At 43.8% G+C, this 144179-nt stretch overlaps 1 protein-coding gene across 1 annotated transcript; it reads left to right on the top strand.

Annotated features, from left to right (window-relative positions):
- Nucleotides 1–26674: 26674 nt before the first annotated feature.
- Nucleotides 26675–126943, top strand: LOC126291749 (MD-2-related lipid-recognition protein-like). Its single transcript, XM_049985427.1, has 4 exons — nt 26675–26896; nt 73894–74031; nt 95024–95193; nt 126673–126943. Exons 1-4 carry the CDS (start codon nt 26812–26814, stop codon nt 126778–126780), a joined length of 501 nt encoding a protein of 166 aa, XP_049841384.1. The 5' UTR covers nt 26675–26811; the 3' UTR covers nt 126781–126943.
- The last annotated feature ends 17236 nt before the right edge of the window (nt 126944–144179 follow it).

The following is a 144179-nucleotide window of genomic DNA, read 5'->3' as shown; positions in this document are numbered from 1 at the left end:
TTCAATTTAGCACCAGTCGTGCATCAGTGTATACCTGTAAACTGACTCGTTCCACATAATTTCGATAACAGAATCGTTCAAATGATCTATGGAACATACAAGTAACTAGATAACTACCTTAGAGCGAGGGAAAGAATTTTTTGGCGAGCTACACAAATGCCCTAACCAAGGGCTAACTTTCAGTGAAAATCAAGAAGAAACAAATGAGGCAGAGCCATACGGAAGACTGAAAGCAGTAATGCACCAGGAAAGGATACAGTCTGTGTAGAAATGCAGAAGAACGGAGAAAGCAAACAACAGATCGCGCTATGCAGTCTCATTCAGCTCATTTGGAATACTGAATCGTTGCCAGACAGCTGAAGGACAGCAATCATTCGTCCAATAGACAAGAAAGGAAGCAAGATGGACTGTTCTAACTACTGAAGAACCTCAGTTTACTTAGCATGGCATACAAGATACAGTTATTTTAGAACAGCTAAAATCATTTGTAGAAAATAACATTGGGGAAAAATCAGACTAGATTTCGCCCAAACCGTTCAACAGCTGACAATGTGTTTGCTCTTAGGCAAACTCTTGAAAATTATTGGGAAACACATAGAAAAATCCACTGTATGTACATCTTCAAAGAACTTACGGCAGTATTAATCGAGATAGCCTCTACAAAATTTTGAAGGCGTTCCGAATCGCAAAACCCTGTCTGGTCACCCATATTTACGTATTCCGTGAATTCCTCAAAACTGTTCCAGGCAAATTCCGGGATGGTTCCTTTGAAAGGGCACGGCCGACATTCTTTTTCAGCCTTTCGTAATCCGAGCATGTGCTCCGTCTTTAATGACGGCGCTGTTACGGCATGTTAAACTGAAATTTTCCTTCCTTTTCTTCGAATATCAAATTAGTGTATCTATGGGTGAATGATTTTTGCAGATGATATGGTAATATGGGATGATAAAGAGGTAGATGTACAGTTACAGCTTGATGCGTGGAAGGAAATAATGAAAAGGTATGGATTAAAAATAAATAAAGATAAGAGTGAAATAATGGTATTTGGAAGAGAGAAAGGAATCAATGGAAATATTACCTTGAATGGAGAACCCCTCAAAGTGGTAGAAAGTTTCACTTATTTAGGGAGTGAAATATCTAGGGATGGAAGAATAACTAACGAAATTAATAGGAGGTTACAGAAGGGAGGCAATTTCTACCAAACAATAAAACATCTGATTTGGAATAATGAGGTTTCAGAAAGAGCAAAACTCCTTATGTATAAGAATTATTACATCCCTATTGTCACCTATGGTGGAGAAACATGGACAATGACAGAAAGGGACTGGAGCAGACTGCAAGCAGGGGAAATTAAATTTCTCAGAGCAGTTAAGGGAAAAACAAGAATGGACAGAGTAAGGAATGTAGAGATTAGAAGGGACTTCAAACAAGAAAGTATGAGAGAAGAAATTGAAAGAAAGAGATTAAGATGGTATGGGCATGTTAAGAGGATGCATGGGCAGAGACTCCCCAAAATTATGGAAAAACTAAAGATGGATGGGAAAAGGCCTCGAGAGCGCCAAAGAACACGGTGGAAAATGGGAGTGAGAATGTCTTTTGAAAGGAGAGGTGTGACCTGGCAGCAAGCGGAGGAAGAGAAGTGGTGGGAGGACGGAGCCAAATGGAGAGGACTCGTCAGCACCCAGACCCGGCAGTAGCTGGAGCGGGATTCGGATATAGATAGATGGGTGAACGAAAAGCGATAGTATGAAGCAGAGCACACTGATAACCTTCTGCTGTAAGAAGTGGAATAAAACAGATAGATGAACTGTAAGTGTACTGTTTGTCTCACCCTGGTGAAGGCCATAAGACAGAGCTACGTTGAAGAATGTATTGGGCTACGAATTATAGATACGTTCAAGTTACAAATCCGTGTCACTTTTTACAAAAATGTGGATCTACAATGCCGTTACACGCCCCAACGTCGTCTATAGTTTATAAATTAGACACTATCTAAAAGGCCTACGCAAAAGCTTCCAACACTTGGATCAAAGACTATGACAATAACAAAGGCATTGAGAAGAATCTGAAGCTGTATGAGAGACGGAGGTACTTGGAGGAGAAGAAAGACTAATGAAATTTATGAGACCAGGAACAAGGCCAATGGTTTACGTTGTAAAATTTATAATAGCAAAAGAGCAGATGACCCTATCAGACATATCATTTTTGCATGTACACCTACATGATTACTCCACAATTCACAATACAAGTGCCTGCTAGAAGTTTCATCGAACAACCTTCAAGTTATATTTCTCTTCCGTTCCACTATGGAACAGCGCGCGGGAAAAAAGAAGTCGTAAACCCTTCCGTGAGAGTTGAGATGATCGTTTCTCCTTATGTAGGTGGGTGCCAACAAAATATTTTCACACTCTGAGGAGATAGTTGGTGATTGAAATTTCATGAAATCCTGCCGCATCGATTTTGTTGCCCCAATTCGCTTATCTTATCCGTGCCATTCTCCTCATATTTCGCGATAACACAAACCGAACTGGCCTTTAAACTTTCTCGATGTCCTCCGTCAATCCTATCTGATGCTGGTCAATACTCCAGAAGAGGAGTCTCTAGTAGACCTATTGCATTTTTTAAGCGTTCTCCCAATAAGTCGCAGTCTTTCTTTTGCTTTTTCTGCAACATCATCTATGTGGTAGTTCCAGTTTAAGTTCTTCGCAATTTTAGGCCCTACATATTATATTGTATTTACAGCCTTTAGATTAGCGTGATTTATCGTGTAACCGAAATTTAGGGGCTTTCTTTCAGTACTTACGTGTATGACACACACTTTTAATTATTTAGAGTCAATTACCATTTGTCGCATAATACAGGTATCGTGTATACATAATTTTGCATTTCCTTTTGATTATCTGATGTCAAATGGCATCATCATCTGCAAACAGTCTTATGAGGTTGCTCAGACTGTCTCCTAAATCGTTAATGTTGGCCAGGTACAGCGGAGTGGCTATAACACGTCCGTGGGGAACGTCAGATATTGCTACTGTTTTACTCGATGACCTTCTGTCAGCTAATCCACATGCCAGAGACCCGACTTCCTAAGCAAGCTTCCATTTCTCACATTGCTGCAAAGAGACCCCTTGGTAGGTGTGAAGAAACAGATGGAAAGACGACTTAAAAAAGATACGGATGCTTTGATTGATGTCAGTTGTGAGGAAACAGCAACGGACAGAGCGCAGCGGAAATCGACTGACGACGCCGCTCGTGGTATACAGGGTCGGTGACCACGGGGTAAGTACGTAATCTACAATGAATAACGTTAATATAGCCCGCGCGGTTAGATGTGCGGTCTAACGCACTGCTTTCCGGGCGGCGAAGGCGCGCCGGTCCCCGGTACGAATCCGCCCGGCGGATTAGTGTCGAGGTCCGGTGTGCCGGCCAGTCTGTGGATGGTTTTTAGGTGGTTTTCCATCTGCCTTGGCGAATGCGGGCTGGTTCCCCTTACTCCGCCTCAGTTACACTATGTCGGTGATTGCTCTGCAAACACCATCATTACTCTACCATGCAAACATTGGTATTACTTTCGTCTGGTGAGAGACATTCCCGGGAGGGGGGGGGGGGGGGGGGGGGTGTGGCGAACCACACAATAACCCTGGGTTTGGTGTGGGGCGGCGGAGGGGTGAGTGGACTGCTGTAGCCTGTTGTGGGGTTGTGAACCACTGAGGGCTACGGCGGGGACGAAGCCTCTCCGTCGTTTCTAGGTCCCGAGTTCCTTACAATACAATACAATATCAATATTCGGACACTGTGATATTTTTGTCCTTGTATAGTCATAACATTATTCTTAACAAAACAGAACTTAAAAATTATAAATAAGGTACTTGTCTAGTAAATAACATCACGAAGTCTTTATACACAACTTACAACATTGGTTAAATAATGCGATTTAAGTAAAACACTAATCGATATTTTCGTCATTTTAACATTCAGACAGTCGGCAATGTAGTACTAGTATGTATCTGTCAGGCGCCGGCCTGTGTGGCCGTGCGGTTCTAGGCGCTTCAGTCTGGAACCGCGTGACCGCTACGGTCGCAGGTTCGAATCCTGCCTCGGGCATGGATGTCTGTGTTGTCCTTAGGTTAGTTAGGTTTAAGTAGTTCTAACTTCTAGGGGACTGATGACCACAGATATAAAGTCCCGTAGTTCTCACAGCCATTTGAACCATTTTTATCTATCAGGCGAAGTTACATACTGGATGATTATCATTAAACTTTCCCTGTTTAACACGTTGTAACACGGAAACTAATACCCGTACGAGACCTCGTAGTATTAATGTCAAGGACATGAGGAAGAGAAAGAATGCAGAGTCTATTCAACTGAGACTCTTTTAATGTGCTGCTGCTGTACATCACACCATTACCTACCGGTACCCTTACTGCTACAAAAGAGGCTCAATATGGTGACCATCAGTGTCCAGAATAGTCGGAAAACGCAGTATTGCATTCTGCACAGGAGAACGATGCATGTCCATAGGTAGGCTGGCCACCGCCCTTGATATGCTGCGCTTCATATCAACACGTGTGAATGTTCCTCTGGTAAACCCTATTCAACAGAGTAGTCCCACAACCAGAAATCACAGTGAGTGATGTCAGACTATCGTACCGCCCAAGCACCTGGAAAAGATCGGCTGGTAATTCGATCGTTTTCAAATGCGTTTGGGAGAAGCTGGTGAACTTCACGAGCGATGTGCGGTGGGGCCCCATCTTGCATAAAAACTGTTGAGTTCAATGCGTCTCCCTCCTGTAGGGCGGGCAAGACACGCTGGCGAAGCATATCGCAGTAACACTGACCAGTCGCACTGCACATCTTTGGTCCTTGAGCGCCAACCTGTTTAAAATAGAATGGGTCAGTGACGAAAATAGCTGTGGAACCACACCATACGGTAACACGTTACCATATAGAGGAACTTTATGCACAGTGACTGGAGGTGAAGATCCCCACATTCTGTGCTTTCATCTGACCCATGACAGCAAAATGAGCTTCGTCTGTACATAGGATGGTCGAAGGCCAACCCTCGGCAACTGCTATCCTTGCGAGAAAATGGAGAGCGAAGTCAACTCGTCGTTTTGCGCCCTGTGGAGCAAGCTGCTGTACAATGTGGATCTTGTTCGGATACAATTTGAGACAGTACAGTGGACCACGGGATGTGCAACTGTCGTGACACAGCCTGACGATCGGAAATTCAGCGCAGCGTTGTCTGTCATAGCAACAGCGATTTCATCAACCACCTGTGGTGCAACCAATCGTCGAGCTCTTCCCGGAGCGACGCCCAATTCTCCAGTTGGTTCGAATTTCTTCATCATGTTCCGTGTAGCAGGTGGAGAAAGAGGATCCTGCCGTAATACACTCCTGGAAATTGAAATAAGAACACCGTGAATTCATTGTCCCAGGAAGGGGAAACTTTATTGACACATTCCTGGGGTCAGATACATCACATGATCACACTGACAGAACCACAGGCACATAGACACAGGCAACAGAGCATGCACAATGTCGGCACTAGTACAGTGTATATCCACCTTTCGCAGCAATGCAGGCTGCTATTCTCCCATGGAGACGATCGTAGAGATGCTGGATGTAGTCCTGTGGAACGGCTTGCCATGCCATTTGCACCTGGCGCCTCAGTTGGACCAGCGTTCGTGCTGGACGTGCAGACCGCGTGAGACAACGCTTCATCCAGTCCCAAACATGCTCAATGGGGGACAGATCCGGAGATCTTGCTGGCCAGGGTAGTTGACTTACACCTTCTAGAGCACGTTGGGTGGCACGGTGGCACGGGATACATGCGGACGTGCATTGTCCTGTTGGAACAGCAAGTTCCCTTGCCGGTCTAGGAATGGTAGAACGATGGGTTCGATGACGGTTTGGAAGTACCGTGCACTATTCAGTGTCCCCTCGAGGATCACGAGAGGTGTTCGGCCAGTCGCTTCCAACACCATGATGCCGGGTGTTGGCCCTGTGTGCCTCGGTCGTATGCAGTCCTGATTGTGGCGCTCACCTGCACGGCGCCAAACACGCATACGACCATCATTGGCACCAAGGCAGAAGCGACACTCATCGCTGAAGACGACACGTCTCCATTCGTCCCTCCATTCACGCCTGTCGCAACACCACTGGAGGCGGGCTGCACGATGTTGGGGCGTGAGCGGAAGACGGCCTAACGGTATGCGGGACCGTAGCCCAGCTTCATGGAGACGGTTGTGAATGGTCCTCGCCGATACCCCAGGAGCAACAGTGTCCCTAATTTGCTGGGAAGTGGCGGTGCGGTCCCCTACGGCACTGCGTAGGATCCTACGGTCTTGGCGTGCATCCGTGGGTCGCTGCGGTCCGGTCCCAGGTCGACGGGCACGTGCACCTTCCGCCGACCACTGGCGACAACATCGATGTACTGTGGAGACCTCACGCCCCACGTGTTGAGCAATTCGGCGGTACGTCCACCCGGCCTCCCGCATGCCCACTATACGCCCTCGCTCAAAGTCCGTCAACTGCACATACGGTTCACGTCCACGCTGTCGCGGCATGCTACCAGTGTTAAAGACTGCGATGGAGCTCCGTATGCCACGCCAAACTGGCTGACACTGACGGCGGCGCAGCTAGCGCCATTCGACGGCCAACACCGCGGTTCCTGGTGTGTCCGCTGTGCCGTGCGTGTGATCATTGCTTGTACAGCCCTCTCGCAGTGTCCGGAGCAAGTATGGTGGGTCTGACACACCGGTGTCAATGTGTTCTTCTTTCCATTTCCAGGAGTGTACTTTCAGCGATATTCTCGAAGTGCAGCTGCAGCATCTTGTTTTGAGAATAGGGCCTCACCAATAATGCCCTGCACCTTTTGTCCAAGCTCATGTTGACACATTAACAAGTGCACTGCGACTGGACAGATGTGTGAAACTATGAACTACGATGCCTGGTCACGGTCCCTGGTGGTCATATTTGGAACTGGATGGTGCCGCTGTGTTGCATGGAAATCATGCACCCCATGCTCTGGACAATAATGTTACCAAGTTTGGCGCTCGTACGGTAATTATTTTCCCTTTTATAACGTACTAAATAGGGATAGCTTAATTATAACCAGCCGGTACTCTTGAGTTAGAAGGCTGCGTTTGTTTACAAGTGCGGCCGACTGCCCAGACCGTTCAATGCCACGCAAAACTAATACCAGTTTCGACAAGTTCTGATTTTTCGTAAGACGAAAGACAAATAATGTATACAAACTGCCGCCATGCTCGAAATGAGTAAGAGTACTGTGGCAGATATTGCCAGGCTATTCAAAAACTTCAAAAGGACTTTGTCGCCCGTGACAAGAGGTATCTACTACGAAAAAGAGAGAAGTCACAGTTGAGCCAAATTAGCAAGTGAGCTTCTAAACGAGACAGAGCAGAAAGTACTAGGTGGTTACAATTAAGCTTTCCGTATTTACTACGTTATAACACGGAAAATAATTACTGTGCGAGCACCAAACATGGTAACATTATTGTCTAGAGTAAGGGGTAAATGATTACCATGCAACACAGCGGCACCATCCAGTTCCAACTGTTGGCACCAGAGGCCGTGATCAGTCATCGTGGTTCATAGTTTCACACATCCGGCCGGCCTATGTGGCCGTGCGGTTCTAGGCGCTACAGTCTGGAACCGAGCGACCGCTACGGTCGCAGGTTCGAATCCTGCCTCGGGCATGGATATGTGTGATGTCCTTAGGTTACTTAGGTTTAATTGGTTCTAAGTTCTAGGTGACTGATGACCTCAGAAGTTAAGTCGCATAGTGCTCAGAGCCATTTGAACAATTTTTCACACATCTATCCAGTCTACATCTACATCTACACCCATACTCCGCAAGCCACCTGACGGTGTGTGGCGGAGGGTACCCTGAGTACCTCTATCGGTTCTCCCTTCTATTCCAGTCTCGTACTGTACGTGGAAAGAAGGATTGTCGGTATGCTTCTGTGTGGGCTCTAATCACTCTGATTTTATCCTCATGGTCTTTTCGCGAGATATACGTAGGAGGGAGCAATATACTGCTTGACTCTTCGGTGAAGGTATGTTCTCGAAACTTTAACAAAAGCCCGTACCGAGCTACTGAGCGTCTCTCCTGCAGAGTCTTCCACTGGAGTTTATCTATCATCTCCGTAACGCTTTCGCGATTACTAAATGATCCTGTAACGAAGCGCGGTGCTCTCCGTTGGATCTTCTCTATCTCTTCTACCAACCCTATCTGGTGCGGATCCCACACTGCTGAGCAGTATTCAAGCAGTGGGCGAACAGGCGTACTGTAACCTACTTCCTTTGTTGTATGATTGCATTTCCTTAGGATTCTTCCAATGAATCTCAGTCTGGCATCTGCTTTACCGACGATCAACTTTATATGATCATTCCATTTTAAATCACTCCTAATGCGTACTCCCAGATAATTTATGGAATTAACTGCTTCCAGTTGCTGACCTGCTATTTTGTAGCTAAATGATAAGGGACCTATCTTTCTATGTATTCGCATCACATTACTCTTGTCTACATTGAGATTCAATTGCCATTCCCTGCACCATGCCTCAATTCGCTGCAGATCCTCCTGTACTTCAGTACAATTTTCCATTGTTGCAACCTCTCGATACACCACAGCATCATCTGCAAAAAGCCTCAGTGTACTTCCGATGTCATCCACCAGGTCATTTATGTATATTGTGAATAGCAACGGTCCTATGACACTCCCCTGCGGCACACCTGAAATCACTCTTACTTCGGAAGACTTCTCTCCATTGAGAATGACGTGCTGCGTTCTGTTATCTAGGAACTCCTCAATCCAATCACACAATTGATCTGATAGTCCGTATGCTCTTACTTTGTTCATTAAACGACTGTGGGGAACTGTATCAAACGCCTTGCGGAAGTCAAGAAACACGGCATCTACCTGTGAACCCGTGTCTAAGGCCCTCTGAGTCTCGTGGACGAATAGCGCGAGCTGGGTTACACACGACCGTCTTTTTCGAAACCCATGCTGATTCCTACAGAGTAGATTTCTAGTCTCGAGAAAAGACATTATACTCCAACATAATACGTGTTCCAAAATTTTACAACTGATCGACGTTAGAGATATAGGTCTATAGTTCTGCACATCTGTTCGACGTCCCTTCTTGAAAACGGGGATGACCTGTGCCCTTTTCCAATCCTTTGGAACGCTTCGCTCTTCTAGAGACCTACGGTACACCGCTGCAAGAAGGGGGGGGGGGGGGGGGGGCAAGTTCCTTCGCGTACTCTGTGTAAAATCGAACTGGTATCCCATCAAGACCAGCGGCCTTTCCTTTTTTGACCGATTTTAATTGTTTATCTGTCCCTCTGTCGTCTATTTCGATATCTACCACTTTGTCAACTGTGCGACAATCTAGAGAAGGAAGCACAGTGCAGTCTTCCTCTGTGAAACAGCTTTGGAAGAAGACATTTAGTATTTCGGCCTTTAGTCTGTCATCCTCTGTTTCAGTACCATTTTGGTCACAGAGTGTCTGGACATTTTGTTTCGATCCACCTACCGCTTTGACATAGGACCAAAATTTCTTAGGATTTTCTGTCAAGTCAGTACATAGAAGTTTACTTTCGACTTTACAGTCGCAGCGCACTTGCCGACGTGTCAACATGGCTTGGACAAAAGGAGCAGGGCATTGTTGGTGAATCTCCATTATCAAAACAACAGTGATGCTACAGCTGCAAGTCGAGAATATCGCCGGCTGAAAGGATTACGGAAGGGTCATCTTTCTCCACCAGCTGTGGTGAACATGATGAAGGAGTTCGAATCAACTGGAAAGCTGGATGTCGCTCCGGGAAGAGGCCGACCACCAGTTGCACCACAGGTGGTTGACGAAATCGCTGTTACTACGGCAGACTACGCTGCACCCAATCGTCAGGCAGCGGGCATGGAGTGTTACGACTGTTGAACATCCCGTGGTCCACTGTATGGAAGGTACTTTGAGCTATTCCCAAATAGTATCCGTGCAAGATCTGTATCGTACAGCACCTTGCACCACAGGACGCACAATGACATGTTGACTTCAAACTGGTTCAAAATGGTTCAAATGGCTCTGATCACTATGGGACTTAACATCTGTGGTCATCAGTCCGCTAGAACTTAGAACTACTTAAACCTAACTAACCTAAGAACATCACACACATACATGCCCGAGGCAGGGTTCGAACCTGCGACCGTACATGTTGACTTCCTCTCCACTTTCTCGCACGAACTGAAGTTGGCCGGCCGATGTGGCCGAACGGTTCTAGGCGCTTCAGTCCAGAACCACGCTGCTGCTACGCTCGCAGGTTCGAGTCCTGCCTCGGGCATGGATGTGTGTGATGTCCTTAGGTTAGTTAGGTTTAAGTAGTTTAAGTAGTTCTAAGTATAGTGGACTAATCACCTGAGATGTTAAGTCTCATAGTGCTTAGAGCCATTTGAACCATTTGAAGTTGACGAGGGCTGGCCCTGGACCATCCTATAGACAGACGAAGCTAATTTCCCTCTGACAGGCAAGGTGAGCACACAGAACTGCCGAGTGTGGGGATCTTCACCTCCAGTCACTGTGCATGAAGTACCTCTATACGGTGAACTTGTCACTGCATGGTGTGGCTTCACGGCTAAGTCCATCACTGGGCCATTCTTTTCTGAACAGGTTGGCGCTCAAGGACCAAAGACGTGCAGTTAACTGGCCAGTGTTTCCGTGATATGCTTCAGCAGCATTTCTTACTCACCCTACAAGGGAGAGACGCATTGAACTCAACAATTTTCATGCAAGATGGGGCGCCACCGCATATCGCTCGTGAAGTTCACCTGCTTCTCCGAAACAGATTTGGAAGCGATCGAATTATCAGCCGATCGTTTCCAGATGCTTGGCCGGCACGATAACCTGATCTCCCTCACTGTGATTTCTGGTTGTGGGGCTACCTGCAGGACTGGATTTACCAGGGGAACATTTGCGCATGCGCTGATCTGAAGCGTAGCATATCAAGAGAGATAGCCAGCATACATGCATCGTTCTCCTGTGCAGAATGCAATCGTGCGCTTTCGTACGCTTCTGGGCAGTGATGGGTGCCATACTGAGTTGCTTTTATAGCAGTAATGGTACCGGTATGAAATGGTGTGATGTACTGTAGCAGCACATTAAAAGTTTTTCAATTGAATTGATTCTGCATTATTTCTCTGCCCCAAGTCCTTGACATTATTGCTACCAAGTGTGGTCCTCGTACGGTAATTAGTTTCCGTGTTGTAATGTATTAAATAGGGAACGTTTAATTATAACCACCCAGTACATCTTCATACGATTCTAAGAGCACTGAAAGATAGTGGCTACAGCGGGAGAGTGGTTAGGAAGAAACCGTATATGAGTGAACAGATTCGAAAGAAGAGATCGAACTTCGCTAAAGAGTTTATTAGGAAGGAAGAAACATGTCGGAAAGATGTCATTTTTACCGACGAAAGTAACATTTTGGGGACGGATCGACGCAGGATGTTGTGGGATAATGATAATGAGGTATTAAAAGTCACAAATGTTAAGCCGACTGCAAAGCATGGAGATGGCACAGTGTTCTTGTCTAGGGCTGTATATCCACTTTTGGACTGGACAAATTACTGTTCATCGACAGAACTGTGGACAAATTTGTCTATCTGAACATATTAAAAAATAATTTACGCAAAAGTGTTGAAGAACTGAAGATATCAAACACATTCAAGTTTTATCAGGACCGTGACCCAAAATACAGAGGAGTCCAAAAAAATATATCCACTGTTTAAAAGTCCATAACTTGCAAACGAATTGACGGAGTTTTCTCATTTTTGGTGGAAGTGTAGCTTAAAGTCCAACTTAAAGATATCACTGTAGGTGTTCGAAATGGTCACCATTAACATCCACACACAAACGATGCCGCCGAACTGCAGCACGGACTACTGACTGCAACGTGTTCAGTTGGATATTTGCACATGAATGTACGATGGATTCTCGAAGTTCATCCAATGTGCGTGGCTTTTGTCGATATACGACGTCCTTTAGTGTTCCCCACAGGTAAAAGTCCAGAGGAGTTAGGTGTGGGGAACGTGGTGGATACTCCACATGGCCTATCCATCTTCCTGGTAGATTTTCGTCCAAATACGCCCTAACACGATATTGGTAGTGGGCTGGGGCACCATCGTGTTGAAAGTAAACTCTCCCATCTGCATACAACTCTCGGATGGCAGGTAAAATGGATGTCTGACGCTTCTGAAGGTACACCTCACCGGTAACTGTGCCGTCAAAGAAGGATGGCCCAATCAAGCCCGGGTAAGACAACCCACACCACACATTTACTCCTGGCAAATTCACGGCTTTGTCTACATGGACTTTCAGATTTTCGGGGGCCCAGTAGATGCAGTTGTGGCGATTTACTGTACCACTGAGTTTGAACTGTGCCTCATCAGACCACACAATCATCTCTGCAAACTCTTCATCGTTGCGCACCATGTTAGTAAACCACTCACAGTACTCCATTCTACTATCTGGGTCGTCCTCGTTCATTGCGTGTAGCAATCGTGGGATGTAGCACCTCCACTTTGCTGTCTTCAAAATTCGCCGAACATTTGAGCGGCTCACTCTAGTTTCACGGGCACACTGTCTCACAGACTTCTGTGGTGAGCGAGTGAATTGATGTTAACACACGACGGGAGTTAGCTAGGCTTTTTACTGTTACAGGTCGTCCAGATCGTTGTTTGTGTACATCTTTAACACAGCCTTCGGTTTCAAATTTGTCTCGAATGCGACGAATCGTTACGCGTGTCGGTGGCTCTGTTTGATACTCATTTCGCCGTTTCCGTTGAACCTCATTAATGTTTTCGAACTTAAAATACCACTTCAAAACTGACTTCCTTTCATCGAATGTAAGCCTTGCGCCAGCCATGTTTACTCGAGTAACTAGGTGCAACAAAGAACAAAACACTATCTGGCGACTGTCATCTGACAAAACAGAACAACGCAATACAACGCTTGTGTGGCAATTGCCGGAACTACAAACTGTTACACTGTCAAAGATGAGACAACTCCGTCAGTTAGTTGGCCAGTTATGGACTTTTAAACAGTGGATGCATTTTTTTGGACTCCTCTATATATAATGATCGCATTGTGCAGGAATATACAACTGCCCGAAAATCTCTTACAACTGCCACCTTTATCCCCAGACATCAGCCCTATTGAGAATGTGTGGGGAGAACTGGCGCAATGTATTAGAAAAACGCCAATATCTTCCAAAGAAATTTTGAAACGTCGATTAAAAGACGAATGTGTTGGTCTATGTACTGCCTATTTTTTAAAAAAGCATAATTAACAATATACCGCATTGTTTGAAAGAAGTAATACAAATAATGGCTAAACTGAGGTGACAAATTCATGGAATAGCGATACGTACTTATGCAGATGGCGGTAGTATCGCTTACACAAGGTATAAAAGTGCTTCATTGGCGAAGCTGTCATTTGTACTCAGGCGATTCATGTAAAAAGCTTACCGACGTGATTATGGTCACACAACGAGAATTAACAAGACATTGCATGTAGAATAGCAGTTGTAGCTAGACGCATGAGACATTCCGTCTGGCAAATCGTTATCGAATTCAATATTCCGAGGCCTAGTGTCAAGAGTGTGCCGAGAATATCGCATTTAAGGCGTTACCTGTCACCATGGACAACGACCTTCGCTTAACGACCGAGATCAGCGGCTTTTGCGTAGAGTTGTCAGTGCTAACAGACAAGCAACACTGCGCGAAATAACTACAGAAATCAATGTCAAACGTACTGCGAATGTATCCGTTAGGACAGTGCGGCGAAATATGGCGTTAATGATCTATGGCAGCAGACGACCGACTCGAATGCCTTTGCTAACAGCACGATATCGCCTGCAGAACCTCTCCTGGGCTCGTGACCGTATGGGTTGAACTCCAGACGACTGAAAAATCGTAGCCTGGTCAGATGAGTCTAGATTTCAGTTCATTTATTTATTTAATCGTGTGGCTAGGGCCCCCCGTCGGATAGGCCGTTCGCCGGGTGCCGGTCTTTCAATGTGACGCCACTTCGGCGACCTGCAGTCGATGAGGATGGTAGGATGACGATGAGTGCAGCACAACACCCAGTCCCTGGGTGGAGAAAATTTCCCGACCCAGCCGGGAATCGATCCGGGCCCAGAGGATTGATAATCCATCACACTGACCATTCAGCTACAGGGGGTGGACGCCGATTTCTGTTGATAAGATCTGATGGTCCAATTCGAGTGTGGCGTAGGCCCCACAAAACCATGGACCCGAGTTGGCAACAAATCACTAGGCAAGTTAGTAGTGGCTTCATAATGGTGTGGATTGTGCTTATGTGACGTGGTCTGGGTCCTCTGGTCCAACTGAACCGATGTCTGAGTGGAAATGATAGCGTTCAGGTACTTGGAGACCATTCGCAGCCGTTCATGTATGGATGACAATGCACCATGTCACTGGCCCACAATTGTTCAAATGGTTCAAATGACTCTGAGCACTATGGGACTTAATAACTAAGATCGTCAGTCCCCTAGACTTAGAACTCCTTAAACCTAACTAACCCAAGGACATCACGCACATCCAAGCCCGAGGCGGGATTCGAACCTGCGACCGGACTGAAGCGCCTGGAACCGCTTTGCCACAACGGCCGGCTCCACAATTGTTCGCGACTGATTTTAAGAACATTCTGGCCAATTACAGCGAATGATTTGTCAACTCAGATCGCCCATCTGAATGCCATCGAACATTTCTAGGGCATAATCGAGAGGTCAGTTCATGCATAAACTCCTGCACCGGCAACTCTTTCGCAATATTGGACGGCGATACAGGCAGCATGGCTCAGTATTTCTGCAGGCCTCTACCAACGACTCGTTGAGATCATGCCACGTCTAGTTGCCTCACTACGGCTGGCAAAAGGAGATCCCCAGGATATTAAGAGACATCCCGTAACTTTTATCAGCTCAGTTTATATTTGTCACAAAAATGTGTATTGATATAATTAATTCTAGTTCCAGAAAGGGTCAGAATATTAAAGTGACGTGAAAATGAGGCCGAGTTTTACTTAAATCATATTATTAAAGAACTTTTGTAAGTTATGTTAATTAAGTTGAGGCTATTATTAAGACATATTGTATTGTATGTTAATGGGGCGGCTAGAACCGACAGAGAGGTTCTGTCCCCGCCGCAGCCGCAGTGGTCCACTACACCCCTCTGCCGCCCTACACCGAACCACTCTTTCAGGGTTATTGTGCGGTTCGGGCCCCCGATTTTTGTTTACTACTACCCCCAGATGTTACAACTCATCTACGTCTTCAAACAAGTGGTTATTGATCTGCAGAGAATACCACCTTTATGTTCTGTAATTTCTTTCTACCCTCATGAATTTTGTTTCCTCATCATTTACTTCTAATTCAGCTTGCTTTGTTATTTGAAAGAGTCTTTTTGCCAGTATTATAAGTTCGTCCGGATTTTCAACGATTAGAACTACGTCATCTGCAAAGATTCATTTATCTTTGTTCCTATTTTAATTCCCTCTTCTGCTTCACTTGCTGCGTCCAGCGCTTGCTGTATTACAATGTTAAACAAAAGGGGTGATTTTCCATCTCCTTTCCTGACTCCTGTTTTTATATCAAATGCATTGGAATATTCTCCATCCATTTTCACTACCCCTTTCGAGCCTCTCAGTGTCACTTCCACAAGATTTGTAATCTTCTTCGGCATTCTGAATCTTTCCATTTTCTTCCACAACTTGTCTCTGAATATACTGTCATAGGCTTTCTTAAAATCAACAAGTAGTATTGCCATTGTTTTGTTATACTCCCAATATCTGAATATGGCTTCTTTTAGTATGAACATCTGGTCAGTAGCTGAACGATTCTTCATAAAACCAGCTTGTTTCTTATTTACTATCTCTTTTAAATATGGTTCTAATTTTTTCTGGAGAATCTTGGAGAACACTATAGGCGGTGCTAATTAATGAGATGCCTCTGTAGTTCCTGCAGTGTTGTTTGTCGCCCTTTCTATGAACTGCTATAATAACTCTCTGGCGTTCTTTCTTCATTCCAGATGATCATAACAAGTTTGTGTATTTGTTTTACAATTTTTATTCCTCCCTTCTTAAACAATTCAGCTACTATGCCATCTCTCCCTGGAGCTTTTCTGTTTTTTTTAATATTTTGATTTTTTAATATTTCGATTGAGTGTATTGTTTTTCATTGTCGATTTACACTGTGTTGTTGCACCATTTCTGCACTTCTATATTCAAAATTTAGAAGCTCACGAAAATATTCCCTCCAAATTTCCATACCTTTGGATCTTTCCAGAACTGTATTGCCACTTTTTTCTTTAATGCCATACATCTGTATTATATATCTTTTTCTGAAAAATCTAACTGATCTGTAAAAATCTCTTGCATTTCCTGCTCTTTTATCCTCCTGTGTTCTTTTGGTTAAACTATCCACATGTTCTCTCTTTTCCATTCTGAGAAGATTTTTAGTTTCTCTATTAACATTTTCATATGCTTCTTTATTTTCGTTGGATTCCTCTTGTAGATGTTTTCCTTCGCTGTTCTTTTTCCTTTCACTTTTTGCTCACATTCTTTTGAAAACCATGGAATTTTCGTCCTTTTTCTTTCTCCGCATACTTCTAACGCCGCTTCTTCCACATTTGTTTTTATCATTTCCCAATGGTCCTCAATGTCAAGGTTGTCTTCCATTGTTAGAACATCAAATTGGTTTTGCAACTTAATGACAAACTTCTGTGCTTTGCCGTTATCCTTCAATCTGTCTATGTAAATGTTATGGTCTTTTATTCTCTCCCCCCCCCCCCCCCGCCCCCTCGTTTGGCTTTTCTATAGCTATGGTTTGTGCCTGGCTCGGCTGCCCTTATGGGTTTCACATTCATTATACTGATTTTATATCTTTGCTCCACCAGTACATGGTCTATTTGGTTTTTTATTCTACCACCTGGTGATACCCAAGTTGCCTTGTGAATGTCCTTCCGAGGAAAGTGTGTGGTCATAACCTTTAGGTTGGCCGCAATTGCACAGCTTAGTAGCCTCACTCCACTATCATTACTTTAACAAGTAGGCTTTCAGTCACGGCAATTCCTTTCCAAATGATTTCCTATCCACCTTTAGCACTGGCATCTCCCACTATGAGCTTCGTATCATATCCTGGTGTCACACTTATGACCTCTCTGAGAATTTCATAAAAAGTCTTTCTTTTAGTCTCCCACCTCCTCGGTCAGAGCATATAGTGTAACTGTTGTTATATTTATGAATCTACCTTTTAGTCTCATGACAGCTATTCTTTCATCAATCGGTTGGAAATCAATTACTGCCGCTCCTAAACTTTTGCTGATGGTAAAACCTACTCCTTTTTGGAACTTTCCATCTATCGATTCAATGGAGTGTACCATGTATCTGTCAGTTTCCAGTTTTCCTGTTCCTGGATATCTAATTTCTTGCCGAGCTACAAGATGTATTTCAATATCGACGTTGTTGTTGTTGTGGTCTTCAGTCCTGAGACTGGTTTGATGCAGCTCTCCATGCTACTCTATCCTGTGCAAGCTTCTTCATCTCCCAGTGCTTACAGCAACCTACATCCTTCTGAATCTGCTTAGTGTATTCATCTCTTGGTCTCCCTCTACGATTTTTACACTTCTCACTTCTCTCCAACACTAAATTGGTGACCCCTTGGTGCCTCAGAACGTGTCCTACCAAACGATCCCTTCTTCTAGTCAAGTTGTGCCACAAATTCCTCTTCTACCCAATTCTGTTCAGTACCTCCTCATTAGTTACATGATCTACCCATCTTATTTTCATCATTCTTCTGTAGCGCCACATTTAGAAAGCTTCTATTCTGTTCTTGTGTAAATTGTTTATCGTCCATGCTTACTATCATACGCAACTACACTCCATACAAATACCTTCAGAAACGACTTCCTGACACTTAAATCTATACTCGAAGTTGACAAATTTCTCTTCTTCAGAAACGCTTTCCTTCCCATTGCCAGTCTACATTTTATATCCTCTCTACTTCGACCATCATCAGTTATATTGTTTCCCAGAGAGCAATACTCATTTACTACTTTAAGTGTAAGAGAAAATTGAGGGAACATGGAGTTGCCACTGTTAATAGGTGAGCAGCGCGTGGAGACTGTCAACCCATTCCTGTATCTGGGTAGTATAGTGGCGGAAGATGGTGGAGCTGGAGATGACGCGGAAAACCGCATTAAAAAGGTTAATGCTGCCTTCATACAATTGTATCCAATATGGAAAAATAGAAATATCACGTACAAAACAAAAATCCGTATTTTTAATACAAATGTGAAGGCTGTACTTCTGTACGCCAGTGAAAGCTGGAAAATGGATAAAAATATAACATCCCAGTTACAAAGCTTCATAAATAGATATCTTCGACGTATCATGAATATCTGGTGGCAAGAAAAAATATGTAATGAGGAGCTCTGTCGAATAACAAACCAGATACCTCTAGAAGACCAGAGACGAGAGAGGAAGTGGGACTGGTTGGGGCACACCTTGAGAAAACCAGATGGAGCCATCGAGAAAAAAGCACTGGAATGGAATCCCCAGGGAAAACGGAAGAGAGGAAGACCGAGGGGCACATGGAAGAGGACAGTGGAAGGGGAAGCAAACAGAGTTGGCAAGACCTGGGCATAACTGAGGCAAATGGCCAAAGACAGAGACGGATGGCGAGTTCTCCTGGATGCCGTATGCCCCCATAGGGGCCAAAGGAATTAAGTCAAAGTCAAGTCACTTTAAGTGTCTCATTTACCAGTGTAATTCTCTCCGCATCACCTGATATAGTCCGACTACATTCCATTATCCTCGTTTTGCTTTTGTTGATGTTCATCTTATCCTGCTTTCAAGACACTGTCCACTCCGTTCAACTGCTCTTCCAGGTCCTTGGCAGTCTCTGACAGAATTACAATGTCATCGGCAAAACGTAAAGTTTTTATTTCCTCTCCATGTGTTTTAATTCCTACTCCAAATTTTTCTTTTGTTTCCATTACTGCTTGATCAATATACAGATTGAATAACATCGGGGAGAGGCTACAACCCTGTCTCACTCCCTTCCCAACCACTGCCCCCCTTTCATGTCCCTCGACTCTTATAACTGCCATTTGGTTTCTGTACAAACTGGTAAATAGCCTTTCGCTTCCTGTATTTTACCTCTGCCACCTTTAGAATTCCAGTATTCCAGGCAACATTGTCAAAAGCTTTCCCTAAGTCTACAAATAATGTAAATGTAGGTTTGCCTTTCCTTCTATGAGAAGTCGTAGGATCAACATTTCTACGGAATCCAAACTGAGCTTTTCCGATATGGGCTTCTACCAGTTTTTCCATTCTTCTGTAAAGAATTCATGTTAGTGTTTTGCAGCCGTGGTTTATTAAACTGATAGTTCGGTAATTTTCTCACCTTTCAGCACCTGCTTACATCGGAATTGGGATTATTATTAAGTGGAGGATATTTCGCCTATCTCATACACCTTGCTCAACACATGGAAGAGTTTGTCATGGCTGCCTCACCCAAGGTTATCAGTAGTTTTAATGGGATGTTGACTACTCCAGGGGCCCTGTTTCGACTTAGGTCTCTCAGTGCTCTGTCAGATTCTTCGCGCTGTCTCGTATCTCCCATTTCATCTTCATCTACGTCCTCTCCCATTTCCATAATGTTGCCCTCACGTACATCGCCCTTGTATAAACCGTCTATATTATACTCCTTCCACCTTCCTGCTTTCAGTTCTTTGCTTAGAACTGGTTGTCCATCTGAGCTCTTGATATTCATACAGATGGTTCTCTTTTCTCCAAAGGTCTCTTTAATTTCCCTGTAGACATTATTTATCTTACACTTGTGATATATGCTTCTACATCCTTGCACTTGTCCTCTAGCTGTCCCTGCTTAGCGAATTTGCACTTCCTGTCGATCTCATTTTTGAGACGTTTGTATTTCTTTTCGCCTGCTTCATTTACTGTTTTTTTTTATATATTTTCTCCTTTCATTAATTAAATTCAGTATCTCTTCTGTTATCCAAGGATTTCAAATAGCGCTCCTCTTTTTACCTACTTGATCCTCTGCTGCCTTCACTAGTTCAAAGCTACCCATTTTTCTTCTATTGTATTTTTCCCCTGTTCATGTCAGACGTTCCCTAACTCTCTCTCTGAAACTCTCTACAAGAGCCGGTTCTTTCAGTTTATTCAGGTCCCATCATCTTAAATTTCTACCTTTTTGCAGTTTCTTCAGTCTTAATCTACAGTTCATAACAAGTAAATTGTGGTCAGAGTCCACAATTTAAAACCTGGTACCTAAATCTCTGTCTTGCCTTTATACAAGGTGGTCCATTGATAGTAACCAGCCAAATATCTCACCAAATAAGCATCAAACGAAAAAACTACAAAGAACGAAACTCGTCTAGCTTGAAGAGAGAAACCAGATGGTGCTATGGTTGGCTCGCTAGATAGCGCTGCCACAGGCCAAACGGATATCAACTGCGTTTTTTAAAATAGGAATCCCATTTTTATTACATATTCGTGTAGTACGTAAAGAAATATAAATGTTTTATTTGGACCACTTTTTTCGCTTTGTGATAGATGGCGCTGTAATAGTCACAAACGTATATATACGTGGTAACACGTAAAATTCCGCCAGTGCTTAGTGATACATAACCCGTGTTGAAATGAAGCGTTTAGCAATTGCGAAAAAGGTCGATACCGTGTTGATGTATGGCTATTGTGATCAAAATGCCCAACGGGCGTGTGTTATGTATACTGCTCGGTATCCTGGACGACATCATCCAAGTGTCCGGACCGTTCGCCGGGTAGTCACGTTATTTAAGGAAACAGGAAGTACTCAGCCACGTGTGAAAGGTCAAAAACGACCTGCAACAAATGATGATGCCCAAGTAGGTGTTTTCTGCTGCCGCGTCTGATCCGCACATCAGTAGCAGACAAATTGCGCGAGAATCGGGAATCACAAAAACATTGGTGTTGAGTATGCTACATCAACGTCGATTGCACACATACCATATTTTTCTATGTACCAGGAATTGCATGGCTACGACTTTGAACGTCGTGTACAGTTCTTCCATTGGGCAGAAGAGAAATTACGGATCGATGACAGACTTTTTGCACGCGTTCTACTTAGCGACGAAGCGTCATTCACCAACAGCGGTAACGTAAAACGGCATAATATGCACTATTGGGCAACGGAAAATCCACGATGGCTGCGACAAGTGGAACATCAGTTAATGTATGGTGCGGCATTATGGGAGGAAGGATAATTGGCCCCCATTTTATCGATGGCAATCGAAATGGTGCAATGTATGCTGATCTCCTACGTAATGTTCTACCGATGTTACTTACTGTAAGATGTTTCACTGCATGACAGAATGGCCATGTCCTTCCAACGTGATGGATGCCCGGCACATATCTCGCGTACGGTTGAAGCGGTATTGAATAGCATATTTCATGATAGGTGGATTGGTCGTCGAAGCACCATACCATGGTCCGCACGTTCACCGGATCTGACGTCCCAGCATTGGTTTCTGTGGGGAAATTTGACGGATATTTGCTATCATGATCCATCGACAACGCCTGACAACATGCGTCAGCGCATTCTCAATGTATGTGCGAACATTACGGAAGGCGAACTACTCGTTGTTGAGCGGAATGTCGTTACACGTATTGCCAAATGCATTGAGGTTGAGGGACATCATTTTGAGCATTTATTGCATTAATGTGGTATTTACAGGTAATCACGCTGTAACAGCATGCGTTCTCAGAAATGATAAGTTCACAAAGGTACATGTATCACATTGGAACAACCGGATTAAAATGATGAAATGTACCTACGTTCTGTATTGTAATTTTAAAAAAACCTACCTGTTACCAATTGTTCGTCTAAAAATTGTGAGCCATATGTTTGTGACTATTACAGCGCCATCTATTACAAAGCGAAAAAAGTGGTCCAACTAAAACATTCATGTCTTTTTACGTACTACAGGAATATGTAATAATAAACGGGGATTCCTATTTAAAAAACGCAGTTGATATCCGTTTGACCTATGGCAGCAAAAACTGATAGAAGCCGACCTCAGGGAAGATCAGTTTGGATTCCGTAGAAATGTTGGAACACGTGAGACAGTACTGACCCTGCGACTTACCTTAGAAGAAAGATTAAGGAAAGGCAAACCTACGTTTCTAGCATTTATACACTTAGAGAAAGCTTTTGACAATGTTGATTGGAATACTCTCTTTCAAATTCTGAAGGTGACAGGGGTAAAATACAGAGAGCGAAAGGCTATTTACAATTTGTACAGAAACCAGATGGCAGTTATAAGAGTCGAGGGACATGAAAGGGAAGCAGTGGACGGGAAGGGAGTGAGACAGAGTTGTAGCCTCTCCCCGATATTATTCAATCTGTATATTGAGCAAGCAATAAAGGAAACAAAAGAAAAGTTCGGAGTAGGTATTAAAATCCATGGAGAAGAAATAAAAACTTTGAGGTTCGCCGATGCATTGTAATTTTGTCAGAGATCACACAACTAATCAGGAGGTATTGAATAGCATTGGGGAGAAGAGGAATTTTGAAATGTGGTGCTACAGAAGAATGCTGTAGATTAGATGGGTAGATCACATAACTAATGAGAAGGTATTGAATAGAAATGGGGAGAAGAGGAGCTTGTAGCACAACTTGACTAGAGGAAGGGATCGGTTGGTAGGACATGTTCTGAGACATCGAGGGATCACCAATTTAGTATTGGAGGGCAGTGTGGAGGGAGACCAAGAGATGAATACACTAAGCAGGTTCAGAAGGATGTAGGCTGCAGTAGGTACTGGGAGATGAAGAAGCTTGCACAGGATAGAATAGCATGGAGAACTGCATCAAACCAGTCTCAGGAGCGAAGACCACAACAACAACATGGCAGCGCCATCTAGCGGGCCAACCATAACGCCATATGGTTTCCCCGTTCAAGCTAGACAAGATTCGTTCTTTGTATTTTTTTGTTTGATGCTTATTTTGCGAGATATTTGGACCAATCACGATCAATGGACCACTTTATATAATCTATCTGAAACCTTCTAGTGTCTCCAGGTATCTTCCACGTATTCTTTCGTGATTTTTAAACCAAGTGTTAGCTATTATTTAGTTGTGTTGTGTGCCAAATGTTTCGAGGCGGCTTCCTCTTTCATTCCTCACTCCCAGTCCAAATTCATCGACGACTTTTCCTTCTCTTCCTTTCCCTAGTATCGAAATCCAGTCTCTATCAACGCTACTCGCTGTAAATCGTTCGGAGTGCATGTGGGTCACGAAACGTGTAACTAACTGGACACTATTACCTACAACCATAGAGTAAATATCTCTGGAGTGAGCATTCACATGCGCAGAACAGATTATGTGTTGTCAACATACATTGCCGACCTGATCACGTGTTCTCGGGACGTCGTGTGTTTGTTCGTTTAGCACCCTGTATATTTCGACTGTCACTGCATCCCTATTACAGACGGATTCTTTTCGTACGTGTCGTGGATTATTTATATATGTTGCGCAGACATTTTAACAGTATCCATTTGATACCTGGAATAAACCAGCTACGTAACTTTTAAGGGCAAGTGATATTGCATTCTGCTTATTTGCGATAGGTGTCATAGTTCAGATGCACTCGATTTTTGGTAGTTTTCGGTATGATACGGCACTTTATAGTGTTACAGAGCCTGCCGTACATTTTTGCAGTGATAGGGTTGCAAAACGACTTGACAGTACGCTAGTACTTTTGCAAGTGTCCGAAAAACACCGAATTTGCCACACATTAGCGATTATATCCCTACTAATTCGTCCTTTTTTTCTGCTATTTCTGCGTGTTTATTTTCTCGTTTTTGCGACCTAAAGCACAATTTTTCTTACTGGTGACACTTTAAAGTGTTTATTTAACGCATTTTGCGTACTGAGGAAGAAGGGGAAAAAAGAGGCGATCGTAGAATAAATGTAGTGCAAAGCAAATACAGTTAGTCATGTAACAGTCAGCCCATATAACACCATTAAGGGAAGTGGAAAGTGACACAAATGAAAGAGTTTGGGGATATGTTTACTAATATTTTACGCTTCTTAATCAAATGGTGAAGAAAATAAATTGCACGCAAAATACACCAAAGAAGATGAATGTGTACTTTGGTAAGCTACACTATTGTGTTTTTTATTTGATTTGTGCAGAAAATGTATTTAAGCTGAATGCAGAAATTAGTAGTAGGTGCTGTGGAAAATTAAAAATACTTGGTATAGCATCTACTGTCAACCACACACGTCCAAATTTTTCTCCGTCTCAACATTCCTCTTCAAAGTGTTTTGAACATACTTCGGAATATTTTGTGGGGACAAAATTACTCCTCCTCATTTTCTGGAGCCACATCTTTACTCGTTGTTCATCCATCGGGAAACTAAAATATAAATCACACATAATCATTCTCTATGTCCTAGACACACTTAACATGGTCTACTGTATCTTTATAGTAAACAAAAAGGTTTAGACACACACATTGTACGAAGACAATTACAGATTCCCACTCTATTGAAATTATCTGTCTCTCGTCTTTCGAATCTATATACATAGTCGACAAGTCACTGATAACTGCATGGAGGATAGTATTTGCTGAAACAACTAACCATTCCCTTTCCTGTTCCACTAGGAAGGTTACGAGAGGAAGCGATTGTTTGTAAGCTTTTGTACGAGCCGTAATATCTATTATATAGTTACAAAATCGTAGAAAATAGATCTACAGAATTAAGCCTTCATTATAATGCGTCTCGAAATTTTTGAACATAGTACTCATACCCATGAAAGGTTACTATACCTCCTTTCACATATTTTTCTTTGCGTCCGTAGCAACAACAGTAATTCACCATCGCTATTACACTATCAACAAACGGTGAAAACACAACAAAAACTCTTGATATTATAAACTTTAAACTCTGCGGAAAGCACACACGCACAGCGAAGTACCGAAAACACGTGACAATCCTGGTTTAATGTTGAGAACATGCGCAGAACGCAATGCTCAAAATGGTTCAAATGGCTTTGACAAGGGAACCTCGCCATCGCACCCCCCTCAGATTTAGTTGTAAGGTGGCACGGTGGATAGGCATTGAAAAACTGAACACACATCAACCGAAAAAACAAGAAGAAGTTGTGTGGAACTATGAAAAATATAAACAAAATATACAAATTGAGTAGTCCTTTGCAAGATAGGCAACATCAAGGTTTATACACGTTCAAGAGTGCCGTGGTCCCGTGGTTAGCGCGAGCAGCTGCGAAACGAGAGGTCCTTGGTTTAAGTCTACCCACGAGTGTAAATTTTACTTTCTTCATTTTCGCAAAGTTATGATCTGTCGTTCGTTCATTGACGTCTCTGTTCATTGTAATAAGTTTAGTGTCTGTGTTTTGGGCCGCACCGCAAAACCGTGCGATTAGTAGACGAAAGGACGTCCCTCTCCAATGGGAAACGAAAACATTTGATCGAAAGGTAATAGATCAACCGATTCCTTCACAGGAAAACACGTCTGATATATTCTATACGACACTGGTGACGGCATGTGCGTCACATGACAGGAATATGTTGTCGACCCACCTAACTTGTACACTTGGCAAATGGGTAAAAAGATTCTTGTACCTTGCCCGATTTAGGTTTTCTTGTGGATGCGATATTCACTCCCAAAAAAGTGATGAAAACTTAAGAGTTTGTCACATAAACTGCAACAAATGAATGCAACAGTTTCACAGTCGCACAGTTTTCCCTGTGCTCTGTCAAAACATGTTTTTAACGTTTTCAAATTTTTCCTGGCTATGTCCAAGAAAATCTGAACATGGCCTGGAATTTTGGAGAGCGAAGTTGATTATGTGTGAGTGCTTGAACTTTGATAATTGTCTGAAAACAAAACAAAAAATGAACTTTTCAGTCCAGGGTAGACTTGAGCCAAGGACCCCTCATTTTTCAGCTGCTCACGCTAACCACGGGACCACGGCACTCCTGAGCGTGTATTGACCTTGATGTAGCCTATCTTGCACATGAACTACTCAGTTTGTATATTTTGTTTATATTTTTCATAGTTCCACACAACTTCTTCCTGTTTTCTCGATTGATGTGTGTTCATTTTTTCAAGGCCTATCCACTGTGCCAACTTATAACTAAATCTGAGGGGGGTGCGATGGGGAGGTTCCCTTGTGAGCACTATGGGACTTAACATCTATGGTCATCAGTCCCCTAGAACTTAGAACTACTAAAACCTAACTAACCTAAGGACATCACACAACACCCAGTCATCACGAGGCAGAGAAAAATCCCTGACCTCGCCCGGAATCGAACCCGGGAACCCGGGCGCGGGAAGCGAGAACGCTACCGCACGACCACGAGCTGCGGACCGTTCTGCTCACTCCAGAGATATTTACTCTATGCCTACAACCCTTTCTGTATCTCGCTTCCCAAGGGGGATAAGACGCTGTTTGCTGACGTTGTATTTTCGACGCTGTAACCCCGCGACCTCCAGACTTTGGCCTCTCCGGAGCGCCAGCAGTGTACGGGCTGTTGTGGTCGCCGCGTTCGACTTGGCGGGCGATAGAGTGCTGCGTGACGTCACGGCGGGGTCAGGCGACCCTCGCCCCAGTAATCGGTTGTCCGCCCTGCAGCAGACTGCCAGAGCGTGCCACGCTGCCCACCGGACGAGAAGGGAGACAGGATGCTGCGATCCGCGACGTGTCTGCTGCTGCTGGTGGCCGCTTGCGTGGCCGAGGAAGTCACCTTCCGGAACTGCAACGAGAAAGGTGAGCCTCCGCGACCGTTCATTCACTTCCTGGAAGCCACGAATCGGTGGTAGGTGCGGTGTTTCCGGCTGTGGTGTACGGGAAGGTGTCGTCGTTGCGTGACTGTAGAAGGATACAAGATGACTCGGACAGCATTTGTGATTGGTGTAGAGCAGGGGTCTCCAAACAGCGGCCCGCGGGCCGAATCCGGCCCGCGAGGGCCGGCAAACCCGCCCGCGTTAGCTGGCCGGACATCCCCGGTATTCGGCCGCCAAATATTTGAGGTGGTACCTATACTGCCCTCTTCTCGATGTTATTCAATCTGTATATTGAGCAAGCAGTAAAGGAAACAAAAGAAAAATTCGGAGTAGATATTAAAATCCACGGAGAAGAAATAAAAACTTTGAGGTTCGCCGATGACATTGTAATTCTGTCAGAGACAGCAAAGGACTTGGAAGAGCAGTTGAACGAAATGGACAGTGTCTTGAAAGGAGGATATAAGATGAACATCAACAAAAGCAAAACGAGGATAATGGAATGTAGTCGAATTAAGTCGAGTGATGCTGCGGGAATTAGATTAGGAAATGAGACACTTAAAGTAGTAAAGGGGTTTTGCTATTTGGGGAGCAAAAAAACTGATGATGGTAGAAGTAGAGAGGATATAAAATGTAGACTGGCAATGGCTAGGAAAGCTTTTCTGAAGAAGAAAAATTTGTTAACATCGAGTATAGATTTAAGTGTCAGGAAGTCATTTCTGAAAGTATTTGTATGGAGTGTAGCCATGTATGGACGTGAAACATGGACGATAAATAGCTTGGACAAGAAGAGAATAGAAGCTTTCGAAATGTGGTGCTGCAGAAGAATGCTGAAGATTAGATGGGTAGATCACATAACTAATGAGGAAGTATTGAATAGGATTGAGGAGAAGAGAAGTTTGTGGCACAACTTGACCAGAAGAAGGGATCAGTTGGTAGGACATGTTCTGAGGCATCAAGGGATCACCAATTTAGTATTGGAGGGCAGCGTGGAGGGTAAAAATCGTAGAGGGAGACCAAGAGATGAATACACTACGCAGATACAGAAGGATGTTGGTTGCAGTAGGTAGTAGGAGATGAAGAAGCTTGTACAGGATAGAGTAGCGTGGAGAGCTGCATCAAACCACTCTCAGGACTGAAGACCAAAACAACAAACAACAACCTATACTGCCAACAATTGAGTTTCGAGGTCTATCGCGACCAGTACACCGCGGCATTGTCGGAGCTCTATCTTTACGAAGCGGTAGTTCATGGTTAAACTTGTGGCTATCCACAATAAACCGACAGGCCATTCTCCGTGCGATAGTGAAAAAAAAGAACGGTTAACAGACTAGATTGGCGAAAACATTTTAAGTAAAAAAATTCTTTGCATTTTATTCTACTCACGAGTCTGGTGCAAGTCTTTCAAATGGACGCCACTTGGCGACTAGCCTTAGTAATCAATCATTATGGAAGATGCTTCTTAAGCGAGGTTTCACTTTCTTTTGATTACGTTGTAAAATACATACAGGAAGTGCAGTGATATACTTTTATGTCGGTGAAATTCGCCAGATTAAATTACGCCAGAATTTCGGTCAGGTACGTCCACCAATCAAAATTATGTAATTAATTAAAATTCGTAGTTCGTTTCAGTGCTAGCTATTCCCACAACCTTAGATTTTTGCGATTTCATCTTTCCTTTAGCCTTACGTTACGTTGATCATGGAGTGCTAGGGTGCTTTAATCCCACTAGGTAGATCTTGGCCCTTATGACTTTGTGGAGGAGTCAATGTGGCCCGCAGACGGAAAAGTTTGGAGACAACTGGTGTAGAGAATGGCAGCTAACTCTAAATATAGATAAATGTAAATTAATGCGGATGAATAGGAAAAAGAATCCCGTAATGTTTGAATACTCCATTAGTAGTGTAGCGCTCGACACAGTCACGTCGATTAAATATTTGGGCCTAACATTGCAGAGCGATATGAAGTCGGACAAGTATGTGATGGCAGTTGTGGGGAAGGTGGATAGTCGTCTTCGGTTCGTTGGTAGAATTTTGGGAAGATGTGGTTCATCTGTAAAGGAGACCGCTTATAAAACACTAATACGACCTATTCTTGAGTACTGCTCGAGCGTTTGGGATCCCTATCAGGTCGGATTGAGGGAGGACATAAAATTAATTCAGAGGCGGGCTGCTAGATTTGTTACTGGTAGTTTTGATCATCATGCGAGTGTTACGGAAATGCTTAAGGAACTCGGTGGGAGTCTCTAGAGGAAAGGAGGCGCTCTTTTCGTGAATCGCTACTGAGGAAATTTAGAGAAACAGCATTTGAGGCTGACTGCAGTACAATTTTACTGCCGCCAACTTACATTTCGCGGAAAGACCACAATTATGAGATAAGAGAGATTAGGGCTCGTACAGAGGCATATAGGCAGTCATTTTTCCCTCGCTCTGTTTGGGAGTGGAACAGGGAGAGATGCTAGCTCTGGTACGAGGTACCCTCCGTCACGCACCGTATGGTGGATTGCGGAGTACGTATGTAGATGTAGATGAAGTCGTTTCACTCAGGACCTAGCAGACTGCCTCTCTTAGCCCTTCTTCTTACTTGAGCGAGTTAAAGGTCATTGTCCAGACAAAGAACCTCGATAAAGTCGCCTTTGAAGACTAGCTGTTAAGTACGAAACATTTGTTAATAATGAACGTAGCAGTCCGCAGCCGAGCACGTCGTGTAGAAGTATCTACATCTACATTATACTCCGTAAGTCACCTAATGGTGTGTGGGGAGGGTACTTTCGGTACCACTATCTGATCCCTCCAACCCTGTTCCACTCACGTATAGTGCGTGGAAAGAATGATCGTCGGTAAGCCACCGTATTGGCTCTAATTTTCTCCTCGTGGTCCATAGGCGAGATTTGTATGGGGGGAAGTAATATGATGTCCTAGTCCTCCTGAAAAGTGCTGTCGTCGCGCGGGATTAGCCGAGCGGTCTGTGGCGCTGCAGTCATGGACTGTGCAGCTGATCTCGGCGGAGGTTCGAGTCCTCCTTCTGGCATGTGTGTGTGTGTTTGTCCTTAGGATCGTTTAGGTTAAGTAGTGTGTAAGCTTAGGGACTGATGACCTTAGCAGTTAAGTCCCATAAGATTTCACACACATTTGAACATTTTTTTTTTTAAGTGCTGTCCCGAAATATCGATAGTAACTCTGTCCGTAATGCACAACTCCTCTCTTGTAACGTCTGCCAGCGGAATTTGTTTTTAGCATCTCCGTAATGCTCTCTCGCCAGCTAAACGATCCTGTGACGAAACGCGCCGCTCTTCATTGGATCTTCTCTATCTCCTCTATCAGTTCTACCTGATAGCGATGCCAAATACAAGAACAATATCTACATCTACACGGATACTCTGCAAATCACATTCAAGTGCCTGGCAGAGGGTTCACCGAACCACCTTCACAATTCTCTACTATTCCAATCTCGTACAGCGCGCGGAAAGAAAGAACACCGATATCATTTCGTACGAGCTCTGATTTCCCTTATTTTATCGTGGTGATCGTTTCTCCCTATGTAGTTCGGTGTCAACAAAATATTTCTGCATTCGGAGGAGAAAGTTGGTGATTGGAATTTCGTGGCAACGAAAAACGCCTTATTTTAATGATTTCCAGCCCAAATCTTGCGTCATTTCTGGGAACTCTCTCGCATATTTCGCGATAATACAAAACGTGCTGCCTTTCTTTGAACTTCTTCGAAGTACTCTGTCAGTCCTATCTGGTAAGGATCCCTCACCGCGCAGCAGTAATCTAAAAGAGGACGGACAAGCGTAGTGTAGGCAGTCTCCTTAGTAGGTCTGTTACATTTTCCAAGTGTCCTGCCAATAAAACGCAGTCTTTGGTTAGCCTTCCGCACAACATTTTCTGTGTGTTCTTTCCATCTTAAGCTGTTCGTAATTGTAATACTTAGGTATTTAGTTGGAAAAAAAACTGGTTCAAATGGCTCTGAGCACTATGGGACTTAACTGCTGAGGTCATCAGTCCCCTAGAACTTAGAACTACTTAAACCTAAATAACCTAAGGACATCACACACATCCATGCCCGAGGCAGGATTCGAACTTGCGACCGTAGCGGTCGCGCGGTTCCAGACTACAGCTCCTAGAACCGCTCGCCCATCCCGGCCGGCATTTAGTTGAATTTTCGGCTTTTGGAATCGGGCGGACGAGCGCCTTATAAGCCACTTTTTTCGTGGATGAGTTACATTTCCTTAAGATTCTCCTGATGAATCTGAGTCTGGTATCTGCTTTTCCCACTATCTGCTTTATACGGTCATTCCACTTAAAGTCGCTCTGGATAGTTACACCTAGCGGCAGACGCTGTCTCCAGCTGTTTGTCATCAACAGTGTAGCTGTACAGTAGTGTATTTCTTTTCCCATGTACCCGCAATACGTTACATTTATTTACGTTCAGGGCCAACTGCCAGAGTCTGCACCAGTCATCAATTCTCTGCAGGTCGTTCTGCAAATTCATACTAACTTCTGCTACTTTGGTATAGACAACTACATCATCTGCGAATAGCCTTATAGAGCATCCGTCGCTTTCTACTAGATCATTCATATATATTGTAAATACCAATGGTTCTATCACACTTCCCTGTGGTACCCCGTAAATTACCTTTACATCCGTCGATTTTGTTCCGTTAAGAGCGGCGTGTAGAGTTCTATTTACAAGAAAGTCTTGAATCCAGTCGCAAGTCTGCTCAGATACTCCGCAAGCTCGTATTTTTTTCATTAAACGGCAATGCGTGACGGTGCCAAATGCGTTACTAAAATCAAGGAACAAGGCATCAACCTGCGCTGCGGATATCATGGAGAAACAGAGCGAGCTGAGTTTCTCAGGATCTCTGTTTGTGGAATCCATGTTGATATGTATAGGGGAGATGTTCATTTTCCAAAAACGTCATAATTTTTAAGCGTAAAAGATGTTTCATAATTCTACAACAGATTGAAGTCAACGATATAGGTCGGTAATTGTGTGGATCTGTCTTACGGCCTTTCTTAAAAACGGGAATGACCTGCGCTTTTTTCCAGTCGATAGATAACTTTCGTTGCTCAAGCTATCTACGATAAATTACTGCTAAAAGGGGAACAAGTTCTCTCGCATAATCTCTATAGAATCTTATAGGTATCTTATCTGGTGCTGATGCCTTTCCACTACTAAAAACTGTAGCTCAGATAGTTCAGATCTGGCTATATTCCGTCCATACTAAGAATAAACCTCATGTAAACATTACATTTATGTATTCTTCTGCGTTTGCTGGAACCTCATTGGATTTCGGTTCATGTGGAGCAGGATCCAATCTGTCTCGAGTACAGTCAAGTACGATAATGAGGATACGTTATGTGCTGTACGTTACGCGTACATCGACTCTGAGATAATACGGTACAACAGCTTTACCGGCGCATTTGACTTGGAAAGCACTGGCCAGTCACCTGGTCCAACTATAATGCCGTGCTGTGAACAGTTGTAGTACAGACATAGAAAGAGACGATCAGAGAACAATATAGTCTCGAAAGTCATTTAATTTTTGAACAGATGGAAATAAAGCCCAAACTCAGGTGAAACGCTTCTCAGGTGACCTGAAGGAAAAGATGCTCTCGAACTTAGTTAACATAGTACTGTAAATAAAAGGGAGAGGATGAAAATTCATGACTTTAATAAGAATAATTTTTCTGCAGGAGCTATGTGCGGCGTGAAAACGCACTGCTGGGATTTCACCATGTAGTTAAATATTGAAGCCACTGAAGGTATTACAGTCAGTCGTCTGATAATCTCTGAACTTCTTCCATATCGGACTCCGAGGAAAGTGGTACATTTCAGCACTGCTGCGCTGATACTGAGGCGATCAACAACAGAATCCCAAGCCACCACATTTCCTCCTCCTCCTCTTCTATGACGTGCCATTCTGCATTTCGCGATCCTTCGGCAGTGACATGTCATAAAGCTTCGTGCATTAGTTACATTAAGTTTGGCAGCTTAAATTTATTATTTCTCGCGACAAATCCCATAACTTGGTTACAGGTCAATTCTACTGTGTTCAGATAATAGTGGTACGGTCACAACTGTAAAAATACAGTATTTGTGCAGTGTACTCGACTCCGTGAAAATTCTTGTTCCCTTGTTTCTACGACGCTTATCACTCTGGCTCCTGTGAGACCACTTCTGTCCTACAAAACAGTGGGCATATTCAAACAAAGAGTATTTGATTTTTCATTTCTCTCCAAAACATTTAAATGTGTAATGTTTTCTTAACTTCAAAATCTTTAACAATCTTTTTTAATATAACTGTAATTAAGAATGTGTATTTGCACTGAAAACCAGAATTCTGCTTGTGATATGTAATTAGAAACTAGAAGACGTGCATTTATCTCGAAAAAATGATGGTTAAACATAAGTTAAATACAACATATTTGATAAATTTTATATTACATGATTTAGATATTGAAACCGAACTTTCAGTAGATCACAACTAGTTTCGAACTGCAGCCCACCCATTCGGTTATCATCCTACGAATCTACCGATGTTGTTGTTGTTGTTGTGGTCTTCAGTCCTCTGGCTCTCCATGCTACTCTATCCTGTGCAAGCTTCTTCATCTCCCAGTATCTACTGCAACCTACATCCTTCTGGATCTGCTTAGTGTATTTATCTCTTGGTCTCCCTCTACGATTTTTACCCTCCACGCTGCCCTCCAATGCTAAATTTGTGATTCCCTGGTGCCTCAGAACCTGTCCTACCAGCCGGTCCCTTCTTCTTGTCAAGTTATGCGACAAACTCCTCTTCTCCCCAATTCTATTCAATGACTACCCATTAGTTATGTGATCTACCCACCCAATGTATACATGCCTACACTCCATACAAATACTTTCAGAAACGACTTCCTGACACTTAAATCTATACTCGATGTTAACAAATTTCTCTTCTTCTGAAACGCTGTCCTTGCCATTTCCAGTCTACATTTTATATCCTCTCTACTTCGACCATCATCAGTTATTTTGCTCCCCAAATAGCAAAACTCCTTAACTACTTTAAGTGTCTCATTTCCTAATCTAATTCCCGCAGCATCACCCGACTTAATTCAACTACATTCCATTATCCTCGTTTTGCTTTTGTTGATGTTCATCTTATATCCTCCCTTCAAGACACTGTCCATTCCGTTCAACTGCTCTTTCAAGTCCTTTGCTGTCTCTGACAGAATTACAATGTCATCGGCGAACCTCAAGGTTTTTATTTCTTCTGCATGGAATTTAATAGCTACTCCGAATTTTTCTTTTGTTTCCTTTACTGCTTGCTCAATATACAGATTGAATAATATCAGGGAGAGGCTAGAACCCTGTCTCACTCCCTTTCCAACCAGTGCTTCCCTTTCATGCCCCTCGACTCTTATAACTGCCATCTGGTTTCTAATCTACCGATTACGCTACGAATATAATTAAATTACCGCCTCGTATATTTAGTACATTGTGATTCTCGAAAAATGTCATAGCCGATTTTTCTCTGTGATGTTGTGAAAAACATTAGGAACAACTTATTTTTAGCCATCAACGGTGTTCCGCGCGCGTCTTGTACTACGAAGCACGAGGCTGTGTCATCCATTTCCGCGTCACATACAAACAGCGGGACAATCAGAGCACAAGTAGCGCTTACTGAGACTGTGACTCTACACGAATTTTTAAATAAAAATAACGTAGCTGAAGTATGATTAAGAAAAACAGAATGTTTTCAAGTTTCATTTACAGTGACATAGTAATAAGATATCCAAACATAGTTAGACCTACTTCCAAGAGCGGAACAACATCAGCGTACGAGAGTTATGGCTGCTGACCAATCTCGCGTCTGTGTTTGTCAGGTTTATCATTATGATGAATGGAGTATAGTACACATCTTTTTTACTTTTAAATTCTGTATTTATTTACAAATATAAATTTTAATTAACAAATATTCAATCGTAATTTTTCAATGAAGTTACGTCCCTTTTATTTTAATTACGGTACTGGTCTTATGGATATAAATAAAAAAATTTATATAGATATGTGAAATGCTTCATTGTTAAATGAAAAATATATGTAAATCAATAATATTGTACAATTTCTAGAGATAAAAAATACTTTATTTTCTTCTTCTTTTGCTCCTCTTATGTCATCTGTATATTTTTGACAAAATTACACTTAAATCGTTTATTTCTTGTTGATTACATAGGATTCGGCATATGTGGTATTTTCAAGTGTTTCTGTTGACATTGCATCTATATATAATTTTATTCTACGTCTAGGTAATAGTACTATGAAGCTTTATCTTATATTTGTGTCTAAATGGAGTAATGTCTATGAAACATCTTGGAACGTAATTTCTTTTGTATACTATGTTGTTAACACAGGTCACGTATTTACTTTCTATAGAAGAATTATAGTGAAATTTCACACTTTTTAGTTATAATATCATATATCACGGAAATGTCAATTATAAGATTATAGATCGTTTTAGTGTCAATCTTATAGCTGCCAAAAAAATGAAATTTCACTATTATTCTTCTATAGAAAGTTATACAAGACCTATGCTATCAACACAGTCCATAAAAGAAATTATATTTCAAGATGTTTTATGGACATCACTCCATTTAGATGTAAATATAAGATAAGCTTCCATAGTACTATTACATACAAGGAGAATAAAGTGATATAGGCTATACATTTAATGTGAGCAGGAACACCTAAAAATGGCACAAATGCCGAAACATGCTTGTCGTGAACCTATATAATCAAAAAGAAATAATTTTGCAACTATTTTTTCCAAAAGTATGAAGAAGATTTTATTTTGTATTTGACGTCTCGAATTTTTAATTTTGTCTATAAAAGACATAAAGTCTCTGTATGAGCCTACGACCATTGTCACTGGTCGGGAAGATTCTCCGTCTTGATCACTATTACCATTTTTAGGGCTCTGTACTTCAACCGGTAGAAACGGGACCCTTACAGGATGACTTCGTTGCCTGACTGTTAATAACTCTTTCTCTCAGGAAAGGGGAGACGTATCAAGCTGAAAGTCGTGTCACATTTCTAAGGCCTACAACCCCTTTGCGGCATAAAACATTTAAGCCTGAAAGTCAATGCAATCAAAACATGCAGCCATTTATGTCACATGTGTTGATATGTTGCCCTTATCGATATCGATGACGGGCAAAAATTGTCGACATTCTCGATTTTCGGGATGCATAATTAATTATGTGCCCGAGTCCCTCTCGCACTTATTCGGGTTTCTTTTGTTTTCCAATAATACACCTTAACACGTTTTGGCCACAGCCATCCTCGGAATTTGTCCAACAATTAATAGAATAACTGAGAAGCAGTTTTTCTATAAATATTACAGTAACACATATACAGGATAAAACTAAACAGTGTCACCTTTAAAAATCCCGATGCCCTGGCAGTTCGCATGTATGCTTGTACCGTAGAGTAGTGCTGTCTAGTGAGGGAGCCTACATTAAATAACGGTATGTGGCCGTTAGGTGGCGTTAAATGAAAATAGATGTGTCAAAGTTAATATTCAAATTAATATCAACAAGATTTTTGTGGTATTAAGCAGACAGTAATTTTATAAAAATAGTGTGCAAAAATAATAAAATGGTGAAATTTGACGATGAAAAACATTTAAGATGTGGCTTAGAAGTATACAGGGCGAAGATTAACGTAACTTCCAAGGTAAGTATTAAGTACGTGAAAACGCTTTCATCCCTTTGTCTTTTTCTAAAATTTAAACCTTATGGCTTCATTATTTAAAATACACAGGGAGGATGCTAAAATGTGAACATAAAAAATGGGAACGTCGTCATTTTGCGGCTGTAGTGTTTACTTCTGGTGTTGACATAGCAAGCTTGGCCCTATTCGCTATATATGAACATTTTAATGTCCTTCCTATGTATTTTAATAATAAAGGCAACCTATTTTATATTTCATAACCTGAAGCCTACTTCATAACCTGCTGAAGCCTACATCCATCTGAATCTCGTCAGATGTTGTTCTCCCTCTACAATCTATAACCCCCCCCCACACACACACTTACTTCCATCACCAAACTGACGAGTCGTTCATGTCTCAGGCTGTATCCTGTCAAGCGATCCCTTCTTCTGCCACAAATTTCTTTTTACACATTAGATTCAGCACTCTCTCTTTAGCTGTTTGATCTACCCGTCCAATTTTCAACATTCTTCTGTGGCAGAATCGTTCGAAAACTGTTATTCTCTTCTTGTCTGAACTGTTCATCGTCCACGTTTCACTTCCGTAAAAAGCTACACTGTAGAGTCCTACCTTCAGACAAGACTTCCTAACACTTTAATTTATGTTCTATGAACATACTTTTATACTTTTCTCAAATGGTTCAAATGGCTCTGAGCACTATGGGACTTAACATCTGAGCTCATCAGTCCCCTAGGACTTAGAACTACTTAAACCTAACTAACCTAAGGACATCGCACACATCCATGTCCGAGGCAGGATTCTAACCTGAGACCGTAGCGGTCGCGCGGTTCCAAACTGAAACGCCTAGAACCACTCTGCCACACAGGCCGGCAAATACTGTTCTGAAATTATTATCTTGTAGTTGCCTATTTGCATTTTGTATCCTATCTATTTATTTGTTGTTCTTAAAATCATGGGTATATGTGGTACCTTAAGAGTGGAGTTGCCAACGGCCTTGCCGCCGTGGTAACACCTGTTCCCGTCAGATCTCCGAAGTTAAGCGCTGTCGGGCTGGGCTAGCACGGGGATGGGTGACCATCCGGTCTGCCGAATGCTGTTGCCAAGCGGGGTGCACTCAGCCCTTGTGAGGCAAACTGAGAAACTACTTGACTGAGAAGTAGCGGCTCCGGTTTCATAAACCTACATACGGTCGGTGCGTTGACCACATGCCCCTCCATACCAACATCCAGTGACGCCTGTGGGCTGAGGATGACACGGCGGCCGATCGGTTCCGTTGGGCCTTGATGGCCTGTTCGGGCGGAGGTTAGTTTAGTTTAAGAGTGGAGGTGATGGCAATTTGATGCGAACGTGATAGGGTGGGGGCAGACGGGGTTAAAACAGTAAATAACTTTAAGAAAATCAATTGTTTCGTGAAATGATTTGTCTAAAAGTAAGAAATATAACAGATTAGAGAAACGTTTGACACATCTTTGAAAGATGCTCGAAATCATATACAGCAAATGAGATGAGTCTGATGCTTCTCTAATCTATATAAAATCTTATTTTTCGAAACAATTTCCCTAAATTTTTTATCGTTTTCGTTTTTGCAAGTTTTATTTAGAAATGCAAGTTTTATTTAGAAAGCATGAAGTGTAATATACTTCAATATCGATCGGTATTCTGTTATTATTAAGAATATATACGTCAAGAGAAAGCAGAGGAGTTTCAATATACGCTGTAGTTTGATACCTCCAGTTTACTTTTTTAACACAGGGAAAGTGTTCGACGAATTGTGCTCCAATGCAACATTTTACGAACCAAAATACATAGGCCTTACAGAGATGAACTTTGACGATTCATTTACGTAGGCAGTAGCAGTCGCACGCCAAATATTCCAGTTTACCTCAAATCACTAATTAAATTTTTCTTAATTGTCCTGATTACTTTCAAGCTTCATTTCAGTTGGTAAAAACGGAACCCTTATAGATTAGTTTGTTCTCCGTCTGACTGTTAGCCCGATTTGTTAAGACCCAATTTTCTCAGGAAAGGGCACACGTAGATCGAGTTAAAATTTGTCGCTTACTGAATTCCATGGTGCCTTCGCGGTGTAAAAACTTTAAGCTTAAAAGTCAGAAGACACTGCCATTTGTATCACATATTTTGCTACTCGCAAATTCACTCATCAAGGTCTGTAGGATGCTTCCCGCTGACATAGAATCGTGAAATTTGGCAAGACGCAAGGTTTTACAGTCCAAGTAAAGGAAATAAAAAAAACATGAAAACTGTTAATTTGTAATATCACATAAATTCTTTTTTTTTTTTTTTTTTTTTTTGCATTTCGTATCCGTCTGTCTGTCTGTACACCTATTAAGACACCTTTTTTTCTGGAACGCGTGGGCGTATCATCTTGAAATTTATGACACATACTGAAGTCTACGGTCCCTTGGCAGTGTAATAAATTTAGGTATTCAAGCCAAGGATATCAAAAGATACTGCTACTGTTCTGATGGGAGTTCAATAAGTAATACAACACGTTTTTTCTCAAGGCCGGTTGGTTTTTTCAGGATTCCAATACACAATATTATTCCCTACTCTTCTGACTACAAAACACTGTTTTTCAACACAGTCTACGTTCAATGTGACGGCCTTATGCCGTCTTACTATGACGGCCTCTATGCCCGCCCGGTACCATTCTAATGGTCGACATTGGACCCAACTTCTTGCTGCATCAGTAATAACCTCCCCATCATTTGCGTACTGTTTCCCTCGGAGTGCATCCTTCATTGGCCCGAACACATGGAAGTTGGAAGGTGTGAGATCAGGGCTGATGTCTGACGAAAAATTGTCACTATCTGCCTCGTAACCCGCAAGCCAGCTTCCTCATAGATGGTCCTTCGTTGCTCTACGAGTAGATGGTCCTGTATTAGCCGGAGAGGAAACCATTGGGCACACATCTTTGAGTACACTAACTGGGGGACGATTGTGTCAGCACTACCAACAGAAACGTCCATCTGGGCAGCGAGGTGTCTGGCCGTAACGCGAAAGAGACAGTTTTGAGCAACCTTATTGGTTGACAGCGGCATTAGTTAGACTGTTTGCCAATGATGCTGTAGTCTATGGGAAAGTTGTATCACACGAAAGTTTTGAAGAAATCAATGAGGATTTCCAGAAAATAAATGAGGGTGTAATTACTGACAGTTATCTCTCAATATTAGTAAGTGTAACCTACTGCGTATAACAAGGCGAAAATCCCCATTAATGTACGAGTACAAAATAAATGCCCAGTCTTTGAAAGCGGTAACATCCGTCAAATATCTGGTTGTGACTATTCGAAATGATCTCAAACGGAATGATCAGATTACACAAGTAATGGGCAAGGCGAACTCTAGATTGTGGTTTATTGGTAGAATCCTGAAGCGATGCAGTCCTTCTACAAAGGAAATAGCTTACAATACGTTAGTTCGTCCAGTCTTGGAGTATTATTTGTCTGTATGGGACGCTTACCAGTTGGGTCTGATTCAAGAGATTGAGAAGGTCCAAAGAAGAGCGGCAAGATTCGTGACTGGTATATTTAGCCATCGCGAGAGCGTTACAAATCTCATAGAAAGTTTGAAGTGGGACACGCTTGCAGATAGACGACGCGGTAAACGGAAGGGGCTGCTCACTAAATTCCGAAATCCGATCTTCGCTGAGGATGTAGAGCATATATTATTACCACCAACTTTCAAATCGTGCAATGATCGCCATTCAAAGATAAGGAAAATTAGAGCTCGTACTAAGGCGTTCAGACAGTCGTTTTTCCCTCGCGCGATCCGCGAGTGGAACAGAGGGGGGTGGGGGGTGATATGATTTTGGTGCGAATTGTGCCCTCCGCCACACACCGTTTGGTGGCTAGTGGTGTATATATATGTAAATGTAGTCGATGATAGATGCCTCGCCCAACGACTCACCCTGCTTTTGTTCACTGCCAGGCCTCCGTAGACATTCGGCAAGCGCCTATGAATATCTTCGACGCTCTGCTTTTGCACCAAAAGAAATCAACGAAGACTCAATGGTTGGAACGGAGCTCCGTTACAAACACCATTGTGAAATTTACATATAGTACCGCCACCTATCGGAAACTCATGGAACTATACGGGCTGAAGTGGGAATATTCCACGGTACCACACGGCAAAATCAGCATTTGTGTTGCAGTTCTTATTGAAAGCCCCTCGTATGTCACATGTTTTGATAGTCGCAAACTCACTCATCGAGACCTATTGCGCAAAATTTATTATTTAATTTGGGGGGGACTAGACACTTCAACAATAATAACAAACAACAAGGTTCGCGTTGTTACAACTTAGCAAATATCCTCTAGTTCCCTAATGTTACATCAATGCCCGTTCCGAACTGGCCATGGTTGATATGCTAAGGGAGATAGGTGCCTTCAGTAACTGCTTACACAACATTACTAATTTACGTAATTTATTAGTAATAGTTCACCAACAACAAGTCTTAAAACACTTCGTAAAAGACTGAGTAAATAACTGTTTTTTTGGGTAATAAATTCTCAACCAATAACAGTAGCAAACAACATCACTTCCAAATAAAAACTTACACAATCGTAATGGTAGAAAGGTACCTTTCAAACTTCAAAATTAACACGCATATATAAAAACATATACAAAACTCACAGTTAGTAGACATAGTAGCCTCCAGTATTTATAACTCGCTGAACTACAGCGCAGAACTGATATTCAAATCTATCCAATGAGTAACCCTTATAGAATTATGTTCAGAAATATAACAACTTGATGACAACGCCCATCCGACATTGGCCACATTTTTACGTACTCGTCAGTTCCTTTGAAAAGTGACAGTTACTGCTCAGTCTCCACACAGTTAAGTAAACTAAGACCGCAGAAGTCACTGAAGGTTAATACACGTACCGTATTCCACTACTTACCTCTCCAATATGATGGCATCCTTATTGTGGGCGAACGTGCCACAGCACAGCGTGTTGAGGTTGGGCCCACGCTGTCTTGTTTACCTGCCGTGGAAAAACACCCACAAACGACATTGGCCACAGCTCGCCGTAATTGCGTCCACCCAATAGCAGAGCTCACGGCTAATCGTTCCACAGCAGCGTTGAATTCCCAAGCGTCTCGGTTTCACCACCAGTTCACAACCGCAGAGAGGCAAAATTATTAAATGCACAATTCGAACCAGGAAAACGGTCTATTGACACAAAGTCAAAATCGGTTTAGAAAACATCGTTCCTGTGAAACACGACTAGCTCTTTATTCGCATGAAGTCTTGAGTGCTATTGACAAGGGATTTCAGATCGATTCCGTATTTCTGGATTTCCGTAGCACACAAGCGGCTCGTATTGAAATTGCGTGGTTTATCGTCTCAGTTATGTGACTGGATTTGTGATTTCCTGTCAGAGAGGTCACAGTTCGTAGTAACTGACGGAAAGTCAACGAGTAAAACAAGTGATTTCTGGTGGAGCTCTACCCCATCGAAGCAGAAGAGTCTTTGATGTTCTGCAGAAACGCTTTGGGGACCGCATGCTGGCTCTGGGGTACCCAGAGGCCACTGGCATGTGTCTCGATTGACCGCCATGTTCTGTGGATCTGAACACATGCGACTCCTTTTTGTGAGGCTGTTTTAAAGACGAGGTACAGCAATAACCCCAAAACCTTTGCTGAACTGAAAACAACCACCGAGGAAATCATCGACATCGTCGATGTTGCAACACTTCACCGTGTCATGCAAAATGTCGCTCTCCGTCTCCGCCACATCTTCACCAGTGACGGCAGGCGTATCGAACACGCCATAACCTAAGGCGGGATATCTATAATGTTTACATGTTGAATAAAGTGTGTGCACTCCGTAGTTGGTAACTAATTTACGTTTTTTTCATGTAATTCAATAATTGTCACCCTGTACATTAAATGTATTCGCAATTGCAAGTATGGACGATAGTCAGTTGTAGAACTGAATGACGACAGTGAAAATTTGTCCCGCGCTGGGAGTCGATCCCGGATTTCCCGCGTATCGCGAGCGGTCGCCTTACTATTTGGACATCCGTACACGACTCATGCCCACACCCAAACTTCCATATGTCATCAACCATGAGTCTACTGGTATTGCCGAATAAACACAGAATAGCAGTGCCTGTGTACACGCATCTCCGATGGAACATCGCATTATACTTCTTAATAACTCACTCCCACAAACTTCCCTAACTGCAAGTCGTTCACACCTACTGGTCCATCACTGAAAGTCCCTCATATACCTGCTTCCCCTATCTGACTCATATATTCGGTCCATCTCATTGTCATTATTTCATTGTCTCTCTTTCACTGTCTCCTGTCTCAAAGCCACAGTCTCCTTCGTTTTGTCCTGTTACTACAGTCTTCTCTCACCATAATTGTCTCCCTCTTGCTCTCTCTTATTGCTGCTATTTCATTCCTTCCTTCCCAGTGCTGCTCTCTCTTCTCAGTGTCACTATCTCTCTCTTCCTCGTTTTCATTGTCATAAACTCTGTTTCTCACCATCATTGGCTCTCAATCACATCCACTTTCTTCTTCTCTTAATTCCTCTCCCACTGGCAGCGTCTCACTCACTCTTTCCTAGCACTGTTCTTTCACTGTCAACTATGTTCCACTGCCACTGTCTCCATTGCTCTTTCTACATCTTAACGATTTCTATTACCTTCCAATTTACGAGGCCTGTTGGGAAAGTAAGATCCAATTGGTCGCGAAAGGGAAACAACAGTAAAAATCAAAATTTTTTTATTCGCAACAGTTGGCTACACCTCCCAGATACCTCTCGAAACAGTCGCCGCTCCAACTTAGACATTTGTCGTAGCTTTGTACAAACTTTTCAGTATTCTCGCCACAGAAAACAGCCACCCGTGCTTTCCGCCAGTTATCTACACAGGTCTGCCTTCCGTTGTTTGTGCCAAAATGTTGTCCTCATAGCCAGCGGTTCATGTGGGCAGAGATGAACAACGGACAGAGCTAATTAATGGCTGTATTGTGGGCTATCAAACACTTCCCATTGAAAACGCTGCAGGAGTGTCTTCATTGCCCCTGCAGAATCCGGCTGAGAATTGTCTCGAAGAAAGAAACACATGCCATTTTTGTTATGTGGGCTGCATAGCTTCAGGCGAAATCTCACCAGATCCACATACTTGGCAGGAGACACTGTTACTTTAGGCATTTCCACGCGCTCTGAACTGAAAAGAGCGACGTGAAACGATCGACAGGCACACTAAAGACACTGCCCAATACAGCAGTTCAGAGTTCCATCAGATTTTCACAGTGCTTTCGATTTCGCGCCAAATCGTCCCTTGCTTTCCGAATACACATCTTTAACTCTGCCACTGTCTCCTCTCTCAGCATTAAAAAAGCGCGAATATGTTCACATGGCAGAATTTTTGGGAACATTTTTAAATGTGGTGAGGAAGGTAGAATGAAGCAGCTGGTATCCCACTTGTCAGTCAGTCTTTTAAAACAAGAGCATACTCCTAGCCCTTTTCATGCTTCGATAGAAGCATTTTTCCGCTGGTTCCCCTCTTTCCCCTGCAACAAGAGCGAATGTCACTCATGTGAAAAGAACTTTATGAGTCAGTAAAATTTTGATAACTTACTTACGTGAAATTGAAATGATGCAAAACTAATTTTCCGCGTCTGACCAGGTTTTACATACACAAAAATTTTACATGTGCTTCAGTACTTTAACAAGGGGTTCTCAGAATCTTTCTGATGATAATGACGACATTTTACAGCATATTTCCTCGTGCTACGTCACACCGGTTATTACGTACGTATTTTACATGTGGTAGTAGGGTGACTTTGAACCCATTTATCTCGGAACCGGATAAAGATATCAAGAAAACTTTCAACGTTATTTCGGATGGGAGATCTTAGGAATAGATCGCAAAAATCGCAGCCATTTGCTGTGAGCAGCCCTCTTGGAATACGTGGTTCGGTTTTGGTACCCAAAAACCATATTTTTCGGGTTTTCTCAGACGCAGCATAGGCCACATCCAGTTCAAAAAGAACCAACCCATTTGCTCCACTTGCCTAAGTTGGAGAAATTGTGTAGTATTCAAAGTTTCTCCCTGCGCTGTAGTATACTTACTGTAAGACAGTCCTTCTGTTTGGTACACAAATGGTCCAGAGCCCAAGGGATATCCAAAACACTTGGCCCTACCCTCCTAGCACCAGTAGAACCCGAGCTATGAGCCTCGTAAAAGTCCCGTTTTTAGGCGCGGCGTTTTAGACCATATTAGGTAGCGCAAGCTGTCTAATGCGTGACGATATTTGCTTCTAAGGCCGACTCTTTCCGTCGCCTGACATAAAACCTTTGTCTGTTCCATGCCGTTGGTTACGAGTTTAGAGAACATCTTCTACATTACAGAGAGGTAATTAAAAGGACTGTAGTTTTTTTTTGTCTCGTCTATTTCCTAAATAGCACTCTCCTAATACTGTTCCAGTTTTGGCAGCTGTTTAGTATCTCAAACACATGGAAATGGTGTTGGAGATAATTTTGTATCAGTTTCAGCCCTCATGGAACAACATTTAACCAACACACACATTCACTCATTTTGCCAGCAGATTCATTCATCATATTTCAATACTTTCGACATTACATGTTCCACCAAGTGCCTTAATAACTGCGAGGGAGTGTCATCTGCTCCACGTGCTTAGTTCCCCACCTCCGGTGCCGCCAATGTAATTTTCTGAGTGGTTAAAAACATGTGCGGTTATGATACCGTTCAATCAAGGAAAAAAATATTTTTTTCATAAGTCATCTCTAGTATCACTATTCGTTAGGTTATAATGTTTATTAAATGTAACCAATTACTACCAAACATTTTCAAAGACGAACATTCGCGCACGATGCAGTGTGATGGAAGCTATAGCTTATGAAACGAATCTGTTATCCTGTTATCCGTGCTATTTGCAGTACTCGCAGTCAGCGATGGTCACAACTTAGCAAATAGCCATCTTGTTTGGCACTGTGTGTTCAGTGATTGAGCGGATTATCGCCCCTTTCGTCTTTCAACGTCTCTCCCTGAGAGTTGTTCGTCCGTCAACAGGGCCAAACCAACAGACAACATATTTATTTCCAAACTATCAATTCTCGTAATCCATACTAATAGCATAAGTGCGGAAGTAGCTCTCTCCGTTACGTTTTCACAACTAAACCAGTGAACTGATTTCGGTGAAAGTTGATATGGAGACAGCTTGAAAGCTGCGAAAGAACATAGACTACTATGTATAGGAAAAAAAGGGAAAAAAGAAAAATCGTCCCTAAAAGGGTACAGTAGAGAACAGAACGTCTTTTTTTCGCCCATAAATCATGATAAATGAAACTGACCAGTTGCAAGTTGAGCTGTTCAAGGTCACCCGCCTAGCGTGCAACGAAGAGCGAGACGGCCACCAAGACAAGAAGTGAATTGATTTTTTTAATAATAAAAAAGGAGGGAGATAAGGAAAAGAGATAAGGAAAGGAGAGAACAAACTTTATTGTCTGTAATAAATCATGCCAGCTCCATTGATTTTTATTTTACAATTGCCATTACCAACTTTGGCCCATATAAACAGGTACTCATCAGCATTTAATTTTTCTTCTTTCTCGTAGTCAAAACAAATGGCATGCTTGGAACAAGAGTACCATAAGGCTGCTTAGCCAACATTCCAGTGGTCTCAGCAACACTCCATGTCTTCCAAGCTAAAATATTTGCATCTGGAAGTGCTTCAAGGCCACCATAATCTGCTTGATTGCCCCATACAACAGCAAGTGTTTACCAGGTACTGCCTCCAAACAATGCTTGCACATCACAGGTAAAGTTCAGATGGAGTCCACGAAAAACATTGGGACCTGCAATCAATTGCTGTTTATTAAACAGCCCAGCCAAATTGATACTTGTAAGATATCGGCCCCAGGGATTCCAGGATTTTCGAGAACGTTTTAATTTCAGTCATATGAATATGCCATAATGTCATGCAGGATGCGGGACGCCGGCCGGAGTGGCCGAGCAGTTCTAGGCGCTACAGTCTGGAACCGCGCGATCGCTACGGTCGCAGGTTCGAATCCTGCCTCGGGCATGGATGTGTGTGATGTCCTTAGGTTAGCTAGGTTTAAGTAGTTCTAAGTTCTAGGAGACTGATGACCTCAGAAGTTAAGTCCCATAGTGCTTAGAGCCATTTTTGATGCGGGACGCGCGGTCTTGGGTGCCTTGCCACGGTCCGCGTGGATCCCCGCGCCGGAGGATCGAGTCGTCCCTCGGGCAAGGGTGTGTGTAGTCCATAGCGTAAGTTAGTCTAAGTTAGATTAAGTAGTGCGTAAGCTTAGGGACCGGTGACCTCAGCAGTTTGTTGCCATAAGACCTTACCACAAATTTCCAAAAATTGCCAGGAGGCGGGCGACCATTATTATAATAATCACTAGTTCTCGATTCAGGCTGATTGGATCGCACTTGCGAAAGTCAAACAGCAGGCAAGGAACGACTTTATTGTTCACACCACGCGCTCCGGAATTTATCAAGTGGTTCAAATGTCTCTAAGCACTATGGGATTTAACATCTGAGGTCATCAGTCTCCTAGAACTTAGAACTACTTAAACCTAACTAACCTAAGGACATCACACACATCCATGCCCGGGGCAGGATTCGAACCTGCGACCGCAGCAGCCGCGCGGTTCCAGACTGAAGCGCCTAGAACCCCTCGGCCACCGCGGCCGGCTCGGAATTCATCCATCAGCATATATCCAGGAGCGACTAGTGCACGTATGTTGAAACGTCCCCTTAGAAAAATTGTACATGGCTGTGCTTAAACTGACACAAAATATTTTTTAGCGCAACGCAATCTGACTTTTAAAAATCGCTACAAACGAATGGCCCTCACTAACATTAACCTATACCTTTCACAATTCACTTACCTCACCAAAAATCTTCGTTACTCGAACTACTGCAATACAGCGAGCGCCACTACTGCCACCTTAATAGTCATAATACACTCCTGGAAATGGAAAAAAGAACACATTGTCACCGGTGTGTCAGACCCACCATACTTGCTCCGGACACTGCGAGAGGGCTGTACAAGCAATGATCACACGCACGGCACAGCGGACACACCAGGAACCGCGGTGTTGGCCGTCGAATGGCGCTAGGTGCGCAGCATTTGTGCACCGCCGCCGTCAGTGTCAGCCAGTTTACCATGGCATACGGAGCTCCATCGCAGTCTTTAACACTGGTAGCATGCCGCGACAGCGTGGACGTGAACCGTATGTGCAGTTGACGGACTATGAGCGAGGGCGTATAGTGGGCATGCGGGAGGCCGGGTGGACGTACCGCCGAATTGCTCAACACGTGGGGCGTGAGGTCTCCACAGTACATCGATGTTGTCGCCAGTGGTCGGCGGAAGGTGCACGTGCCCGTCGATCTGGGACCGGACCGCAGCGACGCACGGATGCACGCCAAGACCGTAGGATCCTACGCAGTGCCGTAGGGGACCGCACTTCCACTTCCCAGCAAATTAGGGACACTGTTGCTCCTGGGGTATCGGCGAGGACCATTCGCAACCGTCTCCATGAAGCTGGGCTACGGTCCCGCACACCGTTAGGCCGTCTTCCGCTCACGCTCCAACATCGTGCAGCCCGCCTCCAGTGGTGTCGCGACAGGCGTGAATGGAGGGACGAATGGAGACGTGTCGTCTTCAGCGATGAGAGTTGCTTCTGCCTTGGTGCCAATGATGGTCGTATGCGTGTTTGGCGCCGTGCAGGTGAGCGCCACAATCAGGACTGCATACGACCGAGGCACACAGGGCCAACACCCGGCATCATGGTGTGGGGAGCGATCTCCTACACTGGCCGTACACCTATGGTGATCGTCGAGGGGACACTGAATAGTGCACGGTACATCCAAACCGTCATCGAACCCATCGATCTACCATTCCTAGACCGGCAAGGGAACTTGCTGTTCCAACAGGACAATGCACGTCCGTATGTATCCCGTGCCACCCAACGTGCTCTAGAAGGTGTAAGTCAACTACCCTGGCCAGCAAGATCTCCGGATCTGTCCCCCATTGAGCATGTTTGGGACTGGATGAAGCGTCGTCTCACGCGGTCTGCACTTCCAGCACGAACGCTGGTCCATCTGAGGCGCCAGGTGGAAATGGCATGGCAAGCCGTTCCGCAGGACTACATCCAGCATCTCTACGATCGTCTCCATGGGAGAATAGCAGCCTGCATTGCTGCGAAAGGTGGATATACACTGTACTAGTGCCGACATTGTGCATGCTCTGTTGCCTGTGTCTATGTGCCTGTGGTTCTGTCAGTGTGATCATGTGATGTATCTGACCCCAGGAATGTGTCAATAAAGTTTCCCCTTCCTGGGACAATGAATTCACGGTGTTCTTATTTCAATTTCCAGGAGTGTATATCATACAATCACCGTTGATCTTTATTTTACAATTGCCATTACCAACTGGCCCATATAAACAAGTACTCATCAGCGTTTAATTTCTTCTTCTTTCTTGTACTCAAAACAAATGGCATGCCTACGTTCACTTGTGTTAACGTGCCACAGCAATGCCTCTGCGACGTGCATGGCGTCGTCGCTGGCGGCGCAGTGTACCTGTCTATCGCAGCTTGAAGGCTATTGATATTGACCTTGCTGGTCAATTTAATAAGCAGCAGTTAATTGGAGGCCCCAATGTATTTCGTGGACTACATCTGAACTTTACCTGTGATGTACAGGCAGTGTTTGGAGGTAGTACTTGGCTCACACTTGCTGTTGTGTGGGGCAATCAAGCAGATTATGGTGGCCTTGAAGCTTTTCCTGATGCTAACATTCTGACTTGGAAGACATGGAGTATTTCGGAGACTACAGGACTGTTGGCTAAACAGCCTTATGGTACTCTAGTTCCAAGCATGCCATTTGTTTTGAGTACAAGAAAGAAGAAGAAATTAAACGCTGATATATATATATATATATATATATATATATATATATATATATATATATATATATATATATATATATATATATATATATCAGTTCATGACATCCATTCTTACAAATTTCAAAACTCCGCATCTCTCTCCCCACATCCACCACTGCTGGCGGCTCACCTCCAACTGCGCAACGCTACGCGCCGCTAACATCCAACTGCCCAACACTACAATGGCGAGTATTACAACAATGCCAACCAGCCACTGACTGCACACAGCACAGCCAGTGATTTTTCATACAGAGCGCTATGTGGCGTTACCAATAAAAAAAACCTAAACAGCCTACTTACAACGTGTCGCAGACTAGTCTGTTTCGGATAGCGCCATTTTACCATGTAAGGTATATTTTAACCACGGCGGTACGCAAACAACTTACTACAGGGTGACAATTATTGAACTATATGAAAATAACTCAAATTAGCTACACACTACCGTGTGCACACACTTTATTCAACATGTAAACGTCACTACAGATATTCGGATTTAGGTTATGACATGCTCGATATGCCTGCCATCATCAGTGATGCTGTGGCGCAGACAAATAGCGAAATTCTGCATGACCCGCTGAAATGTCGGAACATCGATGCCGTCGATGACGTCCTGAATCGCTGTTTTCCCCTCAGCAATAGTTTTACGTTTATTGCTGTACATCTTGTCTTTAATATAGCCCCACAAAAAGGAGTCGCAAGTGTTCAGATCCGGAGAATACGGAGGCCAATTGAGACCCATGCCAGTGGCCTCTGGGTATCCCAGAGCCACAATGAGGTGCCCAAAGTGCTACTTCGTGACATCAAACACTCACCTGCTTCGATGGGGTCGAGCTCCGTCTTGCATGAACCACATGTTGTCGAAATCAGGGTCACTTTGGATAAAGGGGTTGAAATCATCTTCCAAAGCTTTCACGTAGCGTTCGGTAGTCGCCGTGCCATGAAGGAATATCGCACCGATTATTCTGTGATGGGCACTGCACGTCACACAGTCGCCCGCTAAGGGTTAAGAGACTTCGATCGCTAAATGAGGATTCTCAGTCCCCCAAATGCGCCAGTTTTGCTTATAGAGTTGGGGGGGGGGGGGGAAGGGGGTTGGTTTGTTTGGGGAAGGAGACCAGACAGCGAGGTCATCGGTCTCAACGGATTAGGGAAGGACGGGGAAGGGAGTCCGCCGTGCCCTTTGAAAGGAACCATCCCGGAATTTGCCTGGAGCGATTTAGGGAGATCACGGAAAACCTAAATCAGGATGACCAGACGCAGGATTGAACCGTCGTCCTCCCGAATGCGAGTCCAGTGTTTTGCTTATTGACGAACCCATCCAAATGAAAGTGGGCTTCGTCGCTAAACCAAACAGTACTAATTCCGATCATGCTACGTGGCCAACTGTGCAGTTTGAACGTCCTAACGCAAACCGTTCAGAAGTCACGACGATTTTATGTCATACAATAATTATCATTCCGTAGAAACTTAGCCGTTCCGGAAATGCTTTCACCTTTGGCCCGAAAGCCAATGATCGTGCCCTTTTGGGCGTCAGATAAATCGTTCCGTTTACTAATTGCGACGTCGACTGCTCCGTTTTCCGCGTACCCTCGACACGCTTGACGTATCCTCCACAGCCAGCGCCTCCACCGGCCGTCTGTGAGTGCCTATGGCACACTGACGTCGAACATAGGCGTGGTCACATTTGTGTGACTCAACCGTGTGTTTCCCCACACTGAATTAAATAATACTGGTCACTTCCGAACTTCAAATCCATAATCACTGCAGACTACTCTCACTTCGGTAGCACGCAACTATCGATCGCAAGAGTGTAGGTGGTCTAATTAATATTTGCTAGACACCAATAATGCGCCATATACTCGTATTCCCTCACTGTTCCGAAATAACTTATAAAAATTCGGTGAAAATATTAATCTAGTCAAAATATGCCCTGGTGCAATATATAATAGTACATCAAACGATTAAGAATATATGAGCAAGACTGGGGAGTAACAGTATTAATATCTACCACTGTTCTACAGAAGTGACATCCTGAAGATCTTTGGCTGTTGTCATTGCCCATGCAGCTGTGTAACAAATAATTTCAGCTTCCAAAACGCCGTATAGCTCGTTACAATAAATAGCCTCTGCAATAAATTTTTACAAACATTAGCAGAGGTACACTGTGTAATCAAAAGTATCCGGACACCCCCTAAAACACTCGTTTTTCGTATTAGATGCATTGTGCTGCCACCTACTGCCAGGTATTCCGTATCAACGACCTCATTAGTCATCAGACATCGTGAGAGAGCAGACTGGGGCCCTCCGCGGAACTCACGGACTTCGAACGTGGTCAGGTGATTGTCACTTGTGTCTCACGTTTGTACGCGACGTTTCTACGCTCCTAAATATTTGTAGGTCCACTATTTCCGATGTTAGAGTGAAGTGGAAACGTGAAGGGAGATGTACAGCACAAAAGTGTACGAGGCGATCTCGTCTGTTGACTGACAGAGACTACTGACAGCTGAAGAGGGTCGTGATGTAAAATAGGCGGACAGCTATCCAGACCATTACACAGGAATTCCAAACTGCATCAGGATCCATTGCAAGTACTCTGACAGGCGGGAAGTGAGAAACCTTGGATTTCGTGGTCGAGCGGCTGCTCGTAAGCCACACACCACGCCCGTCAATGCCAAACGACGCCTCGCTTGGTGTAAGGAGCGTAAACATTGGACGATTGAACAGTGGAAAAATGTTGTCTAGAGTGACATCACGGTACACAATGTGGCGATCCGATGGCAGCGTATGGGTATGGCGAATGCCTGGTGAACGTCATCTGCCAGCGTATGTAGTGCCAACAGTAAAATTCGGAGGCGGTGGTGTTATGGTGTTGTCGTGTTTTTCATGGAGGGGGATTGCAGCCCTTGTTGTTTTGCGTGGCAGTATCGCAGCACAAGCTTACATTGATGTTTTCAGCACATTCTCGCTTCCTACTGTTGAAGAGCAATTTGGGGATGGCGATTGCATCTTTCAGGATGACCTATGAATAATGCACGGCCTGTGGCGGAGTGGTTACACGACAATAACATCCCTGGCCTGCACAGTGTCCTGACCTGAATCCTATAGAACACCTTTGGGATGTTTTGGAATGCCGATTTCGTGGCAGGCCTCACCGGCCGATATCGATACCTCTCCTCAGTGCAGCACTCCGCGAAAAATGGGCTGCCATTCCCCAAGAATCCTTCGAGCATCTGATTGAACATATGCCTGCGAGAATGGTAGCTGTCATCAAGGCTAAGGGTGGGGACCAACACCATACTAAATTCCAGCATTGCCGATGGAGGGCGCCACGAACTTGTAAGTCATTTTCAGCCAGGTGTCCGGATACTTTTGATCACATAGTGTAGGTGCCCAGTATTCCTTGTCTACCGGAACGAATGGGCACAGTTCCACATTGCATAAAAAGCAAATTACTAGCGTACGAAATGTCAGTCCAACTATGGGATTGGACTGAAGAGTTCCTAGCTAATAGAGAAGACAGCAAGTGATCCTGAACAGAGACAAGTCATACGTACAAGTAACTTTAGGCGTGACCCTGGGAATTGTTATAGGACCACTACTTTTCACAGTGAATCTAATTATGTATGTTGGATATTCGGCAATCCAGCCGGATGTTCGCGTCGTTCTCGCACGATATATCGGCAGCGTGCCTCTCTGTCTTCTTCTGGTGCTACCCAAGGACCAGTCCCAGGTAGCACCTGAAAAAGACAGAGAGGTACGCTGTTGAAATAGCGAGCGAGAACGACGCGAACATCCGGCTGGATTCCCGAATATCCAAGATGTCAACAGTTATATATGACCCAGTAGATAACGTTGGAACTTCCACGAGCTTTCCGGCGATGATGCTGTTGTATACAGAGAAGTCCCGACGATAGAAAATTATAGCGAAATGAAAGACGACCTGCAGACGATCGATGCTTGGTAAAGGGAGTAACAGTCGATTCTCAACACTTGCAGGTGTAATGTATCGCGAATACGTACACAGAAAGTCCCTTTATGGTGTGATCACACAATTGAAGAACAAACAGTGGAAGCAGATACTGGTATGACGTATCTAGAAGTACGCCTACAGAGCGAATTGAAATGGAACAGCCACATAAATCAGTCGCAGGCAAGGCAGATGCCTGGCCGAGATTCAGTGGAAGAATGCTCAGGAACTGCAGTCCACCCACAGATGAGATAGCTTAGAAAGCACTAGTTCGACCAATACTTGAATATTTCTCGTCAGTCTGAGATCCGTACTCGATAGAATTGACAGACGAAGCAGAGAAAATTCCAAAGAAGAACAGCACGTTTCGACACAGGTTCTTTTAGTAAGCGCGAAAGCGTCACGGAGATGCTCAGAGAACTCCAGTGGCCGACGGTACAAGAGAGGCGTTCTGTGTGGCGTTACGGTTTACCGTTAAAGTTCTGAGAGCGCACATTTCTAGAAGAGACAACAAATATACTGCTCACTCCCGCGTATATCTCGCGGAAAGGCCGTGACAGTAAAACTGGAGACAAAGGCCCAACTGTTACGGACTATCGTCCTTCCCGTGATCACACTTGTCCGGAACAGCGTAAAGGGAAAGTGACACTCGCACTCGAATTACCCTCCGCCACATACCTTAAGAAGTCTTTCGAAGTATACGAGTAAACGGAGATGTAGGAGCTCTCCGCCTCTCCAACTACCTGTGGCACACAGCTGCTACGAGCGCTGATAAACAAAGACTGAGATTGATTTTTTTTTTCTGTAGCTACCGTGATACCCTGAATAAGCCCGCCCGATTAGCCGTGCGGTCCAACGCACGGCTTTCCGGATTGGGAAGGAGCGACTGGTCCCCGGCACGAATTCCCCCGGCACGAATTCCCCCGGCGGACTTGTGTCGAGGTCGGGTGAGCCGGCTGGTCTTTGGAACGTTTTTAGGCGGTTTTCCATCTGCCTCGGCGAATGCGGGCTGGTTCCCCTTATTCCGCCTCACCTACACTATGTCGGCGACTGCTGGGCAAACACTGTCTCCACGTACATGTACACCACCATTACTCTACCACGCAAACATAGGGGCTGCACTCGTCTGGTGTGAGGCGTTCCCTGGTGAGAGGGGGGGGGGGGGGGGGGGTCCACCAGAGGCCGATCTGCACAATAACCCTGAAAGAGTGATTCGCTGTGTGGCGGCGGAGGGGTGAAGTGGACTGCGGTGGTTGTCGTGGGGTTGTGGACCACTGCGACTGCAATACAATACAATACCTTGAATATCCGAAAAGACTGGGTTTTTATGTATAATGTCTATTGACGGCAGCACACTCGTATCGGCAGGTGGGTAGTGATGCTATGTTTTGTAGACGCTCTTTGCATTTCGCATACTGCAAGCCGAGAAGTGCTGCATGTCTTGGCTGACGGATGGGACGCGTTTCTGGAACCGATTGTCATCAGTGATGGGTCCTGCCTGCATCATGTAATGTAAACCCGGAAGTAAAACAAGCCAGCACAGTGTGGAAATCGCCAGTGCCAACACCAATACAGGCGAAAGTTATTCCATCTGAAGGGGAAGCGATGGTGACCACATTTTTTTACCGTCGTCCAATGATTTACGAGCATGCAGTTCCCCCTCACACTACTGTTACAACGGAATGCTACAAACGCACTGTAAGGAAACGAGCAGAACTTTCTCGGAGTTGGTGCTGACTTCATCATGACAACGCCTGGACTCACGTCGCATATCAAGTCATGCTGTTTCTAGCTCAGTTTTAACATTATCTGTATACTACAACCGCGTATAGCCACGATGTTGCACCCAATGATTTTTTTTATTCCCATCACTAAAGGAAAGGCTCTGGCGTATTCGTTTTGGGAGTTCTGAAGCAGTGCTCAAGAAAAGTGAGGCGATTCTCAAGGACCTGAGAAATAAAGGACTGCACCATGTTTTGAAGGACTAAAGAATATTTGTGGAGGAGGAGAGTAATTTGATAAAGATCGTGTACACACTGGAATGGAGCAATAAACATCTGTGGAAAAAATCACTCTGTCTTTGTCGATCAGCACCCGTAGAAGAGGAGCACGTTCTTTCGCGTACTCACAATCAGTGAGCGAAATTATTGGAGTCCTTTCGGGAAATACTGCAGTCGTTCCGTTAGTCTTCTGAAAGATCTACGCCGGTCCGAACGAGGATCGCGGGATAAGGCGCGTGTTGGGGGCGACGTATCGGGACCAGAAGTTGCAACATGGGCGCTTCTGAGGGACGACAAACAAGCTGATGTGACCCCTGACCCCGGAGCGATAGCCGTGTGCTGCGCTCCTCCACGCAGGGGCACGCAGCGCTCCTAATCGCCGCTGCGGCTTTATTCACTCGGGTCAAAGGCACCACCGACAGCGTGTAAAACGTTCTCCTGTAGAGACCATTTAGAGAAGTAGTCCCTATTCTCAGGGGTAATTTCTGCACTGGTGGGTGAACCGAGTGATACTCGCAAAGGGGTAAAAACCTAGAAATATAATACACTACTAGCTGCGAAAACTGGAACATCAAGGAGGAGACGTGATTGTGAGGAGTGGGAACGCCCTATCCTGCCAATGTTAAATTTAGTGACTTGGCTTCCTTGTATTTCAGGAACCATTGTAGCTATTGACATGAAACTTTTACAGGGCATTAAACTGTATGCTCTGAGTCTACTGAACTACAATAATTACATTTCAGCCACTTCCTTCGGAAATACGATTTTTTTAATCACACGGTTAATATTTTGTGTGCTTTTTTGTACGTTATGCTAAAAATTTTTAATTATACTCTACTGGCCATTAAAATTGCTACGCCACGAAGATAAGGTGCTACAGGCGTGAAATTTAACCGAAAGGAAGAAGATGCTGTGCTATGCAAATGATTAGCTTTTCAGATCATTAGCACAAGGTTGGCGCCGGTGGCGACACCTACAACGTGCTGACATGAGGAAAGTTTCCAACCGAGTTCTCATATACAAACAACAATTGACCGGCGTTGCCTGGTGAAACGTTGTTGTGATGCCTCGTGTAAGGAGGAGAAATGCGTACCATCACGTTTGATAAAGGTCGGATTGTAGCCTATCGCGAATGTGGTTTATCGTATCGCGACAATGCTGCTCGCGTTGGTCGAGATCCAATGACTGTTAGCAGACTATGGAATCGCTGGGTTCAGGAGGGTGATACGGAACGCCGTGTTGGATACCAACGGCCTCGTACCACTAGCAATCGAGATGACAGGCATCTTATCCGCATGGCTGTAACGGATCGCGCAGCCACGTCTCGATCCCTGAGTCGACAGATGGGGACTTCTGCAAGACAACAACCATCTGCACGAACAGTTCAACGACGTTTGCAACAGCATGGACTATAAGCTCGTAGACCGTGGCTGCGGTTACCCTTGACGCTGCATCACAGACAGGAGCGCCTGCGATGGTATACTCAACGACGAACCTGGGTGCACGAATGACAAAACGTCATTTTTTCGGATGAATCCAGGTTCTGTTTACAACATCATCATGGTCGCATCCGTGTTTGGCGACATCGCGGTGAACACACATTGGAAGCGTGTATTCGTCATCGCTATACTGGCGTATCAACTGGCGTGTTGGTATGGGGTGCCATTGGTTACACGTCTCGGTCGCCTCTTGTTCGCAATGACGGCACTTTGAACAGTGAACGTTACATTTCAGATGTGTTACGATCCGTGGCTCTACCCTTCATTCGATCCCTGCGACACCCTACATTCCAGCAGGATAATACACGACCGCATGTTGCAGGTCCTGTACGGGCCTTTTTGGATACAGAAAGTGTTCGACTGCTGCCCTGGCCAGCACATTCTTCAAACCTGTCACCAATAGAAAACGTCTGGTCAGTGGTGGCCGAGCAACTGGCTCGCCACATTACGCGTCACTACTCTTGATGAACTGTGGTATCGTATTGAAGCTGCCTGAGCAGTTGTACCTGTTCACGTCATCCGAGCTCTGTTTGACTCAATGCCCAGGCGTATCAAGGCCGTTATTACGGACAGAGGTGGTTGTTCTGGTTACTGATTTCTCAGGATCTATGCACCCAAATTGCGTGAAAATGTAATCACATGTCAGTTCTAGTATAATATATCTGCCCAATGAATACACCTTTATCATATGCTTTTCTTCCTGGTGTAGCAATTTTAATGGCCAGTACTGTACATAACATTATGTTCTTCTTTTAGTTCAGTAGACTCAGGATATGTATGTTATGACTCCCTGAAAATTTGAATACTCTACTCGAAATGGTTTCTGAGATTTAGGGAAAAATGCAACAGAAAATGTAAATTTTCAGGAACGGCTTCTAAAGTTTCAGAAGACTGTAACTCACATAATATATGCTTAATCTTTAAGTTTTAGTCACTCGGAAGCACCCAGCACCATACTGTATATCATCCTCTTGATCTTTTTCCAAGTTTTTTCTTCTTTCTGGACTCCTTACTGACCAACTGTGCTGCAGACTCTATTTTATCCCTGCTAACCTTGTCCATCCGTTCAAGTTCTCTGATGCAGTTTGCTCCAGGATTAATTCCCATATTCTGTAGCACTTTCAACCTACCAAAGTTGCCATCATTAAAAGCAATAACAGCGTCACTGACCCCCCACTTTAGTGTCTTCATTCCAAGAAGTAAGCGAATCCATATAAGATTATTGAACGACTCTTTGGGATTTTGAGTCTGACCATGCAGATCACTTCTTCAGTAATTTAGGATTTGCCAGGTCTCTGTAATTAGGTTTTATGACATCCATGACTGCTGCTGGGACGGAATGTTCATAGCTGCATGAACTGTTTAAGTACTGGGCGTCACGGTAATTGCACCATGAATCGCAGACCGTTGCGGCTCAGCGGTTCTAGGCGCTTCAGTCCGGAACCGCGCTGCTGCTACGGTCGCAGGCTCGAATCCTGCCTCGGGCGGGGATGTATGTGATGTCCTTAGGTTAGTTAGGTTTAAGTAGTTCTAAGTTCTAGGGGACTGATGACCTAAGATGTTAAGTCCCATAGTGCTCAGAGCCATCCTCTTCTGGACATGACCAACACATTATTTTACGGATTTTATTAGATCTTGAAGTTGGTCTATTGATAGTGACCGGGCCAAATATCTCTCGAAATAAGCGTCAAACGAAAAATCTACAAAGAACGAAACTCGTCTAGCTTGAAGGGGGAAACCAGGTCGCGCTGTGGTTGGCCCGCTAGATGGCGCTGCCTTAGGTCAAACGAATATCAACTGCGTTTTTAAAAAATAGGAACCCTCCCTTTTTTTATTACATATTCGTGTAGTACGTAAAGAAATATGGAAAGATATAGGGTTTCGTTCTTTCCGCGCGCTATGCGAGATTGGAATAATAGAGAATTGTGAAGGTGGTTTTGATGAACACTTTGCCAGGCACTTAAATGTCATTTGCAGAGTATCCATGTAGATGTAGATGTAGATATATCGCACTCACATCGGAAAGACATGAATATCACACGAAACCTTTGTCTACATCTCGGTGCTTACATATGCCATGGGAGTGTCGCTACGTTGTATATACATTGCAGCAACGTCCTCAAACGGAGACTTGTGATCGCTCCTGCTTTATGAAGGATCTGATGACCTCGTTTCATCGTGCTGACGGTATATCTGTCTTATGGATACTGTACTCGTCTGGAGCAACAGACCCTGAAATCGTATTTTTGATTGGTCTGGGATAAAGATATGACATTACATGTCAACAGGACAGCGGAAATTGGTTTCCAAAGTGTGGTTTTCGTCTTTCGCGCAAATTGAATTTCCTGGAAACGTAGTGTCGCAAAGATTGACAGAAATCGCTACATTAGGGTAAAAACTCAAGCTTCCCAGCGATTACCTCCCGTCTTAGTTTCGAGCAATCCTAGTTGCTAATAAGGTGGCCTCGTGTAACAGTTTATCGGCAGCAGATTGCTCGAACTGCGTCATTGTGACGTCATCATGCCAGCGATCGTGTCAATCTCTGCGAGGAAGCTACAGTAGAAGCACAACCGCTCACATTGGAACGTAAACATCTGAGATTTCTCTTCACTGGTTCACGAGCGTCGCGTCGGATAATGTGGAAGTTGCACAGTATTTCAACAAGACAGCTACTACATCTGCATCTACAGGGCGTTTCAAAAATGACCAGTATATTTGAAACGGCAATAAAAACTAAACGAGCAGCGATAGAAATACATGTCAACAGGACATTTGTTGCAGGACGTTTGTTGCAATATGCTTGGGACAACAGTACATTTTCAGGCGGACAAACTTTCGAAATTACTGTAGTTACAATTTTCAACAACAGATGGCGCTGCAGGTGATGTGAAAGATATAGAAGACAACGCAGTCTGTGGGTGCGCCATTCTGTACGTCGTCTTTCTGCTGTAAGCGTGTGCTGTTCACAACATGCAAGTGTGCTGTGGACAACATGGTTTATTCCTTAGAACAGAGGATTTTTCTGGTGTTGGAATTCCACCGCCTAGAACACAGTGTTGTTGCAACAAGACGAAGTTTTCAACGGAGGTTTAATGTAACCAAAGGACCGAAAAGCGAAACAATAAAGGATCTGTTTGAAAAATTTCAACGGACTGGGAACGTGACGGATGAACGTGCTGGAAAGGTAGGGCGACCGCGTACGGCACCCACAGAGGGCAACGAGCAGCTAGTGCAGCAGGTGATCCAACAGCGGCCTCGGGTTTCCGTTCGCCGTGTTGCAGCTGCGGTCCAAATGACGCCAACGTCCACGCATCGTCTCATGCGCCAGAGTTCACACCTCTATCCATACAAAATTCAAACGCGGCAACCCCTCAGCGCCGCTACCATTGCTGCACGAGAGACATTCGATATAGTGCACAGGATTGATGACGGCGATATGCATGTGGGCAGCATTTGGTTTACTGACGAAGCTTATTTTTACCTGGACGGCTTCGCCAATAAACAGAACTGGCGCATATGGGGAACCGAAAAGCCCCATGTTGCAGTCCCATCGTCCGTGCATCCTCAAAAAGTACTGGTCTGGGCCGCCATTTCTTCCAAAGGAATCATTGGCCCATTTTTCAGATCCGAAACGATTACGGCATCACGCTATCTGGACATTCTTCGTCAATTTGTGGCGGTACAAACTGCCTTAGACGACATTGCGAACACCTCGTGGTTTATGCAAGATGGTGCCCCGCCACATCGAACGGCCGACGTCTTTAATTTCCTGAATGAATATTTCGATGATCGTGTGATTGCTTTGGGCTATCCGAAACATACAGGAGGCGGCGTGGATTGGCCTCCCTATTCGCCAGACATGAACCCCTGTGACTTCTTTCTGTGGGGACACTTGAAAGACCAGGTGTACCGCCAGAATCGAGAAACAATTGAACAGCTAAAGCAGTACATCTCATCTGCATGTGAAGCCATTCCGCCAGACTCGTTGTCAAAGGTTTCGGGTAATTTCATTCAGAGACTACACCATATTATTGCTACGCATGGTGGATATGTGGAAAATATCGTACTATGGAGTTTCCCAGACCGCAGCGCCATCTGTTGTTGACAATTGTAACTACTGTAATTTCGAAAGTTTGTCTGCCTGAAAATGTACTGTTGTCCCAAGCATATTGCAACAAACGGTGTATTTCTATCGCTGCTCGTTTAGTTTGTATTGCCGTTTCAAATATACCGGTCATTTTTAAAACACCCTGTATGTGGATGCTCTGCAAATCACATTTCATTGCCAGGCAGAGGGTTCATCGAACCACCTTCAGAGTAATTCTCTGTTATTCCACTCTCGAACAGCGCGCAGAAAAAACGAACACTTATAGCTTTCTGTGCGAGCTCTGATTTCCCTTATTTTACTACGATGTGGAGGTCGGCCTCAACAAAATGCAGGGTGTACATAAAGTCCAGGAGCACTTTTAATTATTTATTACACAAGAACCAAACATTGTACAGATATAATTTATATGCCATTTTGAAGATAAACCCTGAAACTTTTTTCCTCATGTATACCACCACAGTGTAGTTTGGTAATTTGCCGATAGTTAGCGCTAGCCGCAAACATTGCGAGCTCAGGTGCGGAGAGAGCTTTCTGTGTGTTGGAATTCGAAACCTGGTAGTCAAGGAAGGCATGATTCGGTTACGATTGTGGACGGGGCCGTAATCAGTTTCTATTGGTTCCCTTTAGCAATTACACACATTTACATTAAAACGGTAATTCCAGACTCAGCAATAAATAAAGATATCACATGTTATTAATGAAAGAACAAACAACTGTGTAATTATTAGTGCTTTCAGTGCGTTACAATTTACCAAATGAGCATAAAATACAGACACAGCAAATAATGTTTTAAAAACAAGCCAATGTGATCGCAATTAGAATTTTAAGGCAAGTAACCACAGTCACGGCTCAAGGCCTTTAACGCCAAGAACGACATTTATAAAAAAATTTAACAAACACACTGTAAAACAGCAGTGCAATAGCAAAGGTTAATTTAAAAAGACAGGCAACTGATCACCAAACGGCTGAGACAAAATGATGGTAAACTTGGTAGCACAACCAGTTAAACCTGCTGTAACGCCAAGAATGTCAATTATACAAAAGAATTCAGAAACATACAATAAAATAGCAAAAAATGGCTCTGAGCACTATGGGACTTTGCATCTGAGGTCATGAGTCCCTTAGAATTTGGAACTACTTAGACCTAACCAACCTAAGGGCATCACACACATCCATGCCCGAGGCAGGATTCGAACCTGCGAACGTAGCTTTCGCGCGGCTCTGGACTGAAGCGCCTAGAACCGCTCGGCCACTGCAATAAAATAGCAAATACAATAATAAAACACAAGGGCCAGTCACAGACAGTGCACCAGGAATCGACCTCTGAGTAGGTCCGACAAAAAACACTTTCGCGAGCGATGAGATAGGCAGCCAAGAGTTGCATCCACTTCACAAGACGGTAACTCAGACTAGTGGCAGTCTAACGATTGACTAATGATAATCTTGCTGAGGCTACCGGACGTCCGATAAACCAAATGCAAAGATGTAACAATACGCCAATGCCGGAACTGGTGGTCTGGACTCCTTCCACAGAATACTGTGCTTAGAGCACTCGGAAAGAGACAGGAACCACTACCACCAGAGTAGAAGAATCGCCAATCAACCTACGATCAAGAAAGCTATCAAAACTACACGCCTCACCGGACCGCAGCAGCAAGGCAAGGAAACGCACACTGCCGTTACATACACTAACCCCCCAGGGCAGTTAACTCGGGCGTTAGCAACCGCGAGGCACGAAAAATACCGCTGGTTGAACTTAACAAATAGTGACAAACTGAACGCAATAAATAGTAATTATAAGTCCAGGAAAGCTAACCAGACTCTCCTTCCCTAAGCACTCCACTCGCTACTCTTCGCCTCGGCAACACTACGAGGAGCAACACGAACCCAAGAATCGGGAGATCTCACAACGGTGGAGGTTTCTCTACTTGAATCCAAATGCACTCATCTTAAACCTTGCATGATCCGGTTTACGACGAGGTCGTGCAACCTCGTGATCACAGGCCTTCGATCCGGCAGTCCATGCGCGCCGCCAGCGATCCCGGCGTGTTCCCGCACTGCGCGGACCTGGCTCCTCCTGAGTCCCCAACCGAACTGCCACACTGACACCACCCGCAAGAACCACGAGGTCGACCCAAAGACAGGGCAACTGTTACTACATATCGATAACCGCTGCTGCTGCCACTAGCGGACAGGCAACGCTTGCGAAACCAAGAGGCGCCAGTCAATACGAGAAGAAGACAAACAACCGCAACCATGTGACTACGTAGGCTTTCCCGGCGTAATAAGTCTTGAAAATCTCTTCGGGTTTGCTGCCGGATCCTAAAATCAACTTGACTCGATATTTCGGCGGTCCAACTGGTCGCCATCTTCAGGAGAATGCTGCTTGCTGATGAGTCCCGCTGAGAACTAACGCCTGGTTGCAGAACGACGTCCTATATAGCCCACCGTGCAGTACACGGCGCGTGCGCCGCCCGTCACAGTTGCTGCCCTCCAAGACAGGGAAGGGGCGCCGCCCCTGGTAGAACTTTGCGGCAACGATATATCGCACTCATGGTCGCACCGAAGAACGTTCAATCTTGATGCGGGATAGTACCGGATTCCACGTCCTGCTAAGAGGAAACCCATTGTCTCTATTGATTAAATTATCCGCCAACCTAATTTCAATTGCCTCTTTATAAACACTATTCCACAAACTGGAAATGTTGGCAACTACCACCGTTTCGTCATATTTCATGCCGTGTCCCTCATTTAAACAGTGTTCTGCTACTGCCGATTTTTCCGGCTGTTGTAGCCTCGTATGGCGTCGGTGTTCCACACACCTGTCATGAACTGTGCGAATCGAACGACCAATGTAAGTTTTCCCACACTGACACGTAATTTTGTATACACCGGGTTTCCACATTTTTTAAATCAAAACTGGCCGAGAAAATAAAAGTGTTGCATTATTTATTGAGCGCCCCTCGTATTTTACGTACATAAGTACGTTAACTTTGAATCCCTGGATCTCGCTAACGGATCATGATATCGAAAAAGTTTCGACGTTCACCGAGAACATGCAGGACAGTCGACATGTTGTCAAATACTGGCTCCCCACGAAATGCCAGATGTACGAGATGGTGATTTTACATCTGCCATTTTGTGGGGAGCCAATATGTTTCTTAATTTATGGCCAACTTTGATCCTGACAACATGGTAAGTGTCCTGCAATATACACTACTGGCCATTAAAATTGCTACACCAAGAAGAAATGCAGATGATAAACAGGTATTCATTGGACAAATATATTATACTAGAACTGACATGTGATTACATTTTCACGCGATTTGGGTGCATAGATCCTGAGAAATCAGTACCCAGAAAAACCACATACGGCCGTAATAACGGCATTGATACGCCTGGGCATTGAGTCAAACGCAGCTTGGATGGCCTGTACAGGTACAGCTGCCCATGCAGCTTCAACACGATACCACAGTTCATCAAGAGTAGTGACTGGCGTATTGTGACATGCCAGTTACTCGGCCACCATTGAGTAGAGGTTTTCAATTGGTGACAGATCTGTAGAATGTACTGGCCAGGGCAGCCGAACATTTTCTGTATCCAGAAAGGCCCGTACAGTACCTGCAACATGAGGCCGTGCATTATCCTGCTGAGATGTAGGGTTTCGCAGGGATCGAATGAAGGTTACAGCCACGGGTCGTAACACATCTGAAATGTAACGTCCACTGTTCAAAGTGCCGTCAATGCGAACAAGAGGTGACCGAGACGTGTAACCAATGGCACTTCGTACCATCGCGCCGGGTGATACGCCAGTATGGCGATGACGAATACACTCTTCCGTGTGCGTTCACCGCGATGTCGCCAAACACAAATGCGACCATCAAGATGCTATAAACAGAACCTGGATTCGTCCGAAAAAATGGCGTTTTGCCATTCGTGCACCCAGGTTCGTCGTTGAGTACAACATCGCAGGCGCTCCTGTCTGTGATGCAGCGTCAAGGGTAACCGCAACCATGGTCTCCGAGCTGATAGTCCATGCTGCTGCAAACGTCGTCGAACTGTTCGTGCAGGTGGTTGTTGTCTTGCAAACGTCCCCATCTGTTGGCTCAGGGATCGAGACGTGGCTCCACGATCCGCTACAGCCGTGCGGATAAGATGCCTGTCGTCTCGACTGCTAGTGATATGATGCCGTTGGGATCCAGCACGGTGTTCCGTATTACTGTCCTGAACCCACCGATTCCATAGTCTGCTTCCAGTCATTGGATCTCGACCAACGCGAGCAGCAATGTCGCGATACGATAAACCGTAATAGCGATAGGCTACAATCCGTCCTTTATCAAAGTCGGAAACGTGATGGTATGCATTTCTCCTCCTTACACGAGGCATCACAACAACGTTTCACCAGGCAACGCCGGTCAACTGCTGTTTGTGTATGAGAAGTCGGTTGGAAACTTTGCTCATGTCAGCACGTTGTAGGTGTCGCCAACCTTGTGTGAATGCGCTGAAAAGCTTATCATTTGCATATCACAGCTTCTTCTTCCTCAGTTAAATTTCGCGTCTGTAGCACGTCATTTTCGTGGTGTAGCAATTTTAATGTCCAGCAGTGTATGTTAAAAATAATCATACTTGAAAATGGCATAAAAGGCCGACTCCTGGTTTTTTTTTTTAAATAACATTTAAAACAGTCAAATGGCCGTGAGTTCCTTTAAAAAAATACTGTATGACTGTTGCTCAGGAACATCAAAAATCGAATTGTTGAAGCTGTCGATTCAAGAAACAGGGATCTGTTGATTCGTGTGTGGAATGAAACGGACTACCGTTTCGATGTTTCTCGAACACGCATGTTTCTCAAGTTAGAGTGTATTGTTTGTAGTGGGTTTAAAACAAGCTGCGATTTTTGACAGTTTATTACGCAGCGAGTGGAGGGAAGCGTAGTTGCGAGCGTGCTGAGTACATAACCAGGTGACCGCAGTATAACTCGGCTGATCAGCGAGCTTCCTTAAACGATTTTAAAGAAGCTATTCGGTAATAAACTTTCATTCCCGCACATATTATAGTTTAATTAGCCAGCTTCATGCTGAACCTCCTATCATTTCGTTAATGGCCATAGTTATTGCGATATTTCAATAGTATGTAAATTGCTGCAAGAAATTCTTAGATTGCGATGAAAAATAGCTATCGCAATGAACGTGTTTGGTGCGTGTTAGGTTACTTGTTGCTGCGTATTAAATGAACTATTGTTTTAACTTGGATGGATATCGCTGTTTCCAATCTCGCGAAAATGGGATTTATGTACAGCGCTCCGACATGAACTCGTGAGTGAATGAATATTAAAACGAAATATTCTTAAATTCCTCGTATGTCATAGATAGTTTGAGATATCGAAACACGATTTTAGTAAATGACAGCGCGCAGAGACAAGAGTGTTTTGTCATATGATTAATATGCAAAACTTCCAAGTCTAGCGCGATATTCAAGCGACTACAGGTTTCTTCAGTGAAATAATGTAATTACTGAGGGACACTGATAGCTGATGAAACGAGAACTGCTGTGTGTTTTGTAACAATAGAAATGAAGAAGTTACAAGTTCTTTTTTATTTCTTTGGTCATCAGTCTGCTGACTGGTTTGGTGCGGCCCGCCAAGAATTCCTTTCCTGTGCTAACCTCTTCATCTCAGAGTAGCACTTGCAACCTACGTCCTCAATTATTTGCTTGACGTATTGCAATCTCTGTCTTCCTCTACAGTTTTTGCCCTCTACAGCTCCCTCTAGTATCATGGAAGTCATTCCCTCATGTCTTAGCAGATGTCCTATCATCCTGACCCTTCTCCTTATCAGTGTTTTCCACATATTCCTTTGCTCTCCGATTCTGCGTAGTGCCTCCTTATTCCTTACCTTATCAGTCCACCTAATTTTCAACATTCGTCCATAGCACCACATCTCAAATGCTTCGATTCTCTTCTGTTCCGGTTTTCCCACAGTCCATGTTTCACTACCATACAATTCAGTACTCCAGACGTACATCCTCAGAAATTTCTTCCTCAAATTAAGGCCGGTATTTGATATTAGTAGACTTCTCTTGGCCAGAAATGCCTTTTTTGCCATAGCGAGTCTGCTTTTGATTTCCTCCTTGCTCCGTCCGTCATTGGTTATTTTACTGCCTAGGTAGCAGAATTCCTTAACTTCATCGACTTCGTGACCATCAATCCTGATGTTAAGTTTCTCGCTGTTCTCATTTCTACTACTTCTCATTACCTTCGTCTTTCTCCGATTTACTCTCGAACCATACTGTGTACTCAATAGACTGTTCATTCCGTTCAGCAGATCATTTAATTCTTCTTCACTTTCGCTCAGGATAGCAATGACATCAGCGAATCGTATCATTGATATCCTTTCACCTTGTATTTTAATTCCACTCCTGAACCTTTCCATCATTGTTTCCTCGATGTACAGATTGAAGAGTAGGGGCGAAAGGCTACAACCTTGTCTTACTCCCTTCTTAATACGAGCGCTTTGTTCTTGATCGTCCACTATTATTATTCCCTCTTGGTTGTTGTACATATTGTATATGGCCCGTCTCTCCCTATAGCTTACCCCTACTTTTTTCAGAATCTCGAACAGCTTGCACCATTTTATATTGTCGAACGCTTTTTCGAGATCGACAAATCCTATGAACGTGTCTTGATTTTTCTTTAGCCTTGCTTCCATTATTAGCCGTAACGTCAGAATTGCCTCTCTCGTGCCTTTACTTTTCCTAAAGCCAAACTGGTCGTCACCTAGCGCATTCTCAATTTTCTTTTCCATTCTTCTGTATATTATTCTTGTAAGCAGCTTCGATGCATGAGCTATTAAGCTGATTGTGCGATAATTCTCGCACTTGTCAGCTCTTGCCGTCTTCGGAATTGTGTGGATGATGCTTTTCCGAAAGTCAGATGGTATGTCGCCAGACACATATATTCTACACACCAATGTGAATAGTCGTTTAGTTGCCACTTCCCCTAATGATTTTAGAAATTCTGTTGGAATGTTATCTATCCCTTCTGCCTTATTTGACCGTAAGTCCTCCAAAGCTCTTTTAAATTCCGATTCTAATACTGGATCCCCTATCTCTTCTAAATCGACTCCTGTTTCTTCACCCTCATAGAGGCTTTCAATGTATTCTTTCCACCTATCTGCTCTCTCCTCTGCATTTAACAGTGGAATTCCCGTTGCACTCTTAATGTTACCACCGTTGCTTTTAATGTCACCAAAGGTTGTTTAGACTTTCCTGTATGCTGAGTCTGTCCTTCCGACAATCATATGTTTCTCGATGTCTTCACATTTTTCCTGCAGCCATTTCGTCTTAGCTTCCCTGCACTTCCTATTTATTTCATTCCTCAGCGACTTGTATTTCTGTATTCCTGATTTTTCCCGGAACATGTTTGCACTTCCTCCTTTCATCAATCAACTGAAGTATTTCTTCTGTTACCCATGGTTTCTTCGCAGCTACCTTCTTTGTACCTATATTTTCCTTCCCAACTTCTGTGATGGCCCTTTTTAGAGACGTCCATTCCTCTTCAACTGTGTTGCCTACTGCGCTATTCCTTATTGCTGTACCTATACCGCTACAGAACTTCAAACATATCTCGTCATTCCTTAGAACTTCCGTATCCCACTTCTTAGCGTATTGATTCTTCCTGACTAATGTCTTGAACTTCTGCCTACTCTTCATCACTACTATATTGTGATCTGAGTCTATATCTGCTCCTGGGTACGCCTTACAATCCAGTATCTGATTTCGGAATCTCTGTCTGACCATGATGTAATCTAATTGACATCTTCCGGTATCTCCCAGCCTTTTCCAAGTATACCTCCTCTTGTGATTCTTGAACAGGGTATTCGCTATTACTTGCTGAAACTTGTTACAGAACTCAATTAGTCTTTCTCCTATTTCATTCCTTGTCCCAAGCCCATATTCTCCTGTAACCTTTTCTTCTACTCCTTCCCCTACAACTGCATTCCAGTCGCCCATGACTATTAGATTTTCGTCCCCCTTTACCTACTGCATTACCCTTTCAATATCCTCATACACTTTCTCTATCTGTTCATCTTCAGCTTGCGACGTCGGCATGTATACCTGAACTATCGTTGTCGGTGATGGTCTGCTGTCGATTCTGATTAGAACAACCTGGTCACTGAACTGTTCACAGTAACAGACCCTCTGCCCCACCTTCCTATTCATAACGAATCCTACACCTGTTATACCATTTTCTGCAGCTGTTGATATTACCCGATACTCATCTGACCAGAAATCCTTGTCTTCCTTCCACTTCACTTCACTGACCCCTACTATATCTAGATTGAGCCCTTGCATTTCTCTTTTCAGATTTTCTGGTTTCCCTACCACGTTCAAGCTTCTGACATTCCACGCCCCGACTCGTAGTACATTATCCTTTCGTTGATTATTTAATCTTTTTCTCGTGGTAACCTCCCCCTTGGCAGACCCCTCCCGGAGATCCGAATGGGGGACTATTCCGGAATCTTTTGCCAATGGAGAGATCATCATGACACTTCTTCAACTACAGGCCACATGTCTTGTGGATACACATTACGTGTCTTTAATGCAGTGGTTTTCATTGCCTTCTGCATCCTCATGTCGTTGATCATTGCTGGTTCTTCCGCCTTTAGGGGAAATTTCCCACCCCTAGGACAAGAGAGTGCCCTGAACCTCTGTCCGCTCCTCCGCCCTCTTTGACAAGGCCGTTGGCAGAACGAGGCTGATTTCTTATGCCGGAAGTCTTCGGCCGCCAATGCTGATTATTTATCAAAATTTAAGCAGTGGCGGGGATCGAACCCGGGACCGAAGACGTTTTGATTATGAATCAAAGACGCTACCCTATCTTTTTTAACTCTCATTTTGTTCCCATTTGTTCGTTGCACCTGCTCGGGGCGGACGTCGTAAGACATCCATTTATGTTCGTGGTTGATGGATTGACTCACTTTTTTTTTACAGAGGGCACGTAACCCTTTGACCGAACACGCTGAGCTACCGTGCCGGCGTACCTCTAGACCACCGTTACTGACAATGAACTGTTTCATTAACTGTTGACCAGACTTGCACTCAGTTGTTAGTTTTATATTACACTATTCCAGGATTCTGTCGAAATTTCAAGTGAATTAGAATGTTAGTGAGACGAATATTTCTAAACTGTTTTGTGTTTTGACAAAAAAAGCAATTTTGACATGGCAACAAGAGAAGCTACGTATTCCTCAAAACTCGCCACGATTCTTCATGAATTAATGTCTCCATAAGTACCTACTTGGTATGGCTGACAACTCAATATCAGCCCTTCGCTTAATGTTTACAGTGGCTCCTTTTGTCGGAGGAAGCCTAATTAAACTATTTACTATATCGTTAGCCAGTTCGTCGACCTGATAGCGTGAAGTTTTGGCTTGTACAGCACTACAAGTTCTATTAACTTCGCCTTATACAGGTAAAACTCTACCTCATAGAACTTTTTTTTGTACCTAGAGCAAAATATCCACTTTCCTCCACTGCATTTTGGAGCTTTATGCATCACAACTGAGTGAATGGCGTTTTGTCATAATTTAATATTGTCGACTTCTGAGGAACATTTTGCAGCTGGACGTTCTTCCCACCCGTTGAACCTCTTCTTGGACGACACTTCTTTTATTGCAAATCCCGTATTCAGATGTGCTACACAGTTGTTATTAATCCGACGCCAACACCAAACAGTTGTTAACAATACCTGACGACTACAAAACACTTCAACGCCACAAAATACTAGTTTACGAGAGCTGACGAGCGTTGATGCATCTAAAGCGTGAGACTACGTGGTACTAGAATGGGGTTTTCACTCTGCAGCGGAGTGTGCGCTGATATGAAACTTTCTGGCAGATTAAAACTGTGTACCGGACCGAGACTCACACTCTGGACCTTTGCCTTTCGCGGGGAAGTGCTCTACCCACTGAGCAACCCAAGCACGACTCACGCCCGGTCCTCACAGCTTTACTTCTGCCAGTATCTCGTCTCCTACCTTTCAAACTTTACAGAAGCTCTCTTGCGAACCTTGCAGAACTAGCACTCCTGAAAGAAAGGATATTGCGGAGACATGGCTTAGCCACAGCCAGGGGGAAGTTTCCAGAATGAGACTTTCGCTGTGCAGTGGAGTGTACGCTGATATGAAACTTTCCGGCAGATTAAAACTGTGTCCCGGACCGAGACTCAGTTGGTAGAGCACTTGCCCGCGAAAGGCAAAGGTCCCGAGTTCGAGTCTCGGTCCGGCACACAGATTTAATCTGCCAGAAAGTTTCATATCAGCGTACACTCCTTTGCAGAGTGAAAATCTCATTCTGGAAACTTCCCCCAGGCTGTGGCTAAGCCATGTCTCCGCAATATCCTTTCTTTCAGGAGTGCTAGTTCTGCAAGGTTCGCAGGAGGGTTTCTGGAAAGTTTGGAAGGTAGGAGACGAGGTACTGGCAGATGTAAAGCTGTGAGGACGGGGCGTGAGTCGTGCTTGGGTAGCTCAGTTGGTAGAGCACTTGCCCGCGAAAGGCAAAGGTCCCGAGTTCGAGTCTCGGTTCGGCACACAGTTTTAATCTGCCAGGAAGTTTCACGTGGTTCTGTTTATTCATGGTATGGCAACAGGGGCGCTGTACCAGCCGAATCCCTGGCGGCGTGGTAGAGAAAGCCGTTGGTGTTGCCTGGGAACGGCGCCACGTCCCCCTCTGGTAGCCAAACGTCAATAGTCGCAACTAATTTTAAACGCACTATAGTTCTTCGCGAACGTTAAAACTTTGTAAGTTTCAACATCCAGTGACATACGTAATGAGTTCTGTCTTTGTTTGTCTGTAATAAACAACTGAGGTCAGTTCTCTCTTCTTGTAGCGTCCCCCTAGATACACACAACAAGTAAAAATTTGTTATTTGGTATACATCCTGCTGTTGCAATCTTAATGGATAGCAGTGTACTGGTAAGTTGTGTGTGCTTGTCTTGCAGTCGCTTGCGGAGCTTTGGTAGTTACAGGGTGCCAATTATTGAGCTATACGAAATAAAATCGTCGTAATCAAACTGCACGGTTGGTCGCGGGGCACGATGGGAATTAGTATGGTTTGGTTTAGCGACGAAGCCCACTTTCATTTGGATGGGCTCGTCAGTAAGCAAAATTGGCGCCTTTGGGGGCTACGAATCCTCATTTACCGATCGAAGTCTCCGTGTGTCGTGCAGTGTCCACTCACGGAATAACCGGTGCGATATTCCTCGATGGCACGGAGACTACAGAACATTACGTTTTGGAAGATGATTTCATCCCCCGTATTCAAAGTGGCCCTGATTTCGACAAGATGTGGTTAATGCAAGACGGAGGTCGACCCCATAGAAGCAGGAGACTGTCTGATGTCCCGAAGGAGCACTTTGGGGACGTCATTCCGGCAGAGGCCACTGGCATGGGCCTCGATAGGCCGCCATATTCTCCGGATCTGAACACTTGCGACTCCTTTTTGTGGGGCTGGATTAAAGACAAGATGTACAGCAATAACCCCAAAACTATTGTTGTGCTGAAAACAGCGATTCAGGAGTTCATCGACAGCATCGATGTTCCGACATTTCAGCGGGCCATGCAGAATTTCTCTATCCGTCTGCTCCACATCATCACCAATGATGGCAGCCATATCGAACATGTTGTTGCTGTTGTTGTTGTCTTCAGTCCTGAGACTGGTTTGATGCAGCTCTCCTTGCTACTCTATCCTGTGCAAGCCTCTTCATCTCCCAGTACCTACTGCAACCTACATCCTTCTGAACCTGCTTAGTGTATTCATCTCTTGGTCTCCCTCTACGATTTTTACCCTCCACGCTGCCCTCCAGTGCTAAATTTGTGATCCCTTGATGCCTCAAAACATGTCCTACCAACCGATCCCTTCTTCTAGTCAAGTTGTGCCACAAACTTCTCTTCTCCCCAATCCTATTCAATACCTCCTCATTAGTTACGTGATCTACCCATCTAATCTTCAGCATTCTTCTGTAGCACCACATTTCGAAAGCTTCTATTCTCTTCTTGTCCAAACTAGTTATCGTCCATGTTTCACTTCCATACATGGCTACACTCCAAACAAATACTTTCAGAAACGACTTCCTGATACATAAATCCATATTCGATGTTAACAAATTTCTCTTCTTCACAAACGCTTTCCTTGCCATTGCCAGTCTACATTTTATATCCTCTCTACTTCGACCATCATCAGTTATTTTACTTCCTAAATAGCAAAACTCCTTTACTACTTTAAGTGTCTCATTTCCTAATCTAATTCCCTCAGCATCACCCGATTTAATTTAACTACATTCCATTATCCTCGTTTTGCTTTTGTTGATGTTCATCTTATATCCTCTTTTCAAGACACTGTCCATTCCCTTCAGCTGCTCTTCCGGGTCCTTGTCATCGGTGAACCTCAAAGTTTTTACTTATCGAACATGTCATAGCCTAAATACGAATTTCTGTAGTGACGTTTATATGTTGAATAACACATGTGAACGCCGTAGTTTATAACTTTTGTAGGTTTTTTTTCACGTAATTCGATAATTCTCATCCTGTATTACCAGTTACTTCACAAACGTAGGCTCGTCGCCAAAGACGACTGCTGAAGACGATGGACACGATGCGCGGTCGATTCGAGTTGTTTGCTGGGCTGAATGAGTGCGTGTGTTGTGTTTCAGGGCTGGATGACGTGGGCACATCGCGCAACTGCAGCATCCACCAGGTAACGGTGAACCCGTGCAGGGAGGCGGCCCAGAACAAACCCTGCAGGCTGGCCAAGGGCCGCAGCGCCGGCATCTCCTTCACCTACACTCCAGGTTAGTGTCAACCACAACTCTCTGACCCTTTCTCTACCATTTGGTTGCATGTACCCTGTAGTGGCTTGTCACTGAACCAGTGGGAATGTTCTGCATGTTATTTCTATGTATTACTGTCTCACTAGTGAAAGGAACCTCGCTAATGGTTGGTTAGTTGTTTTTTTTTTTGGGTGGGGTGGAAAAGGGACCAAATAAGTCATCCGTCTCATCGGATTAGGGAAAGATAGGGAAGAAGATCGGCATTTCTCTTTCAAAGGAACCAGCCCGGCATTTGCCTGATGTAGGAAAATCACGGAAAACCTAAATCAGGATGACCAGACGCGGGTTTGAACCGTCGTCCTCCTGAATGCGTGTCCAGTGAGCTAACCATTGCGCCACCTCGCTCGGTCCCGCTAATGGTTTACAGACTTCTTGTGCACTGAAGCGCCAAAGAATCTGGTATAGCTATAGGTATTCAAATACAGAGATACGTAAACAGTCGGCAATGCCTATATAAGACAACAAGTATCTGGCGCACTTGTTAGATAGGTTATTACTGGCAGGCTATGAAGATTTAAGTGAGTTTCAACGTGGTGTTATAGCAGGTGGACGAGTGATGGGACACAGCATCTCCGAGGCAGCGATGAAGTGGGGATCTTTCCTGAGCGACAATTTCACCAGTGTATCAGGAATCCTGTAAAACATCAGATCTCCTACATCGAATGAGCCAGAAAAGATCCTGCAATAACGGGACCAACGGCGACTGAAGAGAATAGTTAACGTGACAAAAGTGCAACCTTTCCGCAAATTGCTGCAGATTTCAATGCTGGGCCCTCAAAAAGTGTCATCCTGCGAACAATTCAACGAAACATCATCGATATGGGCGTTTGGAGTCGAAGGCCCACTCGTGTACCCTTAATGACTGCACGACACAAAGCTTTACCCCTCCCTTGGGTCTGTCAACACCAACATTGGACTGTTGACGACTGGAAATATGTTGCCTGGTCGAACGAGTCTCGTTTCAAATTGTATCGAGCGAATGAGTTGTACGGGTATGGAGACAACCTCATGAATCCATGGACCGTGCATGCCAGCTGGTGGAGGCTCAGTAATGGTGTGGAGCGTGTGCAGCTGGAGTGATACGGGAACACTGATACATTTACATACGATTCTGTCAGGTGATAAGTACGTAAGCATACTGTCTGATCACCTGCATCCATTCATGCCTAGTGCTCATTCCGACTGACTTAGGCAATTCCAGCAGGTCAATGTGACACCCCACATGTCCAGAATTGCTACAGAGTGGCTCCAGAAACACTCTTCTGAGTTCAAACACTTCCGCTGGCCACCAGACTCCCCAGACATGAACATTATTCAGCATATCTGGGATGCCTTGCAACGTGCTGTTCAGTAGAGATCTACACCCACTCGTACTCTTACGGATTTATTGACAGTTCTGTATGTTTCATGGTGTCAGTTCCCTCCACCACTACTTCAGACCTTAGTCGAGTCCATGTCATGTCGTGTTGCGGCACTTCTGCGTGCTCACGGGGGACCTATACGATATTAGGCAGGTGTACCAATTTCTTTGGCTCTTCAGTGTATTACGCCTTCCACCAGTAGATTACGCAGTGTTCAAGTTTCATTGCTAACCCTGTGGCCTGCTCCGCTCCATATTATCGCATAGAATTGCACTGCGTAACACAATTGAAGGATCAGTTTTACAAAACCCGGTAATAGTCTCTCTTTGCGAAATTTTAAATTATGAAATGATAATTAAATCAAGACCCTAATCTGCCGACAGGCGTTGATATATTGCAACGGGCACAGTTGAAAATGTGTGCCCTGAGTGGGACTCAAAGCCGGGATCTCCTGCTTACATGGCAGACGCCCTATCCATCTGAGCTAGCGAGGGGAAAGAAGATACTGCAACTGCAGGGATTTATCCCTTGCACGGTCCCCGTAAGACCCACATTCCCAACTTAATGTCCACACACTACATTCGTAGCGCCCCTGCCCACTACACTCATTACTCGTGGCAGACAGTCTTACGAAGTCCCGTAAGAGTTCGGGCAATTAGCCCTAACTATATGAAGATGGTATCTGTTCTTTTGGACATGTCCGAAATAACAGATACCATCGGTGACCGTGCAACTCTCTAGAATGAAATTATAATTAAATCAATGAGTGTAATGGGCAGAGGCACTACGAATTTAGTGTGTGGACATTAAGTTGGGAATGTGGGTCTCACGGGGAGCGTGCAAGGGATAAATCCCTGCGGTGGCAGTATCTTCTTTCCCCTCGCTGGCTCAGATGGATAGAGCGTCTGCCATCTAAGCAGGAGATCCTCGGTTAGAGTCCCGATTGGGGCACACATTTTCAACTGTGTCCGTTGATGTATATCAACGCCGGTCGGCAGCTTAGGGTCTTGATTTAATTATCATTTCATTCTAGAGAGGTGCACGGTCACCGATGGTATCTGTTCTTTCGGATATGTCCGAAAGAACAGATACCATCTTCATATATTTTAAATTTTGCTCAAAGGTGCCAACAACCGTACTCTGTGACGATGAAAAAGCGTGGCGCCCTGCGCTGTCACCTTCTGGCTCGGCGACACTCCAGACATCAAGGTGTCGACACATGCAGAAAAAGGTCACAGCTCAGTACTCCACGTGACGTGTAAGGTACGTTGATGATGTCACATTGACAGCAAATTTTACCAAAAATCTTCACAACGCCACTCTGGACGCATCAAGCGATGGGAAGCTCGTCACATTCTCTCTTACCCACATTTCACCCCTTCTTTTGACGCCTCTACGATGGATATCTGAACTTCGACGCCCTGCACTAAAATCACGCGGTTTTCTTAGGGGTGGCCCAGGAAAATATTTCTGCCATATCGCTACTCAGAATCGACACGAAGAGGCCTCAGAGGATGGCATAAACGGCGTGAAAGAAACCACCCCTTCCCTTTGGTCGTTGATTTCCACAGTTTTCGCGGTCTCAAACGACAGTGCGCAGTGTGATGAGCAACTGGACGACATTCTTGATCATCTTTGATACTGCTGACACCTCCTGGGGAAATCAGCCATTCCGACGGACATCATTGGGCTGCAACTCTACTGAATGTGATCCCACCCCTTTTGTGTGCAGTGCGACAGCAGTTTTTGCCCTCTTGTACAAACTGGGTCCTCTAGGGACGGTTCAAAACTATTCGACGAAATTTGAACGTGATCTGAAACAGCAAAGGGTACGTATGATTTCTCATCCCTCTTGCGCTCTCCTATGACGTGGTCACAGAGGGGAGTGTTGTGTACATAGTTCGACGTAGTCAGCGCGTACACAACTTTCCCATTAGAGCGCGCCCCGCTAAGCACAACAGCACAGGTGCTACGCTCGTCCGTCTCCGCACTACGAGATGGCGCTGTCTTAGAGACGGACCAAATTCTGCTTCCGCCGATCTGTGTATTAATATGTAACGCAGCCAATGAGATTGCTGCTAACGTAGAACCTTTTCTCCTAGCGGATCACACTCGCACAGTGATACCTGAACGCGCAAGGTATTATAACCAGTGTACAGACCTTCGATTAGCGAGTGTGCACCAGTCTGCATTAGTCTGCATTAGTCTCCACCTGTCTGTACCAGTCTACATTAGTCTCCACCTGTCTGTACCAGTCTACATTAGTCTGTACCAGTCTATAGTCAAGTTTCAGTCTGCACCTAATAAGATTATCATATTCCTGTACATAGCCATGAAGAGAAATGTATTGACACTTTGTCAAGTATCAGAGATATGTGAGAATAAGATTAACGTACCAAGACAAAAGGAACTTCAGATTGTCAATTGTAAATAGCATCCAGAACCAAGTTAAGTTATTTCTATGCTTTTTATTATTTTAATAAATGTGTGTGAAAATTAATCAAGTTCTTTTTAAAGTTGGACACCATCAATCTGCTACTCTAAGCGTGCAAGTGGCATTTCGATCGTCTGACCTAATGGCAGAAGATAAACATGCCACGATAAGACCACGAGACATATTGCTGACACTCGCCTACTTCACTAGAGCGATAAGTCATATAATCTGATGGTGTGTGTACTGAAGGTCTTACAGTACACACACCACAGGGGGTGAGGAGGGTGGGGGGAGGCGTGAAATTGACGAACGAGTAAATAATATAGGAAAGGGCCACTAACAGCTCCCCCAGTTCGACAAAATATTCGGTGACAGTGTGCCAGACATTTTTCTCTCTTTTATAAATTGGTCCACTAGGGATGGTTCGAAATCGTTCATCGAAATTTGAACGTGATCCTAAGCAGCAAAGGGTACATATCATTACTCAGCCCTCTTGCACCCTCCTATGGCGTGGTCACGGCGGGGTGGGGAGGTAGGGAGAGGCATGACATTTACAAATGAGTAAATAAAACGGTGGAATGTCACTAACAGCTCCCTCTCACACAGCTAGACAAAATACTCGGTGACACCTGCCACCATTTATTGAGAATTTTAAAAATTTTGGTTTAGAGACACAACCTGCGAAGGAGCCATAGGAGTCTGCAGGCAGGCAACTGGAATCATAGCAGCGTCAAGAGGATGCATGCCTGCTGGCATGTACGACAACTGCGCAGGTTGTCTCTCTCAATGTACATTTTTTTTAAATCTCAATAAAGGTGGGCATGTCCCACCAAGGGTTTGCCGATCTAGGGGATCTTAGAGAGACCCTTTGCCATTTTATTCATTAATTTGTCAGTGTCGCACCCCTCCTTGATCACGCCACAGGAGGATGCGAATAAGAGAGCTGAGAAAGGATATGCACTCTTTGCTGCTTCGGATCACGTTCTAATTTCTTTAAATGGTTTTAAACAGTCTCTATTGGTTACAAGCTGTACACCAAAGCAAAAAACTGCGGCTTCACTGCACACCAACGGTGTGAGACCGCGTTTAATGGGGTTGCTAGCACACTTCGAGAAGGGCTGACCCGTCCAAGAGGTGCTGACAGTCTCAGAGGTTGTCAAGCACATTGTCTTGATACTCATCACGTCCCAGGGAAAGGAATGGTATCATTGACGCCCTTTCTACCAAACCCTACGGCCATTTCGTGCCGATTCTGAATGGGCAGGGTTGTCACAATTCTGCAAATCAGGGAATTTCAAACGTATGAGAGAAACTAGGGAAATTAAAAAAAAACACTGGAAAAAAGTCGTTTTGGTTTGAGTAGCATAAAATTGTTTACTGAGATGTCATGCTCCGTCACTGGCTGGGCGCAGCTGAGTATGCACTGCTTCCCTATTCTCTCATTCTTACTTCTTCTCCCCCTTCCCACCCCTCCCCCCAGCTGCCACCACTACTTGCTGCTAGCCTAGCAGCAGCCGATGAGAGGCAGGGGGGCGGAGGAGTGGTTTGTTTGGATCTGGGTCTCAGAGCTTGTTGACGCAGCAGTCGGAGACACAATGGTCATCTGTGCATAAGTTGTGTCTGACTGACTGTGTGAATGTGTGCGCTCTTGTTTTCTGACAAAGCCTATGTGCAAAAATTAAGAAATTCACATGATAAACGGGCATTCGTTGGACAAATATATTATACTAGAACTGACATGTGATTACATTTTCACGCAATTTGGGGGCATAGATCCTGAGACATCAGTACCCGGAACAACGACCTCTGGCTGTAATAACGGTCTTGATACGCCTAGGCATTGAGTCAAACACAGCTTGGATGGCGTGTACAGGTACAGCTGCCCATGCAGCTTCAACACGATACCACAGTCCATCATGAAGAGAGGACTGGCATATTGTGACGAGCCAGTTGCTGAGCCACCATTGACCAGACGTTTCCAATTGGTGAGAGATCTGGAGAATGTGCTGGACAGGGCAGCAGTCGAACATTTTCTGTATCCAGAAAGGCCCGCTACAGGACCTACAACATGCTGAAGTGTAGGGTTTCGCAGGAATGGAATGAAGGGTAGAGCTACAGGTCATAAGATATCTGAAATATAACATCCACTGTTCCAAGTGTCTTCAATGCGAACAAGAGGAGACTGAGACGTGTAACCAATGGTACCCCATACCATCACGCCGGGTGATATGCCAGTATGGCGATGACGAATACACGCTTCCAATGTGCGGTCACCACGATGTCGCCAAACACGGATGCGACCATCATGGTGCTGTAAACAGAACAAGGATTCATCCGAAGACGTTTTGCCATTCGTGCATCCAGGTTTGTTATTGAGTACACCATCACAGGTGCTCCTGTCTGTGATGCAGCGTCAAGGGTAACCGCAGCCACAGTCTCTGAGCTGGTAGTCCGTACTGCTGCAAACGTCGTCGAACTGTTCGTGCAGATGGTTGTTGTGTTGCAAACGTCTCCATCTCTTGACTCAGGGATCGAGACATTACTGCACGATCCGTTACAGCCATGCGGATAAGATGCCTGTGATCTCGACTGCTAGTGATACGAGGCTGTTGGGATCTAGTACGGCATTCTGTATTACCCTCCTGAACCCACCGTTTCCATATTCTGCTAACAGTCATTGGATCTCGACCAACATGAGCAACAATGTCGCGATACGATTAACTGTAATCGCAATAGGCTACAATACGACCTTTATCAAAGTCGGAAACGTGATGGTACGCATTTCTCCTCCTTACACGAGGCATGACAACAACGTTGCCCCAGGCAACGCCGACCAACTGCTGTTTGTATATGAGAAATCGGTTGGAAACTTTCCTCATGTCAGCATGTTGTAGGTGTCGCCATCGGCGCCAACCTTGTGTGAATCACTGAAAATCTAATCATTTGTATATCACAGCATCTTCTTCCTGTCGGTTAAATTTCGCGTCTGTGGCACGTCATCCTCTTGGTGTAGCAATTTTAATGGCCAGTAGTGTAAGTATTGATTCTCAGAGTAGTTGTGCCAGTTATCTTTCGCACGAATTGATCAACGCGGTCTCATTTCATCAACACGGTGTCTGTGACATGTGAATAGCTGGCCAGACGACTGGACTTCCACGACGAGCCAAAACGGCAGGCCATTTCTGTGCGTGTCTCAACGGATCTGACCTGCCGATCTAACGCTCATAGTTTCCCACTAATGTGAGGGCCCTGCCTGTCCGATCTTGTCTCACCGATCTGCCCACAGGCTGGGTCTGTCTGTGTGTGGCGTAATGCGGCGGATTTTCATGGTATATCTGTGGACCCAGGATTGCGGTGCTCCTCGGCAGGCCACAGCACAAGGCGATGGACTTTAGAAATTGCGACTGTCTCACCACAAGTACACTATGTGATCAAAAGTATCCAGACACCTGGCTGAAAATGACTTACAAGTTCGTGACGCCGTCCATTGGTAATTCTGGAATTCAATATGGTGTTGCGCCCCCCCCCCCCCCCCTCTTAGCCCTGATAACAGCTTCCACTCTCGTAGGCATACGTTCAATCAGGTGCTGGAAGGTTTCTTGTGGAATGGCAGCCCATTCTTCACGGAGTGCTGCACTGGGGAGACGTATCGATGTCGGTCGGTGAGGCGCTTTCTTAGGCCGCGTCCTATGAAAGCGACAGAATCGACCGACAGCGCGCGACAGCTTCAGACGACAAAACGCAACCGCAGGTATAGTTACGAAAGTGACCTACTTGAGCGACACTGTGTCGCTGCCTGTCTCCCGCTGCTACTGGCGACGTTTGAATTCAACGTGTTAGAGTCGTGTCGCTGCAGCAAGCGCGACAGAGAGCGACAGCCACGTTGTCCTCTTGGCAAAGCAGTGGAGCGGACGCGAGGGCAGCTATGAATTACTTAACACCCGATTTTAAGAAAACTATTCGGTGAAAAAATTTGATTCTTGCGCATCTTATAGTTTGATATTTTTAAACGATAAAAGTCTGAATTTATTTTCTTTATTCTTCATAATTACTGTGCTACACGAAATTGAATACATGCCTGCACGAAATTTTTAAGAATTTGTAGGGGTAAAATGACATTGTGTAGACTTTCCGTATAGTTCATTTAAGGCCATTCATTATTGCGTATGAAATGTAACCAGTATACCTAAATCGTATTTAAAGTTGAGACCGGAACTATACTCTTTACTTTCGTGAGATATTGGTCGTTATACCGGACGGGTCGCTCGCTTCGCGTCCGTACCTTTCCTGCGCTTCGGAAATCAAGTGGTCGTAAAAATCGCTGTATCTCATAAACGGTTCAAGATACCGAAACGACGATTTTTGAAAATGACAGCACGCAGAAACGACTACTTTATTGTATGATTAACACTCGATGCGTTTTTGTAAACGCGCGAGCAGAGCGAAAAAAAGACTACCTATAAATTACATCATGAGATTCTGCAGGAATTTTCATAGCCAAAGAAAGAGAGAGAAACAGGTAAACGGGGTCTCAAAGTGACCAGCGAGAGGTCTAGTTTTGCATGAAAATATTTAACTGCTTGAAAGCAGTCAGGGTAATTCACGAAAACTTAATTAATGAGTGGAGGAAAAATTTAAATATTTAACGAAAAGCTGCTGCCAAGCTAAGTAAATGAAGTGTCAAAAATTTCATCTTTTCAAAGCCTAACTATTTTGCACATAAAAAATACATTGGTGTGATATTTAAATGTGAAAAAGACTTACTTCCAATCAAGTACATTAGGAAGGCAAATGAGGAGCCAGCAAAACTTAAAAATGAAAGCAATCAGTCAAATATTTTATGAAATTATTTGTATAAAAGAAATCAGCAGATCAGAATAACGTTCTATGTGCCTTTGAATGATGCTCGAAATCATGAACAGAAAATGAGGTGCATCAAACGTTTCTCAAATATTTTTTTATCTCATACTTTTAGACAAGTCATTACATAAAACGTTTGATTTTCTTTTCAAAAATTTCGTATGCTTTACTTTTACAGACTATTTAGATTAATTGAAATGCTTGGCCTTAACAATGACTGCTGATGAATTACGTTTGCAACATCAAATATCTGTAAAATTTCATAGTTCATTGTAATTTATTAGGATGATGTTGATGTTGTGGAGTAGGAGACCAGACTGCAAGGTCATGGTCTCATCAGATTAGGGAAGGACGGTGAAGGAAGTCAGCTGTGCACTTTCAAAGGAACCACCCCCGCATTTGCCAGGAGCGATTTAGGGAAATCACAGAAAATCTAAATCAGGATGGCCAGATGCGGGATTGAACCATCGTCCTCCCGAATGTAATTTATTAGGAATTTAATGTGTTTGATATACTGGGATAGGTGTTATTCACTTAAAGATCAAGTTCTTTGGCAAGACCTTAATAATATACTTAGCGATGCAGTGTAAAGAGTATACATAAAACTTTTTATACAGAATTGGAACTGAGTCAGTAAAAATATAAGACGAACCTGGCATCGAATCCAGGACCTTTTTTCAAAATGTATCCTTAGTTGTAACTCTGCCGCTACACCACAATGACCTGTCGATTTTGAAGTAATTTATCTATGTATTTGCAGTAGTTGATCCTATAGTAAGTCATTCTTCCGCGCTTACTGGCTGTTAAAAGTTCTTGATAATGTCAAAAACTATATTTATGAAGACAGTAACTGTTCTCGAAAGAACAGAATACTGTTGATGACAGCGCAGCTGTTCCCTGGAATAAATGATGACTGACTGAAACCCTCCGCTGCCGACAGCTGTTGTTGATATACCTCGATGTGGACAGCTGAAAATGTGTGCCTCAACCGGGACTCGAACCTGGGATCTCCTGTTTACATGGAAGACCCTATATCCATCTGAGCCACCGAGGACAGAGATGAATAGCGCGACTGCAGGGACTTATCCGTTGCACACTTCCCATGAGACTCACATTCCCAACTGTCCACAATTCTACATATATAATGTACCTTATAGACATTTGCCCATATACTCATTACTCGCGCACACTTTGGCGATCCCCGTAAGAGTTTGGGCAATCTGTATCTATCTTACCCCTAGTGATATATGCCTCCACATCTTTACATTTATCCTCTAGCCACCCCTGCTTAGCCATTTTGCACTTCCTGTCGACCTCATTTTTGAGACGTTTGTATTCCTTTTTGCCTGCTTCATTTACTGCATTTTTATATTTTCTCCTTTTTATTATTTCCTTAAGAAAGCCTAATTTTGTAGACTCAGTCTCCAGGTACAGTATTCTAATGTTAACGGGCGCCGTTTTATAGAAACAGGTGGTTGGCTCTAAGCAGCCATCCTGTAGCGCAGCATGGTCGTTCGCACACAGGACACTCGAGCTTTTCGCTTGATGATACGACTTGTCACTGGAGTGTCATGTATCGAGAAGTCGCTTCTGTCGCCCATGTAGGACACCACCTTAGAAAATTCGTACCACTGAAATGCATGCATGTATTGTTGTTTACTGCTTCTGTTACGGCGTAAAGTCAAGCGCCGGAACGCCAGTGGGGAACAATAGAGTGGAGAGGGCTGTGAAGAAGACGTCAGCCAATTGCACGCCGACCGACCCCTCTCCCGGACGACAACGCGACATCAGTGACCTCTATGAGAAGAGAACATTAGCGCCGCACCCGACTGGTCACACCCAGTACAGCAGAAGCTTCAAGACCAGCGACCTGGATAGAAGTCAAAGCTCGTTACTTGCTTGAAAATTCTACGAGGGTGATTTGAAAAGTTCTCGGAATCACCAGGAGAGGTCAGCGCTAGCGCAACGAGTTGTGCACGTCATATTCATTGGACTGTTGCCTGTAAACACGTGCCACGTGAGTGCTCTTGGAAGAGAGCTGTGGCTCTGTCCTTCCCGTGTAGTGATTTGCGAAGATGAAATAAAATCGAGATTCGAGCAGTGATTGAGTATCTTATAAAGAAGGGTATGAAAGCAAAGGACATTCATGCCGATTTCCAGAATACACTGGGGGATTCTGCTCCTTCATATTCGACTGTTGCCAATTGGACAAATGAATTTGAATTTGGTCGGGATAGCTTAGATGATGATCCACGCAGTGGTCGGCCAAGATGTGTCACTACTCCAGAAATCATTGCGAAAGTACATGAAATTGCTCACGCTTGCCAAAATGACATCTGAAAGGGTATATCACATTTTAACTGAAGAATTAGAAAGGAAAAAATTATCTGCAAGATGGGTGCCGCGACTCTTGACGCTGGATCAGAAACATGTGCCATCGACATGGTAAAATTACACGAACTAAGGTATAAATTGTTGCCACACCCACCTTATTCACCTGATATGGCTTCCTCAGACTTCCATCTCTTCCCAAAACTGAAAACTTTTTCAAGGTAGACGAAGATTCACTTCAAATAAGAATTGATAGCTGGAGTTGACAACTATTTTGCAGGCTGGAGAAAACGCATTTTCGAGATGGGACCAAGGCACTGGAACATCGCTGGACCAAGTGCGTTAATCTACAAGGAGACTATATTCAAAAATAAAAAAAAAGTTTCAGTGATATAACTACTTTTTTCTATTCCGTTCCGAGAACTTTTCAGATCACCCTCGTATGTAGCTCAATCTTGGAATTATTATTTCGCATGTCGCCCTTTGCTTGCGACACATCTGACTAATTCTCAAAATTAATCTAGTCATTTACTCTTCGTAATAAAACTCATTAATACGATTTGCTTGAATTGTCTGGTTTTCGAAGGTTTTCGAAGGCCTAGGTCATCTTTCACTGAACCCAGTAGAGTCAAGGTTTTTGCAGGGGTCGGAATACACATTTCTCATTGTGTTTCCCCAGGATTCTACCGATTTATCTAGGCCTTCGAAAACCAGGCGTTTATGAAATTCCCTGTCAGTGCGGAAAATCATACATTGGGGAGACAGTCTGCACTGTTGAAGAGAGGTGCCGCGAAAACAAGCGCCATGCCCAATTACGCCAGGCCACTAAATCAGCCGTGGCTGACCATTGTATAAAGACTGGCCATACTATGGACTATACTCTGTCAATCCTCCTACTTCTTGGCCTGCTTTACTAAAGAGACCATCGAAATCCAGCTACAAGACGATCTAATTAATAAAGACAGCGGCCTTCAACTTAGTCAGGCTTGGAACCCTGCACTTAGCCTGGAGAGAAAGATGCGGTCCCAGAGATGGAGGACTGCCCCCGACGGCGGCAGCAGGGGGGCTGCAGACCCCAGTTCAGACCCAGGCGCTGCTTCCCACACCACCTCCAGTAGCCGCACCAAAGACGCCAAGAGAGGAACGGTGGAGGGGGTAACGGCTCGTATATATAGGGCGCCGAGAGGAACAGCACAGCATTCGTCAGGAACCACCTGAAGATGGCATCGTGGACATCTGCCGAAATATTGTGGAGAATTTACGACGCTACCCGGTCGGTTACCCGAGAGCTGTTCAAACTGTGTGGTTATAATTTATGCACAGCTACTCACAGAGGTCCATTGTGGACTGTAATTATTGTATGGCAGCGAAACCTGATGGGTATTCTAATGCGTTAATGCGGAACAGATTTACGCTGGAAATAGAATTAGTTCCAATTTTGCCCACCAGGCGCAAAACTTGCGCCGTGAATGTAAGAAAGACTTACACGAATGTTTCCATATGTTATGGATTAGGAACAGGACGCGGGCAGAGAAGGTCAAACAAATGAGGAAGGCGTAATGGTGAATTTATTGTGAACCGACGTCTGCACGATTTGTTCAGTATGAACACCAGAAAGATCGACGAGATGCTGTGTCCGTAAAACCCGGCCATCAACAGTTCCTCACGGCAGTTCCTGTGCAATCTGAGCTACGTGTTCCCATATACTGGCCTTCAGAGCAGGTAGGGACCGAACGTGTCCCTGGTAAGCGCGTTGTTTTATGAATCCATAGAGACAGAAGTCACCTGGATTCAGTTTAGGTGGTCTTGCTGACAATGCACCCGGAAAACGTCTAAAGATAACATCTTCGTGGAAGGTTGCATTGGGCAGATACACACATCAAAAAACCGTCCAAAGATGTAAACAACCATACATGAGCAGCGCTTATTAGACAGAGAGGGGGGGGAGGGGGCAACAGCCGATCAGTTCCAGTCATTCCACCAGGAAGGAGGTACACGGCTCGTGTTGTCTGTAGTTCAACCATGCCTAGACGGTCAATACCGCTGTTCGATCGCGTCCGCATTGTTACTTTGTGCCAGGAATGGCTGTCAACAAGGGAAGTGTCCAGGGGTCTTGGCGTGAAACAAAGCGATGTTCGGACATGGAGGAGATACAGAGAGACAGGAACTGTCGATGACATGCCTCCCTCAGGAGGCCCAAGGGCTACTACTGCAGTGGATGAGCGCTACTTACGGATTATGGCTCGGAGCAACCTTGACAGCAACGCCACCATGTTGAATAAAGCTTTTCGTGCAGCCACAGGACATCGCGTTACGACTCAAACTATGTACAGTAGGCTGCATGATGCGCGCAAATTGATTCCCAACGTTCACTGTGACGCCCATCTTTGCAACTACGACACCGTACAGCGCGGTACAGATGGTCCCAACAACATGCCGAATGCAACGCTCTGCTTTGGCATCATTTTCTCTTCACCGATGAGTGTCGCATATGCCTTCGACCAGACAATCGTTGGAGACGTGTTTGGAGGCAACTTAGTCAGGCTGAACGCCTTAGACATACTGTCCAGTGAGTGCAGCAAGGTGAAGGTTCGGTACCGTTTTGGTGTGGCATTATGTGGGGCCGAGGTACGCCGCTGACGGTCATGGAAGACGCCATAACGGCTGTACGATACGTGAATGCCTACCTCCGACTGATAGTGCAACCACATCGGCAGCATACTGGCGGAGCATACGTCTTCATGGACGACAATTTGCGCCACCATCGTGCACATATTGTGAACGAGTCCCTTCAGGATAACGACATAGCTCGACTACAATGGCCAGCATGTTCTCCAGACATGAACACTATCAAACATGCCTGGGATAGATTGAAAATGGCGGTTTATGGAAGACGTGACCCACCAACTACTCTGAGAGAATCTGGACCAACAGTGCCTTGATGAACTTGTGGACAGTATGACACGATGAATACAGGCATGCATCAACGCAAGAGGACGTGCTACGGGGTATTAGAGGTACCGGTGTGTACAGCAATCTGGACCACCACCTCCGAAGGTCTCGCTGTATGCTGGTATAACATGCAATTTGCGGTTTTCATGAGCAATAAAAAGGGCGGAAATGATGTTTATGTTGATCTCTATTCCCATTTTCTGTATAGGTTCCGGAACTCTCGGAACCGAGGTGATGCAAAATATTTTTTGATGTGTTTATTTCTCTGGCGATCGACGTGAGGTATTACCCCACTTGCATGAAAACAGTTGCGCTCTTTCGAAGCATGAATCACATGCTGTTCAAGGAGGTCTCAATAACGTGCAGACGTCATGATACATCTGACTGGCCGTCTGGGTGTGGTCTTTTCAAAGAGGAACGGACTGAGTATAAAGCTGCTTGTGAACCCACGCCCCACAGCCTCATACGGCGAGTGCACTGGATCTTATTGCACAACACGCAATTCAACAGTACCCCAAATTCGGCAATTTTGTGTATACACTGCATCCTGTAGTGTAGTGCCTCGTCACTCCCCAGAGTATTGCCCGGCCACATGTCATTAAGATCTATGCGTTTCGGAAATCGGAGAGCAAATTCAGAACGTTGCTGCGGATCATGAGGTTTCACTTGCTACACAGTCAGGATCTTGCTCAGATACCGGCATTAAAAATAGTACATATCTTTCCGTACTGTTGACCATAGTGTAGACAGTTTATCTCTTTAATTTTTAGCATTCACCTAAAACAGTTTCACTAACAGCATTGATAGGCATACTGTTCATTCACGTTATGGCTTGTCAAATGGTTTTACAATGGGCTGACAAAGGTCATGGAACAGTGATAGGAACATCTACAGATGTCGGTAGCATCACATACAAAGGGTATAAAATGGCAGTGCATTGGTGGGGCTGTCATTTCTACTCAGGTGATTCATGTGGAAAGGTTTCGATGTGATTATGTGCGAACGACAGGAATTAAGATTGTCACCTGATTGGATACCGTACCTGGTACAGATGTAGTGCGAGTTGCATGAAACGTCATCGGTAGAGGCAGCTGAATCACCCCATACGTACATCCCAACGTCCAATTGAACAAACAGGCTCTCTGTATTCAGCCTGCATTGGTGGAGAACAGTTCAGAAAATTCTTCTCCTATCTTGTCATTAGATTTTGTGCAGGTTAAGGTGACAGTCATGAGTTACCATTATCTTGGGAGGCCAAGATTTCTTAGGATTTTTTTGTGTTTTAGCTCTATGGTCAGTCGTATGCCTCTCGAAACCTATAACGATTACTGCAATAAGCTTCTTTTGTGTACTGAAATAGCGCGTGACTAATTTGTACACTACTGGCCATTAAAAATGCTACACCGCGAAGGTGACGTGATACAGACGTGAAATAACCGACAGGAAGAAGATGCAGTGATATGCAAACGATTAGCTTTTCAGACCATTCACACAAGGCTGGCGGCAGTGGCGACACTTACAACGTGCTGACGTGAGGAATGTTTCCAACCGATTTCTCATACACAAACAGCAGTTGACCGGCGTTGCTTGGTGAAACGTTGTTGTGATGCCTCGTGTACGGAGGAGAAATGCGTACCATCACCTTTCCGACTTTGTTAAAGGTCTGATTGTAGCCTATCGCGATTGCGGTTTATCGTATCGGAACATTTCTGCTCGCGTTGGTCGAGATCCTATGACTTTTAGCAGAATATGGAATCGGTGGGCTCAGGAGGATAATACAGAAAGCCGTGCTCGATCCCAACGGCCTCGTAACACTAGCAGTCGAGATGACAGGCATCTTATCCGCATGGCTGCAACGGATCGTGCAGCCACGTCTCGATCCCTGAGTCAACAAATGGGGACGTTTGCAAGACAACAGCCATCTGCACGAACAGTTCAACGATATTTGCAGCAGCACGGACTAGCAGCTCGGAGACTGTGGGTGCGGTTACCCATGACGCTGCATCACAGACAGGAGCGCCTGCGATAGTGTACTCAGCGACGAACCTGGGTGCACGAATGGCAAAACGCCATTTTTTCGGACGAATCCAGGTTCTATTTATAGCATCTTGATGGTCGCATTTGTGTTTGGCGACATTGTGGTGACTGCACATTGGAAGCGTGTATTCGTCATCGCCATACTGGCGTATCACCCGGCGTGATGGTATGGGGTGCCATTGGTTACACGTTTCGGTCACTTGTTCGCATTGACGGCGCTTTGAACAGTGGACGTTACATTTCAGATGTTTCTACGACCTGTGGCTCTACCCTTCATTCGATCCCTGCGAAACCCTACATTTCAGCAGGATAATGCACGACCGCACGGTGCAGGTCCTGTAGCGGGTCTTTCTGGATACAGAAAATATTCGACTGCTGCCCTGCCGAGAACATTCTCCAGATCTCTCACTAATTGAAAACGTCTGGTCAATGGTGGCCAGGCAACTGGGTCGTCACAATAAGTCAGTCACTACTCTTGATGAACTGTGGTATCGTGTTGAAGCTGCATGGGCAGCTGTACCTGCACACGCCATGCAAGCTCTGTTTGACTCAATGCCCAGACGTAACAAGGCCGTTATTACAGCCAGAGGTGGTTGTTCTGAGTACTGATTTCTCAGGATCTATGCACCCAAATCGCGTGAAAATGTAATCAAATGTCAGTTCTAGTATATTTGTCCAATGAATACCCGTTTATCATCTGCATTTCTTCTTGGTGTAGCAATTTTAATGGCCAGTAGTGTAGGTACTGGTTTGTTCTGTGCACGCTTCTCTAGGGACTGAAGCCTCCCCGCATTCATCTACTTTTTGCTCCAGTCATTATTTAATTCTATAATATAAAATTCCGACGAAAATCTTGTATGCGTAGTCCAAGAGGGATCTTCCCCTGGACTGCTCATTTCCTTTATTGCGGAATGGGTGGGTTTATGCATGGTCAAATGTTCAGCGAATTTTTCTGTTATCGAGATTTCTGGTAAAGCTCTACTTACATCTACGTCATTCTCCAAAAAAACACCTAATGGTGTGTAGCGGAGGGTAATTATGCTACCCCTGACTCTTCTACTCGCAAACAGCGCGCAGGAAGAATGATTGTCGGTAAGCCTCTACATTTTCGAATTTTCTCCTCGTGGCCATTACGCAAGATGTGGGCTTTTGTTAAAGTTTCGAGAACGTACCTTCACCGAAGAGTCAAGCAGTATATTGCTGCCTCCTACGTATATCTCGCGAAGAGACCATGAGGATAAAATCAGATAGATTAGAGCCCACACAGAAGCATACCAACAATCCTTCTTTCCACGAACAATACGAGACTGGAATAAAAGGGAGAACCGATAGAGGTACTCAGGGTACCCTCCGCCACACACCGTCAGGTGGCTTGTGGAGTATGGATGTAGATGTAGATGTAGATGGGAGGAAGCAATATGTTGTCCGACTCTTCCCCGAGAGTGCTCTCTCGATATTTCAATACTGATCCTCTACATTATGCACAGAGCCCTTCTCGCAACGCTTGCGAATGCAGTTTGTTGACCATGTTGGTAACGCTTTTACGCCGGCTGAATGATGAAGTGGCCAAACGCGTTGCTCTTCGTTGGATCTTCTCTATCTCTTCTATGAGTTATACATTGTAGGGATCCTAGACAGATGAACAGTAGTCACGAATCGGTCGAACAAGGGCTTCATGAGCCACTCCCTTCACGGATGAGTTACATTTCCTTAAGATTCATCCTGTGAATCTATCTGGCATCTACCTTCCCACTATTTACGTCATTCCACTAAAGGTCCCTCTGGATAGTCACTCCTAGATATGTTACGGTAAATACTGTTTCCAGCATTTTGTCAATAATACTGTAGTTGAACAGTAGTGGATTTCTTTTCCTTTGTATGCCAATATATTATATTTATTTACGTTTAAGGTCAACAGCCAGAGCCTGCACTGTTGATAAATTCTGGCGTTGCTATTTTGTTGTAGACAGGCAACCGCTTCATCTGCGAACAGCCATAGAAGGCATCTGTCTCTTTCTACTAAATCATTTATATATATTGTAAATACGAGGGTGAGTCAAATGAAAACCTTAAATATTTATTTAAATATTATTTATTGTGCAGAAGTGGTACAAAGCTGTATCACATTTCAACATAAGCTCCCCCACACTCAATGCAAGTCCTCCAGCGCTTACAAAGTGCATAAATCCCTTTAGAAAAAAATTCTTTTGGTAGTCCGCACAACCACTCATGCACCGCGTGGCGTACCTCTTCATCAGAATGGAATTTCTTTCCTCCCATTGCGTCTTTGAGTGGTTTAAGCATATGGAAATCACATGAGGCAAGGTCTGGTGAGTATGGTGGATGAGGAAGACACTCAAAATGCAGGTCTGTGATAGTTGCAACTGTTGTACGAGCAGTGTGGGGCCTTGCATTGTCATGTTGCAAAAGGACACCTGCTGACAGCAATCCACGTCTCTTTGATTTGACTGCAGGCCGCAGATGATTTTTTAGGAGATCTGTGTATGATTCACTGGTGACAGTGGTCTCTCTAGGCATGTGATGCTCCAAAATGACGCCTTTGTCGTCCCAAAAGAGAGTCAGCATAACGTTCCCTGCTGATCGTTCTGTTCCAAACTTCTTTGGTTTTCCTGATGAGGAATGGTGCCATTCCTTGCTCGCTCTCTTCGTTTCTGGTTGATGGAAGTGAACCCATGTTTCGTCCCCAGTGACGATGCTTGCAAGGAAGCCATCACCTTCTCGTTCAAAACGTCGAAGAAGTTCTTCACAAGCATCAACACGTCGTTCTCTCATTTCAGGAGCCAGGTGCAGTGGCACCCATCTCGCAGACACTTTGTGAAACTGGAGCACATACATGCACAATGTGGTGTGCTGACCCATGACTAATCTGTAAACATACTGCAATTTCATTCAGTGTCACTCGGCTGTTTTCCTTCACTATGGCTTCAACTGCTGCAATGTTCTGTGGAGTCACAATTCATTGTGCCTGACCTGGACGAGGAGCATCTTCCATTGAAGTCACACCATTTGCGAACTTTCTACTCCATTCGTAGACTTGCTGCTGTGACAAACGTGCATCACAGTACTGAATCTTCATTCGTCGATGAATTTCAATAGGTTTCACAGCTTCACTACGCAAAAGCCGAATAACAGAACGCTGTTTTTCCCTGCTGCAAGTCGCAAGTGGGACGGCCATCTTTATACTGCGACGGTATGTGTGCGTCTGCACTATGCTGCCACCTACAGGCCGTTCTGCACGCTGTTTGCAGCACGCTTACCAACTTACAAGATAACGGCTTTCGATTTGCTATTACAAATTTAAGGTTTTCATTTGACTCACCCTCCTAGTAACGGTCCTATCACACTTTCTTGGGGTACTCCGGAAATTACTTTTACATCTGTCGATTTTGTTCCGTTAAGAGCGATGTGTTGAGGTGTGTCTGTTGGGAAGTCTTGAATCCAGTCGGAAATCTGCTCAGATACTCGATAAGCTCGTAGTTTTTTTCTTCTAAACAGCAGCGTGGGACGGCGTCAAATGCCTTCCTGAAGTCAACGAACACGGCGTACGGCGCTGTCGATCTCATGGAGGAACAGAGCGAGCTGAGTTTCGCGAGGTTTCAGTTTACGCACTCCGTATAGAGGAGAGTTTCATTCTCCAAAAACGTCATAATTCTACAGATTGACGTCAACGATAAAGGCCTATAATTCTGTGCAGCTGTCTTACGGCCCTTTTTTAAAATGGAAGTGACCTGCGCTTTTTTCCAGTCGCTAGGTACCCTTCGTTGATCCTGCGACCTACGATAAACTGTTGCTAAATAGGTTCGAACCAGTTTCGGTCCCATAAATCCAGCGAAAAAGTCATATTTAACTGTTTATTCAGAAATTTCCAGTTCACGTCGGCAGCCAATATTTTGCATGTGGATTTTACCGGTTGAAATAAAATCCTAACAACTTCTTAGCCGTTTGCATTAGGACGTTCAAACTGCACGATTGGTCGCGGGGCGCGATGGGAATTAGTGTGAGCACGCATGGTTTGGTTTAGCGACGAAGCCCACTTTCATTTGGATGGGTTCATCAATAAGCAAACCTGGCGCATTTTTGGGAGTGAAAATCCCCATTTCACGAACGAGAAGTCTCTTCACTCTCAGTGGGTGTGGTGTGCAGTGTCCAGTCACGGAATAAGGGTGCGATATTCCTTGATGACATAGTGACTACCAAACAGTATGGAAGGTTTTGAAGATGATTTCATCCCCATTATTTCCCTGATTTCGACAAGATGTGGTTCATGCAAGACGGAGCTCAACCCCGTCCAAGCAGGAGATTGTTTAATGTCGTGGAGGAGGACTTTGGGGCGTGCATTCTGGCTCTGGGGTAACCAGAGGCCTCTGACATGGGCTTCGATTGGTCGCCATATAATCCGGATCCGAACACATCCGACTCGCTTTTGTGCGCCTATGTTAAAGACAAGGTGTACAGCATTAACCTCAAAACTATTGCTCTGCTGAAAACAGCCATTCAGGAGGTCATCGACAGCATCGATGTCCTGACGCTTCAGCAGGTCATGGAGAATGTCGCCATTCGTCTCCGCCATGTTATCACCGATGATGACATCTCATAACCTAAATCCGAATATCTGTAGTGACGTTTATATGTTGACTAAAGTGTGTGCACGCAATAGTTTGTAACTAATTTCGTCTTTTTTCATATAGCTCAATAATTGTCACCCTGTAACTGACATTAATTACTACCGGAAAGAGACAAAATGGTTCAAATGGCTCTGAGCACTATGGGACTTGAGGCAGGATTCGAACCTGTGACCGTAGCGGTCGCGCAGCTTCAGACTGTAGCGCCTAGAACCGCTTGGCCACTCCGGCCGGCTGGAAAGAGACACCTTGAGTTTCGACATAAGTGTGACCATTCCCCCATAAGTTGCAGTGACATGTGGGCGAGCATTTACATGTGGTGTTTTGTGTTGCAGATGAGAGCGCAGACGAGCTGGTGAGCGTGGCTTCCTGGAAGGGTCCGCTGATGAACGCCAAGTTCGAGGGCATGGACACGGACGCCTGCCACTTCACCAGCTGCCCGGTCACCGGGGGCCAGACCAGCAACTACACCTTCAACCTCACCCTGGGTCGCCGAATACCCACGGTACGACAATCTCTGCTCTTCAGCTCATCAACATACTGACTGGTTCGATGGAGCCAACCTCTTCAACTCAGAGTAGCAGTTGCACCTACAACCATACTCCAGAAGACCGTCGTAGAGGGTACTTCATATAACATGCTAGGCTTGAAACTTCCTGGCAGATTAAAACTGTGTGCCGGACCGAGACTCGAACTCGGGACCTTTGCCTTTCGATGGCAAGTGCTCTACCATCTGAGCTACCCAAGCACGACTCACGCCCCGTCCTCACAGCTTTATTTCAGCCAGTACCTCGTCTCTCGCTTTCCAAACTTCACATAAGCTCTCCTGCAAGGTTCGCAGGAGAGCTTCTGTGAAGTTTGGGAAGTAGCAGACGCCTGCCATATGGTCCGACAGTCAGGAGTGGTGGTCTGGGGTGGCATTTCATTTCATAGCAGGACCCATTTGGTTGTCATCGGCGACAGTATTACAGCACAGCTGTCCCACTATGTTGCCAAGCCGTCGTCGTGTGGTTACATTTCAGCAAAATAATGTACACCCCCACACAGCGAGAATTTCTACTACTTGTCTTCGTGTTTTCCAAAGAAACGAGCCGGAGGAATAATTACAGAAACCACTAAGTGTATGTTAGAAATATTGACCCTGGCTGTTGAAACACTTGCCCCACTGTGACACAAGGCGGTGAATGGCTGTCTCATAAAATTCCCGGGACTGCATCTTAACCAGTTCTCCACATACAGCTGGACGTAGTCGTCGAGGCAAATCGTTATGCTGACGTTCTTCTTCGACCAAGATGGCCCCCCTCTCATTCACTTCCTGCAGCACGGGACAACAGTGAATCCCCAGCATTACTCGCAAACATTGACCACCCTTCGCCGAGCGATCAAATCGAAACGACGAGCCAATCTCATCCGTGGGGTCATTCTGCTCCACGACAGTGCAAAGCCTCAAACTGCCAACACAGTCGCGGCACTCCTGCAGAAATTCAAATGGGAGGTTCCCGGCCACCCTCCATACAGTCTGGACCTCTCTCCCTGTGATTACGCCATTTTTGGACCCCTTAAAAAGGCTCTGGGGGCAAACGATTCACCTCGCCTTGTGTAATAGTGGGACAGGAGTCTCTACAGCCAGGTCAATGCTTCTAACATACAGGTACGGGTTTCTGTAATTATGCCTCCTCCTCGTTCCTTTTTGAACGCCCCTTATACTTTGGCCAGCAAGGTCGTCGAATCTCTTTCCAGTTGAGGACATTTGGAGCACTATGGGCAGGGACATCCAACCAGCTCAGGAGTTTGACGAACTAAGCCGCCACTTGGGCAGAATTTAACACGATATCCCTTAGGAGGGTTTCCAGTAACTCTATGAATCAAGGCAAACCCAGCAACTGCTTCCATAAGGGTCAGAGGAGGACCAAATTGTTTATGACTTGCTAAATTTGCGAACCTTTTCCTCTTGAGTAAATCATCCATTTTTCCGAAATTGTAGTCATTTGTATGTCTGTTCATGTGTATCACATCTACGGATTTCCGTCCTATTCAGATAATTTCTTTGTGGTTCGTTGTTCCTTTTTGCGTGTGTTAGAGTCCATATTACTAGATTCTTCATTTAGTACTGGTTCTTCAAATATTGTGCATCGATAGCTACATACATAGATTTGACAAAAGTGTTGAAACACCACGAGAAACCCGCCAGGTTAGCCGAGGTTGCTAATGCGCTGCTTTCTGAACTCAGGTAGCCGCGCCGGCCCCGGTTCGAATCTACCTGGCGGTGTGCCGGTCAACCAGGATGTGGTTCTTAGGCGGTTTTCGACAACCCACTATGTGGATACCGGGCTGGTCCCCACGTCCCGCCTCAGTTACACGTCTCGCAGATATTTGACTAACGTTCGCACTATTTCATGGCTTTCACTGGACGCAGACAACTGGGGTACACTTCTTCCGTCCCTGGGGATATGGGATGGCGACACTAACATCGCCAAATCCATAGTCACATGACCGACCCCGCGTTGAACTGGGACAAAGACCCAAAACAAATGATGATGATGATGATGATGATGATGATGACTGAAACACCACAAGAAATGAAACCAGAGTCCTGATATGTACTCACTGGAACCTTTTTGGGATGAGCTGGAACTTCGAATTTGCTTCATAGCCCGTGCCTAACATCGCAGCTTTCTCTGGTTTCGGTTCTTGAGGAATACTGCGGTGCCACTCCACCACAGACATTCCGACGCGTCATCGAACGTGTCCAGCAGAGTTCAAGCCACCATAAAAGCGGAGGGTAGACCACCCCATATCATTACCCACAAAGAGACGAGGAACAGTAGAAATCCTTTGGTAACAGAAGAGATAGTGAATTTCATTGATGATAAAAATGCAGTAAATAAAGCAGGCGAAAAGGAATACAAACGTCTCGAAAACGAGATCGATACGAAGTGCAAAATGGCGAAGTAGGGATGGCTAGAGGACAAATGTAAGGATGTAGAGGCACATATCACTAGGGGTAAGATAGACACTGCCTACAGGAAAATTAAAGAGACCTTTGGAGAAAAGAGAGCGACTTGTATGAATATCAAGAGCTCAGATGGAAAACCAGTTCTAAGCAAAGAAGGAAAAGCAGGAAGATGGAAGGAGTATATAGAGGATCAATACAAGGGCAATGTACAGGAGTGTAATATTATGGAAATGGGAGAGGAAGTAGATAAAGATGAAATGGGAGATATGATACTGCGTGAAGAATTTGACGGAGCACTGAAAGACCTGAGTTGAAACAAGGCCCCGGAAGTAGACAACATTCCATTACTACTGACGGTCTTGGGAGAGCCCAGCCCTGACAAAACTATCGTTTGGTGAGCAAGATGTATGAGACAGAAGAATACACTCCTGGAAATTGAAATAAGAACACCGTGAATTCATTGTCCCAGGAAGGGGAAACTTTATTGACACATTCCTGGGGTCAGATACATCACATGATCACACTGACAGAACCACAGGCACATAGACACAGGCAACAGAGCATGCACAATGTCGGCACTAGTACAGTGTATATCCACCTTTCGCAGCAATGCAGGCTGCTATTCTCCCATGGAGACGATCGTAGAGATGCTGAATGTAGTCCTGTGGGACGGCTTGCCATGCCATTTCCACCTGGCGCCTTAGTTGGACCAGCGTTCGTGCTGGACGTGCAGACCGCGTGAGACGACGCTTCATCCAGTCCCAAACATGCTCAATGGGGGACAGATCCGGAGATCTTGCTGGCCAGGGTAGTTGACTTACAGCTTCTAGAGCACGTTGGGTGGCACGGGATACATGCGGACGTGCATTGTCCTGTTGGAACAGCAAGTTCCCTTGCCGGTCTAGGAATGGTAGAACGATGGGTTAGATGACGGTTTGGATGTACCGTGCACTATTCAGTGTCCCCTCGACGATCACCAGAGGTGTACGGCCAGTGTAGGAGATCGCTCCCCACACCATGATGCCGGGTGTTGGCCCTGTGTGCCTCGGTCGTATGCAGTCCTGATTGTGGCGCTCACCTGCACGGCGCCAAACACGCATACGACCATCATTGGCACCAAGGCAGAAGCGACTCTCATCGCTGAAGACGACACGTCTCCATTCGTCCCTCCATTCACGCCTGTCGCGACACCACTGGAGGCGGGCTGCACGATGTTGGGGCGTGAGCGGAAGACGGCCTAACGGTGTGCGGGACCGTAGCCCAGCTTCATGGAGACGGTTGCGAATGGTCCTCGCCGATACCCCAGGAGCAACAGTGTCCCTAATTTGCTGGGAAGTGGCGGTGCGGTCCCCTACGGTACTGCGTAGGATCCTACGGTCTTGGCGTACATCCGTGCGTCGCTGCGGTCCGGTCCCAGGTCGACGGGCACGAGCACCTTCCGCCGACCACTGGCGACAACATCGATGTACTGTGGAGACCTCACGCCCCACGTGTTGAGCAATTCGGCGGTACGTCCACCCGGCCTCCCGCATGCCCACTATACGCCCTCGCTCAAAGTCCGTCAACTGCACATACGGTTCACGTCCACGCTGTCGCGGCATGCTACCAGTGTTAAAGACTGCGATGGAGCTCCATATGCCACGGCAAACTGGCTGACACTGACGGCGGCGGTGCACAAATGCTGCGCAGCTAGCACCATTCAACGGCCAACACCGCGGTTCCTGGTGTGTCCGCTGTGCCATGCGTGTGATCATTGCTTGTACAGCCCTCTCGCAGTGTCCGGAGCAAGTATGGTGGGTCTGACACACCGGTGTCAATGTGTTCTTTTTTCCATTTCCAGGAGTGTATAATAATTCCAATCCGAAAGAAATCAGGTGTTCACAAGTGTGAAAATTGCCGAACTATCAGTTTAATAAGCCACGGCTGAAAATACTAACACGAATCCTTTACAGACTAATGGAAAAACTGGTAGAAGCGGACCTCGGGGAAGATCATTTCGGATTCCGTAGAAATATTGGAACACGTGAGGCAATACTGACCCTACGAAGTATCTTAGAATATAGATTAAGGAAAGACGTATGTAGACTTAGAGAAAGCTTTTGATAATATTTACTGGAATACTCTCTTTCAAATTCGGAAGATGGAAGGGGTAAAATGCAGGCACCGAAAGGCTATTTATAATTTGTTCAGAAACCAGATGGCAGTTATAAGAGTCGAGGAGCTTGAAAGGGAAGCAGTGGTTGGAAAGGGAGTGACAGGGTTGTAGCCTATCCCCGATGTTATTCAATCTGTATACTGAGCAAGCAGTAAAGGAGACAAAAGGAAAATTGGGAGTAGGAATTAAAATCCATGGAGAAGAAATAAAAACTTTGAGGTTTGCCGATGACACTGTAATTCTGTCGGAGACGGCAAAGGATCTGGAAGAGCAGTTGAACAGAATTGACAGTGTCTTGAAAGGAGGATGTAAGATGCACATCAATAAAAGCAAAACGAGGATAGTGGAATGTAGTCGAATTAAATAATGTGATGCTGGGACAATTGGATTGGTAAATGAGACACTTGAAGTAGTAAATGAGTTATGCTATTTGGGAAAAAAATTACTGATGATGATCGAAGTTTAGAATATATAAACTGTAGTCTCTCAATTGCAAGGAAAGCGTTTCTGAAGAAGAGAAATCTGTTAACATCGATTACAGATTTATGTGACAGGAAGTCCTTTCTGAAAGTATTTCTATGGAGTGTATGGAAGCGAAAAATGGACGATAGATAGTTTGGACAAGAAGAGAATAGAAGCTTTCCAAATGTAGTGCTGCAGAAGAATGCTGAAGATTAGATGGGCAGGTCACATATCTAACGAGGAAGTATTGAATAGAATTGGGGAGAAGAGGAGCTTGTGGCACAACTTGACTAGAAGAAGGGACCAGTTGGTAGGACATGTTCTGAGGCATCAAGGGATCACCAATTTAGTATTGGAGGGCAGCGTGGAGGGTAAAAATCGTAGAGGGACAGCAAGAGATGAATACACTAATCAGATTCAGAGGAATGTCGGTTGCATTAGGTACTCGGAGATGAAGAAGCTTGCACAGGATAGAGTAGCATGGTGAGCTGCATCAAACTAGTCTCTGGACTGAAGACCACAACAACAATAGGTGTCAAGCCTCTTTTGTGCAGATGGTGTATGTTTCATGTGATTTTTCACAAATTGAGGTCTATCTGTAATTAGGTGATTAAAACATTCGTCGTTTTGAATTGTTTTTACTTTGCATCTCTCCGCGTCCCCGGCACTGGAGGGGGTATGAATGGGAAAAACGAAGCTTAGGCTTTAACGTCGCTTAGACGATGAGATCAACAGAGACGGAGGGCAGGTACACTGCATGTAGAGGAAAATCGGCTGCGTCGTTTCAAAGAACATCCACCACAAGAGATTTAGCGAAATCACGAAAAGACGGAATTAATGATCCGAAGAGCACCTGAAGCGCCACCCTCGCAAGTACATTACGTGATCAAAAGTATCCGGACCCCCCACAAAACATACGTTTTTTATATTTGTTGCATTGTGATGCCACCTACTGCCAGGTACTCCATATCAACGACCTCGGTAGTCATTAGACATCGTGGGGAAGCAGAATGGGGCGCTCCGCGGAAGTCACAAACTTCGAACGTAGTCAGGTCATTGGGTGTCACTTGTATCATATGTCTGTACGCGAGATTTCCACACCCACAAACATCCCTAGGTCCACTGTTTCAGAAGTAATAGTGAAGTGGAAACATGAAGGGATACGTACAGCACAAAAGCATACAGGCCGACCTCGTCTGTTGACTGACAGAGACCGCCGACAGATGAAGAGGATGGTGATGTGTAATAGGCAGACATCTATCCAGCCCATCACACAGGAATTCCAAACTGCATCAGGATCCACTGCACTATGACAGTTAGCCAGGAGGTGAGAAAACTTGGATTTCATGGTCGAGTGGCTGCTCATAAGCCACGCACCACGGCTGTAAATGGCGAATACCCGGAGAACGCCACCTGCCAGCGTATGTAGTGTCAACAGAAAAATTCGGAGTCGGTAGTGTTTTTCAGGGAGGGGACTCGTTTGGCGTGGCACTATCACAGCACAGGTCTACACTGATGTTTTAAGCACCTTCTTGCTCCCCACTGATGAAGAGCGATTCAGGGATGGCGATTCCATCTTTGAACACGATCGACCACCTGTTCACAATGCACGGCCTGTGGCGGAGTGGTTACACGACAATAACATCCCTGTAATGGACTGGCCTGCACAGAGTCCTGACCTGAATGTTATAGGACATCGTAGGGATGTTTTCGAACTCCGACTTCGTGCAGGCCTCACCAACCGACATCGATACCTATCCTCAGTGCAGCACTCTGTGAAGAATGGGCTGCCGTTCCCCAAGAAACCTTCTAGCCCCTTATTGAACGTATGCCTGTGAGAGTTGAAGTTGTCATCAAGGCTACGGGTGGGCCAACATCATATTGAATTCCAGCATTACCGATGGAGGGTGCCACAAACTTGTAAGTCAGTTTCAGCCAGGTGTCCGGATACTTTTGATCACATAGTGTGCTAGTCAAGTGTCTTAAGATCGCGCCACTTGTTTCTGTCTTACGCCGAGGATATTTTTTTCCAATTATAGTGGCGTGCAAAACTTACGGAAGAATGCACCTTTCGCATGACATGTTACTGCCAACTAACATACCTCGATGAAACTTGTACCCTACGTAAAAACAACAGATAGGGTTTAGTACAGAAGGTAAATGAATAAATACGCAATGAGACCTAAATAAATGACACTTTTCTTCAGAGGCACCGCTCGAGCCATCACGATTCTCTGGACATTACAAACGGCGAGAGATGGTTCTTAACAGTGTGTGTGACCATCACGCGTGGCATTGCATGCTACGCAACGTTCTCGCATGCTGGGCGCAAGGTTGGTATTGAGTTCTTGTGGTAGGGCGTTCCATTAGTCCACCAGCGCAGTTGACAATTGCTGAATTGTTATTTGAATTCATGTCTGTTTCTTTGACAGAACAGACACCCATCTCCATCGTACTAAGAAGCCAGCTAATGGTGTGTGGCGGAGGGGTACTTTCGGTACCACTATCTGATCCGTCCAACCTCGTTCCACTAGCGAATAGAGCGTGGAAGTGTGATTGTCGGTGAGCCTCTGTATTCGCTCTAAGTTCTCGGATTTTCTCCTCGTGGTCAATACGCGAGATGTGGGGGAAGTAATACGTTGTCCGACTCCTCCTGAAAAGTGCTGCCCCGACATTTCAATATTAACCCTCTCCGAGATGCACAACGCCTCTCTTGTAACGTCTGCCAGTGAAGTTTGTTTAGCATCTCCGTAACGCTCTCTCGCCAGCTTAACGATCCTGTGACGAAACGAGCCGCTCTTCGTTGGATCTCCTCTATCAGTTCCATCTGATAGGGAACACAGATAGATGAACAAACACTCAAGAATCGAGCGAACAAGCGCCTTATAAGCCACTTGTTTTCGTGTATGAGTTACATTACTGTAAATTACAATGAAATGATTACCCTTAACTGCAAACAGGCGTTGACATAAAGTTAACGGGGACAGTTGAAAATGTGTGCCCCGACCGGGACTCGAATCCGGAATCTTCTGTCATATGGCAGACGCTCTATCCATCTGAACAACCGAGGGCACAGAAGATAGTGCGACTGCAGGGACTTATCTCTGGCACGCCTCCCGTGAGACCAACATTCCCAACTTGTTGTCCCGCACCATATTCATAGTGCTCCTGCCCATTATACTCATTATTCGCAGCTTTACCGCCGATTCCCGCAAGAGTCCGCTCACAGAAGAAGATGGTCCAATGGTCGATGAGTCTTAACAAATATATATATATATATATATATATATATATATATATATATATATATATATATATATATATATATTATCTGTTCTTTCGGACAGATACCATCTTCATACACTGCTAGCCGTTAAAATTGCTACACCTCGAAGATGAGGTGCTACAGACGCGAAATTTAACCGAAAGGAAGAAGATGCTGTGCTATGCAAATGATTAGCTTTTCAGATCATTGACACAAGGTTGGCGCCTATGGCGACACCTACAACGTGCTGACATAAGGAAAGTTTCCAACCGACTTCTCATATACAAACAGCAATTGACCGGCGTTGCCTGGTGAAACGTTGTTGTGATGCCTCGTTTAAGGAGAAGAAATGCGTACCATCACGTTTCCGACTTTGATAAGGGTCGGATTGTAGCCCATCGCGATTGCGGTTTATCTTACCCCGACATTGCTGCTCGTGTTGGTCGAGATCCAATGACTGTTAGCAGAATATGGAATCGGTGGGTTCAGGAGGGTAATACGGAACGCCATTCTGGATCCCAACGGCCTCGTAACACTAGCAGTCGAGATGACAGGCATCTTATCCGCATGGCAGTAACGGATCGTGCAGCCACGTCTCGATCCCTGAGTCAACAGATGGGGACGTTTCCAAGACAACAACCATCTGCACGATCAGTTCTACGAGGTTTGCAGCGTCGTGGACTATCAGCTCGGAAACCATGGGTGCGGTTACTCTTGACGCTGCATCACAGACAGGAGTGCCTGCGATGGTGTGCTCAACGACGAACCTTGGTGCACGATTGGCAAAACGTCAGTTTTTCGGATGAATCCAGGTTCTGTTTATAGCACCTTGATGGTCGCATCCGTGTTTGGCGACATCGCGGTGAACGCACATTGAAAGCGTGTATTCGTCATCGCCATACTGGCGTATCACCCGGCGTGGTGGTATGGGGTACCATTGGTTAGGCGTCTCGGTCACTTCTTGTTCGCATTGACGGCGCTTTGAACAGTGGACGTTACATTTCAGATGTTTCTAAGACCCGTGGCTCTACCCTTCATTCGATCCCTACGAAACCCTACATTTAAGCGGGATAATGCACGACCGCATGTTGTAGGTCCTGTACGGGCCTTTCTGGATACATAAAATGTTCGACTGCTGCCCTGGCCAGCACATTCTCCAGATCTCCCAACAATTGAAAACCTCTGGTCAATGGTGGTCGAGCAACTTTCTCGTCACAATACGCCAGTCACTACTCTTGATGAACTGTGGTATCGTGTTGAAGCTGCATGGGCAGCTGTACCTGTACACGCCATCCAATCTCTGTTTGACTCAGTGCCCAGGCGTATCAAGGCTGTTATTACGGCCAGAGGTGGTTGTTCTGGGTACTGATTTCTCAGGAGCTATGCACCCAAATTGCGTGAAAATGTAATCACATGTCAGTTCTAGTATAATATATTTGTCCAATGAATACCCGTGTATCATCTGCATTTCTTCTTGGTGTAGCAGTTTTAATGGCCAGGAGTGTATATACTTTTCTTTAAGATTCTTCGGATGAATCTGAGTCTGGTGTCTGATTTTGCCGCTATCTGTTTCATTTGGTCATTCCACTTAAGGTCGCTCTGGATAGTTATAAATCCCGCAGCTGTTATACACTATACGTACATATAGTGTTTCATAGAGTTTCGCACCTGCGGTATCTGCGTGGTGTCTGTTCGGTCGAAGGAGCAGACACCATGCATTCAAACAATGAATAAGCCTGGCTGGGCAACGGATGCGCTTCCTTCAGTGCTGCGAATGTACAAATACGTCCGACCTCCTGTGGGAATCTCTAAGTAGCTAACAGTGAGTACAGTGTACAGGGACTGCAGATAGGTTGCGCTTGCTGGGAGTGTTGTATAAAATTATATGTTGTCAGGTTGGAAGTCAGATCTGGAAGCTGGAGAGATCTGTAGAGACTGAATAAGAGTCCGTAACCGTTGTTACCACCAACCTGTTGTCTTCTAAAGTTGTGTCCTCAGCGCAGAAGACAGCTCATCGGTTTTGAGATCTTCTTCAGCGGAGACTGCTATGCTGTCATCTCAAGCTTGAACCTGTGTTTGTGTTTTTCTTGTGTGGGATGGCACTTGCCCAGGTATCTACAGAAGGCAAGATCTGTAGTACTGACATTGGTGGTAGGCGACACCTCTCATTAATGTATCCTGTTTGTTTATATTTTAAAATATCACTTCTTACCCTGTCTTCTACAACGCTCGACATAGCTTTCTTAATAATAAGGTAACTTTTCTGGCAACTTCCGATATGGAGTACAACATGTCTGTCCGAAACCGAGATACACGTCCTACTCTGAAGAGCACCCGAAACAGGGTGACTAGCGCCGCCGAAGTACTTCGTCTCCCTGGCGCACCAAAGCGACCCGAAGGTGTCCGAAGCACTTCGGTTGCACTATCATTACTCTTATGTTTCTCAAAACTAGTGAAATTTAATAAACAGAAACGGTAGATTCGTTGGGTAACCATGAGAGATTGTCATACTGAAAACTTGGTTAAATACAATGAAAAGTATGTAAATAATTAATAAGAAACGTTTGGCGTTTTGGAGCCTAACACCCGAATGCGACGACCAATCAGAAGCAAGTTCAGTACAATTGGCGGGCTCTCCCACGGGAATGGTATGTACTGGACCATCTGCTGCTTGTACCTCACACCACTTTTGCACCATATGCTACTTCACGTGTATTAAGCTGCATCAAGGCGAGTTTTTAGAAAGATAAAATACTGGCGACCACAGTGGTTTGGCCTTGAAGCGTACCGAGATAGTCCGTGCAGTTGCGATAATGCTGTGTCCAGGATGGCGCAGTGGTTACCACACCTGCGTAGTAAGCAGGAGATCCCGGGTTCGAATCCCGGCCCGGTACATATTTTCGCTCCTCGCCGCTGATTCTGCTCAATGTCCCGCTGCAGCTTATAGCAGTGATCCCCCTTCAATTTACATATGCTGGATGGTTGTGCGCGGGCTGCAATACGTCTCCCCACCGCATCTCACCCGTGGTCGATGGGATTTAACTCCGTGGAACGGGCAGGCCACACCATTCACGGCCTTATGAGCGTATTGCCATGTACATGACGTTCGCCTTATGCGATCGGCAACCCCTCAGAGAGTAAAGTGGTACGGGCTTGCATAAGCAAAAGGCGTTGCCCTCTGGACAGCGTCGATTAGGACTTAATACAGGATGTTATAAATGAATACCGGGGTTTTAACGCTTTATAATATTTATTATATTAAACTTACAGTTACAAATGATATGTCAAATGAAAGAGTAACTCAAACAGTTTTACCAAGAACCTTATAAATGTTCAGTGTGAGCACCATTTGTCACACGGTGCACATCAAGTCTATAGATCAGTTCTTTCCAAACGTTGATAAGTTATTGTAGCAACAGCTGCTTCAATCCGGTTTCTTAATTCAGGGAGGTCTGCTGGTAGTGGAGGCACGTAAACACGATCCTTGATGAAGCCCCAAAGGAAAAAATCGCATGGCGTTGGGCCGGGTGAACGTGGAGGCCATGCAAAGCAAGCCCTGTCATTGGTCCCCTTGCGGCCTATCCAGCGCTTGGGTACAGTGAAGTTCAACCCGACCTAACGCCATGCGATTTTTCCTTTGGGGCTTCATCAAGGATCGTGTGTACGTGCCTCCACTACCAGCAGACCTCCCTGAATTAAGAAACCGGATTGAAGCAGCTGTTGCTACAATCACTTATCAACGTTTGGAAAGAACTGAACTATAGACTTGATGTGCACCGTGTGACAAATGGTGCTCACACTGAACATTTATAAGGTTCTTAGTAAAACTGTTTGAGTTGCTCTTTCATTTGAAATATCATTTACAACTGTAAGTTTAATGTAATAAATATTATAAAGCGTTAAAACCCCAATATTTATTTACGAACACCCTGTATTTCTAAAGTTTATCGGAAATCCGACATATCGATATTTAAAACGATATCACTATGGGGTCTCGATTTATTGTGAGACGGTATCAACATATCACGGAAAAAATATCGACGTACCTGCCTATAAAAATATCGCTGCACATTGTAAATATATTACCTATTTTAGTGCTGTATTTGTAAGTATTGATTAATTATTAGATATTCTGTACATCAAGAAGCTGGCAGCCTATCTATCCCCCTTAGAGCAAGAATTGAAAGGAAAACGATGCGTATCGAAAACCAGTTTGCCTAATGGTAACTACATGTAAGTGGCACAATAAAAGGTGTCCGATGGGTCTGTCGTTCGATTTCGTCACACATCGCATTTGTCTGGAACAATTAATGTCGACTTCCCTGTTTCTTTCGTTTCTGTCGACAAAAGCGACCTAGCAGCTGTAGTGTCAAAATTGCGTGTTGACGTTAAACGTTAGTCTCTGTTGGTAGCGCTGGGCGCCAGTTACGTCAGCATTTCCACTCACACACCTACGCCCACCGTAAAGAGAAATCTTGTCATTTAGATTTTTATGCATTATATTCAACATCTGCTTTTGAAGAATGTCGATGTGAAGAAATAGCACACCGGTTGCATTAAAAACTGTTTTTCAAAGCAACTGGTGTGCTATTGCTTCACATCGGAAATCTTGTTATTCCATTTACACCGCCTCCCCCCCCCCCCCCCCCCCCCCCCACCCCACCAGTGGGATTTGACTTCTTCTTTGTGCTACCTATATTTTCTTCACACAGTCAAAGAGAAAGACTGAATGTGATGAAAGCTCAAAAAATAGTGGGACTCCTTCACACAGTGAACGTAAAATTATGTTCAAAATGGTTCAAATGGCTCTGAGCACTACGGGACTTAACATCTGAGGTCATCAGTCTCCTAGAACGTAGAACTATGTAAGCCTAAGGACATCACACTCATCCATGCCCGAGGCAGCGGTCGCGTGGTTTCAGGCTGAAGCGTCTAGAACCGCTCGGTCACAGCGGCCGGCTAAAATTATGTTGTAATACAATTTCAAAAGAATAACTTCAAATATTTACCGAAAATTGTGAAAAAGATATCAGCCCTGTAAATTACCATTATGGTATCGATATATCAAAGAAAAGTACTATGCATATCAATAGGTTTCTGAAAACATGTCGATTAAGCGACGTATCGATATTTTGTCAACAGTCCTAGCGTCGACCACTGCAAGGACGACAGAGGGCGGGACAAGCGCACCAGAGTTCCTCCGTTCCAGGGACCTATTTCTGCACCGTATCACTTGTGCAAGACTAGACCGGCACTAATTCCTCCGCCTCGGCTATACAAGGCAGTGCAAGCCAACTCGTTGGCATTTCGCTCCACTGAAGCTCTGAGCCATTTCATGTCGACTCTTACCAGCCCATCAGCCAGAGCCCGACCAGAAAGCACCACACTGGGACTTACGACTTTCCAGCGACGTCCCGAGAGGCACCTGTAGCCCGACTGCTTCGAACGCTCAACCTCCGTCGTTAGGTTGGCCTAGTCTTCACGTCCCAATACGTTAATCACTGTGTGTTCCAGGCAAATGCCTGTTACTGTCTGAGAAGCCGTATTATTTTTATTGAGAAGAGTTTACGTTTGTTATCAAATCTCTCTACTGTCATCGCAATAAGCCCATGTCTCTTATTTACCTGTGTCTTACTATTCTTTATCAAGCATCTGTCAGTGGGAGATATAGCTGGTGTGTCCGGCACTAAACTTAATCGTTTTGAAACTTCCTGGCAGATTAAAACTGTGTGCCGGACCGAGACTCGAACGGGGAACCAGCACTTGCCCGCGAAAGGCAAAGGTCCCGAGTTCGTATCTCGGTCCGGCACACAGTTTTAAACCGCCACAAAGTTTCTTATCAACGCACACTCTGCTGCAGAGTGAAAATCTCATTCTGATAATCGTTTTGGTTGTCCAGGTGGTATGGTGTGGGGAGACATGATGGTGAATGAACTTACTGCTCTCCAGACCGCTGAACACGGTACAATGACCGTCAACGTTATTGTGGCACTACAACCATTTCGCATGCGGTGTGTTCGGGGCTGCATTCGGTTCCGACCTCATTTTTATGGGTGACAGTCGAACAGCGCAGGTTGGGCAGCTCTGGAACGAGAGAATATTCGGCAGACTGCCCTGCCCGTTCCCCCGACTTAAACTGCATGTAGGACGTGTCGGCTGCGTTAGGGAGACGTATAGCAGCACGGGCGCACGCACCAACGACCATCCGCCATTTGTCAACCGAGCTGGTGGAGGAGTGGAACTCCCTACCACTAAAACTCTTTACCAGCCTTCTGGCAGCATAGGAGCACGTTGCAGAGCATGCATTGCTCTGTAGTGATCACACATCCTATTAACAACCACCCCCCGCCTTTTTAATGTCCAGAGCACCATCATAAATCGCGGTGACCTCAGTGTAATTATTGTATAGGCCCCCTGGCTCACCAGCTGTTGTGGCAGAACAGCTGAATGAAAATTTGGAAAATATTTCGAGTAGATTTCTCGAACAGATTTGGAGACTCAAACGTTCATAACGGGTGGCAGGGAGAAAGAATCCAGTGAAATCTTTTTTAAGTGCAGCATCTGAAAACTACCTTGACTCGACTCGTGGCGATAACATATTAGACCTTCTGGTGACAAACAGACACGAAATATTTGAAACAGTTAACATGGAACAAGGAATCGGCGATCATAAAGCGGGTACAGCATCAGTGATTTCAGCCGTAAATAGAAATATTGAAAAAGGTAGGAAGATTTATCTGTTTATCAAAAGTGACAAGCCGGCCGGTGTGGCCAAGCGGTTCTAGGCGCTACAGTCTGGAACCGCACGACTGCTACGGACGCAGGTTCGAATCCTGGCTCGAGCATGGGTGTGTGTGATGTCCTTATGTTAGTCCCATAGTGCTCAGAGCCATTTGCACCATTTGAAAAGTCACAAAAAGCAGATTTAGAGTACTTGACGGCTCAACACAAAAGTTTTATCTCAAGTACAGATAGTGTTGAGGATCAATGGACAAAGTTCAAAGCCATTTTACAATATGCATTAGATGAGTATGTGCCAAGCAAGATCGTAAGAGATGGAAAAGAGCCACCGTGGTACAACAACCGAGTTAGAAAACTGCTGCGGAAGCAAAGGGAACTTCACAGCAAACATAATCATAGCCAAAGCCTTGCAGACAAACAAAAATTACGCGAAGCGAAATGTAGTGTGAGGAGGGCTATGCGAGAGGCTTTCAATGAATTCGAAAGTAAAGTTCTATGTACTGACTTGGCAGAAAATCCTAAAAAATTTGGTCCTATGTCAAAGCGGTAGGTGGATCAAAACAAAATGTCCAGACACTATGTGATCAAAATGGTACTGAAACAAATGATGACAGACTAAGGGCCGAAATACTAAATGTCTTTTTCCAAAGCTGTTTCACAGAGGAAGACTGCACTGTAGTTCCTTCTCTAGACTGTCGCACAGCTGACAAAATGGTAGATATCGAAATAGATGACAGAGAGATAGAAAAACGATTAAAGTCACTCAAAAGAGGAAAGTACGCTGGATCTGATGGGATACCAGTTCGATTTTACTCAGAGTACGCAAAATAACTTGCTCCCCTTCTTGCAGCGGTGTACCGTAGGTCTCTAGAAGAGAGTAGCGTTCCAAAAGATTCGAAAAGGGCACAGGACATCCCCGTTTTCAAGGACGGACGTCGAACAGATGTGCAGAACTGTAGACCTATATCTCTAACGTCGATCAGTTGTAGAATTTTGGAACACGTATTATAGTCTAGTATAATGACTTTTCTGGAGACTAGAAATCTACTCTGTAGGAATCAGCATGGGTTTCGGAAAAGACAATCGTGCGAAATCCCGCTCGCGCTATTCGCCCACGAGACTCAGAGGGCCTTAGACACGGGTTCACAGGTAGATGCCGTGTTTCTTGACTTCCACAAGGCGTTTGATACAGTTCCCCACAGTCGTTTAGTGAACAAAGTAAGAGCATATTGACTATCAGATCAATTGTCTGATTGGATTGAAGAGTTCCTAGATAACAGAACGCAGCATGTCATTCTCAGTGGAGAGAAGTCTTCCGAAGTAAGAGTGATTTCAGGTGTGCCGCAGGGGAGTGTCGTAGGACCGTTGCTATTCACAATATACATAAATGACCTTGTGGATGACATCGGAAATTCACTGAGACTTTTTGCGGATGATGCTGTGGTATATCGAGAGGTTGTAACAATGGGAATTGTACTGAAATGCCGGAGGATCTGCAGCGAATTGACGCATGGTGCAGGGAATGGCAATTGAATCTCGATGTAGACAAGTGTAATGTGCTGCGAATACATAGAAAGAAAGCTTCTTAGTTATTTAGCTACAGTATAGCAGGTCAGCAAGTGGAAGCAGTTAATTCCGTAAATTATCTGCGAGTAGGCACTAGGAGTGATTTAAAATAGAATGACTATACAAAACTAATCGTCGGGAAATCAGATGCCAGACTGATATTCATTGGAGGAATCCTAAGGAAATGCAGTCCGAAAACAAAGGAAGTAGGTTACAATACACTTGTTCGCCCACTGCTTGAATACTGCTCACCGGAGTGGGATCCGTAACAGATAGGGTTGATAGAAGAGATAGAGAAGATCCAACGGAGAGCAGCGCGCTTCGTTACAGGATCATTTAGTAATCGCGAAAGCGTTACGGAGATGATAGATAAACTCCAGTGGAAGACTGCAAGAGAGACGCTCAGTAGCTCGGTACGGGCTTTTGTTGAAGTTTCGACAACATACCTTCATCGAGGAATCGAGCAGTATATTGCTCCCTCCTACGTATATCTCGCGAAGAGGCCATGAGGATAAAATCAGAGAGATAAGAGCCCACACAGAGGCATGCCGACAATCTTTCTTTCTACGAACAATACGAGACTGGAATAGAAGGGAGAACTGATAGAGGTACTGAAGCTACCCTTAGCCACACATCTTCAGGTGGTATTGAAGCTCTTTTTTCCGTGTTTGCTTTAACAATATATATGTTTTTGGATAGGGTCCGCCTTTAGCAAAACACAGTTTTGTTTTTTAACCCAAACATGTTTCACTGCAGTTGCAGCATCCTCAGTGGGCTTTTATTTTCCATCTGTTAAAGATAAAGAACGTTCTTTGTTGTTTTGTACACATGTAGCTATTAGTTTTTGTTATAAAAAATGTAATTATAGATATTTGAAAAAACACATAAATTATGAAAATCCATACCTTTTTACCACATGGTGTGGTTTTTCTGACGTCTTGTGTTTCTACAATGACCGACAGTTTGTCATCTGCAACCACTTATACCTTAAAGTAGATAAATTGTTTAAGCCAAAATTACGATTTGAAGAACTATGTTATTATTATGCCTGAAATTATTTAATTCTATGTGTTTGTGTGTGTGTGTGTGTGAGTGTTTATTTACATGGTGTTTCACTTACTCTTTTTTCGTCTTCATCTCTGTCAAACACTGAATATTGAGTTGCCACTGCCACTGTCACTGTCACTGTTTCACTGTTTATCAGCTATAAAAACAAAACATGGCTGGCAGTGGAACAGCTGGAGGTGTAAAAACAAAATGGCTGACAGTGGAACAGTTGAAGGTGTTCCTGGCGGCTGTTTTGAACCTTTCAGAGGTGACTGAGATATTTTTACTTTTTTATTATTTTTTTAGTGTGTGTTTGTGTGTGTGTGTGTGTGTGTGTGTGTGTGTGTGTGTAAAAGGGGGAGACAGAGAGAGAAAGAGAGGGAGAGAGAAAGGGAGGGAGAGAGAGATTTTAGGTTTCAGGAATTTTTTTTTTTTTTTTTTTTTTTTTTTTTGGTGGTTGGGGGAGGGGGGTTAAGATCTCTATAGGTTGGTTTTGTCTGTTAATTCTTTGAGGGCAGAAACAGAGTGCCATTGCAGAGAGCTGTGTGTTCATTTATTATTTGTTTGCCTTCTACTATGGCTTTTTGTATCTGGTAATTTTCTTCGATTATCAGTTTCTGTGAGGGGCTGTTGCTGCATTTGAGAATTTTCAAATCCGTGTTGATGTTTGTTGGGCTATGTTTCTTGTCCATGAGGTGTTCAGCAAATGTGGAATGACAGCTGTTACTTTTTAATGCTCTTTTGTGTTCTGTATATCTGGTATTAAAGTTTCTGGTTGTCTGTCCTATATAAACTGCTTTGCAATCCTGGCATGTTAATTGGTAAATACCAGATGTGTTGTGTTTGTCTGTGCTTGTGTTGGTTGTCCTTAGTTTTTTCTGTGTTGAGTTGTCTGTCCTGTAGGCTATTTTTATCCCTTGTTTTTTGAGTATGTTGCCTATTCTGTGTACAAAACAGTACAAAACAGTACACAGAATAGGCAACATACTCAAAAAACAAGGGATAAAAATAGCCTACAGGACAGACAACTCAACACAGAAAAAACTAAGGACAACCAACACAAGCACAGACAAACACAACACATCTGGTATTTACCAATTAACATGCCAGGATTGCAAAGCAGTTTATATAGGACAGACAACCAGAAACTTTAATACCAGATATACAGAACACAAAAGAGCATTAAAAAGTAACAGCTGTCATTCCACATTTGCTGAACACCTCATGGACAAGAAACATAGCCCAACAAACATCAACACGGATTTGAAAATTCTCAAATGCAGCAACAGCCCCTCACAGAAACTGATAATCGAAGAAAATTACCAGATACAAAAAGCCATAGTAGAAGGCAAACAAATAATAAATGAACACACAGCTCTCTGCAATGGCACTCTGTTTCTGCCCTCAAAGAATTAACAGACAAAACCAACCTATAGAGATCTTAACCCCCCTCCCCCAACCACCAAAAAAAAAAAAAAAAAAAAAAAAAAAAAAAAATCCTGAAACCTAAAATCTCTCTCTCCCTCCCTTTCTCTCTCCCTCTCTTTCTCTCTCTGTCTCCCCCTTTTACACACACACACACACACACACACACACACACACACACACACACACACAAACACACACTAAAAAAATAATAAAAAAGTAAAAATATCTCAGTCACCTCTGAAAGGTTCAAAACAGCCGCCAGGAACACCTTCAACTGTTCCACTGTCAGCCATCTTGTTTTTACACCTCCAGCTGTTCCACTGCCAGCCATGTTTTGTTTTTATAGCTGATAAACAGTGAAACAGTGACAGTGACAGTGGCAGTGGCAACTCAATATTCAGTGTTTGACAGAGATGAAGACGAAAAAAGAGTAAGTGAAACACCATGTAAATAAACACTCACACACACACACACACACACACACAAACACATAGAATTAAATAATTTCAGGCATAATAATAACATAGTTCTTCAAATCGTAATTTTGGCTTAAACAATTTATCTACTTTAAGGTATAAGTGGTTGCAGATGACAAACTGTCGGTCACTGTAGAAACACAAGACGTCAGAAAAACCACACCATGTGGTAAAAAGGTATGGATTTTCATAATTTATGTGTTTTTTCAAATATCTATAATTACATTTTTTATAACAAAAACTAATAGCTACATGTGTACAAAACAACAAAGAACGTTCTTTATCTTTAACAGATGGAAAATAAAAGCCCACTGAGGATGCTGCAACTGCAGTGAAACATGTTTGGGTTAAAAAACAAAACTGTGTTTTGCTAAAGGCGGACCCTATCCAAAAACATATATATCTTCAGGTGGCTTGCGAAGTGTGGATGTAAATGTAGATGTATTAGGATAAAAGTGTCGTTTGTGTTCGTCTCTTTGTGTATTTGTATCCGTTACCTTCCGCACTATACTGTAGTATTACTTCCCATGTATGGTCCGAGTTTGGTCGAGGTATGTTAGTTGGAAGTGACACATCATACGAATGTTACTTTTGTGGTTAAGTTTTGCACACCAACGTGGGGGTAAATTCTAGTGTCCGATTCTACTCGTCAGCTTTGAGCAATGACGTCATACCTTAGGCAAAGACGCTACGTAAAGACTATGGCATCGATAGCTACGATGCCACGGCGTAGGTACAAGTTCTTAGGCTGGCACTACGAGAGCGGACGATCCACACCGACGACAGCGCCCTCTAGCCGGCGCTGTGCAGCTCTGCGAGCGCCGCTCCAGATTCAGCACATTTGATTCCGAGCAGACGACCGACCAACATCGTTTCATTTTCATAGTGGGCGAGCCACTACAGATTTTGCCTGTGTAACTGCTGTTAGCTTTGATACATCCTACTTCGCACCTACGTGCTCATCAAACCCATAGTTGTTGTTGTTGTTGTTGTTGTCTTCAGTCCTGAGACTGGTTTGATGCAGCTCTCCATGCTACTCTATCCTGTGCAAGCTGCTTCATCTCCCAGTACCTACTGCAACCTACATCCTTTTGAATCTGCTTAGTGTACTCATCTCTCGGTCTCCCTCTACGATTTTTACCCTCCACGCTGCCCTCCAACGCTAAATTTGTGATCCCTTGATGCCTCAAAACATGTCCTACCAACCGATCCCTTCTTCTAGTCAAGTTGTGCCACAAACTTCTCTTCTCCCCAATCCTATTCAATACCTCCTCATTAGTTACGTGATCTATCCACCTTATCTTCAGTATTCTTCTGTAGCACCACATTTCGAAAGCTTCTATTCTCTTCTTGTCCAAACTAGTAATCGTCCATGTTTCACTTCCATACATGGCTACACTCCAAACAAATACTTTCAGAAACGACTTCCTGATACATAAATCTATATTCGATGTTAACAAATTTCTCTTCTTCAGAAACGCTTTCCTTGCCATTGCCAGTCTACATTTTATATCCTCTCTACTTCGACCATCATCAGTTATTTTACTTCCTAAATAGCAAAACTCCTTTACTACTTTAAGTGTCTCATTTCCTAATCTAATTCCCTCAGCATCACCCGATTTAATTTGACTACATTCCATTATCCTCGTTTTGCTTTTGTTGATGTTCATCTTATACCCTCCTTTCAAGACACTGTCCATTCCGTTCAACTGCTCTTCCAAGTCCTTTGCCGTCTCTGACAGAATTACAATGTCATCGGCGAACCTCAAAGTTTTTACTTCGTCTCCATGAATTTTAATACCTACTCCAAATTTTTCTTTTGTTTCCTTTACTGCTTGCTCAATATACAGATTGAATAACATCGGGGAGAGGCTACAACCCTGTCTCACTCCTTTCCCAACCACTGCTTCCCTTTCATGCCCCTCGACTTTTATGACTGCCATCTGGTTTCTGTACAAATTGTAAATAGCCTTTCGCTCCCTGTATTTTACCCCTGCCACCTTTAGAATTTGAAAAAGAGTATTCCAGTCAACATTGTCAAAAGCTTTCTCTAAGTCTACAAATGCTAGAAACGTAGGTTTGCCTTTTCTTAATCTTTCTTCTAAGATAAGTCGTAAGGTCAGTATTGCCTCACGTGTTCCAACATTTCGACGGAATCCAAACTGATCCTCCCCGAGGTCCGCATCTACCAGTTTTTCCATTCGTCTGTAAAGAATTCGCGTTAGTATTTTGCAACTGTGACTTATTAAACTGATAGTTCGCTAATTTTCACATCTGTCAGCACATGCTTTCTTTGGGATTGGAATTATTATATTCTTCTTGAAGTCTGAGGGTATTTCGCCTGTCTCATACATCTTGCTCACCAGCTGGTAGAGTTTTGTCATTACTGGCTCTCCCAAGGCCGTCAGTAGTTCTAATGGAATGTAGTCTACTCCGGGGGCCTTGTTTCGACTCAGGTCTTTCAGTGCTCTGTCAAACTCTTCACGCAGTATCGTATCTCCCATTTCGTCTTCATCTACATCCTCTTCTATTTCCATAATAATGTCCTCAAGTACATCACCCTTGTATAAACCTTCTATATACTCCTTCCACCTTTCTGCCTTCCCTTCTTTGCTTAGAACTGGGTTGCCATCTGAGCTCTTGATATTCATACACGTGGTTCTCTTCTCTCCAAAGGTCTCTTTAATTTTCCTGTAGGCATTATCTATCTTACCCCTAGTGAGATAAGCTTCTACATCCTTACATTTGTCCTCTAGCCATCCCTGTTTAGCCATTTTGCACTTCCTGTCGATCTCATTTTTGAGACGTCTGTATTCCTTTCTGCCTGCTTCATTTACTGCATTTTTATATTTTCTCCTTTCATCAATTAAATTCAATATTTCTTCTGTTACCCAAGGATTTCTAGCAGCCCTCGTCTTTGTACCTACTTTATCCTCTGCTGCCTTCACTACTACATCCCTCAGAGCTACCCATTCTTCTTCTACTGTATTTCTTTCCCCTATTCCTGTCAATTGTCCCCTTATGCTCTCCCTGAAACTCTGTACAACCTCTGGTTCTTTCAGTTTATCCAGGTCCCATCTCCTTAATTTCCCACATTTTTGCAGTTTCTTCAGTTTTAATCTACAGGTCATAACCAATAGATTGTGGTCAGAGTCCACATCTGCCCCTGGAAATGTCTTACAACTTAAAACCTGGTTCCTAAATCTGTGTCTTACCATTATATAATCTATTTGATACCTTTTAGTATCTCCAGGGTTCTTCCACGTATACAACCTTCTTTCATGATTCTGAAACCAAGTGTTAGCTATGATTAAGTTGTGCTCCGTGCAAAATTCTACTAGGCGGCTTCCTCTTTCATTTCTTAGCCCCAATCCATATTCACCTACTATGTTTCCTTCTCTCCCTTTTCCTACACTCGAATTCCAGTCACCCATTACTATTAAATTTTCATCTCCCTTCACTATCTGAATAATTTCTTTTATTTCATCATACATTTCTTCAATTTCTTCGTCATCTGCAGAGCTAGTTGGCATATAAACTTGTACTACTGTAGTAGGTGTGGGCTTCGTATCTATCTTGGCCACAATAATGCGTTCACTATGTTGTTTGTAGTAGCTTACCCGCATTCCTATTTTCCTGTTCATTATTAAACCTACTCCTGCATTACCCCTATTTGATTTTGTGTTTATAACCCTGTAGTCACCTGACCAGAAGTCTTGTTCCTCCTGCCACCGAACTTCACTAATTCCCACCATATCTAACTTTAACCTATCCATTTCCCTTTTTAAATTTTCTAACCTACCTGCCCGATTAAGGGATCTGACATTCCACGCTCCGATCCGTAGGACGCCAGTTTTCTTTCTCCTGATAACGACATCCTCTTGAGTAGTCCCCGCCCGGAGATCCGAATGGGGGACTATTTTACCTCCGGAATGTTTTACCCAAGAGGATGCCATCATCATTTAATCATACAGTAAAGCTGCATGTCCTCGGGAAAAATTACGGCTGTAGTTTCCCCTTGCTTTCAGCCGTTCGCAGTACCAGCACAGCAAGGCCGTTTAACCCATAGTTATGTAACCATATTTTATTACTGTCTTACTTAGGGTAAACATCTTTCATTTTACTTGCAGTACCGACGTGTTTCTACCTCACCTGCTGCTCCTAGCTTCCTACATTCGGCCTACCCTCCAAATTATAGGAGTAGCCCCTTGCGCCGCCTTCCAGGCGGGATACGAAATAGGCAATTTACGAAACCAACGGATCATACACGTATACAGACGAATGTAGCATACGATAAAATTACAATCACATTCACACATTTATTTACTTAGTAATAAATTTTACAGAAACTAACTGAAAATAACGAAAAAAATTAAGAACAAAAATTTAAAACTAATTTTAATGTCTGGTAAGAAGTATTTTCGTCTTTATGCGACTACAAAAGCACAGAGAACCTTTAAATTGCATTACAGTGAAGCACATGGCGAAGCCATAGTATTATAAAATAGCGGTAATTTTATATTAGTTATTGAATCTAACGGAAGAATCGCAGGGAACTGGTGGTTTTAGCGGGGAGAAACCAAAATGTATCAGAAAAACTGGAATATTAAATGAATTGCAACAAATACGAAACAGTAGCATAAAATGTGGAGAAACCAACACACTAAATTCTAAAAGAAAAGCCAGTACACGACAAACGAATATCCACAAAAAATAAAGAATATTGGAATCGATAGCTAGAATTACTTTATTTTGGCAAATTCCAGTTACAGATTCCAACCGCTCCAAGATTCATATGTAAATTATTATTTCAATTGTGTGCACTGAAATGTAATGCCATTTTTGCATTTGTAATTTCTCTCTGAAACTACTGCGGCGTATAACAAAAACTGGAATCGGTAACTAGAAATGGCCTTCTGTGTAGGTCAACTCTAGTTACCGATTGCCGCGCGGAGTGGCCCCGGGGTTAGAGGCGACATGTCACGGATTACGCTGCCCCTCCCGCCGGAGGTTCGAGTCGTCATTCGGGCATGGGTGTGCGTGTGTTGTTCTTAGCATAGGTTAGTGTAAGTTAGTTTAAGTAGTGTGTACGTCTAGGAACCAATGACCTGAGCCGTTTGGTCCCTTAGGAATTCACACACCTTTGAACATTTTCTGAGTTACCGATTCCAATATTAGTAACTTTCTTCCAGTAGTTCAGAGAGCAATTACAAATACAGAAATCATATTAGCCTTCTTTTTAATGCACACACGTACTGAAAAAACGATCTAATTAATTAATCATCGAATGGCTGGAATCGGTAACTTCAAGTGACCTATATAGGAGGTCAGTTCTTATCGTTACCGTTTCCGGCTTTTCGATGGTTCATAATTTTGGACATTTTTGCAGTAAATATGTGGACTATGTTTTTGTAAGATTTCAGCATTTCTTATTGATCCCAGAACTACTACGAAAAATTAATAAATATTGTAGGTACAGCTTCCAAATTTATCTCTTTTTCATAGTAATGAGGATGGTAATACCATATGTAGAAATCCTGTAGCACTTAAGTGCACACACTTCTTAAAACGATCTTAATAACGAGCAGTAGAATGATTGGAATCGGTAACTAGAATTAACCTTTATAAATCAGTTCCAGTTACCGATTCCAGTATTTGTTAGACCCTACTTTTGTCAATTTTCGTTACTTGTAAACTCCCTCCGTTAGAATTAGCAATTAGTATTAAATTTTAACGCTGATTCATAATATTATGACTTCACCATGCGCTATACTGTACTGGATTTAAAGATTCTCTGTGATTTTCTTACTCGCATAAACTACGATAACAATTTATTTCATACATGTGAACTTCTCTTTTTCTGTTCTTATTTATTTCCGTTACCTTTAATTCTTGTCGGTATAATTTGTGGCTAAGTAACTGATCACGTGGACTGTATTTGTAATTTTATCGTATGCTACATTCGTTTGTTTACGAATATGATAGTTCCTTTCAAAGATTGTCTCTATGTAGCGCCTATGCGTTAGGTATGACGTCATCGCTCAAAGCAGACGAGTGGAATCGAACACTAGAATTGACCCAAGTGTGCGGGAGGGAAAGAAATCTCCTTTGTAGGAATGCCGTGGACTCCACAAACAGTGATACTGTGAGATTCACGTCGCTCTCTTCGCCAGTGAGATCCAGAAGGAAGAGTAGACAACGGAGCCAACGTTATCCCTTGTTCCATGGTTTCTGGAAGACTTTGGATACAGCTTATCTAATCGGCTAATGAACGAAAAACGCGTTTACCTGTTGCTCTATACACAGGACACAGACTGCACGCGGTACCGCAGAGTGAGAATTGTTGCCTAAGCAGCAGGCGTTAAAGCATCGAAAGGGCACCGCAGCTCCGGTCGTTTCTACAGTAGGCGCCGCCATTGCTGCACTATTTTGTAGCGACTGCCATGTGCTCATAATTAGAGCGTACATCATTTTTTTGCGGTCACTGGGTATTTAGGGACCACGCAGTGAACTGGAGTTCAGCTGCAGAGTCAGCGGGTCAACTTCCGGGGCTGATGCCGTGCCAGCTACACCGCGCAATATAATTAAAGGACCACTTTTTCTAAACCGTTTTTTATTTTGCTTTAGGGCGCAAAAACAACTGGGGTCATACACACCCACGTCAAAGCTATAGAACACGAAGACAGAGTGTCGCGTAATCCCCACCGCGCTTTTGACTTTATATGCAGTTTATATGGCATAATATTTTAATTAACTTTATATTGCTTATTGTTGCGAACAAAACAGATAAAGTGCGATTCTCACTATCAGTTTCTGCAGTTGGAAATATTTTTACTTTGTGCACCTTGATCTATTTCGTGGGGATTCGCACAACACTAACCGATTTCCTGCTGTGCACGTATGATCTTTACTTTGCAAACTATTTTTATGTAACCATGATCTAGCTTTTTAGAAACGAAACACGGTATCATTGCTGTAACTAATTATGAAATTAGACATGTCCTTCGCTACTTTCATCTCTGAAATGCACTGAAAATTGCTCTTATTATACGTACAGAAGTTACAGTATGCTATGTTCGCTAAACGTAAAAGGTGAAGTGGATTTTTTAATATATGAACACTATTGATTGCCACGACTAACACTAGAGCATGAAACTAAAAATGAAAATTGGTTGTTGTATTATTAGCCAGAATAGGTTTCATCATAGCACATTTGATATCACACAAGTAAAATGTTATTGCTCTGATTTATTTAAATTATTTACGTCACTGATATCATAATATCAGTTGCCCATTCCACCTGAAAATTACATAATAAAATCCACCATTCACCTCTGAGGTCTCCGGGAATCTGACAGAAATAATTTTAATGTACCGTTACCTGCCCGCTTACTTGCGGGAAAACTGCTTTCATTCAATTTAATTTGAATTTGCCGCGGCAACGGAAAATCATCGAGTAAAACTGAAGTGATATCAGGTGTTCCCCAGGGAAGCGTCCTGGGACCTCTACTGTTCCAGATCTATATAAATGACCTGGGTGACAATCTGAACAGTTCTCTTAGGTTGTTCGCAGATGATGCTGTAATTTACCGTCTAGTAAGGTCATCCGAAGACCAGTATCAGCTGCAAAGCGATTTAGAAAAGATTGCTGTATGGTGTGTCAGGTGGCAGTTGACGCTAAATAACGAAAAGTGTGAGATGATCCACATGAGTTCGAAAAGAAATCCGTTGGAATTTGATTACTCGATAAATAGTACAATTCTCAAGGCTGTCAATTCAACTAAGTACCTGGGTGTTAAAATTACGAACAACTTCAGTTGGAAGGACCACATAGATAATATTGTCGGGAAGGCGAGCCAAAGGTTGCGTTTCATTGGCAGGACACTTAGAAGATGCAACAAGTCCACTAAAGAGACAGCTTACACTACACTCGTTCGTCCTCTGTTAGAATATTGCTGCGCGGTGTGGGATCCTTACCAGGTGGGATTGACGAAGGACATCGAGAGGGTGCAGAGAAGGGCAGCTCGTTTTGTATTATCGCGTTATAGGGGAGAGAGTGTGGCAGATATGATACACGAGTTGGGATGGAAGTCATTACAGCATAGACGTTTTTCGTCGCGGCGAGAGCTTTTTACGAAATTTCAGTCACCAACTTTCTCTTCCGAATGCGAAAATATTTTGTTGAGCCCAACCTACATAGGTAGGAATGATCATCAAAATAAAATAAGAGAAATCAGAGCTCGAACAGAAAGGTTTAGGTGTTCGTTTTTCCCGCTCGCTGTTCGGGAGTGGAATAGTAGAGAGATAGTATGATTGTGGTTCGATGAACCCTCTGCCAAGCACTTAAATGTGAATTGCAGAGTAGTCATGTAGACGTAGATGTAACGGCTCCCGCGATCGCTGCACAGCTCTGCGTCACGAAAAATTCGAAATATGCTGGAGTGCCCCTCATGTGAATCGGCGTCGAACTCTCTATACAGATAAGTTTTTACGAGCGACGTTCAGTAAGTAATGCCCCACATTTTTTAAAAAAAGCCTTTAATATACACAAATCCAAAAAAAAATTGCATCACCGCGGTTCCTAGAGTTCCGGAACCTATACAGAAAATTGGAATAGACATCAACACAAACATCATTACCGCCCTTTTCATTGCTCATGAAAACCACACATTGCATGTTGTACCACCATACAGCGAGACTTTCAGAGGTGATTGCTGTACACACTGGTACCTCTAATACCCAGTAGCACGACCTCTTGCATTGATGCATGCCTGTATTCGTCGTGGCATACTATACACAAGTTCATCAAGGCACTGTTGGTCCAGATTCTCCCACTCCTCAACGGCGATTCGGCGTGGATCCCTCAGAGTCGTTGGTGGGTCACGTCGTCCATAAACAGCTCTTTACAATCCATCCCAGTCATGTCTGATACTTTTCATGTCTGGAGAACATTCTCGCCACTCTACTCGAGCGATGTCATTATCCTGAAGGAACTCGTTCATAAGATGTGCACGATAGCGACGCGAATTGTCGTCCATGAAGACGAATGCCTCGCCAATACGCTGCCGATATGGTTGCACTATCGGCCGGAGGATGGCATTCACGTATCGTATAGCTGTTACGGCACCTTCCATGATCACCAGCGGCGTACGTCGGCCCCACATAATGCGACCCCAAAGCAGCAGGGAACCTCCACCTTGCTGCACTTGGTGTGTGTAATGAGTTCAGCCCTACCGGGTTGCCTCCAAACACATCTCCGACGCGACACTCATCGGTGAATAGAATGTAATGCCATTCCTGAGTCGTCCATTCGGCATGTCGCTGGGCCCATTTGTACCGCGCTGCATGGTGTCGTGGGTGCAAAGATGAATCTCACCGTGGACGTCGGGAGTGAAGTTGCGCATCACGCAGCTTATTGCGCACAGTGTGAGTCGTAAAACGACGTCCTGTGGTTACACGAAAAGCGTTATGCAACAAGGTGGCGTTGCTCTCAAGGTTCCTCCGAGCCATAATCCGTAGGTAGCTGTCATCCACCGCCGTAGTAGCCCTTGGGAGGCCTGAGCGAGGCATGTCATCGACATGTCCTGTCTCTCTGTAGCTCCTCCATGTTCGAACAACATCGCTTTGGTTCACTCGAAGACGCCTGGACACTTCCCTTGTTGAGAGCCCTTCCTGGCACAAAGTAACAATGCGGACGCGATCGAACCGCGGTATTGACCGTCTATGCATGGTTGAACTACACACAACACGAGCCGTGTGCCTCCCTCCTGGTGAAATGGCTGGAACTGATCAGCTCCGTGTAAAAGGCGCTGCTCATGCATGGTTGTTTACATCTTTGGCCGGTTTAGTGACATCTCTGAGCAGTGAAAGGGACTGAGTCTGTGATACAATACCGACAGTCAACGTCTGGCTTCAGGCGTTCTGGTAACCTTGGTGATGCAAAACGTCTTTTGATGTATGTATAAAGTTGTTACCAAGAATCTCGAAAACTTCCTGACCGAGTTACTTGACGCTTTCACATGTTACTCTGATAAACATGCAGAAGGACATTGGCTATATAATTTTTTAATGAACAAAGTGCTGTTTTTATGTTAAAACCGACAGCAAAAAAAAATAATGCTGTGCTGTGCTGTGCTCTATTCTGAAAATGTGTGGTTTCGTTTTCTTTCCAGCCAGTTTTAACTATGACAGTAGTTCGTTTAAACCATTAGGAAAAATGTTTCTCTCACATGTCTTTTCTCATTGTACATATTTTTAAACAAAAATTATACAATGCTGTACTGTTTTTTTTTTTTTTTTCTTCCTCAGGATTTCACAGGGAACAGGAAAAGCTGTATACATGTCTTATAGGCTTATGATTGGACTATTTCTACAAAATCTGAATTTGCAGTTGGAGTATACACGGAAGAGCCAAAGAAACTGGTGCACCTGCTTAATATCGTGTAGGGCTCCCGCGAGCACGCAGAACTGCCGCAACACGACGTGGCATGAACTCAACTGATGTCAGAAGTAGTGCTGGAGGGAACTGATACCATGAATCCAGCAGGGCTTTCCATAAATCCATAAGAATACGAGGGGGTGGAGATCTCTTCTGAACAGCACATTGCAAAGCATTCCAGATATGCTCAATAATGTTCATGTCCGGTGAGTTTGGTGGCCAGCGGAAGTGTTTAGAATCAGAAGAGTTCCTTGAGCCACTCTGTAGTAACTCTGGGCGTTTGGGCTGTCACATTTTTCTGCTGGAACTGCCCAAGTCCGTCGTAATGCACAATAGACATGAATGGATGCAGGTGATCAGACAGGATGCTTATGTACGTGTCACTTATCAGAGTTGTATCTAGACGTATCAGGGTCCCATATCATATCAACTGCACACGCCCCACACCATTATGGAGCATCCACAAGCTTGAACAGTCCCCTGCTGACATGCAGGGTCCATGGATTCAAGAAGTTGTCTCCATACGTGTACACGTCCGTCCGCTCGATACAATTTGAAATGAGACTCGTCCGACCAGGCAAAATGTTTCCAGCGTCAACTGTCCAATGTCGGTGTTGACGGACCCAGGCGAGGCGTAAAGCTTTGCCTCGTGCAGTCATCAAGGGTACATGAGTGGGCCTTCTGTTCCGAAAGCCCATGTCGATGATGTTTCGTTGAATGGTTTGCACACTCAAACTTGTTGATGTCCCAAAATTAAAACATGCAGTAATTTGCGGTAGGATTGCACTTCTGTCACGCTGAACGATTCCCTTCAGTCGTCGTTGGTCCTATTCTTGCAGTATCTTTTTCCGGCCACAGCGATGTCGGAGATTTTATGTTTTACCGGTTTCCTGATACTCACAGTACACTCGTGAAATGGTCGTACGGGGAAAATCCCCACTTCATCGCTACCTCGGAGATGCTGTGTCCCATCGCTCGTGCTCCGACAGTAACACCACGTTCAGACTCATTTAAATCTTGATAACCGGCCACTGTAGCAGCAGTAACCGATCTAACAACTGCGCCAGACACTTGTCTTGTACAGGCCGACCGCAGCGCCGTATTCTGCCTGTTTTCATATCGCAGTAGTTGAAAACGCGTCCCTATACCAGTTTCTTTGGTGCTTCCGTGTACGAGCCTCAAAGTCAGAGAAAGGCGGAAAGAGTAGATGGACTGAGGAAGGGGCCGGGGATTGAAATTGCCAGAGAGAAGCTTCGTAATTGCTAAATATGTTTGGCAATTGGATATACGTCCAAATCTCCTTTCCACGCCTTTCTGCGCCCATTCCCTCCCACCACGATCTTTGGTTCGCTAGTAGTGACATACCACTGTACTTCTCATACTTGCTCCATTTTTCCTTTCTTATTGTTTATCGAGTATTATTAAAATTATTTTTTTTCTTTTGATGCAGAGAGAATACGACGTGATGTGGAAGCTGTGGAACAAGGGTGAGGAGCGGAAGTTCGAGTGCTGCTTCCTGATCACCATCAAAATCGGCGGCGCCAGCTCCAGGAGCTAGAGGGCGCTCTCCACGGCCTTCAGCATGAGCTCCTGTGCGAGGAGTCTGTCTGCCAGGGAGCAGACATTCAGTTACAGTCTGACAGTGCCGTTACCCCAACTGTTGTGTAAAAAATAAAATGGGAATTTTGAAATAAACTATGCCTTTAGGCTTTGACACCTTGGGCTGTGTTACTTTCATTTTTTTTTTTTTTTAAACCGTATTGACCAACTAGGATCACGTTAACAACTTCAGTTCCTCTTCTTCCTTTGTTGTTGTTTCCTATTTTCCCAGTATTCCCTCATTTTCTCCCCATGAAGTCTCTTCCTTTCTTCTGTCCATGTTGTTCCCGATTTTTTACTTGTTCTGCTTTGAAAGCCTTCCAAATTTAGTATTTTGTTTTTAAAACAGTTTCTTTCTGCTATTTCTGATTCTTTGATGTTGTTTCTTTCATGATCTTTTCTTACTTCTGTAATCCATGCTATTGTCGATTTCTTCTTCCAGAAATATAGGAGTATTTGTTTTGTTAGTCTACTTCCATCCATTCGGTTGTTGTTGTTGTTGTTGTTGTCTTCAGTCCTGAGACTGGTTTGATGCAGCTCTCCATGCTACCATATCCTGTGCAAGCTTCTTCATCTCCCAGTACTTGCTGCAACCTACATCCTTCTGAATCTACTTAGTGTATTCATCTCTTGGTCTGCCTCTAAGATTTTTACCCTCCACGCTCCCCTCCAATGCTAAATTTGTGATCCCTTGATGCCTCACAACATGTCCTACCAACCGGTCCCTTCTTCTTGTCAAATTGTGCCACAAACTCCTCTTCTCCCCAATCCTATTCAATACCTCCTCATTAGTTATGTGATCTACCCATCTAATCTTCAGCATTCTTCTGTAGCACCACATTTCGAAAGCTTCTATTCTCTTCTTGTCCAAACTATTTATCGTCCATGTTTCACTTCCATACATGGCTACACTCCATACAAATACTTTCAGAAACGACTTCTTGACACTTAAATCTATACTCGATGCTAACGAATTTCTCTTCTATCCATTCGGTAGAGATGTCCAAAAAAGGATAATCTTCGTTTGGCCATTACTTCAGACATTTTTTTCTATATTTTTGTTGATCTCCTCATTACTTCTTATTTTCCAACCATCTGCGGTTTTCATTGCACCCATGTTTTTCTAATGATCCTTCTTTCCAGTACTTCTTGTTTGTCGTTCTTACAGTTCATCGTTAGGCATTCAGATCCATATAAACATTCTGGTCGTACCACCGTGGTGTAGTGTTTCTCTGTGTATACAGTCAAATGCTTTCTTGAAATCTATAAATGACAGTAGTATTGGTTTGCTGGTTAACATTCTATGGCGAATTATTGACTTTAAGTTAAAAATTTGTTCTGCACAGGATCTTCCCTTGCGAAAACCACCCTGATATTCTCCTAGTTGTTTGTCTAAAGTATCTACCACTCTGTTGAGAATTTTTGATAATATTTTGTATGCCACTGGCATACAATGCCACTTTTATTATTTTTTGGATTTCTTTCTAACTTTGTGTCTCAGTTTGGCGTGTGCCGTCCCAGCGACAATTGTGTTGTAAAGACTTAAAAAAAAAACTTGTAACGGGAAGTGCCTCTCGCGGCGAAATAAATGTACACGAACCTTATGCGTTTCACCGAGGATAGCATTCATCTTACGCTAAGTGATGTGACGGTACGTCACATAAATATTGACATTTTTTATCGGTTGTAAACGGTAGTTAACATATTTTATGAATAAGTATACAAGATACAGTTAACGTTTTTGAAATAACTGATATGCAGCGATAATTTAAGAGTAACATCTTCATTTAAAAGATGTCTATGAAAATAAAAAAAGGATCGAAAAGAGACGTGAGTGTACGGCTGAAGAGGAAGGACGTACTTTATGGTACACACACTGTTTTGTTTCGCGATACGGAAGGCAGCCATTGAGTGGCTACACATATTTTATGTAAGTTATTCGGTATTATGCTAAAATAAACTAATTATTGTTATCACAAAATGAATTTCCTTCTAATAGTTGTCACCTCAAATGCTCGCAGTGGCTAATTCTTTTTAATAAGCATTTTTTCAGTAATTTGCGCTGCGGGAAGTTCATCTTCTTATGCAGCCTCTGGTCGGCCATTACGCGCCTAAGTATTAATTTATTTTTTCAAAGTGTTAACAGTAACGGTAAATGCGAGAGATTTCGTTGTAAGAACCTTTTTAAATTGGAAAAAATAATTAATTTGCGTTAAAATTCATTTTTTAAATTATACAGATTCCATGAGTTCAGTAAGTTTTATCTTGGCCGTTCCACGGCAACAAACGAAATTCTGTCGAGCCTTGCTTTGCAATCAATAAATATAAATTAACAAAATTACATTCAATTCAGTTAACGGCAACTATATTTTAGTCATCACGTTCAAAATCTATAGTTGGTACATGAATAACTGAGGCCCTTCAAGAACACGTTTCATATTTACTTATGCACGTAAGTAAAAGTGATAAGAAAATATATCCCTGAGAGAAAGAGTCATACTCTAACAAAAGACAAATTCAAATGGCACCGATGTAACAATGAGGAGAACCCTACGTCATCGTGACGTAAATATACCTGAACGAAGGAACCATAACAATAACGAAAGTCAATAAAAGGGAGTAGTTATTTTTTAAAAAAATCCGATTAATTGTGCATAAATCATGTGGATAGAATCGTTAAATATGGAGAAATTAAGAGTTTCTTATATTTATAAAAGCCAATGGATTGTACATAATTCTTCTGGGCAGAAACGTTAAACCGAGAAATTAATGTGGTTCCTAAGATAATTCCGAATGTTGCTGGAATTTTAACTTTGCCTACATGTTGTAGATCAACTCGGAAAACTTTGCTCTTCAGAAATAAATTATTGCTGATGAATATAATACTGCCCTCTTTATAACACACGTCATTATTTTTCTTCATACGCTGTATACTGTGAAAAACAATGATATTTCGTCTATAATTGTTATTTACATTTTAATATTTAAAAAATATCAACTATAAAAAAAGAAGTTTCCTAGTAGTTGACAAATGATGGTGAACACTGTCACAATGGATGAGCTGTTTGACAAAATAACCTCGGCAGCCTTCTGTTTTTAGCAGCACTAAGTGATGTTTCATATGCGATGGTGGATTGCATGATTACTATAGCTATTTCCATATTGCCTAAGAGTCATACAAAAAGTAGCTGAAAATGGCAGCAGCACTCACTGCTTTCAGTTGCTTAAAGTGCTGGTAAATGTGACTTGCTTGTCATTGTTTTTTTACAGCATACAACGTACAAAGAAAAATGACGTGTGTTATAAACAGGTCCGTACATTATAATCATCAGCAAAAATTTATTTCTGAGGAGAAAAGCGTCTGAGTTGATCTTCAACACGAAGGCAAAATTGAAACTCCAGCAACATTCGGAATTATCTTTGGAACCACATTAATTTCTCAGTTTAACGTTTCTGCCCAGAAGAATTATGTACAATCTATTGGCTTTTATAAAAATACGAAATACTTCAATTTCTCTCTATTTCACGTTTCTATCCACGAGATTTATGCACAATTAATCGCATTTTTTAATGATTAGACGCTATTTTTGACTTTCGTTATTGTTACGGTTCCTTCGTTGAGACATTCATGACATTCAAGAAAGACGCAATAACATTCAAAATTGTTGGTATTACAGCTTAATAAGTAATTCAACTGGGATCAGCATACCACACAACAGTTGTCACTTCGATTGTACACGTCTATTTACATTTAGCTTTCACGTTATCGGTGCAACATGTGTGGTAGAACTGCAAAGATCGATATACGTACTCATGTACTCGATTTAGGTTATTTACGTCACGATGAGGTAGCGTTACGTCACTATGGCGTAGGGTTCTCCTCATCCAGCGTGAGGTGAATGCTACCCTTCATCAACCGCAAAGGCAGCGTAAAATTTTCCTGTTTTATAGAAAATATTAAATTTAATCTTAGTATCAAGTAGTAAACTCCTTAAATGCAATAACTTCTATGCCATTAACAAGGGAGAAGATCGCTCCTAGATTGTTCTTCTCTTACTCTCTTCGCTTGTTTCTAATAATAGGAAGCAGACACATCGTACCACGAAGGTTAGTGGTTGTTAATATAGTACATTAAAGTTCATATGAGGTGTTTCGATGTACAGTGATTCCTCTGTCGTGTTCCTTGCATTGAATTAATTTTTCTTAAGACGTTTCCAGCTCCACAATTTTAGCGGCCGCTGCTTCAACGAATGCCATTACGCGTCGACCTATAAAGCGAAGTCATAGCGGAAGCGCAGAAGTCGTCCGCTTTAACATTTAACAAACATTTTTTCACAGCAGTGATCCGCAGCGGAGAGCAAAATTACTTTCAAGATCTTACATTTCAGCTGAGGCCGAGAGCCAGGATTCGACTACCACAGCCTGAATATGATGGTAACAGGAGTAATCTTCGAGTGTTGTGTGGGTCCACAATAATTTCAGTATTTGAGTTCTGATGTAAAGAAATATTATTATTATTATTAAGCATCAGGTTGAGAAGGGGAAGCAACATACACTTGCGTGGCTCCCTTTCCCGTTTAGAAAGTGCTGCGTACCATTGTGGAACAGCGAGACTTTGTGCGAGCGATGTGCGATTTGATAAGTGAAGTTTGCTAAGAAATTCCCGGACGTCACTCGTACTGAAAATGTACCTAAGGGCCAGTTTGCAACAGAGTTTGAAAAATATTACAAAGGGGGGGGGGGGGGGGGGGGAAGTAGTACGTTAACGTCGGCCTCGACTGTTCTGCCCACACAATGACACGTCGGACACGGTTGGATCTGTGAAATCTTGGCACATAGAAAGTAAATGATTAAGGTTGTCCAGCAACTAAAGCAAACACAGATTGACACTATAATTACGAGCTTGGACTTGAAAAACATATAACATGTTAACGCTTATGTCACTAACAATGACACAGCCGCCTGAGTAGTTTGTTATGTCCATAAAAGTTTATAAATCACCTAGAAATGTCCATTCATTAACCACTCTGTGCTTTTCACACATACTAGTCTCACATACAACAAAATAACAGTATTTCTCAATAGACTTAAACAAATTACAAATCTTATAATGACGCCTATGTAATGGTATTATGTTGTTGTTGTTGTAGTCTTCAGTCGTGAGACTGGTTTGATGCAGCTCTCCATGCTACTCTATCCTGTGCAAGCTTCTTCATCTCCCAGTACCTACTGCAACCTACATGCTTCTGAATCTGCTTAGTGTATTCATCTCTTGGTCTCCCTCTACGATTTTTACCCTTCACACTGCCCTGCAATGCTAAATTTTAGATCCCTTGTTGCCTCAGAACATGTCCTACCAACTGATCCCTTCTTCTCGTCAAGTTGTGCCACAAACTTATCTTCTCCCCAATCCTATTCAATACCTCCTCATTAGTCATGTGATCTACCCATCTAATCTTCAGCATTCTTCTGCAGCACCACATTTCGAAAGCTTCTATTCTCTTCTTGTCCAAACTATTTATCGTCGACGTTTCACTTCCATACATGGCTACACTCCATACAAAAACTTTCAGAAATGACTTCCTGACACTTAAATCTATACTCGATGTTAACAAACTTCTCTTCTTCAGCAACGCTTTCCTTGCCATTGCCAGTCTACATTTTACATCCTCTCTACTTCGACCATCATAAATTATTTTGCTCCCCAAATAGCAAAACTCCTTTACTACTTTAAATGTCTCATTTCCTAATCTAATTCCCTCAGCATCACCCGACTTAACTCGACTACATTCCATTATCCTCGTTTTGCTTTTGTTGATGTTCTTCTTATACCCTCCCTTCAAGACACTGTCCATTCCGTTCAACTGCTCTTCCAAGTCCTTTGCTGTCTCTGACAGAATTACAATGTCATCGGCAAACCTCAAAGTTTTTATTTCTTCTCCATGGATTTTAATACCTACTCCGAATTTTTCTTTTGTTTCCTTTACTGCTTGCTCAATATACAGATTGAATAACATCGGGGACAGGCTACAACCCTGTCTTACTGCCTTCCCAACAACTGCTTCACTTTCATGTCCCTCGACTCTTATAATTGCCATCTGGTTTCTGTACAAACAGTAAATAGCCTTTCACTCCCTGTATTTTACCCCTGCCACTTTTACAATTTGAAAGAGAGTATTCCTCTAAGTCTACAAATGCTAGAAACGTAGGTTTGCCTTTCCTTAATCTTTCTTCTAAGATAAGTCGTAAGGTCAGTATTGCCTCACGTATTCCAGTATTTCTACGGAATCGAAACTGATCTACCCCGAGGTCGGCTTCTAAAAGTTTTTCCATTCGTCTGTAAAGAATTCGTGTTAGTATTTTGCAGCTGTGTCTTATTAAACTGTTTGTTCGGTAATTTTCACATGTATCAACACCTGCTTTCTTTGAGATTGGAATTATTATATTCTTCTTGAAGTCTGAGGGTATTTCGTCTGTTTCATAGATCTTGCTCACCAGATGGTGGAGTTTCGTCAAGACTGGTTCTCCCAAGGCTGTTAGTAGTTCCAATGGAATGTTGTCTACTCCGGGGGCCTTGTTTCGACCCAGGTCTTTCAGTGCTCTGTCAAACTCTTCACGCAGTATCGTATCTCCCATTTCATCTTCATCTACATCCTCTTCCATTTCCATAATATTGTCCTCAAATACATCGCCCTTACATAGACCCTCTATATACTCCTTCCACCTTTCTGCTTTCCCTTCTTTGCTTAGAAATTGTTTTCCATCTGAGCTCTTGATATTCATACAAGTGGTTCTCCTTTCTCCAAAGATCTCTTTAATTTTTCAGTAGCTAGTATCTATCTTACCCCTAGTGAGATAAGCCTCTACATCCTTACATTTGTCCTCTAGCCATCCCTGCTTAGCCACTTTGCACTTCCTGTCGATCACATTTTTGAGACGTCTGTATTCCTTTTTGCCTGCTTCATTTACTGCCTTTTTTTCTATTTTCTCCTTTCATCAATTAAATTCAATATTTCTTCTGTTACCCAAGGATTTCTACTAGCCCTCATCTTTTTACCTACTTGATCCTGTGCTGCCTCCACTACTTCATCCCTCAGAGCTACCCATTCTTCTTCTACTGTACTTCTTTCCCCCATTCCTGTCAATTGTTCCCTTATGCTCTCCCTGAAACTGTGTACAACCTCTGGTTCTTTCAGTTTATCCAGGTCCCATCTCCTTAAATTCTCACCTTTTTGCAGTTTCTTCAGTTTTAATCTACAGGTCATACATAACCAATAGATTGTGGTCAGGGTCCACATCTGCCCCTGGAAATGTCTTACAATTTAAAACCTGATTCCTAAATCTCTGTCTTACCATTATATAACCTATCTGATACCTTTTAGTATCTCCAGATTTCTTCCATATATACAACCTTCTTTCATGATTCTTAAACCAAGTGTTAGCTATGATTAAGTTATGCTCCGTGCAAAATTCTACCAGGCGGATTCCTCTTTCATTTCTTAACCCCAATCTATATTCACCTACTACGTTTCCTTCTCTCCCTTTTCCTACGCTGGAATTCCAGTCACCCATGACTATTAAATTTTCGTCTCCCTTCACTATCTGAATAATTTATTGTATTTCATCATGCATTTCTTCAATTTCTTCGTCATCTGCAGAGCTAGTCGGCATACAAACTTGTACTACTGTAGTCTATCTTGGCCACAATAATGCGTTCACTATGCTGTTTGTAGTAGCTTACCCGCATTCCTATTTTCCTATTCATTATTAAACCTACTCCTGCATTACGCCTATTTGATTTTGTGTTTATAACCCTGTAGTCACCTGACCAAACGTGTTGTTCCTCCTGCCACAGAACTTCACTAATTCCCACTATATCTAACTTTAACCTATCCATATCCCTTTTTAAATTTTCTAACCTACCTGCCCGGTTAAGTGATCTGACATTCCTCGCTCCGATCCGTAGAACGCCAGTTTTCTTTCTCCTGATGACGACATCCTCTTGAGTAGTCCCCGCCCGGAGATCCGGATGGGGGACTATTTTACCTCCGGAATATTTTACCCAAGAGGACGCCATCATCATTTAATCATACAGTAAGGCTGCATGCCCTCGGGAAAAATTACGGCCGTAGTTTCCCCTTGCTTTCAGCCGTTCGCACTACCAGCACAGCAAGGCCGTTTTGGTTTTGTTACAAGGCCAGATCCGTCAATCATCCAGACTGTTGCCCCTGCAACTACTGAAAAGGCTGCTGCCCCTCTTCAACAACTACACGTTTGTCTGGCCTCTCAACAAATACCCCTCCGTTGTGCTTGCACCTACGGTACGGCCATCTGTATCGCTGAGGCACGCAAGCCTCCCCACCAACGGCGAGGTCCATGGTTCATGGGGGGGAATGGTATTATACAGGAGATAAGAACAGAGTGATATCGTCCGGGTGTGGACAATGGGTTGCGCGCTTGTTTTTTGTAATATTCAAATGTCTTCAGAGTCTGTCTTTAATATTCGCGTTGAATTAGTCTATAGTTTCTTAGGCGCGTCAGTAGTACTTGATTCATTTCTCCTTGTAAATCTTCAAAATGCACAATTACAATGGGTAGTTAAATATTATTCACTGACAAATAAATGGCTCATAGGCTCTTTCGTTACTCAAATCAGTGTTTTATGTGACGAGATGTGGCGGTGTGAAAATACATCTCAGAGTCCATGCTCTTATAGTACAAATACGACGAGGTTAATGATAATACTGTTATATTTTCATTTTCAGGTAATATTCTTGGGAGTAAATCAGTCCATTATGTTTGATGATTTTACTGCTCAGTTGCGAGTTACGTAAAAGTAAAACGAATTTTGAAAGAATTTTATAAAATAGTTAAATAACTCAACAATCAAATATCAAAGTGTGTATTTAAATCTCTTTGGCCGGCCCCGGTGGTCTCGCGGCTCTAGGCGCGCAGTCCGGAACCGTGTGACTGCTACGGTCGTAGGTTCGAATCCTGCCTCGGGCATGGATGTATGTGATGTCCTTAGGTTAGTTAGGTTTAAGTAGTTCTAAGTTCTAGAGGACTAATGACCACAGCAGTTGAGTCCCATAGTGCTCAGAGCCATTTGAACCATTTTTTAAATCTCTTTGAATGATAGATTTCAAGTAAAAATCATTTAACAATTTTTGCAAATTTGACCACATAATTACACTCACGAACAAATGAGAAAAATATAAATAAATAAATATACTCCTCCCGAAGAGCCACTTCAGGCAACAGATTGGATTGATGTGGGGGAAGAGACCAAACAGCGAGGTCATCGGTCGCACTGGATTAGGGAAGGAAGTCGGCCGTGCCCTGTCAAAGGAACCATCCCGGCATTTGCCTGAAGCGATGTAGGGGAATCACGGAAAACCTAAATCAGGATGGCCGGACGCGGGATTGAACTGTCGTCCTCCAGAATGCGAGTCTAGTGTGCTAACCACTGCGCCATCTCGTTCGGTCTTACCTCAGAATTTCCAGCCTTAACTAATGTAACGTGTGTTAGGTCTGTTGGTCGATTCTGGAATAACCGTGCTGAGAGGCAGGTCAACAGCTAACACAAAGAGTGTGAATCGGCATGAAATTTACATAATGAGAGATAATTATCACTTGCAGTACTAGAATTAAAGCATGAATTCTTGTTGAAACTAAGTTGGTGCCATGAACAGCCATCCTCGCAATGTAAGAAAAATACAATACTGAAGATACACAAACCGTATTTTGCAGCAAACTTAGTGCTTTAAAAAAAGTCAATTGTTCGATTATTACGCACATATATACTGCATATATATTTAATAGAAGTCACTATTAAGTTACACTGACGTCATCAATTTAACTCTAAGTTTCTGTGGTTGCCGATCATACAATCTTGATGATTAGCAGATATGTATTTTAAAATGTCTTGCAGGATGGAAGAAATTACTGCCTCTTCTTATGATTGCAGGCAGAAGTCCTGCTTGTGAACGAATATTTGCGTAATAAATAAAAATATTCTTGTGTCATTGATAAATCTTAATATATGTATTTTCTTGCGTTTTTTATCACACATATCATTTACTACACATATTGTTGACGCACGAGTAAAAATTGCACGACCTTTTTGTGTCAGATCTGAAACATAATTACCCTTAAGCGAGACTGAAATAAAAGTGGTTAAAAAAATTGAATATTATGCGGATACTGTTCTTTTGTTACAAAGATAATTTTAAAAACGTATCTTTGCCGTCTTCTGCGGCAATGTACAAATTTCTTATTGCTAAAGAGGAAAAGAAAATATTGATAGAAATTAATAACGAGAAAAAAGTAAAGGGTATGATATTGGGAGCTAGTTGTTTAGTTACATCTACATCGACATACATACTCCGCAATCCACCATACGGTGCGTGGCGGAGGGTACCTCGTACCACAGCTAGCATCTTCTCTCCCTGTTCCACTCCCAAAAAGAACGAGGGAAAAATGACTACCTATATGCCTCTGTACGAACCCTAATCTCACTTATCTTATCTTTGTGGTCTTTCCGCGAAATGTAAGTTGGCGGCAGTAAAATTGTACTGCAGTCAGCCTCAAATGCTGTTTCTCTAAATTTCCTCAGTAGCGATTCACGAAAAGAACGCCTCCTTTCCTCTAGAGACTCCCACCCAAGTTCCTGAAGCATTTGCGTGACACTCGCGTAGTGATCAAACCTACCAGTAACAAATCTTCTATGTCCTCCCTCAATCCGACCTGATAGGGATCCCAAACGCTCGAGCAGTACTCAAGAATAGGTCGTATTAGTGTTTTATAAGCGGTCTCCTTTACAGATGAACCACATCTTCCCAAAATTCTACCAGTGAACCGAAGACGACTATCCGCCTTCCCCACAACTGCCATTGCTTGCTTCATATCGCTCTGCAATGTTACGCCCAAACATTTAATCGACGTGACTGTGTCAAGCGCTACACTACTAATGGAGTATTCAAACATTACGGTATTCTTTTTTCCTATTCATCTGCATTAATTCACATTTATCTATATTTAGAGTTAGCTGCCATTCTTTACACCAATCACAAATCCTGTCCAAGTCATCTTGTATCCTCCTACAGTCACTCAACGACGACGCCTTCCCGTACACCACAGCATCATCAGCAAACAGCCGCACATTGCTTTCCACCCTATCCAAAAGATCATTTATGTAGATAGAAAACAACAGCAGACCTACCACACTTCCCTGGGGCACTCCAGATGCTACCCTCACATCCGATGAACACTCACCATCGAAGACAACGTACTGGGTTCTATTACTTAAGAAGTCTTCGAGCCACTCACATACTTGAGAACCAATCCCATATGCTCGTACCTTAGTTAGGAGTCTGCACCCTTTATTATAACTTGTTTTTCTTTTAATTACTTGTATTAGTACATGTAGATACAATAATGCAAAACTGAGAGCTCCACTTAACGTAAGCCTATCTAAAAGACCGAGAAATAAAGGGCTTTGACCCCTATATTATTTTTGTGGTCTTTCCGCGAAATGTAAGTTGGCGCCAGTAAAATTGTGCTGCAGTCAGCCTCAAATGCTGGTTCTCTACATTTCCTCAGTAGCGATTCACGAAAAGAACGCCTCCTTTCCTCTAGAGACTCACACCCGAGTTCCTGAAGCATTTGCGTAACACTCGCGTGTGGGAAGTAGTTGGCGGGCTGGCTCTGGGACTTTTAACGGGTGCGTACTCACGGAATACTTCGTGCGGGTCCATTTCACGCGGAGTGTGTTGCACCGTGGATTCCTCCACAAATATTTCTTCATTTCTTGGAAACGGTGTGCGTGCTTGTTTTATTTTCGATGCTGTGACAGAAGACCTCCAATTTTACGGCCAGGGACCCATTGTTTACCCGTCGTAGCACGCTTTTTCAGCGGAGAGGACATCCATCAATCAGCGCACGAATATAAGGTAAGTTTCTTATAAAACACTTCTCCATTTATTCAGAGTTGAGAGTAGTTTGGTAAACATTTTTATAGGTTTGCACAAGAGTGCTAAACGTCAACACACTTTACTTTTGGAAAAAAAAAGTCGTTTTCACAGGTTCCTAGCCGAATTGCCGTCCAACTCCATTAATAATTTATTTTGCATAAAGTGTCTGTTTCCGTATGCTGTTACTCTTTAAATAAACCGTAGTGTATATAGTTACAATTTTAATAAATTATTATATTACATATTATTGATGACATTCCACTCACACTTACTTCATATTGAATTTCATTTTGATTATTTTCATAAACAGTCACTTTAATTTTTTAAATAATAGATAAACATGTGTAACCTCAGTTACATCGATCATCGTTATACAGGGTGGTCCACTGATCGTGACCGGGAAAATATCTCACGAAATAAGCGTCAAACGAAAAAACTACAAAGAACGAAACTCTTCTAGCTTGAAGGGGGAAACCAGATGGCGCTATGGTTGGCCCGCTAGATGGCGCTGCCATAGGTCAAACGAATATCAACTGCGTTTTTTAAAACAGGAACCCCCATTTTTATTACATATTCGTGTAGTACGTAAAGAAATATGAATGTTTTAGTTGGACCACTTTTTTCGCTCTGTGGCAGATGGAGCTGTAATAGTCACAAACGTATTAACTGCTAAGGTCATCAGTCACTAAACTTACACACTACTTAACCGAAATTATCCTAAGGAGAAACACACACACCCATGCCCGAGGGAGGACTCGAACCTCCACCTTTCTGCTTTCCTTTCTTTGCTTAGGACTGGGTTTCCATCGGAGCTCTTGATATTCATACAAGTGGTTCTGTTTTCTCCAAAGGTCTCTCTAATTTTCCTGTAGGCAGTATCTATCTTACCACTAGTGGGATAAGCCTCTACATCCTTACATTTGTCTTCTAGTCATCCTTCCTCCCATAATGCCGCACCATGCATTAACCCGCCAAGGTCGCTGATGTTCCACTTGTCGCAGCCATCATGGATTTTCCGTTGCCCAATAGTGCATATTATGTCGGTTTACGTTACCGCAGTTGGTGACTGACGCTTCGTCGCTAAATAGAAAGAGTGCAAAAAATCTGTCATCGTCCCGTAATTTCTCTTGTGTCCAGTGGCAGAACTGTACACGACGTTCAAAGTCGTCACCATGCAATTCCTGGCGCATAGAAATATCGTACAGGTGCAATCGCTGTTGATGTAGCATTCTCAACACCGACGTTTTTGAAATTCCCGATTCTCGCGCAATTTGTCTCCTACTGATGTGCGGATTATCCGCGACAACAGCTAAAACACCTACTTGGGCATCATCAATTGTTGCAAGTCGTGGTTGACGTTTCACATGTGGCTGCACACTTCCTGTTTCCTTAAATAACGTAACTATCTGGCGAACAGTCCGGACATTTGGATGATGTGGTCCAGGATACCGGGCAGTATACATAACACACGCCCGTTGGGCATTTTGATCACAATAGCCATACATAAACACGATATCGACCTTTTCCGCAATTGGTAAACGGTCCATTTTAACACGGGTAATGTATCACGAAGCAAATACCGTCCGCATTGGAGTAATGTTACGTGATACCACGTACTTATACGTTTGTGACTATTACAGCTCTATCTATCACAGAGCGAAAAAAGTGGTCCAACTAAAACATTCATATTTCTTTACGTACTACACGAATATGTAATAAAAAATAGGGGTTTCTATTTTTTAAAAAACGCAGTTGATATCCGTTTGACCTATGGCAGCGCAGTCTAGGAAGCCAACCATAGCGCCATCTGGTTTCCCCCTTCAAGCTAGAAGAGTTCCGTTCTTTGTACTTTTTTCGTTTGCTGCCTATTTCGTGAGATATTTGGCCCTGTCACTATCAATGGACCACCCTGTATATTTACAAGCGGTACGAAGAGTAGAAATATCTCCAAAAGAAAGTATATCGAAGTGATGTTCTTCCAGTGTTCCTATATGACTGTCACAGCTCTTATCACGATATTCCTGTAACATACGTCGACTATTCCAACAAAGGAAAAAGATATGGACAGTTTTCACCAACAGCGCACCTGGTAGAAAAGTGGGCAGGATATCTTAAACTATAGACAGATGATTCAAAAATGGGGACGGAAAATCATACCGGATGTATTTTCTTCTGTCCAGAATCTGAAGAAAGAAAGGAAGTTTGAACTACTTGGTGACGCTTTCATATTTTTTGCTGAAACTTTCGCTATTATAGAGGCAATCAAATATGCAAGACCTCTCAAAATACCCAAGGCAGTAATAATCACTGACTCTCAAAGCGTTCTGAAATCCATTAGTTACAGGAATGGGGACAAAAGAACTAGTAAATACATCCTCGACATACTTGATCGTTATCACTAAGCTAAGAAGACTGGCCAAATAATAGAATTCGTATGGGCCAAATCACATTCCGGTATTCTATACAAGACAAAGCAGATCAACTAACGAGAGATGCTATTGACAGTAAAAGACTTATGGACATTAAGCTCCCATACACAGAATACCTCCTAAAAGTAAAACAACAATCGATTCTCTCAAGGCAGGAAGAATGGAATCGAAGCCAACAAACAAGAGGTAAAAGGTATGCAGGTATACAGACATTCATACCAAGACAGACATGGTTTGTGAACTTCAAACATTCAAGGAAAATTATAGCGTCCATTGTGAGAATGCGTCTCAATCATGGATCTTTCCCTGGCCACTTACATAGAATCGGCGTATCGGAGACATCCTACTGTCAATGTGAAGAGAAACCAATTGGTGATGTAAATCACATCTTATTTCAGTGCAGACGCTATGAGAAAGGCAGAGTCAACTTTTAAAAGGAGCTCTTAATACTTGGTCACTGCACGATCCCAATTCTCGGAGACACAACTAGAAGTACATACGATGCCATATCCCCGTTTCTAGCGAAAGAAGGCGTAAAAATCTAAACTGAATAGAATTTAACTAAAGAACTTAATTAACAAATAAATTTTTGGCATTCAATTTTTAGCAGGGATTTGATCTGAAAACATATGAATGGATGCCCTAAACAGTATGTATGACGAAGAAAAATATGTTAGCTTGTTATGTGTGACAGTACATTCATTTGTGATGGCTAAAGAGTTTGTATGCTAGAAGCCAATAAAAAGGGGGAAAAATGTGAACACAACACAGTGGCATCTGTGGAAAGACAGTGAACCACAGACACGAGTGTGAATGTGTGGAACTGCGACGAAAGGTCTGCCTTGGCGGCTAAGCGAAACGGTACTTCTTTCCGAACATACCTTGTACTATACAATTAACATGGAAGTACCACTTTTAACGTCATTGCCCGTTAATTTGAGTTTAATTATTCTACTTGCAACTAATGTGGAAGGTAATTTTGGGTTGTGAACAATTTTTATATTAAAATAAAAAGCAATGGCAGCAATGTTAAAAGAAACGGGGGCCGCCTTCATTAATGACTGATTTAATTCTGAATATTTATGAAAGTTAATTAAATTTCTTCTGAAAGCAGCAACTGTCCACAGTTTTTGCTTGGAGAGCAAATATATTGGTAAACTTTGTTACTGACCGTGAATTTAAACTCTGTACACAACCTCTGGTTTAGTCTGTTTATCCAGGTCCCATCTCCTTAAATGACCACCTTTTTGCAGTTTCTCCAGTTTTAATCTACAGTTCATAACCAATAGATTTTGGTCTGAGTCCACATCTGGCCTTGGAAACGTCTTACAATTTAAAACCTGGTTCCTAAATCTCTGTCTTACCAACACATAATCTATCTGAAATCTCCCAGAATCTCCAGGCCTCTTCCAAGCATACAACCTTCTTTCATGATTATTGAACCAAGTGTCAGCTACGATTAAGTTACGCTATGTGCAAAATTCAACCAGGCGGGTTCCTCTTTCATTTCTTGCCCACATTCCATATTCACCTACTACGTTTCCTTCTCTCTCTTTTCCTACAATCGGATTCCAGTCACCCATGGCTACTAAATTTTCATCTCCCTTCACTATCTGAATAATTTCTTTTATCTCATCATACATTTCATTATTTTCTTCATCATCTGCAGAACTAGTTGGCATATAAACTTGTACTGCTGTAGTAGGCGTGGGCTTCGTGTCTATCTTGGCCACAACAAAGCGTTCACTATGCTGTTTGTAGCAGCTTATCCACATTCCTATTTTTTAGTTCATTATTAAACCTACCCCTATTTCATTTTGTGTTCACCTGACCAAAAGTCGTGTTCCTCCTGCCACAGAACTTCACTAAGTCCCATTATCTCTAAGTTTAAAATATCCATTTCCATTTTTAAATTTTCTGGTCTCTTTAATTTTCCTGTAGGCAGTATCTATCTTACCCCTAGTGAGATAAGCCTCAACATCCTTACATTTGTCCTCTAGCCATCCCTGCTTAGCCATTTTGAACTTCCTGTCGATCTCATTTTTGAGACGTTTGTATTCCTTTTTGCCTGCTTCGTTTACTGCGTTTTTATATTTTCTCCTTTCATCAATTAAATTCAATATATCTTTTGTTACCCAAGGATTTCTACTAGCCCTTGTCTTTTTACCTACTTGATCGTCTGCTGCCTTCACTACTTCATCCCTCAAAGCTACCCATTCTTCTTCTACTGTATTTCTTTCCCCCATTCCTTTGACTTTTTTCCCTTATGCTCTCCCTGAAACACTCTACAACATCTGGTTCTTTCAGTCTATCCAGGTCCCATCTCCTTAATTTAGCACCTTTTTTAGTTTCTTCAGTTTTAATCTACAGTTCAAGAGGAGTTTGTGGCACAACTTGACGAAAAGAAGGGACCGGTTAGTAGGCTATGTTTTGAGGCATCAAGGGATCACAAATTTAGCATTGGAGGGCAGCGTGGAGGGTAAAAATCGTAGAGGGAGACCAAGAGATGAATACACTAAGCAGATTCAGAAGGGTGTAGGTTGCAGTAAGTATTGGGAGATGAAGAAGCTTGCACAGGGTAGAGTAGCATAGAGAGCTGCATCAAACCAGTCTCAGGACTGAAGACCACAACAACAACAACCTACCTGCCGGTTAAGGGATCTGACATTCCACGCTCCGATCAGCAGACCGCCAGTTTTCTTTCTCCTGATAACGACATCCTCCTGAGTAGTCCCTGAGCGGAGATCCGAATGGGGGTCTATTTTACCTCCGGAATATTTTCCCCAAGAGGACGCCATCATCATTTAATCATACAGTAAAGCTGCATGCCCTCGGGAAAAATTACGGCCGTAGTTTCCCCTTGCTTTCAGCCGTTCGCAGTACCAGCACAGTAAGGCCGAGTTGGTTAGTGTTACAAGGCCAGATCAGTCAATCATCCAGACTGTTGCCCTTGCAAC

The sequence above is a fragment of the Schistocerca gregaria genome, chromosome 9 (genome assembly GCF_023897955.1).
Source record: "Schistocerca gregaria isolate iqSchGreg1 chromosome 9, iqSchGreg1.2, whole genome shotgun sequence".
In the NCBI taxonomy this organism is placed as follows: Eukaryota; Metazoa; Arthropoda; class Insecta; order Orthoptera; family Acrididae; genus Schistocerca; species Schistocerca gregaria.
Note: the sequence above shows the minus strand (reverse complement) of the source record. Positions and strands in the feature narration are given on the sequence as shown.

Bases quoted from the DNA above. Each gene is read 5' to 3' on its own strand.
- LOC126291749 (XM_049985427.1), top strand. From the start codon at position 26,812: ATGCTGCGATCCGCGACGTGTCTGCTGCTGCTGGTGGCCGCTTGCGTG. The intron at 26,897-73,893 runs GTGAGCCTCCGC...GTTGTGTTTCAG, and splicing joins CCGGAACTGCAACGAGAAAG to GGCTGGATGACGTGGGCACA. The intron at 95,194-126,672 runs GTACGACAATCT...CTTTTGATGCAG, and splicing joins TGGGTCGCCGAATACCCACG to AGAGAATACGACGTGATGTG.